General features: G+C 36.9%; 4 protein-coding genes across 7 annotated transcripts; 2 read left to right on the top strand and 2 right to left on the bottom strand.

The window, feature by feature from the left end:
• Positions 1-32,438: 32,438 nt before the first annotated feature.
• On the top strand, positions 32,439-67,203 carry LOC121414092 (protein dopey-1-like). Of its 2 annotated transcripts, none has more exons than XM_041607153.1 (27): positions 32,439-33,012; positions 39,127-39,370; positions 40,471-40,635; positions 43,069-43,256; positions 44,765-44,954; positions 45,961-46,827; positions 48,349-49,381; positions 49,737-49,883; positions 50,276-50,547; positions 51,018-51,170; positions 51,999-52,102; positions 52,836-54,980; positions 55,437-55,647; positions 56,087-56,278; positions 56,688-56,813; positions 57,402-57,536; positions 58,340-58,500; positions 59,889-60,085; positions 60,622-60,770; positions 61,879-61,988; positions 62,337-62,486; positions 63,916-63,977; positions 64,222-64,427; positions 65,073-65,156; positions 65,818-66,020; positions 66,477-66,582; positions 66,862-67,203. In XM_041607153.1, exons 1-27 carry the CDS (start codon positions 32,963-32,965, stop codon positions 67,186-67,188), a joined length of 7,977 nt encoding a protein of 2,658 aa, XP_041463087.1. In that variant the 5' UTR covers positions 32,439-32,962; the 3' UTR covers positions 67,189-67,203. The 2 variants fall into 2 exon arrangements, with proteins under 2 accessions (XP_041463087.1, XP_041463086.1); XM_041607152.1 differs by having other exon boundaries at positions 55,434-55,647.
• A 10,872-nt stretch (positions 67,204-78,075) lies between these two features.
• LOC121414091 (DDB1- and CUL4-associated factor 6-like) lies at positions 78,076-98,853 on the bottom strand. The gene is made up of 16 exons (XM_041607151.1): positions 98,656-98,853; positions 94,748-94,809; positions 93,094-93,264; positions 92,340-92,444; positions 91,563-91,676; positions 89,934-90,069; positions 88,923-89,173; positions 87,901-87,994; positions 86,054-86,976; positions 84,040-84,347; positions 83,061-83,165; positions 82,424-82,580; positions 80,647-80,803; positions 79,922-80,007; positions 79,112-79,217; positions 78,076-78,427 (listed from the first exon to the last, which is right to left on the bottom strand). Exons 1-16 carry the CDS (start codon positions 98,741-98,743, stop codon positions 78,375-78,377), a joined length of 2,916 nt encoding a protein of 971 aa, XP_041463085.1. The 5' UTR covers positions 98,744-98,853; the 3' UTR covers positions 78,076-78,374.
• A 982-nt stretch (positions 98,854-99,835) lies between these two features.
• LOC121414090 lies at positions 99,836-110,844 on the top strand. 2 transcript variants are annotated; one of them, XR_005969802.1, is made up of 3 exons: positions 99,836-100,049; positions 107,367-107,580; positions 108,737-110,844. XR_005969802.1 is itself a non-coding variant. In XM_041607150.1 (3 exons), the coding sequence occupies exons 1-3, from the start codon at positions 102,291-102,293 to the stop codon at positions 108,918-108,920; spliced, it is 405 nt and encodes a 134-aa protein (XP_041463084.1). In that variant the 5' UTR covers positions 102,162-102,290; the 3' UTR covers positions 108,921-110,844. The 2 variants fall into 2 exon arrangements, 1 of the variants encoding a protein (XP_041463084.1); XM_041607150.1 differs by lacking the exon at positions 99,836-100,049 and adding an exon at positions 102,162-102,297.
• Positions 110,845-111,238: 394 nt separating this feature from the next.
• Positions 111,239-125,875, bottom strand: LOC121414089. 2 transcript variants are annotated; one of them, XM_041607148.1, is made up of 6 exons: positions 125,671-125,875; positions 118,614-118,819; positions 115,752-115,892; positions 115,098-115,432; positions 112,132-112,247; positions 111,239-111,451 (listed from the first exon to the last, which is right to left on the bottom strand). In XM_041607148.1, exons 2-5 carry the CDS (start codon positions 118,770-118,772, stop codon positions 112,244-112,246), a joined length of 639 nt encoding a protein of 212 aa, XP_041463082.1. In that variant the 5' UTR covers positions 118,773-118,819; positions 125,671-125,875; the 3' UTR covers positions 111,239-111,451; positions 112,132-112,243. The 2 variants fall into 2 exon arrangements, with proteins under 2 accessions (XP_041463082.1, XP_041463083.1); XM_041607149.1 differs by lacking the exon at positions 125,671-125,875 and adding an exon at positions 122,369-122,553.
• Between the last annotated feature and the right edge of the window lie 870 nt (positions 125,876-126,745).

The following is a 126,745-nucleotide window of genomic DNA, read 5'->3' as shown; positions in this document are numbered from 1 at the left end:
TATTCTACCATATATTAATTATGGAATTATTGCCTGGGGATATACAATACAAACACAACTAAATAGAATATTACTTCTCCAGAAAAAAGCTCTCTAAGAATAATTTTTCAAACACACTTTAGATCACATACTGATATCTTATTTTTTGAAAATAACATTCTTAAAGTAAATGACATACATCTTTTCGAACTTAGTTAATTTATGTTTAGATTAAGCAGGGACGATCTCCCCGCCATTTTCTCTAAAATGTTCCGTAAAAATGCATTCGTACACTGCTACCCAACAAGACAACGTCAATGTTATCATCTTCCTTTAACAAGAACTTTATTTTCAAAACACTCATTTGTCTTCTCTGGGCCTGCCTACTGGAACTCTCTGCCTCAAGATTTCAAAGAATCCCCTAATGTACATGTAAATATATTTAAACGCAAGCTGAAAAAATGTTAACTGCAATATTCATTGCAAACAGGTCAAGCTGAATGACTAATTTGATTATACTCGACTTCTGTGTATATGTGCTTATATTATATGTATACATATAGTCATGTACTGTATATTATGTTGTTTAACATTTTTTTCCGTCTTAAAATTGCAATTAGCCAAAGTACCTGCTCCTGCTGCCCGCCATCTTTCTTGTACTGCACTCCTTTGTCCCTTCTGTTTTCTCCCTCTCACCTCCCCCTCTCTTATGTTGTATAACGTAAATATTTTCTCACATGATCCATCAGTTACGTTTTTGTCAAGTGCACAAAAATTGTATTTATTTTTTAAACAAAATTATTATTACGACCCAATATTCATTTGTTGTAGTTTTGTAATGTAACCAAGATAAGGGCTTGCCTCTTGTACAAGCTTTGCTTTTTTCGGCAAGTCCCTCCCTTTTACTTTTAAATACAAATGTCATTTGAGATAAATTTATTTACTGAATTGTGTTCCTTAGATCTATGATTATGTTATATTTTGTCGTATTTTCGACCTTGTTTTGTTATGTTTATCATATTACTGTGAAACGGAAATAAATCAAATCAAAATCAAATCAATCAATATGCAATTTGATTTATTTAGTAAAAATGTGATAGACGAAATAAAGCATAATCATGACAATCATATATAATGAGATTTAAAAAGTATGATGAAATAAAGCTAAACTAAAAAGAAGTACATGTAGATGCTTTTCTGATTTATTTAGTAAATTAGGGATAAACAAAATATTAAATGGAGACTGCTCTGAGGGATATACTCGGGGCCAATTTATTTAGTAAAAACATAGACGAAATAAAGCAAATTTCATAGTGTTAGAAACATAAAAAGATGAATATAATCCTGATTTATAGTATGAAAAGTACTAGTTTACGAAATAAAGCAGTACAGACTGAAAAAAAGTAGATGCAGTTCTGATTTATTTAGTAAATTATGAATCGACGAAATAAAGCAATGGAGACTGAAGAGGGATAGGGCCTATATTGATTTATTTAGTAAAAACGCAGACAAAATAAAGCAAATTTTACATTGTGAGAAACAAAAAAGATGAATATAATCCTGATTTATATATATGAAAAGTGCTAATTCACAAACTAAAGCAATAGAGATTGAAAAGAAGTAGATGCAATTCTGATTTAGTAAAGTGTAACTAGACCAAAGATTGTAGAGCACCGCGTACGCGGCGCTCTACAATCTTTGGTGGAGACTGAAAAAAAGAAGTGATAAACAATAACTACGTACGAGGTTGGTAGAAACAGGTAGGACATGTTATACGTTGTGAAAAATTGTCTGTGGATCCGAGTCACCGGGGACTTGGATCACGATAATGCAAACATTCGTCCAAGAAAAGGATGTGATATAACCTTGTCCTAAGTTAGAAGAACTTAGAACCCTGTGTGTGGTGAAATGAGGTTGGCAATGTTTGGCTGGCATTATCGTGAAAATGGGAACCGCTTCTTATTCCACTTTCAGGATCTTGAGGACTCTGGAGTCCTGATGATATTTTAAAAAATATTTTGACATATACTTCTTCATAATGGAGTCTTAAATTTGAACCGCCGGTCATATATATTTAAGAGACACATGTGTACAAAGATGGATTTCCCTAGGAATTCCATAGTTAGAGGGTGAAATCAGTTTGTAGGGGTGAATTTTACTATGAACCTTCATGCGGATATGCACCTGATGCATATAAAGGGATAATAATTATTTCATTATAAATGGTAAAAATTAGACTTTTCTTACCAGACCGATCTCCTGTAGATCCCTCGATCTGTTTGTCAACAAAGCAAAGAAAATAGGCCTGACCCTTGAGCCGCTTCGTTATGACGTACATCCGGTTAGCGATGCCGTTTTGAAGAACAAGTTATAAATGAAAATTATTATTTCACAAATACTGAAATTTAATTCGTGATTAACATGAATAATTAGGGAATTGAAAAAAAAATCACTGTCCCTAAACTGTGGCTTGCATTCTTGGTAATATTATAAAAATTCTTTATTCTGACACCTGTTTCTTATAGCTGTTTGTATTAAGTTAAAAGAGCAATTTAAGAATGACAGGCTGATCCTTTCTTGTAAAATGAAATTCATCATTAAATGTTCATTGGTGATTATTTTAATGTGCAAGAAAGTTTCACCTGTCATCCTTATTGAAGGGATAGTCCAGGCTGGAGATATTTACATCTCAATAAATAGAGTAAAATTCACAGAGCAAAATGCTGAAAATTTGATCAAAATCAGATAACAAATAACAAAGTTATTGAATTCTAAAGAATGAATGAATTTTATTTATTATCCAATGCAATGATAATAGTCAGGCAGCATATGTCATGATTTACCGGCTACTTCGACAAATTGGCTAAGTCTGATTTTTCACTTTTATGTGATTGGTGACATCACAAGGATCAACTTTCAACTTGGTGACAAATTTCTAATGGTCATCTTGACCATGTGAGGGGTCAAAATGGGGTCAATATGGGTCAATTTTTGGAATTGCCCCGATTGTGTCGAGTTATACATCGAATTGTTTGTCTGGTTATACTGAACAAAAAAGTGTACACAATCATATACTCTTGGGCAATTCCACGATAACACCGTGACATTTTGGAACACCTATTTACTCATTAAATGTGGAATACCAACAAACTATTTATCTTTTGAAAAAAATTGGATTATGTAACTATGACTCTAATCACAAGTAACCTACAAAAACAACAAAAATCTTTAACTTCATGCTAATTAATGAATTATGCATAATTAATTACAACTGTAACACCGTGACTCAAAATGGACATGCATTTTCTCGTACTTGATTCATTTAATAAACTCTGTGAAGTTACTGAACATTTTAAAAAGAGATTATGTTGTTGAGATACAGTAGAGACTTGACAGTAATAACCAAGTAGTTTATAGAAAAATAATCAATAAACATGACAATGATGATACATATTATAAACAAATGCACTGTAACACCGTGACTGTAACACCGTGACTTCTGAACTGCATGTACAAAACGTATGTAGAATTTTCACATCATTCTTCCTTAACCTGTAGTAATCTAAAAGGTATCATTGAGCAATCTTTTATCAATAAAATTTATGTAATACATCAGAGTACATGTAATTAATGAGGATGAAAAATCTAGTTAAAAATTTCACTAACAAAAACAACAAAAAATAAAACTATATACACTGTAACACTGTGACGGTTCTTGTAGGCCCCCATTTTTCATTCATAAGATACGGGAAAAGTTTTACTCAAAAAAGTTATGAACTCTCTCTAATGCAGAAAAACTTTAATGTAAATATGCAGATTAATTGAAATACAATTTTACAATTAGACAAAGAAAAAAACGCTTAATAGAAACACTCAACAAACTGATATATACTTTTAATTGCAACTTTATGGTAATTATGCATGTACATGTACGTATACAAAGATAAGTTGAGCCCATAACAATTACAGGAAGAAAAATTAACACACATCATCTACAGACTTGCATGTAGATATTCGCTCAATTTCCAAGATGTTATAGAAATTTGTAAGATTTCTTGAAGTCCTTTTTAGTTTGCTTCCTGGATTGGCATTGCAAAGTGGTACCGCTCTCTGTTATCCATAACAGGTGCTGGCAACTTTCTCACTATTTGTTTTTCTTCAACCCAACCATACTTGTCAGTGACATCCTTTGCAACAAAAAGAGTACCCCTTTCATCACTCTTATGATAGTGTATGACATGAAATTCACCGTCTTGGATATCAATCAATTGTGCCACATATTTGAGCGATTTCTGCCGAGCACCTTCATACTGCACCAAGATGCAGTCTCCGATCTTGATTGCATCCTCAGATGGTGGTGCATCAGTCATTCTTGTCGTTGATGTATCCAAACCCGGGGGGGGGGGGGGGCCACTTCCATTTACGAGTGGATACCATGCGCGACCATGGGGTCTCGAAAAGCACCCTAAACACGTAATTTCCATATTCTGAAAATGCACCCCTTAACAAGTATTGGCGTATGAAACCCTACCCTTAACAAGTATAGGAAACAAATCGATACTCTTGGCAAATATTCCTGAAATGAACCCCTAAACAAGTACAGGAATGTTTTATTGTTACGGGTCCTTCGGTCGTCGTCTTTACCTTATTTGGTTTAGTATGACCCCACCTTTTACACCTCGCGCAAAACGGACTCTAAACACGAAGTGTTGGGGCAAAAAGGACATCCTTTATAAAACATGTTAATTTTGTTTTATCATCCCCGCAAATTCGACCCTTAACACGTAATTTTCCTAGCGAAATAGATACCCTTTTTTTCATAATTTTTGTGTTTTTGACACCCTTATCACGTTACGTACGTAACGTGCCCTATCGTGAAAAGGACATCCTTTTTACGTGTTTTTTTGGTCGCGCATGGTATCCACTCGTCAATGTAAGTGCCCCCCCCCCCCCCCCCCGAATCCAAACCTGCAATAAAAGCATGGGTTTCATCTTCTTGTGGTTTTCTCCATGGTCTCTTTGTTTATACCTTTCCTGGAAACAGCCAAGCCTCCATCCCAACTGAGAGAAATCAGCTGGTCACTTCAACAAACATCATTTGGCAGGAACCTACTATGCTTTCTGTGCAATAGCAATGTAGGTCACGGTGTTATAGTCACGGTGTTACAGTTATTGTAACACCGTGACATGATTTAAGTAACTTTTAATTAATTAACAAACTGACTAATTAACTTGTAAGTACTTGTAAATGATAGTTATATGTGAGAATGATTTGGGCACTAAAAGATTTTTAAATTGTTTGTGTAGTTTTCATAAAATTTAAAAAACATCAGTTTTTACTGTAACACCGTGACATTATTTATCATGAGAGTTTAAATGTTCGCTGAAGCATAACGCAAAGAAAATTTTGAACTTTGGTGAACCTGTTATGAAATTCAGCCCTAAAACTCAGAAAAACACATTTAGATTTTTATGAATCTTTCAATGGAACACTTGCTACACATATTTAATTTTAATGCATTTTTCACACATTTAAACAAAAATTAATTATGCTAATTTAATTTGCATATTTGGCATCTTAATGACCAAATTTTTCGTTATTATGGACAGAATCGAAAAATTCAGTCTTTTAGCTTTAATATGATACCAAATTTGTTCAGGTTTGACCATTTCTAAAATTTGATGGTCATGTCCACTTTATCATGGAATTGCCCTCTTGACCTCCCGTAAAAAAGTTATGACCGGAAATAGCGAAAGGTCAACGAACTTTCGTTGCATTGTATATATGGCAAATTACATCGAAGGTGTTAAGAAAGCTATTTTCCGGGGGTTCTTTCTTTTCTTTTTCATGTTTGTATTTTCGATATTAATAAGTTCACCTTCAGAGGTCATTATCCAGAAGATATTAGGGTCAAGACAAGGTCAGGGAAAGGTCAAAGGTCAACATGTAGCTAAAATACACTAAAAGCGACTAGAATCGTAGAAGTCTCATTTTTTATGGGTTCTTTATTTTGAAAAGTCTGTATCTATAACATTAAATAAATTAAGATGCTTATTTAGGAACAAAATAGATTAACAGAGATAGACGTCGAATGCGTTTAGTGTGGTATCATGGTATTGCAAGAATACCTTGAAACAACTTGACAAACCCTTATGCCCTTAAAATCTTATCAACTTCATGATGTAATAACTAAGTGCAACCAGCACTTTCCGAGTTTCTTCTTTTAAGGAAATCAATTTAAGTTCAATTCATTTTCAATTTACTAGTCTTTGATATGTAAAGAAACATTTCCTTCATTGCTTTGTCAGAATATTTCAATCAACAGAAATTATTGTATTGTAGTAGGGTATAAGTGTAATACTATGTTAACAGAATAAACATCGATTGACCACTGCCCCAGCTCCTAAGAAAGATGCATAACATTTCATTTGGATTAACTTAGGATTGATGATATTATAAGTTGGGCTCCAATTGCTACTTAATTAATTCAAAATGTGTGACGGTTATATTATTTCTGACAAAGAGGCAACATCATGCAGGCATGCGTATTGTAGAAGTGTATGTCAATTATGCTGATGTGATATATTCTGACCATTACTCGATCTCTGGAGCCAAGAAGGACTACACAATTCTGGTGTTGTGCTGTTCTGACCTAATCAACGGGGCCGCTTTTGCGTATTGTAAAGAGAAATTTATAGATTTCGTGCATACTTTTGGTCAATTATTTTGTATCTTTCAGTAAAAAAAATATGCAAGTTTTGACAATTACTGGGGACCGCTGCAACCTCCGCCCGCTGCGGCATGGCCGTGGTTTACTTCAATGAAATTTGATGTGATTATTCTTTCTGGCAACATCCAGGTAGTTCACAAAGTAGGAGAAAAAAAGACAAAAGAACAATCAGCATCTATGCATATCACTATCGTGAGAACAGGTATTAAGTTTAGATTCACGTTGTATGCTCTGGAAAAAAAACTTGATAAACACTTGATAAAAAAGTAGGCCTACATGTAAAAGCCGTGTTAATGACAGCACAATCAGAAATATTGTGCAGTCCTTTCTGGCTCCAGAAATGGTCAGAATATATCACATCAGCATAATGGACACTAACGACTACAATGAGCATGCCTGAAAAATGCTGCCTCTTTGTTAGAAATAATATAACCGTGGCGCTCCATAGATCTTGCGGTATGGCAAGATGTCCGTGATTTAGTTCACGACAAAGCGTCCAATTTTCAGCGGTGTTCAAAAAAAGTGATTCGAGAGCTTCCGCAGGGTGAAACTTTATATTATCCTCAAGTATGTCGACTAATCGAGATTCCAGGAAACATCCTCTTTCGCCGGAGAAAACACCTCAAAGTTCGAAGATTGCCCGTAAGAAGCCCAATCAATCTACACCTTCTACCTCCCCGGAGATCAGGGTACTGTCGAAATGGATTCTCCGTTGAGTGCGAAACCAGGTAGTACACAAGAGAGTATGAAGCGCTCCCTGTTCACTAGTGATTTGGCCCCTGGGCCTGGTCAATCACCTCCACAGTGGTTCGTTGATTTCTTCAAAGGATTTGAGGCTCGTCTAGAAAACTACATTGAAAACATTACTCTGGCCAAATTCAGCGAGCTCTCTTCCACGCTAGATCAGCAAAATGAAAAACTATCTGCATGCTCTATGCAGATAGAAGACTTAGAAAAGCAGGTCAAGAAGTTGAAGCTGGATAACACCCAGCTCGTTAACAAGATAGATGACTTAGAGAATAGGGGTCGGAGGAACAATTTAATATTCCATGGGATACCAGAGCAAGCTCATGGTCCAGGCTCACGAGAAGACGTAGCTGTCACTCTACAGAAAGTGCTGCAGGATTTTGTGGGGCTGTCTGCTTCCGAGTACAAGATTGAAAGGTGCCACCGTACACCTACAGGACCTCCCATCCAGCCTCGCGATCAAGCCGGTGACCAGGATCTGAAACCTAGGATCATCCATGCGTGCTTCTCATCATTCGCAGATAAAGAGCAAGTCAGAAAAGCATGCATTCAGAAGTTCAAAGTCAAAGATGCCAAGTTTCATGGAAGGAAATTATTTGTCGCCGAAGATTTCTCCAAAAGGGTAATGATGCAGAGGAAGGAAAAGATGGATGAACTAAAAAAACTAAAGGAAAATGGGAAAAGGCCATTCTTTTTGTATCCGGACAAGTTGGCCTACAGAGATACCTCAGGAAAGCTTGTTATTGTAAAATAACTCTCTAGCTTGTTCCATTATATCTTATGATGCCATACTTTGCCAAGTTCTTGTTTTTTATTTTGTTCATGAACATATTTTGTTGAACTTTGTCAGTGAACTTTTTTTAGAGGTGTGTTTTCTCTTGTATACTTTATGTTACGTTGATCTGAATGGTGGAACTTAAATGTCAGTTCACTTTCCTTTTTTAGTATCATGCCATGCCAAAGTCTTATATCACCTTGTTTGGCACAGCTTTACTAGCATAGTTGGACTTTTTATACTTGTTTGTTTAGCATAGTTGGACTTTTTATACTTGTTTGTTTAGCATAGTTGGACTTTTTATACTTGTTTGTTTAGCATAGTTGGACTTTTTATACTTGTTTGTTTAGCATAGTTGGACTCTTTATACTTGTATGTTCATTTTTATTATTATTTCATATGGTCATAAGATTGTTTGTATTAGTGTATGCATAATCATACACATAAAAGGTGCATTTTTGTAACTTACTTGTGATTAAATATGCATGCATAATGTATATGTATACTTGCAAGTGTTATATGTCCTTTTTAAATTTTAATGCTGAAGCTTGTAAATGTATTTTACCCTCTTTTAAACATCGTTGAATTTTGGATGCTTTTTGTTGTATTGCTGATTTTTGGATTTGTGCTGAATGCAGAGCTGTTACTTAATTTGAGGCTCTGCATTTCATCTTGCACTTTTGCTCCCTTTAAGCTATTGTAATGATATTTTTGACTTTTTTCTTTTTTTGTTTTTTGTTTATTTTTGGCAATGATTGTTTTGTTCTTTTTTCTCTTTTTGGTGACCAAACTGATTTTTATGTAAATGTGAACTCGTGTATAATCTTATTAGACTTCACTTGTTCTCTGCATAGTTTTCTTAGTCTAATTTGCAAGCATCTATTCAATCAAAGTTTAGTACAAAACCTAATATGTTGATCAAACTTAGCTCCTTTAATTGTCGGGGAATGCAGGATTATACAAAACGAAAGAAAATTTTTCACTACATGAGAAACCTTAACAATGATATTATATTTTTACAAGAAATGCATTCTAACAAAACGGATGAAGTTTTTTGGAAATCCCAATGGGGTGAATCTGCATGGTTTACTAGTTTTTCCTCTAATAGTAGAGGTGTGGCCATTCTTATAAGAAAATCTATTTCAGTCAAAGTATTTTCTGTTTTTTACGACCCTGATGGTAGATTTTTGATCTTAAATTGTAAATTAAATGATGTTCCAGTCACTTTGGTGAATATATATGCCCCAAATAATGATGATCCTGATTTTGTACTAAAAGTTTTTGCAGAATTAGATAAATTTGACAACTCCTCTCTGATTATTGGTGGAGATTTTAATGCGGTGATTGGCCCCCTTGACTACCAAGGTACAAGACAAAAACATTCTAATACTAAGGCAAGTGAAATGCTATCTATTATTATTGATGAATATGATTTAGTTGATGTTTGGAGACATTATCATCCAGCATTGAGACAGTACACAAGACATCAAAAAACACCCCAGGTTCTATCAAGGCTTGATTATATTCTAGTTTCTAGTAATTTTTTGCAAAATTGTGTTAAATCCAAAATTCTTCCAGGAATTCAGTCAGACCATTCTGTTGTTTTTATCCAGTTTACTGATAATCAACCAATCAGAGGAAGAGGCTACTGGAAGCTTAACTGTTCTTACTTACACAATGATTCTGACTTTATTAATTTGATAAAGGATAGTATCCGGGATTTTAAACACATTCATAACGATTCAGAATGCAATCCAAACACACTATGGGACTCCCTCAAATGTACTTTAACAGGTAACTGTATTGAGTACTGTGCCAGGAAGAAAAAGGAGAGAAAGAAAGAAAAGATTCATTTATTAGATGAGATTGATAAATTAAGGTCACAATTAGGTAATAATACTTCATCTAACAATTCTGAATTATTAAAACTTGAAAACTTGGAAGACAAGTTGAATAAAATCTATGAATTTGAAACTAAAGGTCTTATCACAAGGTCAAGGGTTAGATGGTTAGAGGAAGGGGAAAAAAGTTCAAAATATTTTTGTAATTTAGAAAATAGATCTTGGCGAAAAAAAACTATTACTAGAGTTCAGAATGCCCAAGGCAATATTGTTTCAGACCCTGATAATATTCTTGAAGAAATTTGTGCATTCTATTCAAACCTGTATTCTAACCATGACAGAGAAACAGAAAATGATGACCTAAATGAAGCCTTTTTTGATAATTTAGATATCCCCAAGCTTTCTGATAATGCAAAACATAACTTAGAAAATCCTTTAACCAAAAATGAAATTTTTGATGTTATTAAATCTATGAAGATGAATAAAACCCCAGGATTTGATGGCCTTCCTATTGAATTTTACATAGTATTTTGGGCTGATATTAGTGATTTACTATTGGATTCATACAATTATTCCCTTCAAAATGGTGTGTTATCAATTTCTCAGAGGAATGGAATTATAACACTTCTCCCAAAGAAAGATAAAGACCCTCTGTTTGTTAGAAATTATCGACCTATAACGCTTTTGACTGCTGATTATAAGATACTAGCCAAATGTTTTGCCAATCGCATTACTTGTTTTATGCATGATCTCATTCATCCAGATCAGTCTGGTTTTTTAAAGGGCAGAAATATTAGCAACAATGTGCGTTTAATTTTTGATATCATTGAATATACACAGACAAATGACATTCCTGGAGCAGTAATATTACTTGATATTGAAAAAGCTTTTGATAGTGTTAATCATAACTTCCTTTTCCGAACTTTAAAACATTTTAATTTTGGCTCTAAGTTTATTGACTGGATAAAAACTCTGTATTCAAACAGACAGACATATGTTTTGAATAATGGTTCCTTGACTGATCGCATCTCAATGCAAAGAGGTATATTTCAGGGGTGCCCTATCTCTCCTTACCTGTTCCTACTAGTTATTGAGATATTGGCTATTTCTATTCGACAGAATAATCAGGTTAAAGGTATTAAGGTCAAGAATCAAGAGGTAAAAATATCATTATTTGCAGATGATTCGGTTTGTTTTGTAGACGGGGCTAGAGATTCATTTAACATTTTGTTGGATATTTTGAATAAGTTTGGTAAAATTTCTGGTTGTAAATTGAATTTAACTAAAACAGAAGCGATTTGGATTGGTTCCAAGAGAGGTTGTCAAGATTTTCCGTTAAGTAATCATGGAATTACATGGAAATCAACAAGTTTTAAATCTTTAGGTGTCAACTTTTCTATGAATTTGGGGTTGATATTTGATTTGAACTACAAAGAAAAATTAAAAAGAATGACCCAATCAATAAATTGCTGGCGAATGAGAAATCTTTCGCTGATTGGTAAGATATGTGTAATCAAATCTCTTATCCTCCCTCAATTGTTATATCTTTTTTCTGTTCTCAGTATAAAGATACCACAGTCATTTTTTAAGGAACTTAATAGTCTGTTCTTTAAATTTATTTGGAGTGGTGGTAATGATAGGGTTAAGAGATCATTTATGTGTAATGATTATACTCAGTGTGGACTAAAGATGATTGATCCTTATTCATTTGCTCTATCCCAAAAAATGACATGGGTCAAACACCTACTTGATGATAATTTTGAGTCTGTTTGGAAATCAATTGAAATCTCAGCTCTAGAAAAATTTCATAGTGATCCTAATATTTTGTGGAAATCATATGCCCCAGAAACCGTTTTACAATCTTTAGGTAATTCCCAAATTGCAGATTCGCTTCGTTCATGGTATTATTTCAGAGAATATGCTTCTATAGAATCATTTCATTGTAAATTTTCTGAGATGGGGCATTGCCAATTCTTATGGTTTAATAGATTAATTCGATCAAAATCCAAAAAATACTTCTATTATGAATCTTGGCATGAGAAGAATGTTGTTGTAATTTCAGACTTATTGAATCCACCTCATCCTGGACATAAACTTTTTGAAGAACTTATTTTAGATTTTGATATTCCTGTGTCTGATAGGAGAAAATACAATTTTTTAATGAAAAATATTCCAATGGAGTGGTTTAATAGAACAGTTTTGACTAATGTACACGTTCATGATATTTTGATTACTAAACTGATTACTGCGAAAAAAGTACCATGTTATGCCTATAAAATTTTGAATGTGCAATATCTTCCAGATAGACGGTACAACTACTGGAATGAATGCCTATCAATCCCTGTACCCACTTTGTGGGAAAAGGTACATAAAGCCAATTTCTTTTGTACTATCGATACTAAACTCCGTTCCTTTTACTTTAAGATTTTTCATAATACTATAGCTCTAAATGCATTTCTGTATAAAATCAAAAGGAAAGATTTACCAAACTGTACATTTTGTGATAATGAAGAGGAATCAATAATTCATCTGTTCTGTGACTGTGATAAGGTTACCCCAATTTGGAATCTTCTATTGACTACGATAAAAAAACATATTTCAGATTTCAATCTCACTAATTTTCAAAAATTGTTTGGTGTATCAACGGATAGATTTGTTACTTACCTTTTACTATTGGCCAAATATTATATTTATATTTGTAAATTCAAGAACACCTTACCAAATGTGGATTTATTTAAAAGTTTTGTGAAGAAACAAAAGGAAATTGAGCATCACCTAGCCAAGAAAAGAAACAAACTCACTGTACACTTTAAGAAGTGGCGATTTGATATATGATTTTTATTTTAGATACAGGTAGTTCCCCCTTTTCCATTCTTTTTGTTTTTGTATCTTAAATTGAGACTTGTACAATGCACAGAGTAATATGCTACAATTGATTATACATGTAAATTTATCTCGATGTGTATTCCCTTTAGAGTAACCTGTATCGTCCAATGTTTTATTTTGATTTATGTCACCCTTTTTATTTTTTTTCTCCATTTATTTTTTTATTTCATCTTTGTTTTGTGATTTTACTGCTTTTGAACTGTTTCAAATCATTCCAATTACCTGTAAATATTGTGATTATATGTGATTTTGAATACCAATAAAACACATAATTAAAAAAAAAAAAAAGAAATAATATAACCGTCACTCGTTCCAATTAATCAAGGAACAATTGGAGCCCAACTTATCATATCATCCTCAATCCTAACCTCATTATCTTATTCGTAAGTTAAGTCAAATAAGATGTTGGGCATCTTTCTTTGGAGTTGGGAGCACTGATCAATCGATGTGTTTATTAGCATAGTATTACACATATACCCCAGTACATTACAATATTTTCTGTTGATTAAAATATTCTGTACAAAGCAAATGGATGAAATGTTTCTTTACATATCAAAGACCGGTAAATTGGAAATGAAAAGAACTTGAATTGAGTTCCTAAATCAAGCAACTCGGAAAGAGCTGGTTGCACTTATAACGTCATGAAGATGATATGATTTTTATAGGTTTTGTCAAGTCGTTTCGAGGTATTCCTGCAATAAACCATGATACCACACTCAAACTATTCGACGTCTATCACTGTTTATCTATTTTGTTCCTAAATGAGCACATTTTACCCCCTTTTTATCTAATGGATAATGTCTTCTTAGAGACTTTTCAAAATGAAGAACCTACTTCTAAATTCAAACCGCTTTTATAGTGTATTTTGGCTACCAATGAAAGTTTGTTGACCTAATGACCTTTCCCTGACCTTGTCTTGACCCTTAATATCTTCTGGATAACGACTTCTGAAGATGAACTTATTAAAATAAAAAAGTACACACATGCAAAACAGAAAAAACGAAAATATTAGCTTTTTATCACCTTCAGTGTAATTTGCCATAAAAATATACAATGTAACGAAAGTTCGTTGACCTCTTGACATTTCCGGGCATAACTTTTTAATGGGAGGTCAAGAGTATATGATTGTGTACACTTTTTTTTTCAGTATAGCCAGACAAACAATTTGATATATGACTCAACACAATCGGGGCAATTCCAAAAATTGACCCCTATTGACCCAATTTTGACCCCTCACATGGTCAAGATGACCATTAGAAATTTGTCACCAAGTTGGAAGTTGTTCCTTATGATGTCACCAATCACATAAAAGTGAAAAATCAGACTTAGCCAATTTTTCGAAGTAGATGACATATGCTGCCTGACTATAATACCAATTTACAATTTTACAGACAATCAGTTTTGAATACATAAAAAAGCATGGGTAATAGGAACCAGAAAATAGTAGGAATGCTAGTCAAGTCTGGCCCCTTCTAGTCCAGAGAGATAGTAACATGTTTCTTAACTTGTTAATCCTGAGTCTACTATTATACTCAGTAACAATGACTACATACAAACAAGGAGGGTGATGTAACAAAAGATGAAAGATATCTAGATGAAAACAAAAATATCGTATAGATAAGATAAACAAAATTCATTTTTCCAAAATAAAGATTTGCATTATTCCGGTGAAACAGTTCTAGGCATGTTTTTATGAATATTCATTAGGTGGGCTGATGATGTCATATCCCCACTTGTTCTTTTGTATTTAAATGCAACAATGAAATTCTAAAAGGTGTACAGCGAAAACCTAAAGTTATAATATCCAGTGGTAGATCTAGACAGGGTTGTAAGGGACACATGTCCCCTCTTTATTTTGAGAACCTGGGGGTGTTTCATAATATGTAAATCTGACAAATTGCAATTTCTGTGCAATTCATTGCGATCCGAATTTCAAAGAAATTGTACAGTATTAACATTTGATATGGACATTCCAAACAATAAAACCAATAGCGATCAGAGTTTAGAATAGTGGTACAGTAGGACTACTGAAAATGAAATTCAGTCTACATGTAGTTTAGGCCTCCTTGTAGGAATAAAGAAAATACATATCAAAATCGTAATCAAAATCGTAATCTGCTGCGACTTGAAAAGATGCGATAAAAAATCATGCCGCATAGTATCGCACAGTGTGCACTTGGATTTATGCAAACTTGAATTCAAGCATTAAGGGCAATTAACCTACATTTATATGCAACATTCATGTAGGCAGGACAGCTCGTCTCTTTATGTACTGTACATGTACATGTAACTATTTTGTTCTACATACATACATGTACATGTATATAGAGTATTGCATGGGATTACTTGTATAAATCATCATTAATACATGCCTAGATTTCATTACTTCGCTGTTTTCTCTCCCCGTGCACGCACTTAATTTGCAGATTCACCCATTGGTTTTGAGTGCTCAGCCTATAAAAGCAGAATGTCATCACATCTAAATTTATCCCAGTAGTAGCACGTGAAAATGATGGTACTGTTTATTTAATGACAATAGCATCATTTCAACACGTGGAAGTGATGGTACCGTACACTATTTATTTAATGACAAAAGTACTCATAATAGCATTCTGCATGTATCAAAGTACTGTAATCAAGAGGTGGTATACAGGTAGCATTATTGGGATTATATTCTCTTTTTCATTAAAGACAATCAGAAGTTATAATTAGGCTACTTTATGTATAGGCTTACAATCAACCATTTTGATTAATTTTTTTCTTCTCTATTTTGCTAGTTAAATACATGTAGCTACATGCATCGGAGCTATAAAAGTAATCATACAATGTATCTCGAAAGACAAACACAAAAGGCAGAAAAAGTTTGTGTTCTGGAACACTTTTCTGTCAATCCACTGTCACTTAGAATCGCTTGCATTCAAGAAAAATCTAAATTTTGACATGTACATGTACATGTAATTACCGCCGAGTTCTGGTTTGGACATTGTAGACAAGATTGCTGATTTTTTGGTCAAATGCGCATAATTTTTACTTCATGAGGGAGAACTAGCATTGATGAATAAAATTGCTCCAACCCAGTAAATATTAGTAAAATATCCACACAGCATGCACCTGTGATGGTCTGAAACAGATTGGATTATTTTGTTGACTAACTTGTTGATCTAGGAGCTGCGATATTACAAAATGAGGGCTATATAATTACAGATCCCATGGCCTTGCAGACGTAACAGAAGATAATGATGGTATTTTAAGGAAAGATAAGGTTCTTTTTTATCAGTCTTAATGAGGTTGATAGACCCTTATTGAAGGGGAGTTTCTCATTGTAAGGCTTGAAGGTGTTAGTTACAAAGTTGTAAAGACATGTACATCGAGCACTTCACATTCATGTATACAGTTCAAACTTCAAATTATCATTATTTGGATTCTGCTAGTGTGTGTCTCATCTCTACAAGAAAGCATATTACAAAACCGACTAGTAGTATGGATCATACAGAATGTTATTCAAACATGAGGATTATTATTCATATGGATTACCACTTATAATGCGCAAGTGCATTGCATATGAAGCATTGTTTCCCTAATTTTGCATTCATGGAAATATAAAAATTCTATTAAAGTGGAAGAAGGATGCCTGCATAGCAGCTTTCTGAACTGTATGTGTAGTTGTGTTTGAGGAGGAATGAGATTTTCCATTGTGTTGGAACTAGAGAAAGAGAAATCAAAATGTTTTCACCAGGCCATCAATGGAGTGTCATGAAGAATTCTGAGTAAGTCAAGACTGGTCTGGGATCCTCTTTTCTATTCGCACAAAAAACATAAAATAGTTTTCTTCTGTCATGGTTCTTTTTTTTTCTCGTGATAATGACAGTTGATTTGGATAAATTGAGAAAATCAAACAGGCACATTGCTGACAAAGTCAGATGTTTGAGTAAAACAAATTAGTTTTGAAGAGTGTTGCTTGCAAGCCTTGAAATAAGCAGCTTAAATTGACCCGGCTCAAAGGCTTTTTACAGGAACCGGGGGCAATTTTCTGGAACCAGGGGCAATTAAAAAAAAGAAGAATATGATGGTGAATCACACTGCAATTTTTTTTTATAGTAAGCGCAGATCCTGCAATTTTTTAATAAGTACATGAATAGCATGCTAAGTAATAGACTTATTCAAACATAAGAAATCAGATTTAAATGTTTAAGTGTGTTTTGACACCCTCACTCCACATCCCCTTTACAACCACACACACATGGGTTTATTTATTTTTCATCTTTAATGAACCATGAATAATGAACCCCCCCCAAAAAAATAAAAAATAAATAAAAATAAATAAATAATAATAATAAAAAAAAATAAAAATAAATAAATAATAATAATTAAAAAAATAAATAAAAATAAATGAATAAAATAGAAATATAAAAAGAGAGATAGATGGAGAAAGAGAGAATTCAGATAAAACAATAATAAATAATAGAAAAAAAAATTTTTAATGTGTTTTTTTCATGGTTAGAATCATGGGTGTGGGTGAGTGTTTGTGTGTGCTTGTGACTGTGAGGTCAGTGTTTACTGCAACCCCGGGGGGCCACTTACATTGGCGAGTGGATACCATGCGCGACCAAAAAAACACGTAAAAAGGATGTCTTTTTCACGATAGGGCACGTTACGTACGTAACGTGATAAGGGTGTCTAAAACACGAAAATAATGAAAAAAGGGTATCTATTTCGCTAGGAAAATTACGTGTTTAGGGTCGAATTTGCGGGGATGATAAAACAAAATTAAAATGTTTTAAAAAGGATGTCCTTTTTGCCCCAAAACTTCGTGTTTAGAGTCCGATTTGCGCGAGGTCTAGAAGGTGGGGTCGTATACTAAACCAAATAAGGTTAAGCCGACGACCGAAGGACCCGTAACAATAAAACATTCCTGTACTTGTTTAGGGGTTCATTTCGGGGAATATTTGCCAACTGGAGTATTGTTTTGTTTCCAATACTTGTTAAGGGTAGGGTTTCACACGCCAATACTTGTTAAGGGGTGCATTTTCAGAATATGGAAATTACGTGTTTAGGGTGCTTTTCGAGACCCCATGGTCGCGCATGGTATCCACTCGTGAATGGAAGTGGCCCCCCCGGGACTGCAACCACTTTGATATAGAGGCAACTTGATTTCAACATATCAGAAGCAGCATACATGTTGCATTTTAATTGCATTTGGATTAGATTAGACTCTCTCTGCTGTAGGACCTATTTTATGGGACAAGACAAAGTTGTCATGGTTAATTTTGCTTCAATTCTACCGTGAAAAAGAAATGTACCTGGCAATGTCTCAATCTCAGGCAGCTGAGGTGGAAGATTTTATCATTCACTGTTGCTACATTCCACTTTCGGATGGCCCGTTTTGAGACTCGCAGAAATGCACATGGTTGATCATTTCATCTCTTGGCTTTCTGCCGAGCAGTACCAGTCGTCTTTTTCATGTTGAACAGTTGTCGGTGTGATTGAGTCCCACCTCACTAAATAAGTGAAAAAATTGTCCATGTTTGCATGCGTCGTTTGAACATACAACCATACATGTACATGTATGTACAGTACTGTAGGCTCATCCGTCTCTGAAAGATGTCAGAAATGGGAAAAAGAAAATGAAAATACACTGTACCACTTGAGGAAGGTCCTTCGATTATATCATACATGTATCCGTATATTTTCTGTGTCAAAAAACAAGTTAACCCTGATGTCAAGTTTGTTCCAAAATAGACAGTTGAATATACATGAATGACTACAGTATATTACAGACTGTTTCATGTGTTTTATAACCAAGCTAGTAATACATGTAGCTCTTGTATCTTTCCTAGGATTTACTTTATCAGCATGTTTTTATTAATTTTTCTGCATTTACCATTTTTACATCAAAACTTATCATTTGTCAAAATTGGGATTGGTCTGATTGACACATATGAACTAGTAGAACTACATTTGCATATAATTAAAGAACAATTCTAAGAGGAGAGACTAAATCCAACAAAAAGAGTTGAATTGATAAAAAGAGACAAACGAGCATAAAGCTGAAAATTCAACTAAAATCATATGTAAAATAAGAAAATTACGATTTTTCCAGGGCAAGTTACAATATTCTAATTGCACTTTTTATACAAAACAGTACAAAACACAGCTCACAAATGACAGGGAAAAAAGAGAGCCAGTGCTGTCACAGTAATAGGTTTTTAGTTTTTTCAGATTTGAGAATTATGACTCTAAAGCACATGGGGAACAAATGAACACCACTGCTCTGTGATTATAATAATTAATAGAAATGGGGTTGACAGGCTCACCTTGCAGTGGAAACAGGAATTCCGAAAAGAGTTTCCAACGTCTGTTCCGTCTGATGCAAGCCATAAAAGTCAAATCCACCGCAGCATGGCCGGTGACGTCACAAGTAATCATTTGGGGGTGGGGTAGGGAAATACGTCGCTACTACAGGCCCCCCCGTTTTGAAAAATTTTGGTCATATTTTCCAAAAGAATTAAAAATGTGGACAAAATTCGGCCACCCAATTTGGAGCGACTATTTCCCCGTCGTACCCTCCATAAATTTCCACTGGAGAGCACTAAAATTTTTTTTTTTTAGAAAAACCTTCCCCCAAGAACACAGGGTCCAAAAACTTAAAACAAATGTGGATCAAAACGATCCAATAGGCCATATTAAAACAAATTTGAAAACCAAAACAACACCAATTTAGTATCCAAAAATGGCCAAAACACATTTGGAATTTGGCGAATGAATATTATTTTCGCCTAAACATTCCTTCAAAGAAAGGAGAATTCTCTAATGGGCAATATTTAATTAACCGCCACAAACCAAAAACCTAACTTTATCTAGGCGGTTGCCCTAATGACCAGATCACAACGCCCGATAGCGTTGCTCCGAGTCTCCCGGACAATCTCCAGGTATTTTCCTCAGAGATATCCATGTCAGGGTTTCCCAAGGATTTCGTCTCGGGAAATCTGCTAATTCCAGGATCCCATAGCCTCCTCTGCCGGGTGTCAGGCAGTGCCTCTGGCTGCCCCTTCGAAGAAGGGACTCCTGCTGAAATGCAGGACGAATGCATATTGGCTATAGCAGTATGTGCTGATCCTGGATTACAGAAATCTAGCTGTATCATGGGGTCAGCTTGACCCAACAGCTCCAAAGCTATGTTCTTATGCTTAATGAGCCGCCTATCCTGGGAAACCGCATCCAGGTTTTGTGGGGCGGACCCAGGAGTTTCTGGGCTAAGCATACAGCTTTGTTCCTGCCCTACAATATTAGGCAGGCTTAGAGGAAATTCCTCCAAGTCTTCACTTCCGGAGTCTCCGGAATGGCCTCCTGATGACATAGGTATAGAGGCCAAGGAACTGGTACTAAGGCGGCAGACAATTTTGTCTTCTGGATCCGCCTCCAGTTCATTCTCTGTCGGAATCACCAAAGATTCACCGGCTTGTATACTCTGATTCAGAGTAACCGGTGGGATTGATTCGAGAACTGTCGAGAGATCTATTAGATCACCAAGATCTGTATTGAGATCTATGAGATCGTTCAGATCTGTATGGAGATCTATGAGGTCTCCAGGATCTGTCTCAAAGTCTATGGGATCTCCCAGATCTGTCTCGAGATCAATTAAGTCGCCGGCAAGCGTATGTTCTTCAGGATTGCCGGGGCTTGTGCACCATAGTGATACTTCAGCCACAGCATCAATACCCTGTTCGTCGCTTGCTGGTGTAGCCGGATTTATTCTTGACCCGGATTGGCCGATCTGTTCCTGGGTCGAGATTCGGCCATCATTCCCGACCCCACATCGTTTCCCTCAAGGTCAAGGAAAGAAACTGAGGGCGTTTTATTCCTCAGTGAATGGTCTCCGGAAAGACACGTCTTCATTGCCTTGATGGATTCGCAGAGCTTGGCCACACTACTGGAGATCACATCCAGTCGGCCTTCATACCCATCCAGTCGTTCGACCAGATTCCCCATGCCAATGGGGTTGAACTGGTTAGTTCTTGTACCAGTACATGTAGATTTTGGGAGGGTATTCCCTGTATTGCGCTGCGGATAGCTAGGAATTGGATGGACCTGATTTACCATCCGCTTACAGGGATTACCTGCACGAGTTGCGGCCACTCTTGCAGGCTTTGATCGACCAAACACAGCGTTATGAGAATGCTGGGCCCAACGGATGGCCTCAGCTGCCGACTCCACCGACTTGGGTCGGTGATTCAGGGCTTGGTACCCCGCATTATGATCATATGCACCTTGGCACATGCGAAGTACAAGCTGCTGCTGGAGAAAACTCTCCGGACTACCCGGGAATGCGCGAACTGCAAGATCTTGAAGGCGATCCACCCACTCCTCCAAAGACTCATTGGCCTCCTGGTTGGCAGCCATAAATTTTAATTGGGAGGACTCAGGTAGTTCTGAAAAGTTAAACCGAGCAGCCATCTTCCGGATGGTAACGGTGAAATCCATAGCTGGATTCTGTGCGGCCAATCTATCATAGTAAGCAAGAGCTTTGCCCTCAAGGCACCAACAGAGATAGGCCAAGCTTTCCTGGCCATCCCATTCTTGATCTGCTGCTAGAAGTGTGAACTTCCGAAAGAATGGGTCCCATTTTGTATTGCCGTCAAAAGAAAGGTCTTTCGGCAATTCTTGAAAGAATATGCCTGCCCGTGAGCGAACTCTAGCACTTGCTGGTTGGGGCATGCGCCCAAAGACTGGGGCACTCGAAGGCACCGCTCGAATATCTGGATAAGGCGGTGAATGCCCCGGGTTAGCATAGGGGGGGAGATCTTCCATCGAAGGAAGATCAGGCCTCTCATTCTGAGGTACTGACAAACTCTGCGTGGATCCGAAGTTGTCACCTGAAAAAGGATTGTCCCGCCTCAGGAAGGAGCTCAGCCTTGCGCTGGCCCGTAAAGCATCAGCAGCTATGGCACTGTTGAAACTTGATAGATTACCACCTCTAGTATGTTCAGGAGGTGAGTGTAAGTCAAAGGGAAGTGCCTGCTGATTGGAGGATCCACTAGGAGTATTAGCTACCACCGGATTAGGTTCCGGGATAGTTTGAAACCCTGCCGAACTTTCAGCCGGTTGAGGCGGAGTGGCTCCGCTTGTAGCTGTGATCGGCACAGCCGGAATGGAAAAATCAAACCTTTCCACCTGGACACTTCCCAGGCTTGGCACAGACGCAAATAGATCTGGGGTAATTACCCCATCATGCGTCCGGGTTTCCGCAATGACCGCGAGACCCGCTGTAGTCATACCGGGTACGGTCGCTATCTCCAAAAGAGAGCACGAATTAATCGGTATATGGTCCGATTCAGCCATGCTGTGGGCTACTGCAAAGCCCAAGGAATTTACCCAAAGAAAATCAATTAACAGTGATCACTGCAAACTCAACCAAATTTACCCAAAGAAAATCAATTAACAGTAACCACTATTGTTGGAGTAGAAGGTACACCAATGCTTGAATCACCTCCTGTCTATTAAGAACTCCAGCACGGTATGCTCGTAAAAGAATCCTTAATATCCGTAACCTGCCCTGTATTTCAATCAAAAACTGTTGGTTAAGATTATCATTCATTTATTAAAACAATTAAATAAGTATGCAGGTTTAATTTGCTATCTATAAAATTCCAAACTTTAGCAAGTTACTCGGGCTTGGATACCCGACAATAAATTACCGGTTGTCCGGCTGTAAACTGAGGGCTCAAACCATGACTGAGTTATCCCTCTGATATACAAAAACTCCTGATTAAATTCCCCAAAATTATTAATCAGCAAATTTAATATGTCCAATAAATAATCCAAAGTCTTGGGCCTAAACTAGCAAGTTGTAATGTAAAATAGTAATACCCAAAAGAAACTAGTTCAGCCCTGTAAATATTTTGTGGAAGTAATTGAATATCCCAGTTATCACAACAATAATTATTTTAAACCGGATTGATAATTGTCCCGATTATAAATCCCCAAGCCTAAATCAAGGCTAACACTGGCCTGATTATACCGTTTGGTTTGCCAGTTAATTGCAACAATGTTGCTATGTGTTGGTTGAACACTATTAGTAATAATTCAATCAATAAAACAATTGTTAATAAATCATCAAGCCCTTATCAAGGCTAACACTGGCCTGATTTAATGTTCAGCTAGCCAGTTGATTTAAATGTTGCTAAACGCGTAGGTAAGTTTGACGTGATTATTCTGATCAGACTATTTTTATTTAAGTAACGATTGCATGGCGCAGCTTGCAAGACTAGCCGACGCGCAACTTCTGTTAAATAGTTTTCACCCAAGCATACACACAATCACCTTTAATAAAACACACCGCAAAATAATAGAAGAGCCAATAAAAACTAACACCTTAAATTAGAAACTAATTAGACCAGGATCTAATTATTCTGAAGAACACCAGTCAAAATACTGACAAAGATTAATCGCTTCAGCAGTAGGTTGCTCCTGGTCACACCGTCCGACGGGAACACAACCCAAAACTTTAGCCACTGACAAATAATCAGTGAAACACTGATAACTATGCCGGCCTCAGTCCAGTCTAAACTACTTCTGGGTCCCAACCCATCGGAAGTAATTCAAACCACTGCCAGGCCACACAGTCACGCAAGAAACACCGATAATTCCTTCCGAAAAAGGCAATGTCAATATTCTATAAATAATTCCCCGGTTTAACCAGATCTAAATCTAAATAACCTAAATTGTATTAAATGATTAATAGTCTGAAACCGAGACTACACAAATGCACTAGTCCAATCACTCCGCAAACACACTTCGATTAATTTAAGTTACCCAATAATAGTCTGTAAAACCCCTAAAAAGTACCAGAATTTAATATTTGAATCCCAATTAATAATTGATCAAGGTCTGCGGTGAAGACTAAGCCCGAAAATCTTGGTCACCGATTCCGATATCGGTCTAACCCAAGTGAATTCGAGACACCGCAATATGACCTAAAATTCTAAAAAGCTGTATTAATTTCCAAAATTATATTTCAAAACACTAAAGTTGATGACGATAGTCACCCCCTCCCCTCTTCTAAATTAAAAAGTTATCCGCAGTCTAAAACTATCACACCCACTCACAAAACATTCACCACAAAATCCACCAAAATCACTCCAATCCTCAATCAGATTGCATTAAAAACAAAGGCTGAATAAAATCTAGATTCTAAACTATAAGATTGGAAACAAAATAATATCAATCAAAAGAAAAGAATCTGGAAATAAAATCTTCAAAACTTACTCTAAACACCACTCGAAGAGAACTCCGCTACCGGCAAGTCCGGGTGCCCTCGGTAGAACCGGCCCGCGCGAATCCCCACCGCACGAACAATCCTGCCTGTTCCCAGCCTACCTGCCGTGATGCACCGAAGCACTCAAAACCCAATGAGGGTCCCCGAAAATGATTGCAAAAATTACGAATTGTCCATGACGCCAATAAAGCAGCTGGGGTCAACAAATGAACACCACTGCTCTGTGATTATAATAATTAATAGAAATGGGGTTGACAGGCTCACCTTGCAGTGGAAACAGGAATTCCGAAAAGAGTTTCCAACGTCTGTTCCGTCTGATGCAAGCCATAAAAGTCAAATACCGCCGCAGCATGGCAGGTGACGTCACAAGTAATCATTTGGGGGTGGGGTAGGGAAATACGTCGCTACTACAACTCTGTTGATACTTGATTATTGAATCACAACAGGTGATAACAATGGGATTTCCTCTAAAAAAAAATTACCCTTTTTTCAATAGCAATATGGATACGTCCATTGCTGGTTGGCTGTAACATCTTTTAATAGTTGCCAGGTGTGGACGCTACGCTGTCAACATTTTTGTATCTTGTCGAATCGGGTTCCACCCCTGTTGAAGTTTTCCATGACAACTTTGTGTCTGTACGCTGCTGTGTGTCCAGGCCCCTTTCTTGGATATATGGTGAAATACCTCCACATCCAAAATTCGGTGGGGATCAGTCCATGGGGGTCTTTGGTAGACCTTATGAGTTGAATTGAATTGAATTTCACATGGCATGAATATTTTGTTTGAAAATATATACAATGGTAACATAAACAAAAACATTTATAACTGTATGTCATATAAATCAGTAATACATGTATATCAATACATACATTTATTTCCAATTATTATAAAGATATACATACAAAGAGAAATGACAAATTGAAATTTAACATAAAGAAGGTGTAGCATAATACCATATATATAAATTATCTAATTATTGAATACAAATCAGGAAGTAAATATATAATGTTAGAGATATATCTTTGGTAATGGTGGCTTTGGTGGATTTTAGATAGCTTGAATGGAATTTAAAAAGAAAAATGTACTTGATGTTAAAACTCACCCCTTTTATTTATAATCGCTTTGAAGAATTTACAAAAATTATCAATTATGATGTATGGCGCATGTTTCCTTCTTGCTAGGTGCTCAAGGCGCTCCTACATGTATACATAATACATACATGTATGTATTTTAGCCCCATTCAAATCAATCATGTACATGTACCTGATTTTAAATGTTAGGAATCATCAATCATGCCAACAGTACTCAATGGGGCTAATCTCATCATGCTCTACCAAAATATGCTATCAAAAACTCAGAAATGAAAAATAAAAACATTTTTTTGCATCGACTTTGGTACTCGTTTTGTTTTCACACGTTACCTTCTTGATTTCCATGATGTCCATCGCAAGGAGAACAATGAAGGCTTTGACACTGAAATGTAAAGATTCCCCAGGACCAAAATCCAATTGAAACCAGTTGGATTTCCAACTGGTTTCAGTTGGTTTCAACTGGTTTCAATTGGTTTTAACTGGAATTAAGCAATTTCCAGTTGAAACCATTTGAAACCAGTTATCCTCAGTGTGGTTTAAGAAGTCGGAAGAAATACTCCTCTTTAATGTTTGCCAGAGTACCTGGACACCTCGCTGATGCTGTTATATCTCAAGTACACATGAACATGAAGGCTTTGCCTGAGACTTTAGGGAGGTGCTCTCTGCTTGGCTGCTAGGTTGTTTAGGAAGTCGGAAGAAATACTCCTCTTTAATGTTTGCCAGAGTACCTGGACACCTCGCTGATGCTGTTATATCTCAAGTACACATGAACATGAAGGCTTTACCTGAGACTTTAGGGAGGTGCTCTCTGCTTGGCTGCTAGGTTGTTTAAGAAGTCAGAAGAAATACTCCTCTTGTAATGTTTGCCAGAGTACCTGGACACCTCGCTGATGCTGTTATATCTCAAGTACACATGAACATGAAGGCTTTACCTGAGACTTTAGGGAGGTGCTCTCTGCTTGGCTGCTAGGTTGTTTAAGAAGTCGGAAGAAATACTCCTCTTGTAATGTTTGCCAGAGTACCTGGACACCTCGCTGATGCTGTTATATCTCAAGTACACATGAACAGGAAGGCTTTACATGTACCTGAGACTTTAGGGAGGTGTTCTCTGCTTGGCTGCTAGGTTGTTTAAAAAGTCGGAAGAAATACTCCTCTTTAATGTTTGCCAGAGTACCTGGACACCTCGCTGATGCTGTTATGTCTCAAGTACACATGAACACGAAGGCTTTACCTGAGACTTTAGGGCTCTCCGCTTGGCTGCTAGGTTGTTTATGAAGTCGGAAGAAATACTCCTCTTTAATGTTTGCCAGAGTACCTGGATACCTCGCTGATGCTGTTATATCTCAAGTACACATGAACAAGAAGGCTTTACCTGAGACTTTAGGGAGGTGATCTCTGCTTGGCTGCTAGGTTGTTTAAGAAGTCGGAAGAAATACTCCTCTTTAATGTTTGCCAGAGTACCTGGACACATCGCTGATGCTGTTATATCTCAAGTACACATGATTATGAAGGCTTTACCTGAGACTTTAGGGAAGTGATCTCTGCTTGGCTGCTAGGTTGTTTAAGAAGTCAGAAGAAATACTCCTATTTAATGTTTGCCAGAGTACCTGGACACCTCGCTGATGCTGTTATATCTCAAGTACACATGAACATGAAGGCTTTACCTGAGACTTTAGGGAGGTGATCTCTGCTTCGCTGCTAGGTTGTTTAAGAAGTCGGAAGAAATACTCCTCTTTAATGTTTGCCAGAGTACCTGGACACCTCGCTGATGCTGTTATATCTCAAGTACACATGAATATGAAGGCTTTACCTGAGACTTTATAACGTGAGAGATATATCTTTGGTAATGGTGGCTTTGGTGGATTTTAGATAGCTTGAATGGAATTTAAAAAGAAAAATGTACTTGATGTTAAAACTCACCCCTTTTATTTATAATCCCTTTGAAGAACTTACAAAAATTATCAATTATGAATAATGTAGGATTTGTATGGCGCACGTTTCCTTCTTGCTAGGTGCTCAAGGCGCTCCTATATTATACATAATACATACATGTATGTATTTTAGCCCCATTCAAATCAATCATGCATCTGATTTTAAATGTTAGGAATCATCAATCATGCCAACAGGCAACAGTACTCAATGGGGCTAATCTCATCATGCTCTACCAAAATATGCTATCAAAAACTCAGAAATGAAAAAAAAACTTTTTTTTACATCGACTTTGGTACTCGTTTGTTTTCACAATTTACCTTCTTGATTTCCATGATGTCCATCGCAAGGAGAACAATGAAGGCTTTGACACTGAAATGTAAAGATTCCTCAGTGTGGTTTAAGAAGTCGGAAGAAATACTCCTCTTTAATGTTTGCCAGAGTACCTGGACACCTCGCTGATGCTGTTATATCTCAAGTACACATGAACATGAAGGCTTTACCTGAGACTTTAGGGAGGTGCTCTCTGCTTGGCTGCTAGGTTGTTTAAGAAGTCGGAAGAAATACTCCTCTTTAATGTTTGCCAGAGTACCTGGACACCTCGCTGATGCTGTTATATCTCAAGTACACATGAACATGAAGGCTTTACCTGAGACTTTAGGGAGGTGCTCTCTGCTTGGCTGCTAGGTTGTTTAAGAAGTCGGAAGAAATACTCCTCTTGTAATGTTTGCCAGAGTACCTGGACACCTCGCTGATGCTGTTATATCTCAAGTACACATGAACATGAAGGCTTTACCTGAGACTTTGGGGAGGTGCTCTCTGCTTGGCTGCTAGGTTGTTTAAGAAGTCGGAAGAAATACTCCTCTTGTAATGTTTGCCAGAGTACCTGGACACCTCGCTGATGCTGTTATATCTCAAGTACACATGAACATGAAGGCTTTACATGTACCTGAGACTTTAGGGAGGTGTTCTCTGCTTGGCTGCTAGGTTGTTTAAAAAGTCGGAAGAAATACTCCTCTTTAATGTTTGCCAGAGTACCTGGACACCTCGCTGATGCTGTTATGTCTCAAGTACACATGAACACGAAGGCTTTACCTGAGACTTTAGGGCTCTCCGCTTGGCTGCTAGGTTGTTTATGAAGTCGGAAGAAATACTCCTCTTTAATGTTTGCCAGAGTACCTGGACACCTCGCTGATGCTGTTATATCTCAAGTACACATGAATATGAAGGCTTTACCTGAGACTTTAGGGAGGTGATCTCTGCTTGGCTGCTAGGTTGTTTAAGAAGTCGGAAGAAATACTCCTCTTTAATGTTTGCCAGAGTACCTGGACACATCGCTGATGCTGTTATATCTCAAGTACACATGATTATGAAGGCTTTACCTGAGACTTTAGGGAAGTGATCTCTGCTTGGCTGCTAGGTTGTTTAAGAAGTCAGAAGAAATACTCCTATTTAATGTTTGCCAGAGTACCTGGACACCTCGCTGATGCTGTTATATCTCAAGTACACATGAACATGAAGGCTTTACCTGAGACTTTAGGGAGGTGATCTCTGCTTCGCTGCTAGGTTGTTTAAGAAGTCGGAAGAAATACTCCTCTTTAATGTTTGCCAGAGTACCTGGACACCTCGCTGATGCTGTTATATCTCAAGTACACATGAATATGAAGGCTTTACCTGAGACTTTATAACGTGAGAGATATATCTTTGGTAATGGTGGCTTTGGTGGATTTTAGATAGCTTGAATGGAATTTAAAAAGAAAAATGTACTTGATGTTAAAACTCACCCCTTTTATTTATAATCCCTTTGAAGAACTTACAAAAATTATCAATTATGAATAATGTAGGATTTGTATGGCGCATGTTTCCTTCTTGCTAGGTGCTCAAGGCGCTCCTATATTATACATAATACATACATGTATGTATTTTAGCCCCATTCAAATCAATCATGCATCTGATTTAAAATGTTAGGAATCATCAGTCATGCCAACAGGCAACAGTACTCAATGGGGCTAATCTCATCATGCTCTACCAAAATATGCTATCAAAAACTCAGAAATGAAAAAAAACTTTTTTTTACATCGACTTTGGTACTCGTTTGTTTTCACAATTTACCTTCTTGATTTCCATGATGTCCATCGCAAGGAGAACAATGAAGGCTTTGACACTGAAATGTAAAGATTCCTCAGTGTGGTTTAAGAAGTCGGAAGAAATACTCCTCTTTAATGTTTGCCAGAGTACCTGGACACCTCGCTGATGCTGTTATATCTCAAGTACACATGAACATGAAGGCTTTGCCTGAGACTTTAGGGAGGTGCTCTCTGCTTGGCTGCTAGGTTGTTTAAGAAGTCGGAAGAAATACTCCTCTTTAATGTTTGCCAGAGTACCTGGACACCTCGCTGATGCTGTTATATCTCAAGTACACATGAACATGAAGGCTTTACCTGAGACTTTAGGGAGGTGCTCTCTGCTTGGCTGCTAGGTTGTTTAAGAAGTCGGAAGAAATACTCCTCTTGTAATGTTTGCCAGAGTACCTGGACACCTCGCTGATGCTGTTATATCTCAAGTACACATGAACATGAAGGCTTTACCTGAGACTTTGGGGAGGTGCTCTCTGCTTGGCTGCTAGGTTGTTTAAGAAGTCGGAAGAAATACTCCTCTTTAATGTTTGCCAGAGTACCTGGACACCTCGCTGATGCTGTTATATCTCAAGTACACATGAACATGAAGGCTTTACCTGAGACTTTAGGGAGGTTCTCTCTGCTTGGCTGCTAGGGTGTTTAAGAAGTCGGAAGAAATACTCCTATTTAATGTTTGCCAGAGTACCTGGACACCTCGCTGATGCTGTTACATGTATATCTCAAGTACACATGAACATGAAGGCTTTACCTGAGACTTTAGGGAGGTGATCTCTGCTTGGCTGCTAGGTTGTTTAAGAAGTCGGAAGAAATACTCCTATTTAATGTTTGCCAGAGTACCTGGACACCTCGCTGATGCTGTTATATCTCAAGTACACATGAACATGAAGGCTTTACCTGAGACTTTATAATAGGGAGGTACTCTCTGCTTGGCTGCTAGGTTGTTTAAGAAGTCGGAAGAAATACTCTTATTTAATGTTTGCCAGAGTACCTGGACACCTCGCTGATGCTGTTATATCTCAAGTACACATGAACATGAAGGCTTTACCTGAGACTTTAGGGAAGTGATCTCTGCTTGGCTGCTAGGTTGTTTAAGAAGTCGGAAGAAATACTCCTCTTTAATGTTTGCCAGAGTACCTGGACACCTCGCTGATGCTGTTATATCTCAAGTACACATGAACATGAAGGCTTTACCTGAGACTTTAGGGAGGTGCTCTCTGCTTGGCTGCTAGGTTGTTTAAGAAGTTGGAAGAAATACTCCTCTTTAATGTTTGCCAGAGTACCTGGACACCTCGCTGATGCTGTTATATCTCAAGTACACATGAACACGAAGGCTTTACCTGAGACTTTAGGGAGGTGCTCTCTGCTTGGTTGCTAGGTTGTGAAGTGGCTTGGAAATTCAGAGCAGAGACATTCTTTCTATAGTCAATGATATTTCTATTGTCATTGGATGGCATGTAGATTACTATGAAGCATGTACATGACATTGGTATGTACATTACAGCTGGCACTTCTATTCATAAGTTCTTCAATAGTACATAACAGATGCCTTTTAGTATTCTTCACTGAGTCCTATAAAAAGTATGTAAGAGACAAGGAGACATACATAGAGATTAATATTTCAATATGAGTGCAATTGTGTAATGAATTTTATGATTAAAGGGGGGGGGGGGGGGTCTCCAGCATATGAATTCAAATGTGCTTTTTCAGTGTAATTCTTAATAGATTATTGTACATTGTGTACAGTACAGTGTATTATAGATTACATGTATGTCTGTATCTGTGTCTTCCATAACAATTAGAAAGACGCCATGTGCAGCCGATCATCCATCAGATTCGCTATTTTGAATAATAGGAATCTATTTCTCACAGATTAGTGCCTATACCACCCCAATATTACTGCAGTTTTTGAAGTCCTTGTATGCATTTGTTCATGTGTAAATTTCTGATATTTTGATGTGCTGAATTGTGATATATTCATTGTTTTGATAATTTTCTTCTGGCAAGTATCCATGTACTACATGTGTACATGTACTCACATTTCTTGTAGACAATGTTTGAAAATTATGAATAGATTGTCCCATGTGATTTGACACATAATGGAAACTGTTCTAGCCAAAAGTACACATCCTGATAAGGTCCTAGGTGAAGAGTGTTTAAGCTTACCTTTTTCTTAAACATTTTAGGGGCCAAATAACAACTATTCTACAGTACTGGGTCCCAATTTTGTAAAACTTGTTTATTATTACAAATTTACAATATAGTTTAGTTGAAAGTTTAATATTGAAGTCATGCAATTTAATTGGCTGATCTTGTTAAGATTGTGCATAAAGAGTTGAAACGGAGCCATGTAGATTAAATTGCCAAGCAGGAATCAATGACAGTTCAATAATTCAAACAATTCTATTCAAAGTTGAGACTGGGTCAGGAGGATCTTTATTGATTGACGTCACGCCTCCTGCACCAAGCCACTCATGCATGCCTGTTAAACAGGCCTTTTCAGTTCAAAACGTCACCCCATATTGTAACTACTATTAACTGCAAACTAGTTTAGATACAGCTTCGCAAATACTAGACAGTCGACACTTTTTTTAAGAGGAAAAGAAGATGTTTCTGAGTATTGTTTAGTTTGCTGTTTTCCGAGGAAATTGATTTCACAACCATGTAGTTCAGCTGTACATGGTATGTACTGTGCTCTGTACAATTTATGCAGCCTGTCAAAAGAATTTAATATACATGTATGAAGCGGTGGTCAGTTTAGAAATGCAACTTTAGGGACAATCTGATATGCAGAGGAATAAATAAAAAGTTTCTTTAGGATTGGATGGTGACATTGCTTTGAAGTGACATCAGAAGAGCGCTCCATTATCAGTGTTTCTTGAATGCAAGCCAATAAGTAGAGATGAATGCTTCTTTAATTCTTGACATGAACGATCATGCAGGAATTTGAAATTCATAGGCATGTCTGGCTTTACTGCAACTCTGCATATATATGAGCCTACTCACATATTTTTTCAGAAATGAGTCCATACAAATTTTACTGAACAGCTGAGGCCAAAGAAGTCTTTTCTCTGCTGGGGAATCAAATCTTATCAAACAGGCAAAAGTATTTGTGTGGGCACCTTGCTCTCTCAGGAGATGCAGCCAGAGGTTATCCATGAACCTACAACAAAGGTCCATGGATGGGTTATGCCAGTTTGTCTCTTTGCCCAGCAATAAATGTATCTCTCTGAATTGAACAGTACTTACTTGCAATGGTATTCATCAGACTTGGCCATTGGATTCTTTTATTCTGTGCTATAGAATAACTTTTTGACAAGCACTCCACAGTTCTATAGCAGTGCCACGATGCATACAGTTTTGACATTCCAGCTTTAATCTGTTTTATATTTAGAGATGGGAACTTTTATGTTTATGAATGTTGACCTCTTGCTAGTTGACTTTGCTTGTGTACAGTGTATTTCAGATGATTCTTTTATAATACCAGGCAATAATTGTGGGATATCATTTCGATTGGAGATTACTAAACATATTGGATTGATAAAGGATATTATAAGGCCTAGGCATTAAACATGATGAAGAAAAGTGAAAGAACTGCATCAGCAATGAAGGAAAAAGTCAGGTAATGTTTTATCGGTCAGTCACACATAATGACCTCCACTATACACATGAAATGACGTATGATGATAGGTGTGAATTGCATGTAAATGTGAACTTCCAAATGCCCACTGTGGCCAAATTAAAGGTGATGTTCACCCTGACGATATTTTTGTGGTAAAAATGCCAGATAAAAATATTTAATAAATAATGGTGAAAGTTTGAGAGAATTCTGTCAAAGGTTAAGTAAGTTATTAGAACAGTAGGTTCTTGATCTGTCACAAACCAGCAGTTGCCACAAAATGCATGAATATCAAATTTAAATTTTTTTATGGTATATAACATTTTTTCTTTCAGGAGCAGATGTGAAACGATTTGTGTAGGTACATTAAAAACTGAACAATTTTTGGAGAAAACTACATTTCATTGATTTTTTTAAAATTCACGATACATGGAAATAGGAAGTCATAAATATTAAAATTACACTTCTAATAGCCTTAATAATCTTTGATGGATTTTTCTCAAGCCTTCACCAGCATTTTTATTATTATTTTTACTGCTAGTTTTACAATAAACTTTTTGTCAGGGTGAACTTTTCCTTAAAAATTCAGCAAATTTTGCATATTTTTAAACCTGCAATACAAAGTATTTTCGTGACAACCACATGATTATGGGTGTGTTTATTTGACTCCCCTCCCTCAACCAACCCTTTCGAGACCCACAACCTCCCCCCACCCCCCCCCCATGGCTTGAAAGGGTGCGGCCACTCCATCCCTACCCCACTTCCGCTTTGCAAACACTTTATTAATTTGAACTTTAGAATTATCATAATTAACCTATTTACCTTTTATTTGAAGATGTTGACTATTTAAAACCGTACCTAACATTTACCCATCTACACAATGCAAACAATGCAGTTATATGAGCCAATATTTTATTGTATACATGTGATATGCTCTTTGTGAAACTAAAACCTGTCTCATATTTCAAAGATCATATTTCATTCTCATACTGTCATACAGTGAATAGTATTGGAGTGTGCACATGTGATCAAGATATGCTGGTATTTACCCCTTTATAGCTGTAGGTGTATAATGGTTGATATATTTCACAATGTGAAATACAAATTCAGTTTCTTTTTAATTTGTAAAGAACATTTGCAATATTTTACTGGTTAAAAATGTGTAATTTAGTGGCATTACGAGGGGGGGCTATGGTTTTTAATATTTATTCATTGTTTTTAAAGTGAATAAAGAAAGAGAGGTGGGGAAGAAGAAAACTTGAATTGACAAAAAATTATGTCATTTTAGATTGCCTTCCTTCTATAAAACAATACAATTGTCTACATACTGTACATGTACAAGAAATACTTGAGCACAGCAGGGATCATATTACAAAATTAAAGAGCTTAATGATTAACTATATCATACGAGATCAAATCTTCAGCACTGAGTACATTGTAGGTGAAGAACAGGGAGAAGGAGGAGGAGGTCGAGGGGGAGGGGGGGGGGGGAAAGAGGGGGAGGGGAAAATGTAAAGGAGGTGCAGGAGGCCAGTGGGTTTTATTCAAGTGTCCGTAGAGAATTTGAAGAGGGGGAGGAGCTAATGAAGGAGGTGGAGGGGGAGGGGGAGTAGAGAAGGAGTAGGAGGGGAAAGAGGCATATCAGGACAGTTTGTTGTATTCAAGCGTTGATTTGTGTGACAGATTTGGAGAGGGGAGGAGCTTTATTATAAAGTGTACAGGTGTATCTTGCATAATTTGAAAAAAAAACATAGTAAGAAAACACAAAGTGTACACTTATTGAAATATGTAAACACCTCTCATCTCTTTCTCATTCTCTCTCTCTCTCTCTCTTTGCCGACAAAGTCAAGTTGATGTGATTATTCTTGCACAGAGAGTGATTTCCATCCCAGTATCATTTTATTAGTCTCGAGCATTTTCAGATAGATCTATAAACAATGTTGGGCTCACTGTCGCTCACGCCTACGATTAGTCACCATTTATGTGCATGTCAGTAAACATTTGTAATGAAAGAAAAAAATTATGCTCCTCACATATTCATACAAGTTGGAGAGCTCTGTGTACAAGGCTACAATCAGTTGCGGATAAAGAAACTCTCAATAATATGCTGGTTTGTGTTTGTTGAAATGCAACTTTGATAAACTGCTGGTATAGTGGTGCATGTAGGACTGCATGTATACACAGTGTACATATACTGGTTTCCACTTGAGACAAGGTTACTCTGTCTTGTGACAACTGTTGATCAGCTTGGTACCCTCATACACATGTCGATCTAATATTTGAGGAGCGTTCTATCTATGATTTTCTTGGACAAATTGTCTTTAATTGCCAGTCAAATGCAAGGATTACAGGAGCTCATTATGGCAGTTTGATAGTTGTGTGAGATAAAAAAAAGGAAATCAAAACGTGAGAGTGTGTTCCAGTATGCCTTTGTGGATATACATGTCGGCGTCATAAATTAATGTCAGCAAGCGATACATGTAAGTTAATTCATTGTTTTGTTTTGTGTTGGCCGTGTACAGTCTACTACATGTATAATCTAGGAGAAGGCTGCAGCTTTTGTCTTTGCCTTGACGAGTGTGATGCAAAAGAATGTTTGTGAAACATCGGCAATACGTGTGATTCGGAAAGGCCACCTCTAAGATACATTATTACACTCCAGCCTTAATACATTATTTCTTCCTGTTTTATTTTTTTATCTACAAATTATGGTGGTGGCAATTTTTTAAATGAAATTGAAAACCCACAACGAATCCTAGTTGATTCAAAGAAGAACTAATGCAAGGTAAGACCAAAGTGTATAGGTGATGAATGTATTAAAAAATACACTTCCTTTTATTCCGTGAGCACATACATGTAGGCCTACATGTCCCGGGGGGGGGGGGGGGCACTTCCATTCACGAGTGGATACCATGCGTGACCTTGGGTCTCGAAAAGCACCCTAAACACGTAATTTCCATATTCTGAAAATGCACCCCTTAACAAGTATTGGCGTGTGAAAACCTACCCTTAACAATCAAAACGTGTACATGTACGAAACAACAAGTATTGGAAACAAAACGATAATCTTGGCAAATATTCCCTGAAATAAACCCCTAAACAAGTAAAGGAATGTTTTATTGTTACGGGTTCTTCAGTCGTCGGCTTTACCTTATTTGGTTTAGTACGACCCCACTACACCTCGCACAAATCGGACTCTAAACACGAAGTGTTGGGTCAAAAAGGGAATCCTTTAAAAACATTTTAATTTTGTTTGACCCTAAACACGTAATTTTCCTAGCGAAATAGATACCCTTTTTTCATTATTTTTGTGTTTTTGAGTGATTTTGACACCCTTATCACGTTACGTACGTAACATGCCCTATCGTGAAAAAGACATCCTTTTTGTTTTTTGGGTCGCGCATGGTATCCACTCGTCAATGTACATATAAGTGGCCCCCCTGGGCAACATGTATCCCTACACATTGTAGGCATATTCAGTACAGTATAACAGTTAGACTGGATTCGTACATGTACAGTATATTAAGGTCTGATGAATGTAGACTACAGGTGGTGCACAGGTGGAAAAAGATGATGATGTATCTTTCCGTTGATATCTTGATGTGTCATCATATTACTGTCATCATGCCTCTCTAAAAACCATTTAAGAAATATCCTTGGCATGTTAAAAACTTCCCTACCCTGCTGTGTGGGTGACTGGCTCTCTTCAAGGTCAGCATACTTGTATCTCAAGCCTATATACAATGTAGTTGTAAAAAATCATCTTCTTTTTGTGTTGAGTCTGCCTCCTATGTACAGTACAAATAGATGATCTTTGACCAAACAACAGACTATGAAAAACTCTGAATTAACAACAACACAAAATGTTTGAAATGTCACAGAGTCCGTTGAATAAAGTCGATAAAGGATTTATTGGAATAAAACATGGCATGAAATATAAAAGCATTCCATTTATTTCATTTGAAGAGAGAAAAATTGAATAAAAAATCAAGGAAAAAAAAAATGAAAATTGTGCCCCTAAGCATCTTTAAATTTTACATCATGAACTCATCCTGAAAAAGATAAACTTTGGTGGAAGTTTCAATTTCCAAATGGAGAATATTCCGAGAGGAATTACTCGTATGCTTTTATTCTTTAAGTGCATTTCTTATGTCAGGCCATATGTAACGTAAATTGATTCCTGGCTAAAAAGCACTTTTTGCTGTAAACAAATAGAAGCAATTTAATGTTTATGGCTGTTTTATGCAGTAACATACCATGATATTTAATCACCACACTGAGTATTATCACTAATTTTTCATGTTCTAATAATCTTGGACCATTAAATCAACATTGTTTGCAGTCTTCTGTTTAAAAGTAGATGACCCATTTGAATATTTTTTGCCTTTACTTTTAGACCTGTTTATTGACAATTTTCTGCACACTTTCTTATAAATCTAAACAAGATTTGTATAAAAACAGCCCATAACCTTTCCAGATCAATGCTTGTCAGACTGCCAAATGCTGAAAAGTGCCTGATGTAAAGAGCCTTGGAAATCTCCATTCATTACACTTATAATTGTAAAGCCTTTAATGTTGCAGATTTGTGCATTACATGTATGCAGGTTGAGAAAAAGTAGCCTGTGATTTTTCCTGGCTCCCAAATACATTAAAATGTATTAATTGTTTCTACTAAAGTGCATTGCTAGTAATTATACCTCAAATTTAAATGATCGGGAAAATATTTGTGTAACAATAAAGAGAGTTTTGACTATAAACTGAACATCCCTATTGAAAGAAAATGGAATATTAATGTTGTGCCTCATTTTATTTCAAACTTTACATGTAATTGTGACATATTTTAATAGATGCAGCTGTTTTTTAGAGCTGGAGATATTTCTAGCATCCAAAATTAGGGGAATCTGATAAAAAAAGAGTTTGGCTCTTGCATTGATGAATTATGAAAAGTAGAGAGATGGTAAAAGAAGAGAGAGAGAGAAAAGGAGATTATTGACAAAGCTTTTGCACTATTACATGTATGTGATTTGGGATAAGACAAGATTAGCAGGATTAGAAAGGGATCAGTATTGATCCTGTTTGCATTATGGTAATATCCTTGTCCAGTGCTTCTCTCTGTGTATTAGTGCTTTCACTAAATTCAGCTTCATAATTTCACAATTCATTCATTATCGTGACTGTGTCCTATAGTTGAGCTACATACATGTATTCCACCCAGTACTGTTTTTTTTTTTTACTGAATGTCAAACTTCAAAGTGAAATTTATCATGGTTTTGAGTTCAAGGTAAACTTGTGCATGTTTTTCTCATTTTGGCTATAATCAAATATTTGTGTAAATTCTGCTGGAACTTTACTGTAATTCATGTATTTATTTTCATTTCTATTGAAGCACATTGCTAGTAATTATTATTACCCCAAATTATTAATGATCGGGAAAATATTTGTGTACTATAAAGAAAGTTTATTACCCTGGTAATCGGATCTATCCTGGCCTGCACATACACAATGTACATGTATGTTCTCTCCCCACTCCCTGGGGAGCATTCCAACAAGAGTTCAAGACTCCATTGCTACGCATACTGTATATCGGCTAGCAGTAGAAAGTTTTAGAGCAACACTCTAACCCACATGTGAGCAGCACGCTGGCGATTTGCAGAGTACTGCCCTGCCGGTGTAAACTTCAGAAGGTTCAGAAGGCTCGTCCTTGCAGGCCTACCAAGCAATGACTTAATACAGTATATGAAAAATCCTTTGGGTAATACTGTTAGGTTGATATAATTTTGAAAACAAAGGAGAAGAGTATACTTTACATTTTAGGGATAGACTTGTGAACTTCCTTGAACAACAGTCAGTCTAATTTGGAAAGGCATTCTCAAAGATGGATGCTCATTTACAAGCTAATCACACCTTGCCTGAGATTTTCCTGATATATACAGTTGTAGCAACAAGTATGTATGTAATGCATCATGTAAAGTTCCAACCGGAAAAAAAGAAAGCTATAATTGAAACTAGGTGTTTAGAAGAGGACTCAGCAATATACTGAAGAGGATGTTTTTTTTTAAATCTACCCCATTATCGATTCAAATGTATTTTATTATTGTAAATTTATTATAAATGCAGGAAGGGAGTTACTGCCATTAACAACGGGGTGAAGAGCCTGCCGAAGGTTGGCCTGGGACCTCTCATCGCTGGTCAACCCAATGGACATCGAACTCTACCGGACTCCATGAGTATGGACGAGAACGAGCTACTGTCGGAGCCCAAGTACCGGGCCTACGTCACTGCGGTAGAGAAAGCCCTCAAGGCCTTTGAGTATTCAAGCGAATGGGCCGATCTTATCTCGGCGTTGGGCAAGTTGAACAAGGTATTGATAATTCATGTTTTGGACCATTGCGAACTGATGACAATACTGAGTGTGGGTGTTTCCCTTATCTTTTGGACTTTTTATGAAATAAAAAGTCCTTCAAATTTAACCCTTATTAAAAAGAGGATATAAATACTCCATTTATCTTATACAATGCATGGCAGAAAAATGTTTAAAAGTATTACTACTATATGTTTCAGTGAAGAGTAATCTTTTTATAAAATCCATTGTCAGAGACTGGCATCTTTTGCTACTGTACATGTATATTACACATTGTTCATGAATATTGAGAGGCCACTCTTTATGATTTCAACTATTGTAGATCATATCCATACATGTTCAGTCAGGGGGGGGTGTTCACAAAGAAAGAATAACTGAATATTGCAACAATGCAAGCTATTGTATGTTGATTGTGTAATGAAACTGTTTCCTCACATGTTAATGGAAATAAGCCAGGTGCACAGTACTAAACAATGTCATCTCACTTTTTTGGACACCTTGTACATGTTTGAACACATCAATTATAGGAAAACAAAATGGAGCTGTTTTTGTCAAGTTTCATTTTCACTTTGAATTGCTTTCCAAAGTGTGAGTATAAGCTAATTACCGTACAAGTGTCACATGACAATTTGGACTAATCGTTGAATAAGTTATCTTTAAATTGAAAGTATTCGATACCTAAGGTACACATTTTTAGTTTCATAAAGACTCCTTTTCCAAGAATATGGTAAGATATTGCAATAGGTCAATGGTGTATTGAATTGCAATGTATGTACAGTGAATAACTGTATTAGTTTAAATCATTATTCATATCTACCCACTAGTTACAACACATGGTTCCATGTTTATAAATGTAATTATAGAATGCTTATTAAAAATATTAGAGAGACTTTATTCCAGTCACAAGGGTTAGATTCAAAATGTAATCTTTTCAATTCTAGTACTTTTTATTATTTCACATGAAAGGCACCATGATAACTGCCCCTATCACATCATGTGTTGTCTTCTTAAATATCAATTGAAATTTTAAAAAAGTTTTGAATTTGAATGATTACATGTTGTTTTCAAATATTATTTTGTATCAATATCTACATGTATAGGTCTTGCAAACAAACTCTCGATACCGGATCATACCGAAGCGTCTCTTGATCGGCAAACGTTTGGCTCAGTGCACACACCCTGCCCTCCCTAGCGGTGTTCATCTCAAGGCATTAGAAACGTATGATCTTATCTTCAGATTCATTGGACCAAAGCTACTATGTCAGGTAAGTTTTGAAAGGAATTATTCTATAAAGTGATATGTCAATTGCTAAAGAGAATAGAATAATGTGAACTTTCATATTATTTCCTGGAAATTTAGAGCAAATTTAAGCTAAATAAAAGTAGTTGCAGTAAAACACTGATTTCATGAGAAAGTATATAAAACTATTAAGGTGAAGTATTACTATACATGTATATCATCTTGGATCTCGATCTGGTACAGTTTACATAAATTGAACTTTGTGAAATCATAAAATCTAAGCTGAAAAACAATCACAGTGGGGATCGCCAACACAGTATACAGTAGGCACATGTGGGACAGTGTATATTATTATTGCTGGAATGAAGACCCGACGGAAGAGCCCTAATCCGAGCTTATTTTGCTTATTTCTCAGCAATTGCACAATTTCTTCCAGAATCCTTTGGCACATATTTTTTTATATTGGATTCTGTAAAAAGTCATTTTGAGAAACGTTACTACAACTTGCATTTGAACAACTTGCACTTGAACCCCCAACCGGGAGGTCGGGGGTTCAAACCACAGCCACGTCAGACCAAAAGACATAAAAAGATGGGAGTTGCTGCTACCCTGTTTGGCATTCAATGATTAAAGGGATAGAGCCTCGTCGATCTGGCGCTGCACAGCGGCCGCCGGGCCCATGATCAATTGCGCAAAGCAAATTTTCGGAGTATTTCATTTATGTCTATTTCCAACAATAAATTATGGATTTATCATTTATCTTTGAAATAAGAAATTACAGTATACCTTTGCGGTTCTACTCATTTTGATTTGTGGTTTTGGTATCATTTATCTGACAGATAGGTATTACAGTGCTATGTTGCTTTTTATATTTACATATACATGTATGTACGCTTTGACAACAAATCTGTTGCAAGAGTGAGGGATAGTACATTGCACGTTTGGTCGTACATTTATGTACCGCTACTTACAAGAGCAAGTTTATTGCAATGCTTCATTTCAGGTGCTTATGAATTTTAAATGGTACACTTGTATGTTTCAATAGTTCTTTTAAGTCTGCATTATCGTTGCATTGTTATTGTGGGAATGTGGCAGTTTATACCATCTGGTAGAATTCAACAGATGGTTCAATATTTTTGTTTGCACATATTTGTTACAAGGTGTTTTTATTCACTTTTGTTTGAATTCAACATGTTCAGTTGTTGGTTTAATCTCCATAATGTACAAAATACATCATGAACATGAATCACCTTTAATACAAAAAAAAAAGTATGTGGTTCATTCTCTTGAATTTACTATGTCCTAATCATAGATCTAGAATTTCTGATGTAGATTTTGATATAACCAAGCCTTCATACTGAAGTGAGATTTAATTCATGACAGAAATGAATGCACATTTTTTGGTACATTTGATGCAATATACAGTGGTGCTAAAAGTTGTTATAGTGATCCCCATCAGAAAATGCCTTCCTTCATGCCGAGTGTTGAATGTAGTTTTTGTACCCAAAACTACCATTGTCTGGCAAGCCCAGAGAAACTAACCGCATTGAATGTAACATTTTATCATTTGACTTCACAATGAAATATCTAAAAGATGGCAGAGCCTGAACACTTTTAAAGGACATGTCCACCCCAACAAAAACTTGATTTGAATAAAAAGAGAAAAATTCAAGAAGCAAACACTGAAAATTTCATCAAAATCGGATGTAAAATAAGAAAGTTATAGCATTTTAAAGTTTCGCTTATTTTCAACAAAATAGTTATATGAACGAGCCAGTTACATCCAAATGAGAGAGTTGATGACATCACTCACTATTTCTTTTGTATTTTATTATATGAAATATTTTCATTTTCTCGTCATTGTCATGTGAAATGAAGTTTCATTCCTCCCTGAACACGTGGAATTCCTTTATTTTAACATTTTGTGCTTCAGGCAAGGAGGTCCTAATCGTCAAATTCGTAAAAACTTAAATATTGTATAATTCAAACAATAAAAAACAAAAGAAATAGTGAGTGGGTGACATCATCGACTCCCTCATTTGGATGTAACTGGCTCGTTCATATAACTATTTTGTTGAAAATAAGCGAAACTTTGAAATGTCATAACTTTCTTATTTTACATCCGATTTTGATGAAATTTTCAGCATTGTGCTTGTCTGATTTTTCTCTATTGATTGAAATCAACATTTTTCTGAGGTGGACTTTACCTTTAAATATGTTCATTTTCTGGTGTGGTTCACTAACTTTTTAGCGCCATTGTATTTCCTTATCAAGATTTTTTGAATTGCAGAAATATAGATGTAACATTGTTTAGATTGGAGATTACCTGTCATACAGCACAGTCCGAAAAGCTATTAAGTGATCATACAAATCTACATTAAAGATGACAAATTATTGTAACATTTTGAAATGTTCTGAAATACAGGTTTTATAAATTCATTCATTCCTCTTCTTTCAGGATATGTTTATCTACAGCGCAGGCCTGTTCCCTCTCCTGGGCAATGCCTCTATGTCGGTCAAGCCAGTTCTCCTCAATATATACGAGGAGCATTATCTGCCGTTAGGAGAGCACCTGAAGCCCGCCCTCACTGGTCTTCTTCAAGGCATCCTTCCAGGTTTAGAGGAAGGTTCTGATTTCTTTGACAGGTATCGTATTAATTCCTAGGCCCTGTTGCAGTAGTCTGCAAGCGCAGACTCATGTTTGACACTTTTAACAAATTACACCATGTCTAGGTGCCAAACTCTCTTTCAGGCAGCAGGGAATAATTTTCCCGATAGTGCATTGCACTTTGCTCCACATTTTTTGAAAGACCGCTATGCATAAAGTCTCTTGTATCGCATATTTTTACATAGGACTGTGCATTACTTTAATAGTTTGGAGCTTTTCTCTTATGACCAAAATGCTATTCAATTTCGTATTGAATTAAAGCAAAATTATTCCCTGGGCAGCCACAGTACATACATACATGTATAGTGTGTGTAGTCTTGGTACTTCAGACTCCGCATTATGCGCTATGTGAATTGCGAAAACCAAGGGACTGTGCACGCAGACTACTGTTGTAGAGTTTCTGTTTTCTGTAATGTACATATAACTTTACCATGTAATGATAACTACATGACCTGGTAACAATGCTTAACTTCCATGACTGGCCAGCATTCTGATCTATGGTTTAATTCAAACGCTGGTCTAAAGTTGTGGTTTAACCATGGATAATTCATATGACAGGTATCTCTAATAAACAGGACAAGTTTGATTTGTCAGGTTATTGACACTCAAATCATTCATAATTCACTGGGAATAAGTACCAAAAAAGTTCTCTTCATTATTAATAAATGATTAAAGAGCCAAGTAAAGAAACATATGTACATGTAATGTAGATGCAATTTTGAAATTCTTTTTTCCCATAACATTATCACAGAAATAGGCCATGGCCAAAGTTAAACCACACTTCAGAATATGGGCCTGTGGGAGTTACTACTGGATGGCAAAATTACCATTATTGTTGAGTGTTATGTTATGTCGTTGATTTTTAGAGTATCCAAATTGAGCAAACAATTCAATCTCAGTACACTAGAAAGAAATTTCATAAAACTTATTAATTGCAAATAAATCTACACTAGAAACAGGTGTCATAAAACTTATTAATTGCAAATGAACGTACACTAGAAACAGATTTCATAAGACTTATAAATTGCAAATAAATGCACACTAGAAATAGATTTCATAAAATTTATTTATTGCAAATGAATGTACACTATAAACAGATTTCATAAAACTTATTAATTGCAAATAAATATACACTAGAAACAGATTTCATTAAACTTTAAATGCAAATGAATGTACAATAGAAACGGATTTCATAAAACTAATATGAATTGCTAATGCAAGGAATTCTTTGAAAAATCTTCTGTGGTCCAATTTCATGAATTATAGCATGCAACTCAATGTCTACTTATCAATTTATGTTGGGCGCTATGCTATTGTAAACATTGACCTAACACCAGTACCAAAAGGTCAATGCTGAACTTAAATTTAACACCAGCCCAGGAAAGGTTAATACTAAACTTGAAATTTAACATCAGCACCAAGACACCTGCACCATGAGATCAATACTGAACTTGAAATCACCCATTCTTTCTTTTGCTTTATCTAGGACCAACACCTTACTGGAGCAGCTATGTGCTGGTATGGTGAAATCAAATTTCTATGGTGCTTTGTGGGAGTGTGTACTCTCCAGTCCAGTGGTCAGACTTCCAGCCATCTCCTTCATCCTGGCTCAGGTGGACAGGAAACTGCCCATCAGTGAACAGAAGTACTTCCTGGGCAACAATAAATGCATTATGGTCAGTACCAACGTCTGTCTCTGTTTTAATCTTTGAATGATTCTTCTTGAAAGAGGACTCGGTTGAAGTAAAGTAATGAGTCATTCCTCCTATTGCAACTTGTTCTAAACATTTTTAACATTTTAAGTGTGCGCCTGCCTGTGATGACAGGTCATGACCATGTGACCTTTGACATGTACAAGCATATTTGTGTACATGTAGTTGCCACTGTGTTGTGAGGAGAATAGATAAATGCGGTCCTATGAAGTGATATGTCAATTGCTGAAAAGATGCAGGCTATGTTACAATGGAAAACACTCCGTCCCTCAGATAGGACGTTAAATGGAGGCCCCATGTAGACAAGATTCACCACCTTTGCCCGTTAAGAACCCACTGCACTATTCGTATAAGAGTAGGAGGAAATCACGGTGTAGTGGTCCACCTGCATTCCCCCAATCACTTATATCGGGAGGAGAAACCTACGGGTCATAGTGATTCAGTTCGCTTTTCGCCTCCCAGGCACAGGTGACGCCAAACAAATAATAATAATTATAAAGAAAATAAATAATGTGAACTTTCATATTTCCTTGATATTTAGGGTAAGTATGGAAGTACATGTACATGTATCACAGTGCAAGTAAAGCAACCAACCAATTTGACTGTGTAAGTATTTTGAATCAGAACAGGTGACATCTCTCTACTCAATATTTTTTTAAAGGGGAGGGGAGAGGGCAGGGAAATATGTTTCTTCAAAAAAATGTTCAAACGATATGCTAGAATGAAGCAAAGTGACATCTGAATATCAGGGTGCTTTTTGAAAATTGGTGCATGCTTTGAGTATACTGCCCCGCTATGTAAGTCAACTGGTTTATATGATTCAGTCAACCAGTTCTTTCTATTGGGATCTTTATTACATTGAATGAGGGCTAGACCTACAGGTACATGTAGCTCAACAAAATAAAATAAGTGATACTATATATCTTATGTATCATTTTTAATTGAAACAAATGCATTAATTCTTTTGCAGGTAAAAGCTGTATGTGCAGCAATCAACGATGCAGTGGTGCTCGTACAACGAAGTGTGCTAGACCTCATCATGATCTGCTTCCCCATCCATAACTCTGGCTTGCAGTCTGATGAACTCGCCGAGCTACTCACCGCATCTCTCAGTGTCCTTCTCCGCCGGGATATGTCCTTGAATAGAAGACTCTTCTCCTGGTTGCTGGGTATCGAGAACGGTAAGAAGCTGCCAAGCTTGCCTCTTGCTCCTCCTGTCGGCATGGACAATTCTGCGATGATGCACCGCAGGACAAACAGTGTGCTTACAAATGATAGTATGGTTAGCAACGAGGACGAAGGGTCAGAGTACTTTGAGATGCACTCTAAGCAGTTGTTAATCCAGGGCTTGCGGAAGTGGCTCCACGACCCTCCCCAGGATCCCTACAACATGGACAGCAAGCAACGCTTCTTCAAACCTTACCGTATCTTGATCAGTCTTCTGGATAAACCAGAGATCAGCACTCCCATCATTGATGAGATTCTCCTTGAGGTATTCCTGGCAGTGTTCACCCACTGTACCAAGAGGAAGGCACCTTCAAAACCAGATAATTCTGTGCCCTTGGCCTCCGAAAAGGAAGCAGACTTTGCCAACTGGGAAATGCTTCAAGGATCGGAGAAGCCCATCGAGCTGATCAAGACTGCTAACTTACTCTTTAACTCATTTGAACCTTACTTCATCTGGGAATACATTGCCCAGAAGTTTGAGTTGTGCTGTCAGCATAGTGTGCTTCGAAGTACCGCACAGAGCTTTGTCTCAACCAGCTCTACTAGTACTAACTTTACTTGTACCAAACTTTGCGTCCTTGTCAGTTTTCTACTGGACATTGTGGCCTTAGTGAGTTCCTTTCCATGTCTTATTAATACATTTTAAATAGACTAGATCTAAGAAAATGATAAAGATATAAATATGCATGAACTGTTACAGAGGTATTTTATCTTCTTTGCAAATATTTAAATAAATCAAGGCATATTTTTACCCAGTTATATCATCCATAAAATTAATGTATTTATTTTGTAATTCTCTTTTGATTGGATTGCAGTAAAAATCACCAGAGTTAACCCAAGCAGTGTTTAGAATACACTTCTCAAAGGCTTGGCTTGCCTGACCTAATTTCAACTAATGCTTTTCCTTTGATCCTGATAAGATGTTTCATGGCCTCAATAAGGTTATTCTGTGGTTGTTACAATTTTCAATCATACTTGACATTTCTATTGACTGCTTTTATGTATACTGTAAGTAACGGTGTATTAACCGCACCCGTGTATTAACCGCACCCCCAACTTTGGACTAAAAAAAAAAAAAAAAAAAAAAAAAAAAAAATCTTACATTTACATGCATATTTGAGGTACGAAGAAACAAAATCTAAGATTTTAAGATTTCAAAGTATCCAAAGAGATTACCGGTATGCGGAAATCTGCTGTTCTTTATCAATTCATCTACAAATGTTAGAAAGAAAGAACAATCCCGACAATATTGGCAACTTACACACTCACTCACCTCACAGTCACAGTGTACACGCACACACACAGCACTGCTATTACATTGCAAACTACGATACAGTACCAGTCATGCCAGTACATCAAATTATGATGTGTCTTTCCCAGCGTAGGAGGAAGAAACATTCACATTTCTTGCATCACAACCTCACTACCATTTTCAGAAATTTAATGTCTTAGCATGAATTTTGGATATGGGAATACAGGAAGGTTCAAGAAACAAAGAAATTGACATTTTTTCCAGTTGTTTTTTACGGCTTCATGCCGTCTCCCTCGTGCGTGGTTTACATGGTATCTTATGAAAAGCAAACAGGAAGGAAAAAAAAAAGCTGGCGCGAAACAGGATTTTGAATAGCGCCAGCTTAAGTCGCACTATAACCACATTACAAAGCAATCTAAGCTCACTCAACTCTCGCTCATCGGTGACAAAATATTACCGAGTATGCTTGGCGTCTCTTTTAAATTAGCCAGGGAACTTCACTACTTTGAATCGAGAATAAAGTCAAAATTAGTGTCATGAAGGTGGGTGCGTTTGTTATGGACAACATTTAATTAAGATCGTAATACCGGTAATCGCTTCCCATTACCCGCGGCTCATACCCCTCTAAACGACATTGCCTGGGCGGCTACGCCCGGCCACTCGATGTGTTGTGAACTGGCAGACATCGTACATGTACGGGAAGGGTTACGGCGGGCCGGCTCAGACCCGTCACCGTGTATAAACCGCACCCCCGACTTTTGCTTCTATCCCGCCGAGAAAAAGGTGCGGTTAATACACCGTTACTTACGGTAGATTAATTTAGAGCTGCTTTTTCAGCCATTTTTAATTATTAATTCCACAACCTCTTTATTAATACAGGAAACATACCCCGAAACCCCAACAGAGTACCTTCCACAGCTCCTGTGCAAGATAATCATGACTCTGACCAACTACTGTGGCTACCTGGACCTGAGTGACATCCACCATGCCCTTGGACTGTGCCTCAAACTGCTGACCAAAGTCCAGCCATCCATGGTGACCAGTCCTGAGCCCAAGACTGGACTGATACCGCATGCTGACCCAGAACAGCTTCCTCAAGCACTCCTGAAGCAGTTGGAGGGGATAGAGAATGGATATGATGTCATAGAAGATGAACGTAGTGAAGGCGAACAAGGTGCTTCTGTCCATAGAAGAGAAGTTGACCAGTCTGAAAGAAAAGGGATGGGTGTAGAAGAACCAAAGCAGGGTAAGGAAGGGGAAAAGCAGGACCAAGACCAGGAGGATGAAGATGATGAGAGTAGTAAGCTTATTGATGCAAAAGATAAGGATAGTGATGATGATGACTTAGGGACAGTGCAATCGCTTGACCGCCTTTCCTCGCAACCTCAAAAGTTCAGCGAGAACAACCCTCCTCCCACCCGTCTGCGCCGTCCCACAAGCCTTAGCAGCAGGCAGGACTCCCTCTTGGAGGAGCCTTTGGACACTCCAGAACAAGCCAAGGCAAAGGACCGGAAACCGCCTAATCCAAGCATATCTTCTCTGGGGAACAGCGAGAGTGAGAAGGATGGACCTCCCATGTTTTTGATGCAGGCCTGCGTCCAGTGTTTCCAGACTTTCTTTGCAAAACTGATCACCAAGAAGATCTTGCCAAACGCGGACATCGTGAAGTCGTGCATGACCAAGCTTCAGGTTGGTGACGTTGCTCCCCCTGACAAAGACCCCTCTGAGAATGGGGAAGAAGAGAGTGGTGATGCTTTAGACAAAGACAGTGATGAGACAGAGGTTGGTAAAAAGAAGAAGAGGAAATCCTGGGAGGATTTGCCTTGGAAACCAAAGAGTGACAAGGTTGAAGATGTCAGGACAAGAACAGACTCTGCATTGACAAGTGATGAGGCTGCCAGGCAGTATTTAGGTGAGCAAATTCAGTGTACTTAAATAATTCTATGTCTATTGGCCCTTGGAATGTTGTTATAATTATCACATTCTAAAAGTTGTAAACACAGAATTTCTTTGTTTTTCCTTCTGTTTGTGATTTTGATTTAGGATGATAGCAAGGGAATATTTTATGATTAAAATACTGATACATGAATAGTGATTTTAAAATTGATTTTTTTTTAGATATTTGATAAATTGAATTAAATTGATACTTTTAGATATTTCTTGATTTATATTTGTATTACATGTTTGACAATAAATTTATTATGAAATCTGTGTGAAATTGATATTTTCTTTTAATAGTCAAAATGTTATATTTTTTTCTTATGAAGTCGATGTGACTATCAGTTGTACCTCATCCAAGGTGCTATGTCAGGCATTCAGTACAGCATGCAATCTACTGGTTGAGTTTGCTTGCTTTCCAATGTACTGCAATGAGACCATCTCAGCATCGTTACTCAAGGCACCAAGAATGAAAGGTGAGATCTTGCAACCCTTATATATACCTGCAGAGCAATTCAATTTATAATCTACTTTTTTCCTATTTTTTCTCCATTCTTAATTGACTTTATGAACTGCTCAAGCCAAGATAATTTGAGAGCATTACAACCTATCATTTGAACTAGGAATCAGAAACAAAGTTCCTCGATATAAGGATCAGACATTCTTGTACATATTGGCCTACGAACCATTGGTTTAAGTAACTTGACACCTTTAACAAAAACGAATTGCTTATTATTTCTCTGATTTTATTATTAGTCAAAAGTGACTATTAGTCAGTTTATACATTCAAGAATGTACAGTGTACATTGTAGAAAACATTTATACAGTCCCACATACATGTTTATATGTTTTCAATTTCCTACTACAGGGAGTATGCTAGGCCTACCAGACTGGCTACAGAACCTTCTGACCTGTTGCTGCTTCCTCAAGGACTTTGACACCCAGACCATGGCCATCTCAACGGTTCTGGAGCTCATTACCTTGACCAAGTCAGTCATGTCAAGTTCAGATAGTAAGCTGGTTCTACCCAATCCACCCAACTCACCTAGGTCCGAGTCAGGGACTATATCAGTAGTACTCATCCCAGCTATCTCATCTAAACATTTGGAGTGCCTCAACTACAGCTCCAGCTTTTTCCAGGTACAGAGGTCTTATTTGTTGTCCTTCGGCTCGAAGCGCTTTTCACTTAATGGATTCAAGCTTGAAACTTCAAACTGCAAAAAAGACAGAGTTTTAATGCGTTTCTGAAAATTGCTCGTGATGGAGACTGTCTAACTGCTACAGGCAAATCATTTCAGTATTTTCCATGGGCATTTAAAGGGATGGTCTGGGCTGAAAAGATCTATGATTTTTTTTTGCTCTGTGAATTTTACTATATTTATTGAGATATAAATATTTCCAGCCTGGGCCATTCCTTTTAGGGCAAATCACCCTGGAGATGATAAATATTAGCCTTTGAAATTGTTCACTAAACTTTTTGAGAATTTCAGTTTGTCTCTGCTTGTATCTGAGCCCTACATATATGACGCCATTGCACCATTCCTGTGGTGCAGATCTAGAAAGGACACTGCAAACTCTGTATTTACCATTTTCTATTTGCTATTCCATAGAGAGTTGCAGTATGTCTTTGGTCACACATGAGCCCTCAGACACCAGTCTACCATTCCCGCAGCGCAGATCTGCTTCATCAACTTCACAATGCTACACCTGATGCCTACATCTGTGAAGACATCATTGGCAACTCACTGGTCCAGAGCAAAACGGTAAGAAATGAACTGTAATTAGTAATCAAATAATATCAAGGTTGGTTTTACATGGTCCCATTTCATGATTTTATGTTGGTGAGGCGACCTTGAAATTTCAAATTTGGAGGAAAATTGCTAGACAGTTGTCTAGATACTGTATTATCTAGCTGATGTTTTGTACGATCCCAGCAATTTTTACCCCCTTCATCTTATTAGAAACATACAAATGTAACACAAGTTAAATAGAGTGTATACATATACTACAAAGAAGATACATGAATAGAAAGGATATAAAAATGCATGTTATCACAAACTTAAGTTTGAACAGTAATATACCATTGAACAATTTTTTTGTGTGCAATATCCCAATGTATGCATTTTGATAGCATTCCATAAATAATGCTTAAAGTTTATGTTGATCAGACCCTTATCCCTCAAACTTTGTGTGGCCTTTGACCTATTCCATATTCATGTAATGAATAAATCTGCATTCTTTTTTTTTCAGGCAACACTAAATATTGTGCTGACTTTAGGCAATAAATTTTTTAGCTTATGGATACTATTTTGAAAGGCGGCAGTCTTGTATAGTTCTTTTGTACTTTCATTACTAGTTTGGCCTTCTCTTGTGCATTTGTGCAGAAGCCTCATGAAAAGCATTAAAATTCATTTATTAGCCTCATTTGATATAAACATTAAAAACTTGGCATAGTAACAGAGTAATAAAAGTGCGTATCGTGTAGCAGTCATCATGCATGTTTTTTTGATAACATTGATGTCCTACAAAAAAATTAATTGTATTTGATGGTAAGTTCCAAATGACCAACTATATCACTTGATTTCTTGCAGACTGGATCGTTGGAAGCTCATACTAAATTTGCTTTACTGTGGCACTTGATACGAAGTCAGATAAGATCAAGCAGCCCTGCTTCAAAGATCAGGACATTTGATAGGTAAGACACAAACCATCATTTTCTTGCTGGTAGACTGTATGCATGTCTGGTTGATGTATAATATTGGCTGAACTGGTATGTGTTAACCGGTGCTTTGGATCGGTAGAGCATCCGTCTCACAACCGTGTGGTCGGTAGTTCAAACCCAGTGGTGTCAAACCAAAAGACATTTAAAAGATGGGCTATAGCTAGATCTCATGCTGCATGGTACATGTAGCTGTTTGGCCCACAATCAATTGGGCAAAAAGAATTTTCAGAGTTTTTCTATTTTCAGATTTCATTTCGGACAAGAGAATATGGATTTTTATCTTTCATGTTTTGTAAATATAAGTTATTCGATAATTGTTTTATTTGCAGTTATTTTGTTTGGCAAGTTACCATGAATTCCATAACATAAAACATATGTATGACTTTTCAAGATGATTTTGAATATCAAAAACAATACACCTGCATATGCCATTACAATCATGATATGAGATGAACATAATCTGTTGTAATCTATTGTAGTGGTACATAAACACTGTTCAATATAATTTGTTGTTCTTAAAATGATTTGAATTATAATTGCCTTATAGGAGAGATGTTGCAGTTCAAAGCATATCCTGAAAACGTAATTGTCACTTGTCCATAAATGCATGCATGTTAGACATATGCACAGTCCTATCATCTCGGTAGAATTCCTTGCGTGGCAATTTGATAGTTTTCATTGTAATATTGTGATTCTGTTCTCACAGATCCTTGTTAGTGGTCCTTGACAGCATGGAACACCCTAGCAGTATGATACGTTCTACCACACAGAGCTGGCTTTTGGATGCCATCAACCGTGGTGACATAGCAAGGCTCCTTGAACCGATTCTTTTAGTCCTGCTACACCCTGCAACAGCCAGGGCATCTGTTCAGTTCCTTGGAGCGGATGCCATGCGAAGGAAGCAGATGGAGGAGGAACTCCGTGAGCGAGAGCAGCACCTTGACAGCATCGAGAATCGTATCTACAGTATTGGCTCCGTCGACGGGGAGATCAAGTTCTATGTCTTGAAAGACGGAGAGCAGAAGTTTGTCATGAACGCTGGAAAGCAGGATCCCGTCTTTGCCTGCACGAGCGTCGATGAGAAGATGAACTTTGTGACGCGGAGTAACCTTGGTTTACGATTCAGCCAGCCACCAGATTTCCATCACAAGCCCCTCAGTGTGACTATCAATCCGATGAGTATGAGTGCGCATGCATCCTTCAGTGATTCTGATAGTGATGCCAGTGCACCAACCTCAAAGGCTGCAGATAGGTCATCAGACAGGAGGACTTCTGGTGGGACAAATGTTGGGGATAAATCCAAGCTAAGCATCAGTACTAAAGGGAAGGTGGCTGTAGATAAGAAGACAGACTCGGGTTCAGACACTGCGACTCCGGTTAGAGGTAGTGGAGAGGGAAGCACTGATGACCTATCAGTCAGCGACGGCTATGATGAACCTTCTTATGTGTATAATGAAGAGGTAGATGAATCAATAGAGGATGCTGTCAGAAGTATTCTGTATGCCTTAGTGGATAAGGTTGTTTCAAACATTGAAGAGAAGGAAATTGATGAATCAGATTCTGCTACCGTTAGACGAGCACCCCCTGTATCCTCACCACCAGCAAGTACCCACCATAGTTCTAAAGGCTATGTGAGAGCCAAAGGAGGTCCTGTTGCACCTTCCTCCCCTGTGAAAGGATCGGAAGAGTTCATGTTGGACGATCTAGAAGGGGTCATGTCAGGCATGGAAACTGAACCAACAAGTGACTCAGAAATCACTTGGAGATATCCTCAGGAATACTGTCAAGCATTTGATGAGAAACGCATCCGCCTTTTGCCAGAGTCGAAACTGACTTCCTTGCATCCGCTCCAGCAGCATATCCTGCTCTACGTTCAAGTGTATGATGAAGAGCAAATCTTGCATGTTCTTGCTAGGTTAAAATCAATCCTTCATGCATGCCCTCGGCAGTTTGTCTGTGCAATGTCATCTACGAATATCAGCAGTACAAACACTCCCCAGCTGATCAAGCTCCAACAGCTACTTGCCCGCCATAAGCGTTGCATCACGGGATGGGATTTCTACACTCAGCTGGAGCAAGAAGCACTTCTTAGTTTCAGGAGCACCACCTATCTTGAGGTTCTTATCCTCACCTGTGTGTACTTCATGCGAAGCTATTACCCGCAGGATGGCCGTGCCACAGAGAGAGATGCTCTTGGGAACCGGGATGTCCAGACAGCAAGCATGGAAGTCCTCCAGCATGTTTTGTTTGAACTAGTAGATGTTGTTAAGAATGGTGGTAGAGGACTAGCAACCTTTATCAGTGACCTCCTTGTCAGGTGCAAAGTCCAGAAGGCTGTTGTGTACTGTCTGCTAGCATCGGTGTATGGTGCAAGGAAGTCCAAGTCTACACTTCCAGACAAGGACAAGACAATCATACAGGATTCCTGTCCAGAACTCCTCACAGAGGGTGCCCAAACTTTCCAGATTCAACTTTTGAAACTGGTCCTAACCATCATTATTCTGGAAGATCACCTCTTTGTTCTCAGGGATTCTTCGCTAGAAACAACAGCAGGAACGGACGATGGGGAATGGGAGTACCGCCATCTCAAGTTCCAGACCCAGAACTCTGCAATGGGCTTCCTCAAGTCAGAGCGATTGTCCTGTCAGGGTCTTCTCTTGACTGCGGTTCAAACTGCCCTCAAGCAGCACCATAATGCCAACATGCACCGGCACTGGATAGCCCTCATAACAGACTCATTACCTTACTTGGAGAGAGGTCTCCCTAAGCTAGGAATCCCCCTAACAAGTCAACTATGTCGTAATCTGGAATCCCTTGCTGGTGTCTACAAAATGCAAGAGAACAGTAAAAGGTAAAACATAATATGTTATCATACATATCAGCAAGTGGTTGAAGTGACCTTGATACAATCTATGAATAGTCAAAGATATAGATAATTTTTATAACAATTTCTGTTGAGACATCATTGTCAAGCTCATTGTAATTGCCTGAATATATTAAGTGTACATGTAGTCGAGCTTCATTCTAGGCCATCAATAATTCAAATAGTATTAGTAGATGTTCAACTCAATTTTGAAATGATTAAAAGTACTTGTACTTTCATAGTTGTCATTACCTGTATGTACCTTGTTGAATTCCACTTGAAGTTAACTTTATCTATTGATTCCCCAAATGCTTGTTACGCTAAACTATACACAGCACACAAATTTGATTGAGAACATAATTCTTTATGTACATATGTTAGTATCCTGTATGCAAGTGATAAATGAAGGACAAATTATTGAATATTTCTCCATCATTTCAGCAGTGACAAGGAAGACCTTCCCCCTGATCATGTGATTACCATGCTTGAAGGTCTAACCAACATCTGCCACTTCTGCTTGCTGGAGTCGTCATCGAGCCTGTCATCGATGACATCCAGACACAGTGCGTCCAGTCCAGTCAATGAGAGCGAATCCACTCCAACAGCTCAGATCTTCAGCAGTTTGATTGGTGCTCTGACAAGAGATAAAACTAAGGTCAGTAATCATCTATCTTTACCTTTACTTTTGTATATTCCTGTTTCTGTTTATGGTAACTCCAGTAGGAACTCGGCAGGACAGCGTTTTGCTGGGTAAACGCCAAGCTGGTATGTAACCAATTACCTCGGAAACATTTTACGTCTAGGTTAATCAGTGATAGTGGCTGACGTTATAGACGACAGATACATTACTCTCAGGCCTGTTTATCAAAGTAGAGACAATGGCAGAGTAGGGATTCAATCTCACAACCTTGGGATTATGAGTCCAATGCTCTAACCATTAAACCACACGAGCCGTGTCCTGCGACATCTTTGTGTATCTGTGTCTATTTGTAACTTCCCCAATATAAGTTGGATTATAGGCTCACACCATGATGCCCAGTGTTTAGTTTGTTATGAAAGGTTTTTTGTTACACTTTGCCTTTTTACCTTTTCAGGGTGCCTCCACACCAACCAGTGGCCCGATGAGCAGCCCGAAGACCGAGGCCAGGAAAGGACTGCTCGGTATGCTACCCAGGATCATGGCCAGTATATCCCGTCTATGGAGTGCAGTGCAGAGCGCTGAACTCGGTCGAGATGATCAGGAGAAGAATCAAGAGACTCCTTCCTATAGTATGGGAACACCAAAGGCAAGTGAACTTCAACGAGACAATTTCATAAAATATCTATATACGATCATGGTTAAGGCAAAAAAATATATTGGAATAAAAATTTCGGGGGCTACTTTTCTCAACCTACTGGCTAAATTTGCAATATTGGAGGAGTTTTAATATTACAGGAATTATGCAATAATTTCTTTCATATTTTTTTAGCACATATTTTTTATTCATACAAGTCATGCAGACACTTTGGTGGTAATTTTATCGGATCCTGTACAAACTCATTTTTAAATCTCCACCACCACTGGCATTTATCTTTAATCTAAGCTGTCAAATGACCCATCTCTTCGCGAAGTCAATCAAGAAACTTCTACAATGATAAGATGCAAAACATGCAAGAACTGTTTCTGACTGGGTTTCTTTCTCCTTTTTTTTACAGGCTGTAAGACAGCAGATCATGGAGTTATTGAGTCCCATAGCCTTGCATCACTCTACCAATCTTCTAGCAGCTGTAGGAGTCGTCTGGAGCGATAGCAGACGCAGGCATAAACCACCAAAGGGAAAGGTGATAAAGGTGTTTTCACAAATGGAGTGTTGCAACAAAATTGCGAACAATAGATTATCTTTTTGGGGGTCCCACATTAATCCTATGTCTTGCTAGTATTTGCAAATTTGCAATTGATTGCTGGGGAGCATTATATCAGTATTTTTGTCTGACAAGTTGTCAGATCTGATACCTTATCGAGATTTTAATTGGCTGATAAAACAGGACTTTTCAGATAAAGCGGTCAACAAGATTTGATTTTTCAATTGTAAAATTGCAGCAAGAAATTTTCAATTGATTGCAAAACATTTACTTGCAACACCCCTACGAGGATGCTTCTATTTCTGTAAATTTGAATTTAATACAAATGAACAAAGCTCACAAAGCTATCATTACTGATAAATACAAATTTATAATCAATGTTAAAATAGTAGTACAATCTATCCTGCACCACAGATGTTTTACTGTAAAATGATAACTACAATTACTTGGATCTTTCATTGGACATAGGCAAAAGAACATTCTTAAAAACAAGGGGAAGATAATTGACAATCTCTGAAGATGTAGTTGATGAATTGTTTCTATATCATTTGCCACTTTTCTTCCCAGGTCTTGGCCCAGCCATCTAATGAACAGTTAGTCCTGGTCCAGTTAGTGAGTGCTATCAAAGCCCTACCAACTGACACCCTAGTACAGACCATCAAACTGGTCCTCAAGGCACCACCCTTTACAATCAGAGACAAGGTGAGGCGGATACTGTAGTTAAGACACCTACCAAGCATCCGTATTAAATTGGAATATTCTATTTTCATTTTAACCTGTCTATTCCTACATGTATATCTGTGCAAAGTCTGTAGAATTTTGGAAGCGTTGTGTAGCGGTTCTGACTCTCGCCTTGTGTTCAAATCCCACCGCGGCTTAGCACTTTTGCAAGGCGTCAAAGCATGCATGTTTGTAGTAGGCCTTGCAATTGAGTCTTGGAACTCTTAACTTGGAATGCTCCCCAGAAAGTAGAGAAATTGCAAGCTGTGTTTGCGGGCATACCAGGATCCATTGATAATGATTCCAATATAAAGCACTTAGAAACACAGAGTATTAAAGATAAATTCCAGTATTGGTAACGATCTCAAAATGATTTTTTACAGAATCTAATATAATGACCACCCAAGTGTCTGTATGAATAAAAAATATGTACCAAAGGATTCTGGAAGAAATTGTGTAATTGCTGAGAAATAAGCAAAATAAGCGTGGATTTGGTCACTTCCGTCGGTCTTTATTCCAGCAATAATAATACACTGTCCCTCGTGTGCCTATCTGTGTTGGTGATCTTCAGTGTGAATATTTTTCGGCGTAGATTTCAAGATTTCACAAAGTTCAGTTTATGTTACTGTACCAGATCTAGATCCTCAATGATATACTGACAGTTAAACCTGGTTTTACAGACTTTCTCATGAAATCAGTGTTTATTGCAACTACTGGCATTTCTCTTTAAGCGCTATATAAAAGCAACTATTATTAATATTATGGTGTTCTTCACTTGATTGTAGAACCAACCCGGCCTAGAAGTTAGCATGCTACAGTTCCTCTATGCCTATGTACAGAAGATGGCTGTTGCTCCTCTCAGGGACTCCTGGCCATCTATCCTAGGACTGCTCAAGGATGCTCTACAACTCAACCTTTCTGCTCCTGCACAGTTCTTACTCCTTGGGTAGGTGTCATACCAGGGGGGGGGCATTTCATAAAACCTGTTAGGGTTTCAAGTTTGCGATAACAGTTAAAAGCTACTGAAATTTTTCAATCTGATTGGATGAAACTAAATTTGTTACAGAAATTGATTTGTGCATTTGTTGTTGCAAATGTGCAATAAGAGTTACATGAACATGTAAAAGCTATTGGAATCCTTCAACCCGATTGGCTGATGGTAAATTTGTTACAAAAATTGTACATTTATTACAAACGGTGACACAACCTTTAGTTCCTTCGACAATTGCTCTTGGCTTGATATCAATGATTTGATTGCTTGATTTAAAAAAAAACAATGTCATGGTCAAATTCACGGGTTGCCATGCCCCACTGAACTGAATGGAAGTGTACTCTACATCGGCATATGCTGGTCAATCCCAAAATCATTATCTAATTGATATCAAGTGGCTCAGAATGGGATATTAGGTGTTTCAAGAAGGCCCCATCTTGCAAAGAGTAATGATTGATCCGATCAATCGTAACTATGGACGGCCAGCAACGTCATCATCTATTATGCATGTTCAAAATATTTTCTAGCTACATGTATGATGTATATTCATGCATTCATTGTTTCTTGAAAATTCACTGCACTTCTCTTTGCATACAGAGGACATTGTGCAATTTCTTTGTCAAAAATAATCATGACACTGATCGATTTCCATAGAGTTACGATTGATCGGATCAATCATAACTCTTTGGAAGACATTGCCCTGGTATTCCATGAAATAGAGCCATCCAGTATAATTGTTCTTATATATCTTCTCCCTCAAACAAATCGTGTTGCTCATTACAATCGGTTAATATGACCTCACTTTATAAGAAATGTGGCTTTCATGTAGATCTCCATGACATCATTTAGTATCACTGCACCCAATGCTTTGCATTGCAGTGTATTTGATTATTGTGCTCGTACATGTAATATATTTCGCTCATGTGCATTTGACTCTTCAATGTGGAATCAAGATCTATACAGAGTACCCAATAGGATATTCATCAGATTTTGGTGCTTTGTGCAATATTCTCTCGTACTGCACAGGCAAAGGTGATACATTTGTTTCTACTATAATTGCTCCAGGCTTTATTTCGTCTGAGAAATAGGGTTGTTGTAGGATTTTATGTTGGGTTTTATAGTGTTAGGTTTAGGGTAAGGTTTAGTGTAAAATCCAGGGTTGAAGTTAGTCATTCGATAAGGATGTGGAATTTAAAGCAGAGTAATTGTTCCATGAGCAAATGTCATGGAACCCAGGAAAAATCAAGCGGATGAAAATATGAATTTTTGATGCATCGTTAAACACCCTATATAGATAATAACATGTGATGTTGAACAGTGTAATTTCATTCCTTCATGCTTAGAATTCTAAATGAAATCGTCCACAAGCTTCTGCCATTTGAAGAGCGCAAGGATCAGAGAGACCTTCAGGAGATCAGCCAACGCCTGATGGAAGCAGCCAACACCATAGCAGGGTCATCACTGGAACAGACTACGTGGCTCCGGAGGAATGTCTCTGTCAAGATCAATGCTTCACATATCTCAGAATCCGATGCTGATGGTAGGTCAACTACCCCTTATTAGGGAATCTTCAATTTGCAGATTGGTGTTCGATAAAGCTGTTCGTAAGTTATTAGTAACTTTATGAACGACCGGTGATCCTATCTTGCGTTAATTTGTGTGCATCAAAAGTTTATTGGTGGTGATGAAGAACCTAAGAAACGATTACCAGTTGTTTGGAAGTCCATCATATCTTACAAACAGCATATTGAAACACCCAACAGGTTCACTAGTGGACTGATTCTACATCGGTTGTGGTTGAACACAAATGTGAAAGACAATTATGAAAACAAAACACCATGGAGACATAGTTGATAAAACAGTGGTCTTGCATTGCCAAAAAAAAGAAAGAAAGTTGAATGCACTGTACAGGTTGGCGTTGGCTGATCTCCTGAAGGTCTTTTGGTATGGCATTAATCTTACTCAACCAGTCGTATATTTTCCAGTTGTGCGTAACAAACTGGATTGTGAAACACCCACCTGGCTCCCTGAAACTATAAATTCATCCATCACTTTGCCCATGTTTCTCCTTTTCAGCCTCAGATTCAGCAGTTGGTCCAGAATCACCTACAGAGGGCGCTGTCAATAATGGCAACAGTCCGTTGACCACACCCCCAATCACAACCCCACCTGCACAACAGTCCTATTCACAGTACAGCGTTCAAGCTCTCACTCTGCTTGCTGAGGTAAAGATCTTGAATTTGTTTTTAATATTAAGCAGATGGTAGTAAAATTAAATCAAGCAAATTTCAGAAGCCATTTTCTTGTATTCTCCGTAAGTCCTCAAACCGTGTGCCATAACCATGATGGTTTATTACCACAATATTGTATTATTTGACAGACAATGTTCACATTATTGGACAGACATCATCATCTTGATTCAGGGGTAAATAGATGGCAAGATACATGTACAAAGGGGGTGCGTATACACTAACAAAAAGTGTTCACAGAATTACGTCACCCATATGGAATTGCTGACTATCAGATTTCAATAGTCTCTAAACAGATATATTTCACATCATGGAGGCATTTCATGAAAATTTTTGTCTGTGATTTTCACCAACAGGGCCCTGTTTCAGAGAGATTTTTTATGATGACTAATGTTCAATTTCTATAACAAGTTCACCATCAGCCAATCAAATCATAATATTAGTCAGTAGCTTAAAACTGTTGTTGCAAATTTGTTATTCAAACAAATTTTATGAAGTGGGCCCCAGATGTTATAAGCTACTGAAATCCTTACATCTGATTGGCTAAGAGCAAGTGAAAAATCAACCACAGTAGGCCATGAAATACCTGGGTCCCATAACTCAATGGTTTAATAGCGATTGATATTACGCTTGATTTTCACGATTAATTGTACGTTTTAGTCAATGCAATCAATCGTAAAAAGTCCTATGATGATTGCTAAGCTTTGTTTTACAGGCCCTAGGAGAGTAGTTTATCAGAAAAGTGTAGCAGACTATTTGTGAGGTCAATATTGCGGGGGCGTCGTGGTGTAGTGGTTAAGACTTTCGTCTTTCAATGTGAGGGACGGGGGTTCAATTCCCAGCCATGGTGTGTTCTCCTTCAGCCAGAAAATTACCTACATTGTGCGGCACTCGACCCAGGTGAGGTAAATGGGTACCGGCAGGAATTTATTCCCAAAAAAGCTGTGACCACCGGATCTGGTAGACTAGCTTAGCCGGGGTAATATAGGAGTGCATTGAGCACCTAGCAAGGTGGATACATGCACTCTATAAATCCTATATTATTTTATTAATTTTAATCGCACATATTTATTTCTTGTAACAGTTGATGGCTCCATTACTAGACATGGTGTATGGCAGCGATGAGAAAGACAAGGTCGTCCCTCTCCTAACATCAATCATGCACAATGTTACACCATACCTCAAGAACCATAGGTACGTCTATCCATCATTCACGAGCTTCATATCTAGTTTTGTTTTTTACTCCCCCCCACCATAGATATTAGCCTGTAATCTTGAAAGATGTTTCAATTGTACCATGATACTAAACCGTGGACTCTAGTATATATAGACTTTTGTACATAATTATGCTTATTTCATCGTGTTCACTAAGAAAAATCCAATTAATTGCATGCTATTGGCAAAGGTTGCTGAAAGAGAAACGTGATTATACAAGAAATGTGCATAATCCATGGTTTTGTAGTGCTGTTGACATATTTTCAGATGTCAAATAATCAAGTTTCACTCTAATGTACACTTTGCCACTCTCATTTTATTTCACAGTGCCCTAAACATGCCTAGTTTCCGTGCCTGCACTTCTCTGGTATCAAGTCTCAGCGATTACCAGTACACCAGGAAAGCTTGGAAGAAAGATGCCTTTGATCTCCTTGTAGATGCTTCATTCTTCCAGATGGATACATCTTGCATAGGAGGGTGAGACTTAAGTTTTGAGAATATGTACTTGGCAAAATTGCAGATGAATTGCATTGAAAGAACAATACAAAAGATTCTAGTCATTTACACAAACAACGTTGTAATATCCATGAGCACTGCAAGTTGCCAGGGATAAGGCAGGTAAACTTAATTACTAGTACATTAAAGGACAAGTCCACCCCAACAAAAACTTGATTTGAATAAAAAGAGAAAAATTCAACAAGCATATCACTGAAAATTTCATCAAAATCGGATGTAAAATAAGAAAGTTATGGCATTTTAAAGTTTCGCTTATTTTAAAAAAAATAGTTATATGAACGAGCCAGTTACATCCAAATGAGAGAGTTGATGACATCACTCACTCACTATTTCTTTTGTATTTTATTATATGAAATATGGAATATTTTTATTTTCTCGTCATTGTCATGTGAAATGAAGTTTCATTCCTCCCTGAACACGTGGAATTCCATTATTTTAACACTGTGCTTCAGGCAAGGAGGTCCTAATCGTCAAATTCGTAAAAATTGAAATATTGTATAATTCAAACAATAAAAAACAAAAGAAATAGTGAGTGAGTGACATCATCGACTCTCTCATTTGGATGTAACTGGCTCGTTCATATAACTATTTTGTTAAAAGTAAGCGAAACTTTGAAATGTCATAACTTTCTTATTTTACATCCGATTTTGATGAAATTTTCAGCATTGTGCTTGTCTGATTTTTCTCTATTGATTCAAATCAACATTTTTCTGAGGTGGACTTGACCTTTAAAGGATTCCTTCCTCTTGTATCAAGTCATAGTGAATACCAGTATTCCAGGAAAACTTAAAGAGAATGATGCCTTTGATCTCCTTGTAGATGCTTCATTCTTTCAGTTCGATTCATCTTGTTATAGGAAAACCAGGCATTTATTAGAATTCATTCAACAGCTTTGATTAACCTCTCGCTTCAGTCTCATCTTGAACCACACTGGCCCGAATTCACAAACGTAGTTTTTAAAACCATCGGTTGAACCCAGGGTTTGTGCAGATTTCCTGTATAAATTACGCTTATTTACCACGTATATTAAAAAGTTTTCAATGCTGATGCAGTGCACCAATTTGACGCCTGTTGCCATGGTTAAGTATGCTATTTTATTCATGAGTCCACTGTTTTAAATTAATAGTCCACTCTTCAAACAGTGGACCAATTAGTAAAATAGCATAACCATGGCAACAGGCGTCGTATTGGCGCATTGTGACGAAAGCGCGCATCACCACTTGACATTTTCAATATGCGCGGTAAATAAGCGTAATTTTTACAGGAAATCTGCATAAACCATGGGTTCGACCGATGGTTTTCAAAACCACCTTTGTGAATTCGGGCCTTTAACATTATCTTAATACAAATTAGTACAAATGGTTTTCTTGTACCTTGACTTATTTTCCAGGTGGAGATGCATAATTGACAATCTCATGACACACGACAGAACAACGTTCAAAGATCTTATGAGTGAGTATAGCAATTTGGCATGCATGTATCTCAAAATCATACAGGATTGCCTCCAGAATATGGCCGTCCTACATTTTTTTAATTTGTTTTGTAAAGGGGCATTCTAGAAAATAGGCATGTCCGACCCCCTATACGTGAGACCTTCATGAAATTTTCTGTATTTGATTTTTTGTTGGAAGTCACCTATTGATTATAAATGTAAAGCTATCAAATCTTACACACTACAATTATTGCGTCCATGCAGCTCGAGTAGCAGCCTTGCAGAACACATCCCTGAGTATCTTTGCCAGCAAGGAGCAAGAGATGGAACAGAGAGCTCAGCTTCTAAAGAGACTAAGCTTTGTTGTGTTCTGCAGTGAGAGAGACCAGTATGTAAGATCGTTACCTGATATACAAGAACGGCTGGCTGAGAGTCTTAGACTGAGCCAAAGCCCTGTTGTTCATGAACAGGTTAGTTTTCTTGGTGTCATCTTTTCAATATTTTATTTTCAATTTGCAGAAAATTTGATGGATATTGTTGATTCTTCTTGATTTTTACTGTTACCCTGTAATGTTGGCCTTTACTATTAATGTATAACATGTATGATAACACACAATACAAGAATTTATTATTGTTTTCATCATCATTATTATTATTAAAATTATTGATATTATTATTTTTATCATTACATTACTATGACATTAATATTATATCAAAGGAATGTTTTATTTGTTAGGGGATAAAGACAAGAAATGAGATTTTTATTTTTCAAACAGCATTTGAGTATCTTATTTCTTGACATTATTATTATGATTCAGCCTCATTGTTTTCAAAACAAATTAAACTTAAAAAAATACTTTAACTTTTTTGTTGTCTAATTTGATAACTTGCAGAAGTTATTTTCCTTTAATTGTTCTCTTCATTTTTATCAAATTTAATCTCATGGAGGATATCTTAATCCCATGGCAGACATTTAAAACCCATGGTTTTAATCCATTTATTTTTTCTTAAAATAATGACACTCTGATGAAATCTCACGTAAAACATTGATTTATACATCTCAATGCAAAAAGTAAGTATTTAATGCAATTATTTTGTATTGTCGTCAAACACAGGTGTTCATGTTCTTCCGAGTTCTCCTCCTTCGGGTTTCACCTCATCATCTGACGGGTCTATGGCCTACCATGATCACTGAAATGGTAAATACTCTCATTGATTGAAGAAACATTTGTGTATTAGCATTGAATTTGAGTGGTGGATGGAACGAAGCAGGGTGACTGAAAGGGTGACTATAAATCACATGAAAACTTTCGTATGTTTGTTTGTTTGATTTTTATTTTTGGGTTCACAATACATTATAAAAAAAAATTTATATTGTTTGCAATATTTAAGATAATCCATAATGTATACAATATAAACATAATACATAATTAGAAAAAAATAGTGTTGGCATATACCTCACATTTTAATAATAATAATAAAAAGGAGCATTAACAAATTAAAGCAGGAGACCCTATGTATTCTAAGCCTCGCCATCTTAGGTTAATAGATTAGTGATAAAAATTGAAGTGTTTGCCTTTCTAGATAAATGATAGAAAAAAGGTAAAGGACTAGCGTATGTGGAGGGTCACAGAAAGTCGACAAGTGAAATTAGTTAGAATAAGTGTAGAAAATGTGTAATTTCAAGGACATTCGAAGACCAATACTTTATGGCAGATTTCAGTTAATCAGCAGCTTGAGCTAAAGATGAGGTAGTGGTGTTAACAACCTGTGCCATGGGAATATACTGTATGTCAAGATAGATATTGTTCTGTAAATTCTTATACCCTCCTGACAAGATTACATGTTTTGATTCTCTAGGTGCAAGTATTCCTTCACATGGAGGAGCAGTTGGCTAAGAATGCCCAGGACGGTTCTAAACGGTCAGCTTTGGTCAGTTTCTTCCAGCTTGGTTCTAACGGTGGCAACCCATTGAAGACATTCCTTAATCTCTACCTCGCTGCTTCAAAGTTCCTTGATCTCGCACTGTGCTTGCCTTCCGAATCCCTTCCTCAGTTCCAAGTGTAAGTCTAGATGATGATAATTTCAAGTTTCATGAAATATTGAATTGATTGATTGAATTTATTCTCATATTTTACTGAGTAAATAATGCAATATCAACACAATGTAAAACAATACTTTTGATTATAATAATACAGAATACGGTGTTGCTAAATAATTCAGTATCGCAAATAATGGCATTAGATCATACATGTAACAATGTGCTGCCCAGGTGAGGTGAATGGGTACCTGGTAGGAAAAAATTCCTTGAATGCTCAAGCGCCGGATCAAGGTAGCCATGCTCAAGCCGGGGTAATAACATCGTCATGTAAAGCAGGGCCCACTGGGAGAAAAGTTTTCAGAACTGAAATGGCTGCCCTGGGTAAAATACGAAATTATTATTATTATCATTATTAATGAAATATGGTCCGTAGGTTATCTTTAATAACCCTTTTTTGTCTATATTTTCTATCCTGTAGTTACAAGTGGGCATTTGTTGGTGAGAGTAATGAAGGTGATTCCCAGACCAGATTTGTACCTCATATTGCCAGAGTTACCAAGCTACTTAGAGCCAGGAAGAAACAGGTAGGTGTAATGCATTCACTCAATGATCAAGACAGCTCCTGACCCCCTGTTTTGGGGTGGTAATTATATGACCTTTGCCCTCTTTTTTTGTCATTTTTCTTTTTGGCAATTGCTGCAATAGTGATCTTTGACCTTTTTGGTTGGTTGTTTGCTTGGCAGAAAAATTTTGTGCCCCAGCTCAGGTTTCCCATCAAGTCATTGACTTTAGTTGTAACTGATACTAACAGCCTTTTGCTACATGTAGCTTCATTAAGTCCAAATTCTTGCATTGTATTTCAGGATCCGAGCCTGAATCACACCATCATGCAGAGAGCGAGCCAAGGGCGCCCCCTGTTGACCATGCACCACATCCGGTCGGTAGAAGAGCTCCTTCCTTTCTTCAATACCCTGTGCAACATGCGGCAGCCGTCCGCCTCGAGACCTGCGACCACCTCCCAGGGACTGACCGTGACCGCTGGTAGCCATGACAACAGGCAAAACAATGTGAGGGACGACGGGGAGGAGGTGATCGTCATGGAGAAGCAGGAGAACGGTGTCCAGTCTGCGATGGCTGACGATGAGCTGATTGAGCATTTGGTGGAAAGAGATTTCCTCCTTATAGCATGATGAGGAAGCAAGTTTGGTTAATCTTCGGGCTTTATATTGTACAGTACACACGGGGCTTTGGCTTGTTCTGGCTTGATCAGGCTTTATATTGTACAGTACATATGGAGCTTTTGGCTTGTTTTGGCTTATTTACAGGCCCAGTCAGTGAATCTCATTAGGCAACTAATCAAATGTCTGTGTTTCGTCTTTTAGCTGGAATCGCACTCTAGTATGTGCTGTACCTTTTCATTGTTAACATCCAACATAGTAAGGTTTATAGGCCTTATCCACTGTAATATTGAATAGTACAGATTCATAGCTGTTTCATTCCCAGGAATCTAGAGACCATTTCATGAACGTTGACATCATTGACAAATCATCCACTCACAGACAAAGTCACCAAAGTTCTTGGTTTGGTTTGGTGGAGTATCTCGGTTACCATGATTGAAAATGTCACTTATTAGCAATCTTGTCAGAATGAAACCTTTGTTGAAAGATGGCTGGCAGACAATGCATACCAAGGTATTCTACTTTTTTTTTTACTAAAACCACTACATGTGGTATTTGGTATGCATACATGTAAGCAAATCTCACTTGTTGATATGTCTGGCAACCCTGTCACAAACTACCTGCATACATGTAGGTCACCAAGGATTCTTTTTAATATGAAGTAAACATAAAATTTGAAAACTAGCCTATTAAAAGCATATAGATGCATATAGATACCTGTAGAAATTTAATATGTATATGGCTGCATTTTGAAAACGACATGTAGGTTATGGTCAAGTTGTATGGAAGAGATCCTTTATATTATAGTTATTTATGACACAACCAGCTGATATTTATTCTTGTCAGAGGAACTTCCTTGTTTCAAAGTACAGGAAATGCTGCACAAACGTACAAAGCATTCTGGAGGTTTTGAGAATATAATCTGAACATGCTTTTGAATAGTCACATTTTAAAGATCTAATAACATCCTGAAGTACAGCGATACCTGGGGGGTGTTTCACAAAGTTTAAAGTATGACTCAAGTCGCACTAAAATGCCGATGCATACTTGATATGCAACGCGCGATCTCATTGATAGATATGCAGTAGTGCGCATCCTCATGGCACGATCTGACCAATGCAGTCAAGCCTTTCATACCCTACCCAACTTGGTACTTAAGTGGGACTTAGGTCATACTTAAATCTTTGTGAAACAACCCCTTGTTTTGTATGAGAGGATTTTCATTTGTGTATGTGAGACTTTAATTTCATGTTATTTTTCATCTGGCATTGGGCATAATGCATCAACAGTTTTCTTTTACAAAGTCCAAAAAATTTAATATCTACTGTACTTTATGTTGAAGTTGAAAACAACATGTCGGTATTTTAATTTTGGAAATTATGTATGAAAAGTTTGGAATGATTTATTTGACAAACCTTTACAGGATAGACTTTCATTCATTACACATTCATCAAACTTCATCCAGTAGTTTATTTGACTGGCATCCTGATAATTATTTGGTGGCAAGGCTGAAAGATTTTGTAGATATATACATTTCTGTAGCTTACAATTTATTATAAAATCTACTAATTCAAAAGTATTATGCCTTGCCTTAGAAATATATTGCACAAGAATAAATTTGCTTGTATCCACTTTTCTCTAATTCAAATCTTAATTTACACGTGTCTGCCATTTGTGACATCACAATAGTTTTTCCTATGAATTGTAGAACATCGTTGGTGGGCTGTTAAATCCTATGTTGCTCAAAATTTAAAGTATACATAGATTAATGCAGGAACTAGTAGACTGTTTTAGACAGTATGAGATTGCCACTACAGCCATGATTTTGAAATGCTGTTGTATCTCAAATGTCCTCATATTTCTTAGATGAAGTTTCACAGCTCACCGATGATATACTAAAGCCTTGAGAAAAAATCATCACCTTAGATCATAATTAATCAACACTGGTATTCTGAAGTGCAATATTTTTATTTCATATTCATGTTTAGGATGTGTTTGGAAAAGAAAAAAAAATGTTCCATTGAATGTGTAGAATTAGAGCAACTGTAGTACCCAAATTCTCATTAACCAACAAATCAAATGATATAAATGATGTATGGAACTTTGATTGAATAGTTCCTTGAATAATTGATCCAATTTTCTTCTACATGTTTAAGTATAATGTTACTGATAATGAGAAAATATTTAGTATTTCATTCCTAAAAATTCATCATCAATGTTATTTGCTGTTACTTGATCTAAGCAAGGCCTAATATGTGTCTGTTTGTTAGATAACTTGATTGATTGGTTGATTGATTGATTAATTGAGATATTTTTTACGTGATATATCTATACTTCACAAAAAATTGTCTGAAGTCTTATGCTGCCAAAGAACTTTGTAATGCATATTTTTCACTTTAATTTTAGTTACATGAAGTCATTGGTATTACATTTACCAATTGTTATCTGTCTGCATTGTGCACTTGTGCTAACATTCAACTTAAGTTATCATCAATCTTCTCAAATCTAGGGACTGTGTCATTATATCCATTAGCATTGATGTTCATTTCACAATGTTGCCCTTAGCCAATACTGATTTCAGGTGCTCTTAACAGAGCGGCGTGGTATAGTGGTTCTGACTCTCAGCTTGTAATCAGAGGGTCGCATGTTCAAATCCTGCCATGGCCTCGCATCCTTTGGGAAGGCGTCAATCCACACTTTGCCACTCTCCACCCAAGTGTTGAATAGGTACCCGGTAGGATGCAAAAGCCTATGTAGTACGCCTAGCAATTGAGTCGTAGAATGCTCTCTAGGGAATGGAAAAAGTGCATACATTGTATGTTGGCATGCGAGGATCCAATGACCGGGGTAATAATATATCTGTAAAGCGCTTAGAGATGTTCCAATTCATTAAGCGCTATATACAAGTGGACAATTACTGTTGTTAAATTAACCAAACATTTCCAAGAGGTTTAGTAAATTACATGTGGGCATTTGATATTGAGAGTTAAGCAACTTGATTCTCAGACTTTTTTTTGGGGGGGGGTTGCACAATGAAGTGTGACTAAAAAAAGTTGTTTAGAGCCAATATGCAAATGCTATTTAACATGTCATCTCGTAGATGAAGATGGGGTAGCATGCTCCGTCTAGCTTGATCTGACCAGAGCAGTGATTTGTTATCTACCACACGGAACCGAGAGTTTGTATGTGACTGTTATTTGTTAATCCCTTTTCGTGAACCTATTCCACCGTGCCCATGTGGAGATGTCCAGCATATTACCATAGTGACCAAGCTAATCCATGTCGTGCAGATAATTTCATTGTGTTTTAATTTGCACAATAATATATATTTTGTAACAGGAAAAATTTTAATGTCTAAATCTTTTATAACACAATGCTGTTTTCACTAATAATCTGTAATGAATGCTTTTCATTTTCATTCTAATTCATATCATTCCATCCTAATGCATGAGTCAATGTCACAAAATAACTTTGATGAATACAAAGGATATCTCTTGTAAACTAATAAAAAGAAATCAACATTATTTTTGTAGGTATAAGTATACACATAGATTAATTTGGGATTTTTTTTTCTTCCAAACTGCACTTGATTTTTTTAACCTATTTACAGAAACTAGGTTTGCTGTTATAAACTTAAGATAATGGGATTTTAAGGTACAAGAATGTGGTAATCAATTAGTTAAATAATTAGAGTTGATCTAGGGAGTCTACCACTCAAAACTTTCATTGAAAAAAAAGAAAAACAAACTGATGTAAAGAAAGACAATTTATACAAATTTTTTTTATTTTATTTGGGGGTTCCATATTTGTACAAAAAAAATTATCTGCCTTTTACAATTTATATGAAATGCTGCTTGCTTGATACAGTTTAAATGCATATGAAACAAATGGGATGTTAGATCTTGTTTATGGAAGCGTATAATTAAAATTATATTTTGGGTTTTTATGTACAAAAACATATCTGCCTTTTGGACAATGAAGCACGAGGATTACTAGGTTCGTATTTTATGAAAACAATCTCTATAAGTAGCAAGTGATTATGATGTTGGAGCAAGGAAAGACATAATAGAATGCTACAAAGAAGCCACCACATTTTTTTTTAATGTTATGGTGTATAGTTTTCATCACTGAAAGTGACTATATTATTTATATGTACATATTGGTGAATATATTTTGGTGCATATGTACCGTATAGTAACATTATTAGAATTTTACAGGTAGGTACATTATACAGTACATGTAGAGAGTACATGTAACGTTATTTTCGTCAAGTGGTACATGTATCATTTAAGCCAAGAATAGAATTTTATGAATATTTACCGCTTTCCATTCTTTCTGCAGGTAACTTTGAGTTTCGAAGAAAAATATAGTTCATTTTATTGTTGGTAAATGTATATGCATACATGATCTCAATGAAACGTCAGTACTGGTATGTGATTTACTTTTGGGACATTTATTTAAATTGATTGTACAAATGTACTTGCCTTCCTATGACATGAAATCTTATATTTCTATTTTGTGTATATAGATTATATACTTTCTCTAGCCTCATGGAAATCTCATATGCTTTATGGTCTCGTTTTCCACAAAATCAAAAGAATAATTATTTGTCTCGTTTATATTTGTGAGAACTGTCCAATGTGTTGGATCTGTGTATCTTGAAAGGCTTAATGTTTTCATGTGGCTGCCTATAGTAGGTTTGGAATGGTGAATGAAGTTCATTGGGAAATAAAGAAGGAAACATAATATTTCAGTGTTTCTTTGTGACTTGTTAGTGATAAATCTTGTTTAGAGATAAGATATATCTACGATCTATCTCGTTTGTTTGTCCATTTTTTGGTGTCCTTTTTAGTCCTTCCAGGGGCCCGTTGCAGAAAGAGTTGCAATCAATCACAACCCTAAAAATCATGCACAACTTGGTTTTCAACCAATCAACAGCGCGCATTTGGGACTTGCAATTGATTTTTTGACTTGTGTTTAAACAAAACTCTGCTACGGACCCCAGGTGTATCCACTTTTGTTTATTTTGCTATCTTGCTCGCCAACCTTCACTTGCCTCTCTCCTGCTCTAATCCTGCTTCAGCTGTTCTTACCATCTACGGTCTATGAACTTTACATTCATTTTTTTTTTTTACAAGGAAGAGGGGCACAGAGAACGGGAAAGAGCCCCCCCCCCTCCTTTATTCTTCAATTACACCTACAGACAAAGGGAGAGGAAAGAGAATACAATAGAAATATATATACAGAGAAATGGGGGGAATGGAAAGATGTCTGTTGCTCTTTCATACACTTTCAAGAGACCATTCTCTCCATCGAAAGCCATACCTTATTTTCCCCTGAACCCCCACCACCCATTAGCAACTTGTTTTCCCTCTCTTGTAACAGAAGCTATGAAGTGCCCTCTACTTGTCGAGATATATTATCTCCCCAACACAAGACTTATGAAATGCTGCATGTCAGCATGGCGACATAATCTTGTAAACACTAGACTCATGAATTTCTTTTTTTATGTAAACCTGGCGAGAAACATCTCGCCAAGTTGACATATAAAACGTGTGTCAACACGGCAAGATAGTTTAATCTCACCAAGTTGACATGTAAAATGAAGATGGGGAGGATTAATATCTTAAGCCAGCCACACTGGATGTGGTGCATGCACACTGTGGATATAGAATTAATTCTCGCCATTTACTTCATTTTCAGATTCTGTATTCACATGATAGTTTTTTCTTTTTTAAGTGTTAGATATAAAAATTTAACAAATACCAAACTGAGGAAGCAGATTTCATACATGAATTTTATTTAACTCTCCTTACTGTTTTCAACAGTCAGATATGCAACAAAAATAGTATAAAATTACTTCTTTACCATAATCACATTGCATGTGATGAAGAAGCAAAGACTGCTAAAAAATAAATATAAATATGAATAAATAAATAGATACAAATTATTCCATACATCTAACAATATTAACAATTTATCATATGGAACTCCAAAATTCAATGCCACTCCAATAATATATTGGATTATGAAAACAAAATAACAATAACGTACATGTACATGTAGTTCAACACAGCAAGTCTGCACAATTGAAAAATTCCCTTTAGCTTGACTGAATAAACCATGCAAATTCTTATCAAAAATTTTCAGAGCATAATCACTTAATGACATTGGTTTTGGCTATCCCCAAAATGGCATAATTTGTGAATTCTGTGCATGAGAATTCAAACCTTATTTCACAAGGAGTAGGAATGACATAAATTTCAGATAAATCATTTCATGGTGTTCTCTAAAACCACACATTTCATTATCATATCAAATAATGAGAATCATCTTTAACAAATTATATGCATAGAACAAAAAAAGTATACTTACATCACTACATGGTAGTTCACAAGAATTGAAATAATTTTTTGTCCAGTAACTAATATCTTTATTTCAAATGGATGATGAAACATGTATATGTTCAGTCAAAAATGAAAATCCTAATTTACAAAGACAAGTGAAAATAAACTGAAAACATTTAGGTGAAAATAATATGTATACACATACAGCTATCTGTTTAAAATGGCAAGTTCTTTTCTAAAAGCTATGGGTATAACATGTACTTAAATTGAAAACTCCTTGGCCCGTATTCGATAGCAGGTTTAACTTTAACTCGGGTTTAAAGTTGTGGTTTAAGTATGAATAGCCAATTGTTGCATAAATCACCAATGGTAGAGATATCATATTTCTGCTCATTTGGCCCTCAAATCATTCAGAATTGTCTTGGACGTATAAATAGATTATTGTCTTCACTATCGATGAGTCAGGAAAGAGCACAGTAAACATAAGAAACATTCAACTTAATAAAAAAAAAATGATACTTTTGGCTTCCCATGCTTAAAGGGGAATCCAACCCAAATAAAAACTTGTTTTTATAAGGAAAAGAAAAATCAGACAAGTTGATAGGTGAAAGTTTGAACAATATTGGACAAACAACAAGAAAGTTATGAATTTTTAAAAGTTGTAAATATTGGTAATCACTATACCCATGGAGACTTCAAATTGGCCACATATGGGATGTCATAGTGATGTAAGGCAAGGACTACTCTTCCATGTACTCCAATACATATTATGGCTAAACTGTAATTTTTCCCAAAAGTTTTATTTCAAATTATATTTTTCTTTAATGAGGACATACTACAATATACTACCTGGGCTATATTTAGATTACTGCCCCAGGGGAATGGGTACTTAGGAGAAAACCACAAATCCCTGATAATAAAGTACATGGCCTATGGGAAAGTTGTCCTTGCCCCTTGTCATAATTTACTGACACAGTTGCCAATTTGAAATCTACATAGTATTAGTGATCTCAATTTTAAAGCAGCTGTAACTTTCTCATTGCTTGTCCAATTTCTTTCAAACTTTCACCATTCTGTTTAATTTATTTTTCTCCTTCCCAACATAACATTTTATGGCCAAGGCTGGATTCCCCTTTAAACAACTTTAAACCTGCGTTTAAGTTGAACCTGACTTCAGAATACAAGCCCTTGATTCATAATATGTTCGTGTAACATTAAAGATCAATGTGACAAAGCAATCTTAAATATTGCAAATCTAGTAAAATCCCTAAATTTCCATGCAGATAAAGCTTGGCAACACATGCTAATGAACACGTTTGATGGGGCAAAATTTCACACACATACATGCACTTTTTTTAAAATTGGATTTTGCTTTGATTTTCATGATTTTATTACTGTATTGTTTCATAAATTAAAAAATCCTAAAAAAATTGATATGTAACCTCTTCCAACTGGGCATTGCGGCATGCGCCTGTAATCCGAGCCATGTGGGGAAGTTACAAATTGATGCTGAGGTTCGAGCCCTGGTCATGTTTTTCGGATGGTGACGTTAAAGGTCATTCCCAGACATAATAATCATATCTGATTGATACACGTCTGACAAAACTCAAATACACACACTCTGCCAATGTTATACTTGCAATAGAGGGAACGGTATTCAGAAGTCAAAATCGGCATTAAAATGGCAGAAAATGTTTAATATCAGCCAAAAATGCAGTCTTACTCATCGAAAAGCTGAAGTGTGCATAATTAAATAGGAGTGCAAACAGTGGGTACCATTGGGTTTTTTGTTTTCAATGACAAGACTGTTGTATTTCATTTACAATATACCTGTGTATGAAATAAAGTTTTTACTTTCAAATATATTTTTTCCCCTAAATTTGGTGAGATATTTTGCACACTTGCATGTAACCTTTCAAAATATATGAAGCATTATCAAAGAAATTCAAGATTGCAAATACAGAACCTCCCTTCATACTACATCTTGTATTTCATTTACAAAGTAATATCAGTATCGTTGTGCCCCCAAAAAAGCTAGGGCTTAAAAAAATATTCAATTATATGGAAGTACAAAATCTATCATCACATTAGAAAAAAAAAACACAATCCATTTTGAAGAAACAGAAAATAATCAGAGAATAAACCATTTTAGCCTGAATTTTGATATATGAATTCAGCTGTATTCAATACATGGAAGAAATATTTAAAAAAGTTCAAAGCAGTATTTCAAACTTTAAGATGAAAAGTACTTAAGACACAAATAATTGGCAATGAGTGGAACTAGTGCTGAGCGATTATCAAAACTATGCGATCTGAAATAATATTGAATATTCAATAATTGTTTTACGATTATGGTAATAAATCATGGCAACACAGTAAGACCAAGATATTGTTGATTATGAAAAGTTAATCACCATTTATTGACCACAAGAGCTGCTTTGTATTGCTCTAATCCAACTCAAAGAAGCCTTACATTTTCCCCTTCCCTGATCTTACAGTATTTCAGCTGATATATCCTGTTATTGGCAATATTTTGCAGGAGGTGCCGTGGCCGAGTGGTCTAAGGTGCCTGGCTATACATGAAAAAGTCTGGGGTTCGATCCCCGGCCGCGGCAGCTATGCCCGTGAGCAGGGCATTTAAAGGACAAGTCCACCCCAACAAAAACTTGATTTGAATAAAAAGAGAAAAATTCAACAAGCATAACACTGAAAATTTCATCAAAATCGGATGTAAAATAAGAAAGTTATGGCATTTTAAAGTTTCGCTTATTTTCAACAAAATAGTTATATGAATGAGCCAGTTACATCCAAATGAGAGAGTTGATGACATCACTCACTCACTATTTCTTTTGTATTTTATTATATGAAATATGAAATATTTTTATTTTCTCGTCATTGTCATGTGAAATGAAGTTTCATTCCTCCCTGAACACGTGGAATTCCATTATTTTAACACTGTGCTTCAGGCAAGGAGGTCCTAATCGTCAAATTCGTAATAATTGAAATATTGTGTAATTCAAACAATAAAAAACAAAAGAAATAGTGAGTGACATCATCGACTCTCTCATTTGGATGTAGCTGGCTCGTTCATATAACTATTTTGTTGAAAATAAGCGAAACTTTGAAATGTCATAACTTTCTTATTTTACATCCGATTTTGATGAATTTTTCAGCATTGTGCTCGTCTGATTTTTCTCTATTGATTCGAATCAACATTTTTCTGAGGTAGACTTGACCTTTAATCTACAATGCACTTTTATCTTGCTTTCAAATAAATGGAAAAGCTATAGGCATTATTGGTAACTAGGTGTGAACTTGTTTAAAAAAAAAATATTTCCTGGTGATAATCAACTACATGGAACAAATTGCTGACATCCCTATAAGTATAAGCAGTCAAATGTTAGTCTAATTGTTTTTGTCGGTAAGCCTAGTGAACCCCAGGAACACGGGCCACTCACCCCAGAAAGAGATCTTCAGGAAATACAACTGATATCATTGCACTGATTTCGATGTTAAACACCTGTACATGTATATAATTTGCTCTTAGAGAAAATTTACTCAATGCATGTCATTCCCTTCTTATTGCATGAGGAAAGTTGTATGATACAATAATGCAATATTTTGTCTTGTAATGTCATAATACACATACCCACACAAAGTACTGTGTCTTCAAACAAGTCTATACACACACAAGGCGATAGTTTGCAAAGTTTGAAAGTATGAGTAACGAGTGTGGGTCATTACATGTACATGTGTTATATTTAATGCCGGAACAACATTTTGAGTATTATCACAGTATTTGATTTATCAAATGGATCCTTGTTTGTTTGGCATGTCATCGTTATCTGAAAACCATGATCTATGATAAAGCTTTACTTATGACCAACCTTCAAAGGACATTGTAAAAATTGCATAATAGGCAAATAATATTGCCTGGTCACATGACTGCTATTGACCAATCGCTTGATGAGTATCTAGTTCACACGTTTTATAACAGCCCATATCTCTAGCAATAGCTACATGTACACGTAGGAGGTTGAATGAAATATTAAGAATACAATCATCACCGAAATTCACTCAGGATGGTTGAATATAACTATCCTGATTAAACAAACTTTCCAATGTGAATTACTTCTAGCAGTTTGCAGCATAAATAGCATATCATGCACTACATGTATATGACACCTAGAGAGATCCTTGTCATTTGATTGGTTGGTTGATAACGATCATTCAGCCCATTTTGCAATGACATCATCAACCGTGCAATTTTAGATCCATTCATCTGGCAATTTGGGATCCATACGATTTTGTCCATTGCATGCGCGCACCCAGACTGCAGGCACCACTCGTGTATGCAGTGCACATGTTGTATGTATGCGACAATCAACAGACCGAGCTCTCACTGCATGAGCATATTTTGCATCGAAATTCATGAATTTCATATGAAAAAGAATCTGTTTTAGGTGTCATATAAACCAAATAATGAAGGTTCTTTTCGTTCATGCAATGGACAGAATACTTCATTAGGTGAAAGATGAAATGATCCATTGCACTTATAAACAACCATCATTTGTATATTATTCAATCCATAGAATAAAATTGAATAAATCATAGAGAAACAGAACAGTCCAACACACATGTGTGATTTTGCAATCTGCATGGCAGTGTAGCATAGAAGAAGAGAAAGGAAGCAGGACCCCTTTCCCCGCAATCAGGTGATGGATACACCTAGCAAGACAAGCAGGACCAGGTCCTAGCATTCAAGTGTTGATTAGACCAGGCACTAGACAGAGGACCTGGTCCAGTCAGTACATTGTTGAACAGACCAAGCATGATGACACTAAATCTGGTCTAATCATCGGAGCTGTCACTGGTAGACCGAGGTTCATTAGATCTGCTGCGGTCTGAAAGATAAAAAGTCATATATCAACAAAAAATACAGCTAAGGCTCTTGTAAATAAATTCTGGTCTAATGAAAGCAATGCAAAACTGGTGGTATGATTTGTTTATCAATGTCACACGTCAAGATAAAGATTTTTAACACATTTTTGCTACCAATCTTTCCTTCCCTCATCCCCACTTTCTCCTCCTCCCCTTCCCTCCTCCTTTGGCAAATCCTCCCTTCATCTCCTCTCCTCCCACTTCTTCTTTGTCTCCTCCTATTTTTCCTCTTCCTCAATTCCCAATTCATCCTTTCTCATCTTCATCTTTCTATTTCCTCTTGGCCTTCCATCCTCCTCCTCACTCTCCTTTCTCCCTAACCATCACATATCTTCCTTTGTTTTCTTCATAAACCTGTCAATATCTTCATCTTCCATTTCTCTCCTCAAAGACCAAGTATTGCTCTTTCTCCTACACCCCCTCTTCTTCTCAACAACTACCAAGTAACCTAATCTCATTCCCTTCCATTATCACTGATGACCATGGAAGATCCAGGCAGGGGCGGAAGGGGCGTTTACCCGCAAGAATCAAACATTCTACATATCAATACATCTACATGTAACTCTAAAAAAACTGTCATCTGCGCCCCATCTATTTTGAAATCCACCACTGCTGATGACAATAATGCATCATGTTGCCATAGTTACCTCCTCTAATATGATTGAGTGATGCTAGCATCCTCAGCATGAATGATGGTGGTACGGTGATGGTATCTCTCGTCTCCTCCAACATCAGTTCATTAATTCTCATCACCTGATATAAAACGTTAAAGAAACATCAATTTCGGTCATGGGAATACATTATTTTTTCTTCAGTATTGAAAATACCTTAAGATACTAGTTTTACAACAAAATTGAGACACACCAGTTTGACCTGTCCCACCATTGACATTCCATTGCCAGCTTCAGGTATTTTCTGGCACTGGGAAACGTGACTTTATGAGGCTATGAATAAAAATACACTAGTCATAAAATTTGATTCCATTATAAGTGATTGGCATCACCTGTTCCTAGATACCAAACTGCCAACCTGAACAGGAACATTTCAGTATTTTAATAGCTGCAACTCTGTACATGTATTTTTTCAGGAAATCAGAAATTTAAAAAATACCATAGGACAATTATACACAAAACTGAATGTTCAGAAAACAGTGTTTTGCATAAAATGATCAGTACTGTTCTCATGTTCAGTTCTAAATAATAAAAAATCAATACTATTTGGAAAAAGTTAAATAGTTCCTACCTCTACAGTCTCTACACAATCTCCTGATTACCATAGAGAACTCTTCCTAGGCAACAGAAGGTTGCTTAGTACATGAAAGTTATAACTAAAGAAAAAAAGAAGCCACATCTGAGCTGTCCTCATTTATTTACTTTTTTAATTTTGAGATTTAAGGTTTTAATACACCAGCAACACTAAAATATCTTTCCAACCAATTAAAAATACAATCAATATACCTCGGCTGAATTCTCAGAGAAGTATGGCTCAGGTGCGATGGGTGCCCATAGCTTCACGTTGTAATCAATACCACTAGTAGCCAGTACTACAATGAATAAAACAGAAATGGACACTTTGGTTAGTTAAACAAAAACAATTAATCATGGAAAAAAAATGGTGTTTTTCTGAAGTTCGCTAGAGGAGGAGGAAAGCTGAAACCGTACGTGAAAGGATAATTGAAACAAAGCAGCTGACCCAGGAAATATACAACATAATTCATTTCTTTTTTTCTCATTCTACCCAAATTTCTTCTATTTCAGAATGCTATTATTGACTTCATCAAAAGCTGCACAAACTATAATGCAATCATAATAATTGTAGAGGATATTTATAAAGTGCATAATAATAGTTCTCCATGTGCTTTCATTCTTTTTATTATTATCGGAAAAAAGCACACAAAATTTTGTTCAGGGCAGAGTTGTTGTGTTTTGGGGGCGTTCAGTCAGCATAAAAAATATTTATACAGTGATAAATGTACTGTACATCTGAGACTTTTATGTCAAATCTGAAATTGATGAGCATTATACAGGCTAAATCAACATTTTTCTTTGGATAATTTAAAAAAGCAAAGAAACAAAAATAAAAGGCAACTATTTTCATCGATGCACATTCTGCCACAGACACTTCTGAGGCACGGATCAACTGTGATAAATAAATATTTCTATTTAGGGCATGAAGAACTTACAGGGATCAACAGGGTGGGGCTGAATGCAGTTCACGACGTGTTTGTCGCCCTCTAGCAGCATTACAAGTTTAGCTGTATATCGATCCCAGATGAATATATGTCCGCAGTCTGATCCACTGACGATGTAGTGATCACCCCAGAAATTGGCCTCCTTAATCTATATAAAACATTTCAATTCAATTTATTTATTAGGTAAAAATCACATGAATAGATATATACATTGTAAAATGTGAGGATCAAACATCCTAGGAAAGCCAGAGGCTTGAAAAGCAGGGGGATCCATGACAAATAGATTACAGTGATACCAATGCAGCAAATAAATTATAGTAGGAATAGAATACATAGGAAATAGCAATTGAAATAATACATGAAACAAGTTACAATATTTGCAATACATGACAAGACAAAACAAAATATATCATATGACTGTTTGTTTAATTTTGGTTTGATTTAAAGGAATCACTTGTAAGTGGCAAGAAGATGTTGTTTAATTTTAGCTTTAAATGAGGTAACGGTGGTCATTCTTTTAAGCATGTTAAGTAGTGGGTCAAGACTGTTCCAAAGTTGAGCCCCTTTGTGCTTAATAGAATTCGTCTGTCGTATTTTTAAGCATGAATATGGCACAAATATATTGTTTCTCTGTCTTCTATTAACACTATGTTTTTTATCAACCGTAAGAAAATAATTATTGAAAATAGCTGGGGGAAGTAATGATAAACAGAGGCCATTACTGGTCAGAACAGGCAAGGTGGAGGTGGCGGCGGAGGAGCTGGTGGTGGTGAAGGAGGTGGAGCTGGACGCTCTTAGGCCAAAAATTTTCCTGAATCACACCAAGGCACTTGCATTATATCCCACCACACAATGTCATTTGGATAGCGAAGTTATCGCAAAGGACTTTGTTTTTGCGTATTGTTCATACTTCATGCTTATGTGTTTTGTGAGGATGATGATTGGTGAAATAAAACATCACACCAGCAACAACAACAAAAAAAGAAATCCAGAAATCAACCACAAGTTTACTCTTGACTAGTCCCGAAAAAATTAGTCAGAATATTTTTGAAACTTTCACTGATTTTTTGCTCTCATGAGGATCACCTTGATATAAGGATGGACTAAATCTTTATTACCTTAAAACTATCAATAATATTTTGCTGAGACAGAGTCAGAGAGGCTCTGTAGCTTATTCAATCAAAAGTAAACTTTATCAAACAATTGATGTTCCGAACTGGAAATCACTACTTATTAACTCTTAACAATGTCAAATTTCAGAATGACACATACCACTGGAAAAGGAGACTACCTTATTCAGAAATAAAAACATATCAATGAGATGCATAATACCAGGGAATAATTTTCCTGGTATCTTGTCACAATTTGCTGCAAATTGTTTGAATGACTGCTGCACAGAGAGTCTTGCATATACTTTTGTGATACCTTAGATGTTGTCTCTTAAAACCTTGCGATGATGCTTGCAGAGCTGCCAAGTAGTACTGGTTTTCAGTATTTAGTACTGAAAAGCGAGAAGAATACTGATAGTTTCATGTAAAATACTGATTTGTAAAGCTTCAGTTGTATGTGTGGTCCTATGGTATTTTATGAAAATACTGATTTCCTCACCGAAATACTGATTTTCAGCTTCAAAAATAGTGAAATGCTCCTTCTCAGGTTGGCAGCTCTGTGCTTGGCACCACTTTTTGTCATAAAAGGGCAAACTGCAATCAATCAATATCGATTGGCAAAATTATTCCTGGTAATACCAATGCAACCATAATTTTACCATTGTTCTTGAATTCCTATGTCCCTTGTAAACCATCTCGATGGACGGGGAGTGGACGTTCTTGATAATCTCTGCTTCTTTCTCCCGTTCTTCTTTCTTCGTCTTGAAGAGCTCCCTCAATCTCATCTCGGCCTCTGACCTCACACGCTGTCTAGGTCTGCTTACACAGAACGAAAAGAGTGATTGCAATTATATAAATAGGGAGGATTGCTATTACCTAATCTACATTTCTAAAGTTCTTAAAACTCCTTAAAACAAATTGCATGATAGAAATGAAGACAAGAATTAAAGTGAACTTAAGCCTCTCACGCAACAAAAACTTTTGAATAACTGTGAAATATGTTTACTAACACTCTACATGCTAAATTAATTCAGGGATATAATGAAGACGAGCTGTTTATATCAAATAGGGGACCACAAATGAAAATAGCTGAAATTGAACAAATTCCTATACTTTTGTACAGAGAAAGTACATAAAAAGCTGGAAATAAGTTAACAATAAAAAAAGTAAACTCTCGCACCCCTGATTATATTTCCTCGAAATGAGAAGAAAATTTAGTCCCATTATAACAGATTGGTTTTCCAAGTTGTACGTATAAGAGCCTAGAGAATATGGTAATATCCATGGGTTACTCACTCAGTAGGAGTATCTAACTGATGTGGTGTTTTCTTCTGTCTTTCTGCTCCCATTAGTTCCAATTCTTCATCACTGTCAGATTCACTACAAGTCATGGACTGGCTGCTACTCACAAGTAGAACACAGAAGGAAAAGAATCAATTAAATAGCTTGGTGGCATTGTAACAAGATATAGATATAAAGTCAGAATTCTACTTTGCTTCAAGCCATGTGGTTGAAGTAAGTCCGAATCGGCTTCAAGTCCCAGCCGATGATGGCGACAGCAGGATTTGGAATTTCATTTGCTTTCATTCCTTCATGGAGGCTCTAAATGGGCTGGAATTTGACTCCACTATTTCATACCACTATTTTTAAGATTTTATAGGTTGGAATGTTCATATTGGAGGCGCGATAGCTCAGTCGGTAGAGCGGGGGATTCGTATTCCGGTGACCAGGGTTCGATTCCCAATCGGTGCGTTAGTGCCCTTTGGTAAGGCATTAATCCTCAGTACCAGGTCCTTCGGAGGGGACCTTAAGCCTTAGGTCCTCTGGTTGCTTGCATACAGGCATTAATGCTCTCTTAGCAATCAGGTAAAAATCACCACCAATCACCAAGACACCAAATATCAAACGCTGTTTAATAATATACAGTTTCTTTGAAAATCCGATTGCAACGGATCGTGTAGTGAGCACCGGGTTTAGTCTCGCATTTCACCTTTGCTGCGCAAGACAAAAACATACATGCAATATGCATCCTTAGTGAAAATCTTATATCAAGAAATACTTTGCTGAGGTGCTGGAAGAATAATGGGAAGTGATTTAATCAGAAACCCTTTCATCTGAAAGAAATACGACTGAAGACTAACAAAATATACTATTTATGAGGTGATGATTACATTATCTATGGTGTGCTCTATCAATCCTACTGGGTACCCATTCACCTCACCTGGGTAGATGGCAGCACAATGTGGATCAATGTCTTGATGAAGGAAATACATACCTTTGTGAAGTTCCTGATTCAGTGCTCTGCATGGAGCTGGTTGAACTTCTGCTCTTCCTCTTCTCCTCCTTCTCATCTTCTTCTCTCCTGTCAACTCTTCTTCTTCCCCCATCACCCTCCATTTGACCCCCCTGACTCCCCTCTTCTCGGTCCCCTCCTTGCTCCTTGGTCTCCTCAGCTTTAGATGATGTCGGTTGAGATTTGTCAGGGCAGGGTTTGGTGTAAGCTTGTACGTTGGGAGGGTTCTCAAGAATGCTCTTCTTCCGTGATCGTGAGTGCTCAAGACTGTCTTGTTTAGTAAGCCTAGGCTAATTGTGGAATATAAATAAATTCCCACAAAATTTTCTAATATGAATACAAAATTCAATAGTTTAACAACAACAACAAGTGGAATGCCTCTGGCCGTCTCACCTGCATCACGCGGTTCAATATAGCAGCAGTGCTGACTTTGCATACTACTCTAACTCGCACAAGATGTTCAGTGATACATGGTTACTCTTATGTCCTCTTTTTATGAACTAGACCAATAAACTTACAGAGATATGATGGTTATTCAACAAAAAACCCCAACATGGCCAAAGTTCATTGACCTTACATGACCTTTGACCTTGATCATGTGACCTGAAACTGGAACAGGATGTTCAGTGATACTTGATTACTCTTATGTACAAGTTTCATGAATCAGATCCATAAACTTTCAAAGTTATGATGGTAATTCAACAGATACACCCAATTCGGCTAAAGTTCATTGACCTTTGACCTTGGACATGTGACCTGAAACACGCACAGGATGTTCAGTGATACTTGGTTACTCTAATGTCCAAGTTTAACGAACTAGACCAATAAACTTTCAAAGTTATGATGGTAATTCAACAGATACCCCCGATTCGGCCAAAGTTCATTGACCCTAAATGACCTTTGACCTTAATCATGAGACCTGAAACTTGCACAAAATGTTCAGTGATGCTTGATTACTATTATGTCCAAGTTTCATGAATCAGGTCCATAAACTTTCAAAGTTATGATGGGAATTCAACAGATATCCCCAATTCGGCCAAAGTTCATTGACCCTAAATGACCTTTGACCTTGATCATGTGACCTGAAACTTGCACAAAATGTTCAGTGATGCTTGATTACTATTATGTCCAAGTTTCATGAATCAGATCCATAAACTTTCAAAGTTATGATGGGAATTCAACAGATATCCCCAATTCGTCCAAAGTTCATTGACCCTAAATGACCTTTGACCTTGGTCATGTGACGTGAAACTCATGCAGGATGTTCATTGATACTTGATTAACCTTATGTCCAAGTTTCATGAACTAGGTCCATATATTTTCTAAGTTATGATGACATTTCAAAAGCTTAACCTCAGGTTAAGATTTCGATGTTGATTCCTCCAACATGGTCTAAGTTCATTGACCCTAAATGACCTTTGACCTTGGTCATGTGACATGCAACTCTAATAGGATGTTCAGTAATACTTGATTAACCTTATGGCCAAGTTTTATTAACTAGGTCCATATACTTTCTAAGTTATGATGTCATTTCAAAAACTTAACCTCAGGTTAAGATTTGATGTTGACGCCGCCGCCGCCGCCGCCACCGCCGCCGCCGTCGCCGTCGGAAAAGCGGCGCCTATAGTCTCACTTTGCTTCGCAGGTGAGACAAAAAGGAAATAATATGCAATTTATCAATAAATGTATACCCCCATGACCCCCCCATATTAATATTGAAAAACCCTCTACCATGAACTAACATCTAGATGACTTTTGCTCTTTAAAGTTGTCTAAAAATACAAAATAATATTGTGTGTTTAATAGTAATCTTTCAAGGTAGTCAATGAATTATTCGAAGAGAAATTGAAAATCACCATGTTTATTTTATCATAATAAAATTATTTGACTCTCAGATATTCTCCAATATATCAGGGAGTCTTTACAGCTCTGCTTAAAGCATCTCTGTATAGGGAAATCCTTGTTGTAAAAAGTGAATGCTCTGTCAACTTCTTACCATAGGGTTCCTGTCTTCCATCCTCTCACCAAGAGCAAAGATGCCTTTCTTCTCTTCTTCCTCGTTCTTCTTTTCATCCTGTTTTCTTCTTTCTTTTTCTGACTTTTGCGTTTCCACATACGACTTTGCCTCTCTGCCTTTTCCATCTGAACCTTTCTGAGATCTATTTTCTAGACTATCTGTAGGACCCCCTCTCGATTTCAGCCCTTTCCTCCAACTTTCTGGCCCTTCCTCATCTTTTCGTCTAGTAGCTGCCTCCGGAACGCTTTGTGCTCTTTGGTTTTTCCTTTTTGAGTCATTTTGTCCTTCATCTTCTCTATGATGAACTCTTCTGTCCATCTCCTTCCCTCTCTCCTTCTTTATTGCACTATCCATTGCACCAAGTGATTCCTTCCGAGTCTTCTCTTCCTTCGCTTCATCAACCTCTGGCATCCTCCCGGACTGCCTTTGCATCTTTGAATCAGCTTCAGGAACAACGTCCTGTGTTCTTGACGAGTCTCTTGCTCCAGATGGCCCAACCTTTTCCTCAAACTTTTCATGCCTTTTATTGGGCTGAGCTTGTGAACATGATGCTTCGGTTGTCACTGGTTCAGCAGCTGAAGTTGAAGGTGATGTCGAAGCTGTTGCTGTAGTTGACACTGTTGTTGAAGCTGTCGCTGACGCTACCATTGTAGTTGATTTTGTTGTCAAACCTGTTGCCAAAGCTGCTGCTGTCGTTGACACTGTTGTTGAAGCTGTCGCTGATGCTACCCCTGTACTTGACTGTGTTGCTGATGTGGCTGTAGAAGAGGATGAGAAGGAAGAGCCTATGACACCCGGCTGACCAGATCTGACAGGCCTTCGAGGTGAAGAAGATGATTCTTCCAGCCAGCGGGACAGCATCTCAGACATCCTCTGGACCATCGTTGATCTTGGTCGCTCACCTACCATGATACAGACATAATGAAGGCAAAACAAACCCTCATAAATATTATGGCTACAGGTTTCAGTTTATCTATTTTTTAAATTTCAGTATAATTGATTGGGTATTGCAATCACTTAGTGAATACAACAATATTCTACCTACATAATAAAAAATCCTTGCAAACTCACAATTACTGTTTCCAACCTACCAACAAAAGGTGTTCTCTTTTAAATACAATTAAGAGGGAAGTCTACCAAATAGATGTTTTGTATTTTTCTCATAATGTGAAACAAACTAGTTTCATTGCTCACTGAATACTGTAACTGACAATTAAGGGGGAAAGTCTACCATATAGATGTTTTTTATTTTTTCTAATGTGAAACATATTATTTTCATTGCTCAATGAATACTATACATGCATGTGGAACCACCATTGTTTTATTTGATTTAATCAAGAGGGTAGTATTGTCAAATCTGTAAAAGTTGAAATAATCTACATTTCATATAATAACAAACAAAGGAAAAAGTGAAACTGTCACATCATTGGCTCCCTCATATTTTACATTTCTGTGTTGTGCATTTTACAGTTTTGAGAAAATAAGCAATGCTGTGTTAACTTATTCATTTTACAGTAAATCTGATTTTTATGTCATTTTCAGCAATGTGCTTGACTTCTTGCATAATTTCTTTTTTTTTTTAAATTAAGTTTCTTTTAATTCTTAAATTTCCAACTTTTCATTTTTTCAATTCATTTCTTATTTTAGTTCAATTATTCTTTTTAATCATTTCACCTTATCTTATTTTCTTTTAATTTTTTTAATTTTATTTATCATTAGTATTAATATCAATATTTTTTGTTGGGGGGGGGGCAATTCCCATTCCAATATAAAGTAAACAAAATAGCTGTTGAACATTCCAATATTATAATGAGATTTGTTTATACCTTCTGGCTGCTCACTCCTAGGCCGAGCTCTAGGCCCCGTATCCGACCAGTCTCCCCTCAATCGTAATCTCTTCACTGGATTACCAGCTGCAAGCTTGATATCAAAACATATGAACATCAAAGACATTGGGTGATTTCAAGTTTAGTGTTGGTCCAGGTGTTGAAAATACAATTTAGGCCGTCTTTTCTCGTTGGAAAGCCAAATCTGAGTTTCCCAAAATGATAGAAAACTCATTATGATTGAAAGCTCAAAACCTAGTTGAATTTGTGTCAAAATTGACTTTGCACTATTAAACACTGAGGGGTCAACACCAAACTTTAAATCACCCATTGTATCTTGACTTTAAGTGCTTGTATCAACTAGAATGAGGATAGTCAAAGGCATTTTCATATCCTTTCAAAATTTTGAACATTTCATCAAAATAAGATATAAACTAAGAAAGATTGATTTTTCTCTATTTATTTCATGTAAGTCAACATTTTTCTGGGGTGGATTTGACCTTAAGACTGATGTAATTACACATATTTACATGACTCAAAGAAAGTGTTTGCAATCTAATACTCACTAAAGAAGTCATATGGATAATAATCATCAGTGACAGTACAAGTATAAGAGTTCCCTATGAAAAACACAACATTGTTTTGACCTTTTTTGTAGCTGAGTGTGAATAATGCTAAATAAAATGTGATTTTTTTCTTCAATGAATGATATAGGTCTTCATAAAATCATTGTCTTCTTAGAGTCATGACTGGAAAAAAAAATATTTCTTATGACCAGTCATGACAAGTCATAAGGTTATTGCATGGTTGGAAAAATAAATGTCAGGGGGGGGTGTTTCTTGAACCAAATACTCAGTGGTTTTCACCAACTGCACAAATCCACGCATCTGATTGGATAAAAGCAAATAAAGTCAGTGAAAACCACAGACAAAACTTTTCATGAAACAGTCCCCTGGTCAAATGCGCATTCTCGATATATCAATCATGATCCGCTTCATCCTTGATGTCATACTGAACCTTACCTCATCATTATCATCTTCATCAGCTTCTAGCACATCGGTTGCAGCGTCTTCCGCCCCGCAGGTTGCTTCATGGTGATCCTTGTAGCGTGCATTGGTACCAAACAGGTAGATATAATCTGAAGAATAGCTAACCAGCATGTCTTGACCGTTGGCAGAGTAGGACAGAGAGGTAGGTCGGGTGTACTTGTTCTGCAGGTGCGGCGGACAAAAGCGGCACAGGATACCCTGCATACCACGCCCTACGTGGTTCCCTGTACAATAGAATCATGTTATTACTGGTATCAGCAAAAACACTATCATGCTTGTGATGTCATAATGGAAAGCGGGTGATGGCTGTGCAATCCAATGAAATTTGAGGTGGTCTTTCAAACAGTTGTTTTTTCTACTGACAATTTGTACTGCACCTTTCATTAGCTTTGGATATGTTGGTACCCTTTAAAAAAAAATCCCAGTTGTCCTGTAATATAATTATGTGCCCTGTAGAAGCAGCCTTGCCCTTAAATCTAATTGAATGTACAACATAATCTGGAATTCAACTCTGCCAATTCAAAATTCTTGGGAACACAATATTTTCACTTCAAAATTTGGCTTACCAGAAGTAAACAACCCATATTTTGCATAACGTGACCTGAAAACTTACTCAGGGACTTTTTAGTCTATGGAAAGTCGACTACATAATGAACTGTATACAGCAGAAATTGTAACCTCAAAAACACAAAAAGAATGAACATTTTGAGTTTGGTACCAAGCCGAATCCAATTTGAAAATTTAAGCAATTATCTAATCTCGGGAAGGTTGTCTTTAATAAGGTTGGCATAATTAAGTGCATACAACAGACATTGCACACACACACACAGACACACACAATGAGCTGATATTGATTCCCACGAGAGAATACATGGTGTACAGTAAAACCACTACAATCTTCTTCTTCACCATGCAAACCTCTAGGGCCTGTATTCCTGGTTTAGCTAAACCCTAGTCTAAGTGTGGTTTCAGCTGATAATGTACCTGAGAGTTTGGTGCCTAACATCCTCCGATCAAAGATTCTGATCGAGCTATCGGAGCAACCAACGGCAAGCTGGTAAGGTAGGACAGGATTCACGCAGATGCCTGTCACAGCCCGACGACAATTGATCATGACATCCTGTAAATAATAATAATTCAACATTCATATAGCGGCTATTCAAATTTCTAACCCTAAGTGATTTACATTACACAATCTAAAACTTAATGGATTATATTAACTAACTAAACTCCATTACTTATTAAACATAACTTATAAACTACCTTAAATAATATAACTACCAATTTAACTATCAACAAAATAACTGTAAAAATCAGATTGGTTACTATTTGCGGAAGAGATGTGTCCTAAGTGCTATTTCAAAGGAACTGAGAGAGGAATGAGATCTTAAGCTACGAGGAGGAGAGCCACAACGGAAAAGGCTCTGCCACCATGCACAGGAGATGTTGCCTTGGGTAGGACCAACAGATTCTTGTCAGATGACTGAAGTAACCTTAAAAGGTTGGAAAGGGTTGATCATGCTCAAGACGCATGAGGGTACTTTCCTTGAATGCTCTTAAATGTTTTAACAAATATTTTTAAGAACATGGGGGAATCAAGATTGAGATGTCATATCAGAAAATGTAGCCTATAAAGAGCAGTTAATGCTGCAGTCAGTCAAATCAAAGAAACCGACTCCAAACCAACTGATGATATCCCATTTGAAATCACATACTAAATAAATGATTGTCCGGGCCCTGTTTCATAAATACTTACTCAATTGTAACTATGCCATGATTGTTATTGGCTGCTGACCCCTGTTACCATGATAGTTGTCATAATGACAGAAGCTACAATAGTAGTAACTCTTTATGAAACAGGCCCCAGGATCCCATTTCATTACAAATTGTTACAATAACAAATGCACCATTTCAACAACAAAATATGGTATCAGCCAATCAGATTGAAAGATTTCAGTAGCTTTTGACTGTTATTGTAAATTTGTTATTACAACGGATTATATGCAACAGGCCCCTGGAATATGTTTCATAGGTGTGAGTGTGGCATAGCGGGGGAAGAAAATAAAGTAGGTCTTTAAAATCTCTTCTATAATCCGTGATAGGATACATGAATCCCACAAGATATAAACGATTTTTCATTTGTGTATTTGTAGAAGTTTTTTTTTATACATTTCATGACTCTATCACTTTCTTCTCTCTCCTGTTCAGAGTCACTGATGTATAAGTATGAATACAGAGGATGGCTGTATGAGTTTCTAAATTCTATGACCCTTTGTACTTAATTTTTCTCTTTTTACGACCAAACAAGATGCTATTAAGCCAATCATCATTCTAAAAGAATATCTGGAGATGAGAAATCAACAGCACAAAATTGCGTGTGTTATATTTTATGGCTGTGAGAGAAAGAACAATAACCATATTTCTACAACTTCTCAAATTGAAATGCTGCAACAGCAAATGCACATCCTGCATCAACTTCAAAATTGTCTACGATCATCCATGTTTTGGTAAATTTCAGCTTTCATTCCTCAGGTTTTCCCCAGGTTTTACCAAGTTCATTTTTAAAAAAGATATAACATATCAATTCTTAAACATGCATTTTAAAGCTTATACCTCTTTGCACTCTTCTTTTGAACAGCTAGTCTTGATTCGTAGATCATACCATCTAACATTCCCATCTTCACCACATGACATGAATGTATTGGGGTCAGAGGGCAAGGTCACAACCTGGGGTTAAAAAAACATTAAAAAAAGCATTGTTACTCTTATCAGATACAGTTACTAATTAGCTAAAGCAGTTAAAATAGCCAGACCCCACAGGACAGAATGATAGCAAATATGGCCAGCTGGCATTCTGCAAGGTTGGGCAAGTAAATGTTTGATTGCCCTATGACAAACATAAGTAACCAAAAAACCAACCCACAAGATCTGGAGAGCATTTCACTAATACTGTCCAGTACAACATACACTTTGTAAGTTAAAAATATCAGACAAGTCCTTTCATGAAAAGCTCCCCTGACCTCCCAAGCAGAATAGATGGAGCCAATCATATACCCACTTAGCTGCCAACATTTTTAGACCAGAAACGACAATGAATTAGGTAAAAAGTAGGAATCTTCACAGAAGCTGAATACTTTAACACTTTTGATTTTTTGTTGGGGAATCTTTAGAAAATCATGCATTTCAGGAGGTAAAAATTGCCAATTATTCTTCCAACGTAATAATAGTTGGCGCCATGTATCAAGGCTCTTCGCAGTGACATCCCTAAACACAAGCACTGTTTGCTATATGAATTATCTTTCTTTTTAATAGAAAAACTAAGATACATGTAAAGATATAGTAAAAGCTTATTTGACAAAATGGTGGGGGGTTTCATGAGTCCTAACTTACTTCGTATGCTGTTCCGTAATGGCAGTTGAAGGAGTTTTGCCCATACATGTCTGGATTATCCAGATCACTGAACATTATACAGCCATCTCCGGAACAAGAAACCACCTGAACAAAATATAAAAGGCAAACAAATTAGAGGATTTTTGAAATCTTATTTTTGAACCTGCCAACGTGAGTAAAGCTGCTCTTTTACATGAGTAAAATTGCCAGGAACAATAACTGCCATCAACATGAGAATAACTATGTTGTCAACAGCAGGGCCCTGCCTTACAAAGAGTTACAATTGATCCAATCAACCGTAACTCTTAGAAATCTGCAAGTGTCATAATATTTTCTACAGGATTTTTGCAAAATGTCCTTTGTAAACACACCAAACTGTCAAGAAATCAATTAATTTATGGTCATACATTCATACACTGTATCTAGAATTTTTTTAAAACAAACATGAATTTTTGATGTTGACTTTGATGGCTTTCCATAGTTGAGATTGATTGGATCAATCGTAACTCTTTGTAAGACGGGCCCCAGGGTGAACTTCCCCTGAACAAAATATAAAAGGTATAAAACAAATTTGAGGATTTTAAACTTTTATATTTGGAACTGCCAACATGAGTATAGATGTCAACAACGAGAATAACCAAGTTATCAGGATGACCTTTCCCTGGACTGTATCTGTAGTAAGTCCTAAAAGTAATTTTCCCCATTTCCAATCACATTTTTCACCTCTCTCTCCATCTTGTTTATTTCCACCTACCTGCCTATCGTTTGAAAAGGGTAGGAACTTTGCACTGAAGATGTTTGACCTATGACCCGACGGGATGGATGCCTGTACTTGCTTGGTGTATGGGTTTGTAAAACAGAGCTTTTTATCATCTGATCCAGACAAAAGGAGACTACCTCGGTCATTCCATGATATCGTGTTGACCTGGGGAGCAAGGAATAAAGGAGAATTGGTAAATTAGGGGAAACCATATCCGGTATGTCAGTTCTTCTTTCTGCCCCATTTTTTGAATCACTGTTTATCAATATTTTAAATGCTTAAACTTTTTTCATCACTATATTTTTCATTTTGTACTTATTTTGAATGATTCAAATCTTGTAGATATGAGATTATGTTGATTTATTTCAAGAAAACATACAAAAAGGAAAAAAAGTTTTACAAAGTAGGACAAGATAATGACATGGAGCCTTAAATCTCTACACAGTGTATTAAGAGCAATGTCACTCTTACAATGGGGACATAACAACAAAAATGGGAAAACAGTAAAAAGAGCGACAACAATCTCCCTAACCGGCGGAAGAGGCATCAAGGCCAGTCAAAAGGGCATCCATTACAAACATGCAGTTTACAGTGCAAACCCTCCACTTGAGTTAAGAGGTCTGAATCTATGACTTGAGCACTGGAGGGCCTCTGACATTTGAAACAGCAATGTGCTAGTCTTGTGTAAAGACCCACATGTTGATCAAAGTGACAATCGGGTTCTGGGCCTGCAGACTCGGCAACCATGGCCAGAGGCTTTAATGGCCTTTGATTGAGTTAAGAGCTGGCATGAATTAAAATTAAAGGGGAAGTTCACCCTGAAGAAAACTTTGTTGTAAAAATAGCAGAATATTGGTGAAGGTTTGAGGAAAATCCGCTAAGGGGTAAGAAAGTTATTAGAGTTCAAAATTTAGGATTTGTGACGTCATAAACGAGCAGCTGCCCCATGTGTTATGTAATATAAAATGTATGAATTTCAAATTTTGTATGGTTCCTGATAACTTAATTTTGTTTTCTTTTCATGATCGGGTGTGAAATAATTTGTCTATTGACATACAAAAGTTACAGTGAAAACCATTTTCAATTTTCTGAGAAAATGACATTTCATTGATTTTTTACCATTCGCTATGTAGGAATGCTGCTCGCATATGACGTCACAAATCAAATAATTGAAATTCTAATAACTTTTTAATTATTTGATGAATTTTTCTCAAACCTTCGGCAATATTTTTAATTCTTTTTTCTGCTATTTTTACAATAAACTTTTTGTCAGGGTGAACTTCCCCTTTAAAGGACAATGAATTTTGAGATAAAAGAGCAAATTGAAAGACAGGGAACAAGAAAAATGAGGATGAATAAAAAAAAATGAAGAAAAGTGGCACAAGAGAAAAATACAGATGAATAACGATAATTCTTAATAATGCAATCCAATTAATGAAGATAAATTTCATCTATTTTATCTCAATCTACTTTTTTTTCTCTCATTTTCATTGCCATCTGACTTATTGGAGGAAATCAAATTCTTATTAAAATCAAACCTATGCAATTTTATCAAGATATACATTATATTATTACCCATAAGTTACTCTCCATCCTAAAGATATTCTCTTTTGGGAAGTAATGTGATCACAATACAAAATAGACTTACACATCCCCTATGTACATCAAGTGTTGTATCAAGCTTCATTCGTTGTACAAAGTCCTTACTGCCTGTAATAGGATGAACAAAACATTTTTAGAAAATTATTCAAAACTTTGCCACATGTAAACATAAACACCAATCAAGCATTAAGAACAATTCACACACAAAATATGGAAGTGCATTACAGTAGTGCATTATTTCAGCTTAAACTCTCTCATTATTTAACTTTAAATGCTGACAGCATCTCATTTTGTAGTTGTAGGTTTTGACATGCAGATCGACAACAGTCAGTCGGCAGGTCCTCAAAAAGTGAAATAGAAACATCTGAATATAAAACCATTAAGTGCAAGTATAAACATAGAGACATACTGTTCTCTCTAGCTAATGTACATTCTATCAATGTTAATTTACTGTATATCCCATGATGTTCATACTTTACTTTAGATATCAAGGTTAATTTGCTGGATCTATCGAGGGTCCGAGCTCAGACCAAACCCGGTACCTCGCGCATATCGCATCTGCATGCGATGTTTTTGAAATCGGCGGCGAATTATTTATATGTGTGAGGAACTTCATGTTGGCTTTAAATCACCAATTTTGAGACTGATAGAAGCATGGAAAAGAGGTGGAACTTTGTGTAAAGTAAGAATATTAGTTTTAATTGTTTTTAAAGATTGTGATGTTGCATGAATTTCATATTCCCCCCCCCCATAAGATCCCACCTTTGTCACTCGGAATATCAGATCGAGTTCACGGTCTCGAAGTTTGGGTAGGTGGAGAGTAGTGTAGCGGTAGTGAAGTGGAGTGGAGCCTGCATGAACTTCGCTCGAGGTACATCCGAACATGCTGAAGACGTGACCAGGGCTCGGACCTCTGGCTTTGCATTAATTTGTAACTTCCCCACATAACTTGGATTACAGGCACACACCACAACGTTCTCTGTTGTATCTCTATGTGTGGCAAAATAAGGGTGGCAATGTTTGGCTTATTTTCTCTCTTTCTTTGGGACAAATGCTTGATTTGTTTTTACACTGGCAGTTTTCATTACACCTATTCATCATACAACTTGGCTCTGACTTAAGTAAATTTGATTCTTTAAATTATCATTTTCTTAATTTAAAATAGAGGTTGAAAATTAAAATTTTTCTTGCCATACATAATTTCCATCAATAGAGGGCGTACGCAAAAATATGCCCAAAATTCAAGTTTTTGAGCGCTCTGGTGAATACAAAAAGTACTTTTTCAGTAACAGAGTTGTAGATGTGTGGAATAGTCTTCCTGACAGTGTTGTTTCAGCCTCTTCAGTCAACTCCTTCAAAATTTGTCTAAATAGGCACTGGTCAAGGAATTATGATTTGCTCTAGTATAAGCCAGTGTAGGCAGTATTGTCTTTGTTTTTTTTTCCACGGTTTCTAGCATATACATGTATAGACCAAAAGCTTCAGTCTCTGTATTTTTGTTGTTCCACTGAACTACGTTGGCTCCACTCACCATACATAGACTGAAAAGCTGCGGGGTGAACTAGCATCTTATAGATCGCGATTTAAAACTGTTTTTTGAGCGAAATTTACAGTTTAATTATAAGGGAAATATAAATAACTAAAGTAATTGCATACCTTGGACCTGAGTTATTAAAAAAATCCACTGGATGATTGAGAAATCTGCATCTAAGACATTTTCTCCCGACCTTAACGGTTTTCCCTGCAAGTTGCAATCTTGTATGACGTCATTATCGTTAATGTCTCAATATATCGCGATTATAACTATCATCGTTTGTCTTCGTGAGTGTATCGTATCGTAGTTGTATGTGTAGGTGTGCTGGTGGAATGCAATATCGATATCACATTCGTAAATTGTTGACGCCCTCTCCGTTCATTTGTAAATATTTCATACTTTGGCTGCCATATTGACCTGTTTTCCTGTGTCGTACCCAACTAAACATCGGTAAACTATAATTTTCATGCATTTTCATCTATATCGTTCAAAGTATTTTAAAATTGAATAATTAAATATTTTTAATTTGTAGTTTACATATCCTTAGATCAGGGTGACCAGATTTCACAAAATGAAATACAGGACAATATACAAAATTGAAGCCCACACACAGTGTTAGACTTGTGAAAAATATAAAGAATTGGAAGGGAGGGTGAATAAAAGAATGAAGGAGAGAAAGAAAAGAGATGAATTGAGAAGGACAGAAAATGAAGATTTTTTTTTAATAACAGAAAGTTAAAATAAAAGAAAGATGAAAGAAAGAATAGAGATAAAAAAAAGTTTCCGTCATTCTTTGAAATGAATATAGAAAGAAAGAAAAAGAATGGAATGGAAGATGGATAAATATGTGAAAGAAAAAATAAAGAGAATCAAAGGGAAAATTTGAAAGTAAGAAAAATGAGGAGGAAAGAATGAAGGAAAGAAATATGTATCCTTCATTCTTTGAGAGAAAGAAAAACAGGGAGAGAGGGAGGGAGGGAGGAAGGAAGTAAGGAAAGAAAGAAAGAAGGAAAGAAAGAAAGAGGGAAAATAATTAAAAGGAAAAAATGAAATAAAGTAAGGAAGAAAGAGGGAGGGGAGAATGAAGGGAGGAGAGAACGAAAACTTAAAATAATGGAAGAGAAAATAATGGAAGCAGAGAAAGAACGAAAAGAAACAGGAGAGGAAGAGAAGGAAGCCAATGAAATTTGAAGGAAAGAAAGAATGAAGGAAATAAAAAAGGAATTTTGATAAAGAAGGAAAGTCAGAGAAAAGAAATAGAGAAAAAAATGTTCAGGAAAGAAAGATAGGAAATAAAGACAGATGGAACAAAAAGGACAAACAGGAAGGATAGGGTAGAAAAGAAAGAAAGAGGACAAAAGTTCAAACTTCAAGCAAACAAACAAAAATTCAATCATCTAACAAAATCACTATGTTATTTGATGTTATTTTTTAATGTATTTAAAAAAAATCAAAAAGTAAATTGTTTTAGAAAATCACTGCAGAACTTGCAAAACTTTACAGTTATCTATTTAATTGTTGTTTCTGCTCCGTCATCTGTTGGTTATTTAATGAAAATTCTTCACTTTTAAATGTATTAACTACATTTGTTCAATATTCTGAAATACGGGACAAATAGGCGTCCCGGGAAGGGTTTGTCGGGACGCCGGGACGAAGGAGCAAAATAAGGGACAATCCCGGGAAATACGGGACGTCTGGTCACCGTGCCTTAGATTGTAACCTCGATGTGCATGATGTGTAATATAGAACCTCAAACTTTGGACTCTGGTCAGACAAAGGTGCTGGTGTTATAACAAATGGGAGCCCACACGGACACTTTACCGTCGGTGAATTGGGATTACAGTAAAATGTCAGAAATTGTTGAATAAATTCCCAGAAACTACGGTTATTCCTGTCTAATAAATGTACACATGTCGTGTTAAGTCATGTAAGTACCGGTATATATACGGTACTTAATAGTAAATACCATGGATACTGTACTACCACCAGAGAAGATACTACGATCGATGAACAGGCACTCAACTCAAGCCTACCGCATCGTGGACTTAAAGTAAAGTAAGTAGTAAAAATTATTCCCAGGCCAAGTCAAGCATGTTATTGTCAAGCAAGGCTAAATCAAATGTCCATGAAAATAAATTGCAAAAAAAGTGTAGGGCCTAAGGCTAAGCTCAGGAAATAAGTAATTTTGGTCACAAAAGTAATGTTTTAATGATTTTTTGAAGTGTGTGCTCTGTACAGCATTGGCATACCATAGTCCTACCTGTAGATTCCCCAAAGACAGGATGGTTGCAATGGACAAGTGAACAATGGCATGCATTGCCAAAAAAAATGCGATGTTTTTGCGATGGAAACGCCAACACCGTATCCAATACGTGGGACACAGCGACGAAAAAGGTATCGATGGTAATGTAATTTCTTACCAAACACAGCCTCACGGATAGACCTTTCATCCCTGAAACTCAATGTCCTTCGGCCAGTTATTATTGGGAAGCTGGTATTTCGATCCATTTTGTCTCAATAATAATGGAAAGATATGCATTTCATAATCATTTTCGTTGGTATCGTTCATCACTTGCCAAGCTCGGAGTTTGAGTAGTCTGTAGACACCTAGACCCATTGTGGTTTTGCATATAAATATATTGATGAGTCTGAAACAGTAATAGGCTAGCCCGGGGGGGGGGGGCACTTCCATTCACAAGTGGATACCATGCGCGACCATGGGGTCTCGAAAAGCACCCTAAACACGTAATTTCCATATTCTGAAAATGCACCCCTTAACGAGTATTGGCGTGTGAAACCCTACCCTTAACAAGTATTGGAAACAAAACGATATACGGTACTCTTGGCAAATATTCCCTGAAAGACCAGTGTTGAATGCCCCTAAACTATGGGGCGCCAAGTGTCCGCCAGTATATTCTGTGCAATTCAAGCAATTCCGTACACAAAATGTGTTTTTATTCAGACGAAAATCTTTTCGTCATGACGCTGTTTTATTTCGTACACGAAATTTATTTTGTGTCACACAAAATTAATTTTGTCTCAACGAAAAAAATTTCGTCTAGACGAAATGTAATTGCGTCCACAAACTTTTTTTGGCGTGCCATACTCCGTCCAATTCACGCCATTCCGTACACAAAAGTTCTTTTGTTCATATGAAAATGATTTCGTCATGATGCAATTTTATTTCGTATACGAAATTATTCTTGTCACACAAAATAAATTTTCGTCGAGACAAAATGTAATTTCGTCCACAAAATTTATTTCGTACACACGAAATGAATTTTGATCTAACGAAATGGCACCCCAAGTGTTCAAAGGAAAATTCTGTAGGAAAATTTGTGTTTCACTCCAACGAAATTCATTTCGTCATGATGCAGTGTGATTTCGTATACGAAATTTATTTTGTGTCACACTTATAATCAATTTCGTCGAGACGAAATAAAATTGCGTCCTCAAAATTCATTTCGTTGCGATGCGAATATCTATTCCGTCGATGAAATGATTTTGTGTCACATCACAAAAAATTCCGTTGACGAAATGATTTTGTGTCACATCACAAAAAATTCCGTCCATGTAAAATAATTCTGTCTCCTCTTTCTGGCAGGGTATATGAGATCGTCGCTGATTGGCTGCACCTTGCTCAAGCCGATCTTCGATCGATCGATATCCGGCCGCGGGACGGTCACACTCACAGGTCGGCATGTTGGTGAACCTTTCCTGTTTAGCTTAGATTTCACGTTATCATGGTTATTCATGCCAACAAGAGCTGCAAACAACTTCTCTAATTAGTAGAATGTGGACGGACATTGCATTCGTAAGTTCAGCTATGTTTGAATTACGTTGAAAACAAAATGGGAAATCGTAGTGGTTGCCATACCTGCTACTTTCATTTGCAAGAAGCTGTGTACTGTAAAAATTATAGTCCCATGTATTCAAGTTTGTGTACTGTAGTCAGACAAAGGGGGGGATTGGTCTTTTCTGCACACCTAAAATGGTGAGGAATTATACAGGCTGAAGATATTTTGGCCTAGAACTTAGCAAATAATGTAAAATTCATACAGAGCAAAATGCTGAAAATTTCATTGAAATCAGATGACAAATATATTTTTTTTTAATTTGAAATAACAAATTTATTCAACAGTTTGGGCATGTTGGGCGGGCTTGGCCGCAACTTGGCGCAAGTTTACCCAGCCTCACTAACCTCGTACCCCGGGGCCGGGGCACTTGAACAAAAAAGTGGTGGGGGTGTGCCGCAGGAGAGACAAAAACGGGGGCCTTGGGCTTGGAGCGGGAGTATTGTAAAAAGGAGGGTCCTCGGAACGGGGTTTGGAACTAAAATTTTGTGAAATGGGGGTCCTTGGAAGTTGGAACGGATCGATCGCCAGCGTGTGAGTACGTGCGTATGCATCCCTATGGAACGGGCATCCGTGATGCAGCTAGCGCAGCCTCCGCCGGGTGCGCTCGCTCAGAGACGATGGTCGGACAGCGCTCTGTGGCCGCTTTTCACCAAAATTGCAGCAGATCAATGCGACCGGAATGGCGTAACGAAAAATATGCGAAGCTTTGGAGCGAATTTCTTCTTTTTTCTAGATAAGAACAAAATGCTTTGCCTTGGAGCAGCTTTCTTTGTTTTTTTCTCAATAAGACAAAAATGCTATGCCTTGGCTTGGAACGGAAATTTGGGTGTAAAAATGGGGGTCCCCTCCGCGGCACATACCCACTATGCATTATATACTGAGTGCCCCCCCCCCCCCGGGCCTCGTACTAGTGTGAGTGCCCTAGCCTAGGCTACTCCACTTACACGTATTGCGATGTTTCAGTCTTGATTCAGGCCCTCTTCAAATTCAGCTCCTCTGTAATTATGCTCTCGCAGACAAAGTCCGGAGGGGGCATTAAGCGTTCCATCTGTCCATTGATTTGCCTGCCTCCCCCCCCCCCCCACCCCCACTTGGTTTCAGTGCAATAAATTGAAATATATTTGATTGTTTTTTTTTTAAATTTAGGTGTGTTGGTAGATGACACTCTAGGCACCGTGCCTATTAATTCCTGTGTTAAAAAAGTGAGTGCACGCGAATTAAAAGTTGGACTTAAATTACTAGATTTTAACATGGAACTCCATTAAGAAAACTATTTTTAATTAGTCCCTAGATACTACTTCTTTTCTTGGGGTATTGAAGCCTATTCGTCCAGAACTTGCTCAACTTTTGCGACTAGCCTTGTCGCCATAGGGTTGTACACATCCTCGTTTAATACTGATTGTCACGTGACACGGCAATGTGTGTGTGTGTGTGTCGTTAGGCTGTTTGGCCTGTATTCAAGGCGTTCTATCCGTTATGATTTTATATTGAAGCAGAATACATCAGGTATAGGCCCATGTCAAGTCAAATCGATACAGGGATCGAGGAGGGGGGAGGGGTAGAGCAAAAAATTCCCAGTCACATGGTATGAAAATGATATTTTTTAATGATTGTTCATGCATTAGGGCAAACCCCTGTGTGGCAGGAGCATGATGAGTAAAAAAAATGAAATAGTAGAAAGAAAGAGGCCGAAACATATGGCACGTGGGAATAAAGTTGCTTTATATGTTCCAAGCGAATGAAGCAAGCGAGAAAAAACCTTTCGTGCAAATCTAAATTTGAGACAGATATCTTACCTTACACTTTTCCTAATTTTGGTTTCTTTAATTCCCTTCATTTTTTTATATCTTGGTTGTACGTAGAACATTCGGGGGGCATGCACTGGGCATAACCCTGGCTTGTGTACCCCAGTGCTAAATCAGCAGGTGGGTTTTGATATCTCTGGATCTTTAGCAATTTTAAAACTTTTTATAGAATGGATGAGAAAATCCCTGCAATCTGATTGGTTGAGAGCAATGCAAAAATTTTACTGGGCTGCATGAACGATATCCCGATAATCAAAACGCAACGATATCCACTGTAAACAAGCAATCGCCCGAAAAGGTCATTGTGATGTCATCGCGCATGTACTGTTACCGTCACTTGTTTACGTCAAAATTTGAATTTCGATCAAAGCAGAATGAATCAAAGGATGCAAAATGATCTGTAAGTACAAATACGGTACCGTAATTGTCATTGGGATTAAAACTGCCCACATACTCGTTAGTTGAGAAGTCCAGACATACATGTACGATCTAACGTTAGATCTATACTGCCCTGGGCTGGCTGTGCACAGCGAAATATCCACTGCAGGCCCAGGCAGGCGCTGGCCCCCGGCGCGGCCCGCATACACACACAGCTACATGTATTGGAGGTCGGAGGCTGCCTCAACTGCTCAAGATATAGTCAATGCAAAGCTGTATCTGGCATTTTGGGTATAACAATATCTTTGTGACAACATTATCCAGTTAAGCCCATATTTATGTTGTCCAGGGTTATCAAAGTGTCTGCGCTCTGCATTAGATTTTGGAATTTTCATGCATCGATCCGGTAAATAAATCATGCGTCCAGTAAATAAATCATGCGTCCGGTAAAAAAAATCATGTGTCCGGTAAATTAAATTTACCGGACGCATGAAATTATCATGCATCCAGTAAATCATTAATTTTTGTGGTTTATTAAAAAAAAAATTCCATTCTATAAAACAGATGATGCATGGGTTTCTTTCGTGGGTCAGTGGAACTGTGTGCATGTGGTTACCTTGTACACAGAGTTCCTACTGACCCACTCTAACGCATCATTTGTATATAGATGGCTACTATTTTTTATTAAATCGCGAGTGTAGACCTAAATGTAATTATAGAAAAACATTTCGTTAAGGTTTTTATTTTTTTGACCCCCCCCCATAAAAGAAGGAAAAACAATTATAAATGAAGTTATAATATACACCCCTTTAATGATTTCGCTTTTTCTTCTCTCTTTTCCCCTCCTTTTTTTTTTGGGGGGGACCTTTTCGTTTATTTCCCAGTCTTCCCTTTCTCCCCCCCTCTCTCTTTCTTTCTTTCCTTTTCTCTTATCTGGATTTTTTTTCCGGTGAAATCCACTAGGGATCAAGGGCCAGCCTGCATGCCCCTGCAGCGGTTTACGCCTCTGCCGTGGTATACGCATGATCTTAACCCTAAAAAGACTGAATCAGCCCCCCCCCCTCGACATTTTTCGTGATAAATCCGCCGCGCAAATCTTTTTGACCGCGTTGCTCGCTGACTTTTTACTTTCAAGTCTCGCACAACTTTTGAGACCAAAATTGTGACCCCCGGGTACACAGTTTCGAAATTACGCAACATTTCGTTCGTGCATGCAGACCCAAAATTACTCAAAAACGTGAATTTGTGTACAAATCCAATACAAATAGTGTTTTTAGCCAAAATTCATAAATGTATTATTATTTTTCCTTTTACTGCTTAAGATCAATTTATTTTATCTTTTTCATGGTCAAAATAAAGTCCCTGACAATTTCCATTGAAAAAACAATGAAAAACAAAGTCGAAAAACAATGAAATACATAAGAAATTTAGAAAACAATAGAATACATAAGAAAATAAACATGATGTTGAAATTTTTTAAAAATAAATTTGATCAGATGCCTATCTAGAGTAGGTGAAACAAAAATTAGCATTTCAGGGGCATTATTTTATTAATTAGAGCAAACTAATGATTTTACGCAAAAATTAGCATAATTAATGAAACATGAGATTTTTTGCATAATTTGATGTGATAATTTGGTAGATTATGCCATGGGTAATGTGTGCCAATTTTCGTCGCGATCGCGCAATCGACGTCCGAGATCATAAGGGGGCGCTGAATCAGCCCCCCTCCCCAGTCTTCTTAGGCATCGAAATAGCCCAGTCTATTTAGGGTTAATCATGATTAAAACTAGAGGTAAATCCAAGATTTTCCAAAGTAGGGGGGGGGGTGGGGTGAATTTTCTCAAGTACAATTAGACAACTCCCAAAAAAGGTTCTCACTTAAAAAAAACCGGTCATTTTGTCTCACGTAAAGTGATGGTCACTAAAAATGAAAGTCATTTCGTTCGCGTGATATTCGGCAAGCTCCCCCAAAAAAATAAATAAGAAAAGGGAAAGTCATTTTGTCCATGTTATATTTGGCAACCCCCCCAAAAAAAAATTAAAATTAAAAAAAAGGTTTTAACTGTAATAATGATCGAAGGTAATTTTGTCTTGCGTAAAATTTGACAAATGAAAAATAAGATTGTCACTAAAAAAATGAATGTAATTTTGACCCACATAAAATTTGGCAAGCCCCCCCCCAAAAAAATGAAAAGGTTTTAACAAGCAAAAAAAAGGCTAAAAAGAGAAAGAAGAGACAAGAATATGAACGAAATATATCCCCATTACAAATAATGCTGTGATCATCATGAGGGAGGGGTCGCATAACTAATATAATTCCAAAATATTTACTATAAATCTCAATAGGGGGATCGTGTAGAAATGCTCACCAACAGTGAGCATTAATATAATCCATTTTAATTTCAACTAATTTTATAAAGTATTAAATGTCTTCCCACCAAATGAAAGTCATATCGCATAACTCCAATTTGTATTAAGGCGTACATTTACCAAAGTCTTGGGTTTGAAATCAGATTCAGAACAGCATTGTCCAACCGGCAACCCATATTTTGGGTAATGTCGCCTATGAGGTCCAAACATTAACATTAATCATTGGTACTAGGAGTGTGTGTGTGTATTTTGAGTTTTTGACAGACGTATATCAATCAGGTTTGATTATTTACGTCTGGGACCGACCTTTAATGTCACAATCCGAAAGACGTGATCAGGGCTCGAACCTCTGCATCAATGTGTAACTTCCCCACAGCTTGGAGTGGGTGACACCATAGGAGTGGATGACACCATAGTAATAATAATAATATTCCACATATTTATATAGCGCTTAATGCATCGGAACGACGTCTCTAAGAGACTAAGCGCTTTCCAGACTCAGTATTACCACGGTCATCAGAACCTTGTATGCCTGCGTACAATGTATGCACCTTCTCCACTCCCTGGGGAGCACTCCAACAAGAGTTCCAAGACTCAATTGCTAGGCATACTACATTATACATAGGCTTTCACATCCTACCAGGTACCCATTTAACACCTGGTGGAGAGTGGCAAAGTGGATTAACGCCTTGCCAAAGGACGCTAGTCCATGGCGGGATTCGAACACACGACCCTCTGATAGTACAGGCCAAGTTTGAATTTGGAGTCGGCAGGTCAAAACACATTAAATATGCAATTTAGTTTCCGCATGATAATGTCTTTTTTATGAGTTATGAAATATTCTACTTATTTGAACAAATTTGGGTGTGTAGGTAGATGATACCAATACAGGCTAAGTTCGAATTCGGAATATGCTGGTCAAAGATCACAGCTCATTAAATATGCGAGTTGGATTCCTCACGATATCTTATCAAAAGTCATCAGATTTTTTAAAATTTGGGTGTGTTGGTAGATGATGATGCACAGCATTTATATAGTGCCATATATCTGTTAAAGACATTCCAAGGCGTATTGGAGGAGCCAGCCAATCTGGGTCGCCTACAAGGGTGCGCACACAGAACTGTGACCCGCAGGTATCTCCTCCCAATTACTGGTTGGGGGTATCCGGGTGGACCACTACACTAGGTCATTAAATATGCGAGTTGGTTTCTTATAAAATAACATCAATATGAAATAATCACGTAGGCCTTATATAAAAAGTGCAAAGGCAAGCAATTTTTTTTCTTACTTTTTTTGGAACTTTTATATATGTATTTAGGATGTATTTTGTCCTGAAAATTTAACATTCTAGGCACCGTTTGTGATCCTGAACAAGATGTGTGTGTTCTAGATAATTACTGAGAATGCCAAGCACGAACATAATTTTTAATAAGTGTTCTAGCATGATCCTGTTAAGGACTGTTTAACCATGAGGATGGTACATATTTCAATAATGGGAATTATTATAAGGGGAAAAAATGGTCATTTGTTCTATGCACTAGATCATAAAATGATAGGTACGTAACTAAATAATTGATGCGAGTGCAAATTGGGAATTTGAGTGTGGCAAACTGATTCTGTTTGGTTCTGCTTGCGTAGACTGGGGCCCGTTTCTCAACACCGTTAAGTCTTCTAACTTCTTAACTAAATTGGAAATAGTTGGCTACCTGTTAGCGAACTGTTTCACGAATCCCTCTTTGCCAAGATCGGGGACAACTTGACCAAATAGTTATGACATCTCCAAACCTGTCATAACTTACTTCTTTCTTAAGGATCAAGTCCACCTCAGAAAAAATGTTGATTGGAATCAATGGAGAAAGACCAGACAAGCACAATGCTGAAAATTTCATCAAAATCGGATGTAAAATAATAAATTAATGACATTTCAAAGTTTCGCTTATTTTGAACAAAATAGTTATATTAACGAGCCAGTTACATTCAAATGAGAGAGTCGATGATGTCACTCACTATTTCTTTTGTTTTTTTATTGTTTGAATTATACAATATTTCATTTTTTACAAATTTGACAATTAGGACCTCCTTGCCTGAAGCACAAAATGTTAAAATAATGTAATTCCACGTGTTCAGGGAGGAATGACACTTCATTTCACATGACAATGACGAGAAAATAAAAATAATTCATATTTCATATAATAGATTACAAAAGAAATAGTGAGTGATGTCATCAGTTTCTCATTTGCATATCGACCGAGATGTGCATAACTGTTTTGTGAAATGAAGCGAAACTTTAGAATGCCATAACTTTCTTATTTTACATGCAATTTTGATGAAATTTTCAGTGTTATGGTTGTTGAATTTTTCTCTTTTTATTCAAATAAAGTTTTTGTTGGAGTGGACTTGTCCTTTATGTAGTGATATCATGTGGATAGACTGTGACATTCAAATGAGCCTCGAAATTTGAAAATTTTATTACGTAATAATTTAAAGAAAAATGAATTATATAGCAAACAAGTGGGATAAATCATTTAATAGTAATTGTAATGCACAGAAATTATAACAAGTGTTAATTTAAGGTAGTAAAATAATTGAATTGACAAAGATTCTACCACTTCAGGTCATCCATAATTGGACTCGTTTTCAGACCCTTTCCTTTGGACACGTCAAACTTTCTTAATTATGTGTAATTGATTCTATGACATGTGTTTACATTTGCTGCAGATTCCCATTCAGCCATTGGACTGAACCGGTACCAAGACCGGAACTGTAACACAGTAAGGATGGTCAATATGAAGCGAGCTTCATTGAATTCCTCCAAGAGCTCTGTACTCTGTTCTGATCATTTTGAAGATGCTTGCTTTGACCTGGGCAGACGATACGTCTTAAACAGGATGCTGTCCCAACCATATTTGATTTCCCGCCTCGTCTTCAGAAGGTACAGTGGATCTATATCATACATGCGTTCTAAAGAAATATATATTCTGTTTTATCTACCTTTGTTTTGATAGAACATTGCTTTAATTATTCAATTTTCAGTAGCAAAATAGAGATGAAAATTATCCTAATCAGGAGGATAACCATGGACCGGGGCCTATACTGTGTATTTACAGTAAACTACTAAATAAATATATTTTTTAAAATTTGGTTTAACTCATAATCCTGGGCTACTTTGAGATTGCATAGCCCAGGGAGGGGGAGGTGGGCTTTTTTGGTCCCCCTCTTCAGATCTTGCCTCTGATCAAAACGAAAACCAATGCACACATCAACATCAATGTAATCTGCAAGCATGGAACTAAAGGTTACAGAATTCATTAAAATTTATTGTTAATAAATTATTTATTGTTAATAAATTAGTAATGCTAATTTATGCGTAATAGAGAATTCTTTGTTTTAAAGGTTAATCTCTAAAGAATTCCCGAAATTCTATGATTTCTAACAAAGTTGCTCAAAAATAAATGGTAAATGACATTTCTAATCTTATGTATTTTATTGTTTCTATAATTCCATATGTATTTCTTTGTTTTGGGGCCTTATGTATTTTATAGTTTTTTTAATGGGATCTGTTCATGGCACTATTCTGATTATAAAAAGCAAAGATTTGATTATTTTCAACCAATAAGTGCAAGAATAATGATAAATTTGTCAATTATGACTGAAAATAGAATTTCCATTGGATTAAATGTGTATACAAAATAATATTTTTGAGCAATTTTTGGTCCGACATAAACTCATAAAATGTTGGGTAACTGAATATCCGGGTATCTCAAAAGCTCTGCAGAATTGACCAAAAAGTAATCATGGTACCTCATTTCTCATTGTGGACTTATCATGAAAAATGTGGATGGGGAGGGGAGTTTATTAAGCCCCCCCCCCCCCGGGGCTAGATAGGGTTTATATATCATGTATATTTTTAAAAAAATTATCTTGTTGCAAGTCACTGCAAAAGGTTTGATTTCTAAACGAATATTGTTCTTCATGGATAATCGAATATTTGATTGAAAAATTATCTTTGAATAGTTATCTTTTCATTCTTGTATCTGTTTTTGTTCAATATTGTTTTTCTTATTTTTTTATTAATTTGTCTCCTACAGAATTCACCCAAACCAAGGTATTTCCCAAAAGACTTTTCGATTCAGCAAACAACCTCCCAGATACTGCAAAGACACCAGTGCCAAAGTCTTCAGCACCTTAATTTCTCGAAGACCACTCCTACTGAATACCAGAAAGTCCAAGAGGGGTAAAGTGGAAGTCAACAACAATAATGGACTGTATTAAAACTTGGAGAAGAGGCTGAAAACCACACAGAAGTCCTACCTTATACATTACTTGCTTTTAAGTTTGGACAAACATTGATTTGCACAACTTTACAACAAAAAATTTACGCTGTGTGGATTCTGATTATTTAAAATAGCTCAATGAAAACGTTTATCACTGGGCATGTAACAAAAATGAATTCATTGAATTTGAAGATGTCTTACAGTATATTCATTCTGATTTGAATGTCAGAAGAGAAAAAAGTTTGTGAAAAGTAGGAATGACGGCAAGCTGACAGAAGAATAGAATACATGTAGGATAGAACAAGGCCACAGTTATAAATGAGCTGTTGGATAGAGACAAAAAGATGAATTAAGAATGGGGGTGATAGAGAAATAGAGACAGGAATTGGGGAGCCTGTGATGAATGCCTGAGAAAGTAAAAATTACCATATTTTATTTTTTTAAGGATTTGAACAGTCAGGAAGAATGTGGTCTTTTTTCTGTTGTTATTTCTCAAAATACTGGTATGTTTTGTGTACAGAAAGGGGTATAATCCTTTGCAATAATCACTCTCACAGAAAATATTAACTAATCAAAAGAAAAGTCAAATATTTCACTGATTTACAATTGTTCGGTCACTCTCATATCTAAAGTTACCCCCCCCCCCCATCATTTCAAGGTATTGGAGAGAGAGGTTGGGCAGGACATGGCTGTCAGCAGAAAAAAAATGCAGGGTGGGGCAAAACAATTTTGGGATATGTGCGAGGGAGCGAATGCGACAGAGCAGAATTTTGTGGGGGGGGGGGGGATATATGCGAGAGAGCAAAATGACAGAAGGAAAATGCAGGGGCCAAGAGATTTGAGGAATATGTAAGAGGGAGCGAAGTGACCAAGCAGAAGAAATGTAGAGGACAACAAATTGTTGGGTATGTGAGGGAGCAAAGCAACCAATTAAAAAAGGAGGTTAGTCAAAACGTTCTTGAATATGAGTAAGGAAGCAACTTGTTCACTTCCGAGCAGTAGGACTCGTTTTAAAATAGCTTAGGAAATATGTGTTTCCTAAGCATGGTAAACACATATTGTAGGCCTATAGTACAATTTAGGTGCTCTAAGAGTTAAATTCTGAATGAGCTGCATTTGCTGGTAAATCATGCGCAGAGGATCTTTGTCTTTTATCCATTTCTACACTTTTCTTTAGATTTCAGTTTTAAGGCGGGAAGGATCCCACCCTCCTGTGGATGCTAATATTTTGACTGACCCTGGGTAAATAGAATAATTACAAAAACAAAAATGATGTTTTAATATGAGATTTTTTAATGCCCCTTGAAAGTCCACCATCTTTCTCACTCTCTCCATCTTTGTTTTTATTCATTTTAACTTTCCAATTCTTTCTCTCTTGATATCTATAAAGTTCAGGTTCACCCTTTTAACTTGCACTATTCCAAGCCCCCAACCAATTGGCATCCACAGGAATGGGGGAGTGGGGCTTCCCCCTAGAAAATAAAGTCAAACAAAAGAAAAATGTGGAAAATAGAAATGGATAAAGACAAATAATCCTCTACGCATGTCTTACCTACCAATAGTTCATTCACAATTTAATACCTAAATTCTACTGAGTTTACCATACTTAGAAAATGCATATTTCCTATGCCATTTTTAAACAAGTCCCTATCGCTGGGAGTGAACGTGTTGCTCACCAGCACGAATTCGAAAATATTTTGATTGACCTGGGGCCCGTTTCATAAAACATTTGCCGCAGCGGCAACTCCCATTTTCTGCGGCAAATCTCAAAACAGCGGCAAATGACAATTTCTGCGGCAATATTTGATGCAGCTATTTGAGCTGCGTCAAATATTTGCCGCAGATACTTTCAGGGGCAAATGACAATTTCTGCGACAATATTTGATCTATTTGAGTTGCGTCAAATATTGCAGCAGAAACGGCTTTTTCATCAAAATATCAACAATTTGGAGGGCCTAACAACCATATTGCTAAAGTTTTTGATGATATTGAATTGATAAATTGCTTTTTGTCATTCTAAATAGAAAATACAGGTATTTTCACTCATTGACAAATAAAAGTAGATATTTATTGAATCACTAAATTTATTGAATTGAATTTATTAAAGTCAAATTTATTTCATTAAATAGATACATAGGAACATCCATTGTGTTCCTGCAAATTTACACTTTAAAAAAGTATTTCTTTATCCTGTAAAAGAATGAATAATTGTCTCAGTTTGTCAAAGATGTTGCGTCATTGGCTTTTGAGTTTCAATTAGATTCATTTCATTATTCATAAGTGTTTTTTTGCTGCTGTTGGTTTTTTTCTGATGTGTTTGTTGAAACTCCAGCTGAAGCTGTGGTTGCTGTTAACGTTCCCGGAGTGTTTGTTGGACACCTTGATGTTGTTGAGGTTGCCAGTGTGGTTTTTGCATCTCCTGCAGAAATTGTTGATGCTGCTGTAGTTGTTGCTGTTGGTCAATGTAGTGTTACATCTCCTGTGTGTTTGCTGCTGTTTTTGCTCCTACTGTGCATGTGATTGAAGTACCTGAAATAGTAATTAATTTATAATGCATATGAGCAAGATACTAAACTTATTCCTAATTTCAATTTCATTGTTAACCCTTAATAGAGTGGGGGGGGGGGTGGAGGCACCTCTTGGTACTTTGCAAGATTTATCCAAATGGACAAGATCCTCAGGCACTCCCGGGATGACCTACCAGAATAGCCTCACAGTAAGGTGTATTAACAGGATTTTGTACTCATAACATTCAGTTGATTTTGCATGAACTCAATTCATCAAATGAATGTAAAGGGTCTACCAGTAAAAAAAATTCTGTGAGCTTTTTCGGGTAATCTTTCTGAGTCCTTTTACTCCTTTAATGAAATATTAATAATAAAATACATGATGAAGTGAGTTTGACAGTTATTTGACATGTTGCATCTTATGTGCTAGTGGTGGGGTCAATCATTATAGAAATGCAGAATATACATGTACATGTACCAATTTGGCAAGAGAAAGCAAGTCACATTATCGACCAATGATTGATATTGGTTTGTTACTTTTGCAGCTGAAAAAAAAATCATCAACACCTCAAACTAAGAGTTTAATTCTAAAATTTGGATTCCTGACAAAGAGCAAATCAAGAAGACAAAATCATTCAAATTGTTATTATGACTTACTTTCTATGCCAAAATGAATCAGAATTATAAATAAGTTTAACTTACGTTTAAATCACATTTCTAGGCTCTTTATCTGGCTCTTCAAACCCTTCAGTTGTTGATTCTGGCATGACTTTCTGATACTATTTTGTGTCCTTCTGGAACTGTGGACAAAACCTCACCTGAAGGAATAAATTAAAATTTTCAAAAAATGTTTGGCACTATAATTTTTTTTCTCACATGAATACATTACATGTATATCAAAAGAAAAGAAAAGGAAACTTCATTTGACTATTAGGTTTTTGTCAGGGGGGGGGGGTAAAGGGGTCAAGATGGGTCAATATGATGAACAAAAATGCAATAGTAAGTAATACATAAGGATGAATCTCTGGTTGAAAAACGTCACTTCATGCAATTATTCCTCATAATTCATCTTGCACACACATATACACATAGTGAGGATGGGTGAGAGAGAGCGAGCATCGTCATCGTACATGCAAAAAGTATTAAATCCATCACTGATGTATAGATGGGGGCCATGCCCCCCAGTCAGACTGCAGGTCCCAAGAGAGTGGCTTCTTTCATCCAAATGATATTCATGACTTGAGATGTTTTGTATATTTAATGAGCTTGACGCGGACCATAACACCTTTTCATTCGGTCATTGCTGCTCTAACTGTGCATCGAATTTCATGAATTTGGTACCATTGTAAAGAAGAAGAATCATTCTTTCATGTCATATGTTTGGATTTATTCAAAGATTTTGTAATATAGGTTCAAAGTTTGATCTAAAATATGCTATAAAATAAATATTTTCACCTGACAAAAGTTGCTATTTTCACACTTTATTTGTGTTTGAGCCCAAATGATTTTTATATCATGATAAAGCTGAATATGTATGCTTTGAAACGATATAGGTTTCAAAATAAGAATTGGTTTAATCGGGTCAAGATCACACTTTTCATTTGCCAAGTACATAAAGCAGTTTGAAAACAAGAATACTGCATTCTGATTGGTCAAATGGACCACCCAGTGGCAAATTCCAACGGTTCCAGTGCCATGGTTCGTAGGAAGGTCACACTTCCCATGTGGTAATCTCCTCAAATACCCTGTGCCTGTTGTTCTGTGAACCTTATCCAGCCAATCAGAACTCTGGATTTCATGCAAGTACAAAATTACAGAAATCTCGTATTGTACCTTAGTGGGAAAAGTGTGATCTTGACCCGATTAAAAGGTGCCGCATATCAAGAGTGGCATTGTGAGAAAGAAAAGAAGTTCAGCTTTATGGTGATATGGATATCATTGAGGCTCAAAATAAAAAGTTTGCACAATGTGCAAAAGAAAATGGAAGAAGAAAATTAAGTTTTGAGGCACACTTTCAGGCCAGAAATTTACTTATTTAACAAAATATTGTATACAAAATAAATGACCAATATGAAAGAGTAACTTTTACTCTATCTGATAGTGCAATAATATTTAATTTAACTTGAGGTTAAAAAGTAATGCCAGTAGTTGCAGTAAACACTGATTTCATGAGAAAGTCTGGCTTAATTGTCAGTATATCATCGAGGATCTAGATTTGGTAAAGTTACATAAACTGAACTTTGTGAAATCTTGAAATCTACGCTGAAAAATGTTCACACTGAAGATCACCAACACAGATAGGCACACGTGGGACAGTGTATTATTATTGCTGGAATATGAGCTTATTTTGCTTATTTCTCAGCAATTACACAATTTCTTCCAGAATCCTTTGGCACATATTTTTTATTCATACAGACACTTTGGTGGTCATTATATTAGATTCTGTAAAAAGTCATTTTGAGATCGTTACCAATACTGGAATTTCTCTTTAAAACAGGTAAATTCTTAGACTCGAGAAAGAAAATCTCACGAATCACAAGATTTTGCAAGGATTCAGCCACGAGATGATTTGGATGTATCTGGACTTTTTGCTCATTAGCATAGGGACCTGCGGTCTGACTGCCCCCCCCCCCCAATGTTTAACGACCAAGAAAGAAAAGGAGAAAAAGAAAGAAAGCGAACGAGAAAGGGTGAAATAGAGAGTATTTACTGGATATTATTACGTCAAAATCTTTCCAAATTTTGATTTCTGTATTAAAAAGTTCTAAAATTTTGCACACTCCCTTCGCTCTCTTTGGAGAACTTTTGTTCCATTCGCCATATTTAGCCCTCTCAAAATATTTGGCTCATTACGCCACTGAATTCAATTGTAAGAATTTTATGTTTGCTTAATGTAGACTTAATCTAACCCTAATAAGACTGCCAGGGTATTTTGGAGGCAGGAAAGATGGGCGGAAGGGGAGTGGGGGCCCTCAAGATTGACCGTTAATTGCGCAATTGTGAAGAAATGCAAAATGCCTGCCACAGATGAAAAAATTGTATATTTGATCATTCTAAAATTATTTAGAATTATATATTTTACTAAATCATGCATGAAATTAGAATTTGGCTGGAAATCTATAAACACAGCCCTTGAAGTTTTTGTTCAGACACATAAAAATTAATTGATATCAAATACCTTTCATATGTATTTTTTTCCTTTCTTAAGTATTTCTTTGTTTTTTTTACTTTTTTTATATTGTTGACAAAATTTTCTGATCATAAGCACAATGAAATTAATTGATTTTAATCAGTAAAAATAAACATTAACCGGTATGATACAATTATGAATTCTGGCTAGAAACAGATTTTGCATTGGATTTGTCCATGAAATCACATTTTAGTGCAATTCTGACATGTGTAATTACACAATGCACAATGTTGCATAATTGCAGAACCGGGTACCCAGGTGTCACAAATTTTGTCTGAAAACTCATAAACTTTTTTAAAAAAAGGCTTTATAATGACGCGGCACAATCTTTCACGTTGTGGATTTATCGTGAAAATTTTTGGGCTCCCACCGCCTTTTTAGGGTTAAATCAGATAGCACATCATGATGGGTTTTACTGATATTCATTCTGCAACCCATATTTCAAAGACTATCCATCATATCTGACATTGATTTTTACCTGTGGCAGTATGTTAGTCTCTGCATTTCTACAACTGTGGCCAAATATTCTACTACTAGTTCATTAGATGGGCCCATGGCATTTTTCTTATTGTAGGAGACTGGCAAGCCCTGGCTTTGAAGTTCCTGGTATATCCTTCTCCAGCTGCAATATCTGGTCAGTTGAGGACTTGGGGGCTTTGTGTCAGGAGTGGTCTTGGTAATGGCGGTGGCAATGGTGATGGCAGTGACAGAAGCAGACTTGGTGGTGGTGACTGCAATTGCAGCATTGTTGATGGTGGTATATGCCTCATCACGACCAACATTAGCTCCTGCTGCCATGCTGCTGGTCTCCATCTATTATGTTTTAAATAGAATAAAACATTAAAACAATTGATTATTAACACATCAACTTCAGAACACTAGCATATTGATAATAAAACTTGTAGATTAGCAGTCAAAGCATAAAATGAACTTCCACAGAAGACTACATGTACCTTCTAATAGAATTTCAGACCACCTTGAGGATGTTATGCTCAAAGCAAGGTTTTTATTTGACAACATTGGTCAGAGGGACATGGATTTAAATGTCAGAATACAACTGGTATCATTGGTTGATCAATCATACTGTACAATACCCCATTTAGATATATGTTGCTGTTATCTTCCACTTTACCCCTCTTAGATTTTTGGCATTGAGTAGTAGTCCCAGGGAAGGTGCTGAAGACTTTGGTACAGGTGTCTTTGCAGTATCTGGGAGGTTGCTTGCTGAATCTAAATGACTTTCTTTCGAGGGTTTCCCTGGTTTGTGTGCATTCTGTACGAGAAGAGTGAATAAAAAAAAAAACATTAAAAAAAGAAGAAAAATTGAATAAACCGAGATGCAAGAATGAAAAAAATGACTTTAAATTTGTCAAATTAATATTCAATAGTACATTTAGAATAATATTTGTTTAGAAATGAATCCTTTTCAATGGACTTGCAGCAAAATAAACATGTTTAAATATTCATGATGATTTATTAACCCTATCTGGCCCCAAAGGAGGAAGGGGGGGTCTTAAAGGGATGGTCCAGGCTGAAAATATTTATATCTTAATACATAGAGTAGAATCCACTGAGCAATATGCTGAAAATGTCATCAAAATCGGATAACAAATAATAAAGTTATTGAAGTTTAAAGTTTAGCAATATTTTGAGAAAATAGTCATATCATGAATATTCATTAGGTGGGATGATGTCATACATGTGTAAATGATGTGTCTCCATTATGATGAAATAAGTTTCAGCAATTAATATCTAATGTACTAAATCAGTTGTCAATCCAATTTTTCTAGTTCTTGGAGGATAAAATTTAATAAACATAATTTCATATAATAAAATTCAAAAGAACAATTTGAGATGTGACATCATCAGCCCACCTAATGAATATTCATGACGACCGTTTTCACAAACTATTGTTATAAACTATCAAATTCAATAACTTGATTATTTGTCATCTGATTTTGATGAAATTTTCGGCATTTTGCTCAGTGACTTCTACTCTATTTATTAAGCTACATGTATAAATATTTTCAGCCTGGACCATCACTTTAATAAGCCCCCTCCACATGTTTTGCAATAATTCCACAGTTAGAAACATGTCCTCATATTTTTTTGTTGGTCAAGTCTCGCAGAAGTTTAGGGACCAAGTTTGCGGCATCCGGATACGCAGTAATGCAACAATGTATGAGTTCATGTCGGACCTAGAATTGCTCAAAAACATTATTTTTCTTACAAATCTAATCCAATGGAAATTCTATTTTAAATCATAAATGACAAATGCATCATTATTCTTGTACTTATTGGTTGAAAATTATAAAATCTTTGCTTTGTCTCAAAATATTATATCTATATTTTGATATTAATAGATGCTCTAAGATCTTATCTTTGAAATGGCATTTAAAAAATAAATTCATGCTTGAGCGAACATGGGACGTTTTATACTTTTAGACTTTTGGCTAATCAGCAGACTTATAATATATTCATTATCTTTGCCATAATTTTCGAAAAATGCTGTCAAATTTCACTAATAAATTTATTCATTTACCTGAATTACATTGGTTTTAATTTGAACTTCTTTTACCTTTGAATTTTGCTTCATAAGTAAGAAGAGACTTTCTTGTCAACCCAAGTGAGAAGATTTGCATTTTTAATTGGGAGAATTTGTAATCATTCAAATCCTTTTTATTATGTGAAACAAATTATGTTATGGTACCTTTGATAATAATTATGTGAAACAATTTATGTAATGGTACCTATAAAAGACATGAATCCTATTTTCAAGGGGTCATTGAATCCTTCACCAAGTTTAATTATGTGCTTGACAGGACAAACAAGAAAATATTCATGTCTTTCAATGGCAATGGTGTATTGAGTCAATTTTGAAGGAGCAAGATATGGCAGATCAGGTAAAATGCATTGAAAAGTTGTGAAGCGAGCAAGCAAAAATTTCCAGTTTTTACTAAAATATCCAATTTTGTGATTTTGACATAATATTCAGAATAATATCATATTTCACTTTCTATGTTTTCTGTTATTTTTCTTTCCACTTTTTTCCTTGGTCATAATTTTGTATTGGGAGGGGGGGAGCACCCCGAGCCCCCACCCCTCAGTATGCCACTGTTCAAAGGCATCATAACCTTTGCAGAACACAATGAAAGGATTAAAAAAAAAAACACGCTCTACCATAATTTGGTTTTAAAAAATGTTCTTGCCTAAGGAAGGAATATTCAAAACTAAAAGAGAACATATTAAAAAGGAACAACACCACAACTATCCAAATAAATAAGTAGATTTGGAAATGAATTTTGACTGCATAATTCGAAAATTATGGCAAAGATAATGAAAAGGTTAAGAGGAATTCTGCTGATAGCAAGAAGTCCGACCATCATATTATGCCATTTTGGCGCAAGCTTCCTTTTTTACCCCAGACAAAACAAAAATTTGTGTTTGCGTAAGCACGAACAAAACCAAATTATTTTAATAGCATTTGAAGGATAAGACTCCATAGCATGTATTGACACCAAAATATTGAGATCATAATTTGAAACAAAAATTTTATAGACTTTTCAAATCTATCCCATTTTTTCATACGCACTGTAGAACTTGGGAACTTATTTAGAGATTTACTTAACTGTACAGCAGAGAATTCTCTATTTATGCATAAAATAATTTATCAAAAATGAATTTTAATAAATTATGAAAAATCAGCAATACACCCTTAGCTTTGCAATTTCAAAGAAGCTCATGCTAATTATGTAGGGCTAAACCAAATTTTTAATTTGTTTGATCATTTAGTAAGCGTTAACTTAAAATACACAGTCCCCTGGTACACAGTATAGGCCGAGGTCCATGGTGACCCTAACGAATAGGATAATTTTCATTTCTCTTTGGCTACTGAGAATGGAATATTCAAAACATTGTTCTGTCAAACCAAAGGTAGATAGATAATACAGAGATTATATTTCTTTAAAACACGTATGATATAGATCTACTGTACCTTCTGATGACGAGGCGGCAAATTAAATGTGGTTGGGACAGCATCCTGTCTTAGACGAATCGTTTGCCCAGTCCTGTCAAAGCAAGCATCTTCAAAATGATCAGAACAGAGTACAGAGCTCTTGGAGGAATTCGATGAAGCTTGCTTCATATTGACCATCCATACTGTGTTACAGTACCAGTTCAGTCCAACGGCTGAATGGGAATCTGCAGCAAATGTAAACACATGTCATGAAATCAATTATATATAATTAAGAAAACTCTAGGCCTACTCAGCAGCGGCCCGTTTATCAACACCTGGACAAGTGAGTCATATTTATCTACCAACCACAGAGTTAGTTCCTATCTTTAGGATTTTTAACAAGAAATAATCCATTAATAACGTTATATTGAGACTATCGGTAGAAAGTACAAGAGATGTAGCCTTAATCACATAATAGCATAATTTTCAAAAAGTTAAATTATGATAAAACTTGCAATTATTGTGATAAATCAGGAAATACATCCAATCAAAAAATAGCAGAGCCAAAACTAGAACTAAAGCTTAGGTCTCTGTTAAAGGGGAATCCAACCCAAATAAAAACTTGTTCTTAGGGGAATAAGAAAAATCAGTCAAGTTGATAGGTGAAAGTTTGAACACTATCTGACAAATAATAAGAAAGTTATTTTTAAAGTTGTGAATATTGGTAATCCCTAGATCCACGAGACTGCAAATTGGCCACATATGTGATGTCACAGTGATGTAAGGCAAGGACTACTCTTCCATGTACTCCAATACATAAAATGGCTAATATGTCATTTTTTCAAATGTTTTACTTCAAATTTTTATTTTTCTTTCACATGAGGACATAAAACAATATACTACCAGGGTTATATTTAGATTACTGCCCCAGGGGAAGGGCAGTTAGGAGAAAAACACAAATCCCTGATAATTAAGTACATGGCCTATGGGAAAGTTGTCCTTGCCTCTTGTCATAATTTACTTACCCAGTTGCCACTTTGAAATCTACATAATCATAGGGATTTCAATTTTAAAGCAGCCATAACTTTCTTATTGCTGGTCCGATTTCTTTCAAACTTTCACCATTCTGTTTTATCTAATTTTCTCCTTTCCAACACTATATTTTATGACCAAGGCTGGATTCCCCTTAAGTGTAAAGGCATCTGGCCGAGCGTTGTTGGAGCGGTCGTGGAGCGGAGAGAAAAAAAAATCATCACCGCTCGCTACCGTTTACCATTTTCAAGTTCGATTTGTTTTTTTGTTTTCGATTTTTCCCCCATTTTGAGAGAAAAATTCTACCCTCTTTCCCTACCGCTCCAACAACGCTCGGCCGGTGTGACCATGCCTTTATGTTGGTTGTTCAGCTGAATTTCGTTGGCTTCACTCACCAAATACAGAAAAAGATATAAAAATACTCCTCGAGACAGAGGGCTGCCAGCTGTCTACTAAAGGCAAAACATGCATCAAACATAATTAAACCATGCAGACTTGGGGATTAAAATGCCGAGAAAAATGAAATCATCACTAATTCATTTTGAACATGACTAAAAAACAAGGCAAAAGCAATTTTTGTCTCGCCCACTTATGAAAATAACCAGAAATATTGTGATTTGCGAGGGCACGCAAGAATTATATCGAAACTTCATTGTGAAATTACTGGGATGGAATAACACTTGTCATACCAGCCTTGCACGTAAACTTTAATATTGACCTGAAAATGACCTTTGACCTTACCATGTGACATCCGACTGCAGCATAAGTCTGCAAGTTTGGTTGAAAAGTGACTTACGGTTGCGGAGTTAGGTGTCATAAGAGAGTCTTGCATGTAAACTTTAACCTGTAAATGACCTTTGACCTTTCCATGTGACCTCTGACTGCAGCATAACATGCAGGTCCCCCAAGTCCATCTACCATCCAAGTTTGGTTGAAAAGTGACTTACGGTTGCGGAGTTAGGTGTCATAAGAGAGTCTTGCATGTAAACTTTAACCTGTAAATGACCTTTGACCTTTCCATGTGACCTCTGACTGCAGCATAACATGCACGTCCCCCAAGTCTATCCAACATCCAAGTTTGGTTGAAAAGTGACTTACGGTTGCGGAGTTAGTTTTCATAAGAGAGTCTTGATGTAAACTTTGACGTTGACCTGAAAATGACCTTTGAACTTATCATGTGACCTCCCACTTCAGCGTAACATGTGCAGGTCCCCCAAGTCCATCTACTGTCCATGTTAGGTTGAAAAGCGACTTACGGTTGTGGAGTTAGGTGTCATAAAAGTGTTGCATGTAAACTTTAACGTTGACCTGAAAATAACCTTCGACCTTACCATGTGACCTCTGACTGTAGCATAACATGCAGGTCCCCCAAGTCCATCGACCATCCATGTTTGATTGAAAAGTGACTTATGGTTGCGGAGTTAGGTGTCATAAGAGAGTCTTGCATGTAAACTTTAACCTGTAAATGATATTTTACCTTACCATGTGACCTCTGACTGCAGCATAACATGCACGTCCCCCATGTCTATCCAACATCCAAGTTTGGTTGAAATGTGACTTACGGTTGCGGAGTTAGGTGTCATAAGAGTCTTGCATGTGAACTGTAACGTTGACCTAAAAATGACCTTTGACCTCACCATATGACCTCAGACTGCAGCATAACATGCAGGTCCCCCAAGTCCATCTACCATCCAAGTTTGGTTGAAAAGCGACTTACGGTTGTGGAGTTAGGTGTCATAAAAGTGTTGCATGTAAACTTTAACGTTGACCTGAAAATGACCTTTGACCTTACCATGTGACCTCTGACTGCAGCTCAACATGCAGGTCACCCAGGTCCATCTACCATCCATGTTTGGTTTAAAAGCGACTTACGGTTGTGGAGTTATGTGTCATTACAGGTTTGTGACGGACGGACAGACGACATTTGGATCCCTTAGTCTCGCCTTCACCTCTGGTGGGCAGGACAAATATGTCATACGGACGTTGAGATATGCCGCGAGAGCTTTTCTCGAAAGGGTGGGTTGAGGAGGAAAGTCAAACAAAACACACCTTTTCGGGACAACCGGGGGAACTTTCCATGAAAGGCTGCATGTGTTTAATATTTTTTCTGAACCAATCGTTTCTATGAAAATTAGTCTTGAAATAACAATATAACAGTAATATAGACACTAGACAGAGGTGCATAGATGGGGGGAGGCTTGGGATGCTCTCCCCCCCCAAAAAAAAAGGGAAAGAAAAATGAAATATAACATTTTCTGAATATTTTTATGTCAAGCTACAAAATGTGATTTTTTTTAATGAAAAGCTTGCTCGCTCACAACTTCTATTGAATTTTGCCTGATATGACACATCTGACTCCCTCAAAATCTTGGGCTCATTTTGTCTCTGATTATTAGGAGAAAAAGAGAGCTTGCAGTTTTTGTGATTCTGAATAAAATTTCATATTAATGAAGTAATTCAGGACACAAAATAATTACACAAAGCCATATGGAATTATGAGAAATAGTAAACAAATATATCAGGCTTTGAGAAAGTATAGTTGAATTATTTATCCGAGGTTGGTCTGACAATCACTTCCTGAGGGGCGAAGCCCCGAGGGAAATATAGTAGTTTTGCCAGTCCAACCGAGGATTAATAATTCCCACTATGCTTTCGAATGAAACGCCTGATATATTTGTTTTTTATCCAACTTTTTTATAATTTATAACCAAAATCTATGTGATGAGCTTGCAAAGTCCGGTTACTTGAGTTGAATTACCTACTTTTCTCTGAGCCATCGTGCTCAGCAGAACGCAGATCAGTGCCTGTGCCGACACATCGCTGGACTTGCCCGGGAGAGAGAGCGCGCTGGCCGGTGTGCCTGAGAGTTTAGCTAGATCCAGTTTTGTGAAATAATGATGTCAGACCTCGATATACTAGTATCCAAAAATATATCGAGGTATGACGTCAGAGTTGATATTCGGTCACATGATGCTACTTGAACCAATAGTACTATACATGATTTACTCTATGTAGGATATAATGTATTCTATTCTATAGGCGTAAGTATTTGCATAGAAGTGTGATGAAACAAATCAGTGGCGAAGTGAGCCAAAGTTTTGAAGGGGCTAGATATGAATAATTGGGCAGATCTTTTTTTTGTGAGCGAGCAAAAAAAATAAAAATATTTAACTTTATAAATATCCAATGAAAGCATAATATTCAGAAAAAATATATTTCACCATTTTCTTTTCTACTTTCTTGGTCATAATTTATTTTTGTAGGAGAGGAGAGGGGGCAAGCGCCCGAAGACCCCCTCGCCTCATCTGTGCACTGAAGAAATTACTTTGAAACTGACTTTCCTTTGCAAGCTGCTGGATAATCTTTATATAATAGTTACCATGCAAGGACGGCTGCACTGCCGAGACTATTGAAAATAAATACATGAAAATGCGCAAAATTTGTGTTTTCCCTTCTTTCCTTCCGTTTTGTTTCACCTGCATAGGAGAGTAAAATTATATTATAGGCGCTGTTTTTCTGACGGTGGCGGCATCAACACCAAATCTTAACAAAAGGTTGTGTTTTTTAAATGAAAACTTAGAAACCTAGTTCATGAAATTTGGGCATAAGGTTAATCAAGTATTGCTAAACGTCCTGCCTGAGTTTCAGGTCACTCAGTTGTTGTGTGTCCGTACAGGTTGTGTGTCCACACGATCAATGTTAGAAAGTCATTTGAAAAAAGTTAGAAGCGAAGTTTCATCAAATTTTAGTACAAAATGTTGGGAAATATAAAGAACAAAATAGAAGATGATTACAAGTATTGAATTCATATTTTTAGTGTAATCCAAAGACAAAAAGGAAGGCTTCAAAAAGATTGTTTACATTCATAATTCCGAAGCTTCGTTATTCCGAAGGTTTGGATATTCCGGAGGTTTGTTAATCTGAAAGCGAAATAAGGTTCGTTGTTCCGAAGGTCGGACGATCCAAAAATTGAAATGACGTTCGTTGTTCCAAAGGTTCGTTAATCCGAAAAGGAATAATGAGAGTCATAATTCCGAAGGTTCGTTAGTCCGAAAAAAAATGAGGTTCGTTGTTCATTTAGTTTTTTCGGATTAACGAACCTCATTTCGTTTTCGGATTAACGAACCTCATTTCGTTTTCGGACTAACGAACCTTCGGAATTATCACTCATTATTCCTTTTCGGATTAACGAACCTTCGGAATTACGCCACAAATGTTCGGATTAACGAACCCTTTTTCGATTTAACGAACATTGTGGTTCAGGCAATAATGAATTCACATGTTTTGGAATTACGAACCTTCTGAATTACGAAGTGTAACCAAAAGATAACATGTCCGGACACTGGACCCCCTCCTATATTAGTTTTGTTTTTAAAGATCGTGATGTTCCATGAGTTTTATATTTCCCCATAAAATCCCACCTTTGTCACTCGGAATATCAGATCGACTTAACGGACACGATGTTCAGCCAGATGGAGCGTATAGTAGTGGTGGTGAAGTGGAGCCGGCACAAACATCGCTCAAAGTAACTAAACTTGTACTAGTAATGAGTGGGGCTAGGACCTAGGCCAAACATACTTAGGCTACCACAACAGGCGATAGGCTTTCTTACCCCTCCAAAGATAACTTCTTAAATTGGAGATAAAATTTTACCTTCTAGGGTGACCTTTTCTTGGACTTGCCCTATACCCTATACCATGAACCGTTTTGGCAGTGGATATCTAAGTCAGTGGGTCGCGCATGGGATCTCATTCTCTCATTCTCACTTCTGGTGTCCATACCACATGATTTTTCTGTGCGCGGTGGCGCATCTTTGGGCCCGAGCCGAGATAGGCCTCGACTCTAACATTAGAGTCTACGGACAAGCCCAACTCATAGTCAAGGGTTCATTACATGCAGAAACAGATCTAGAGGGGGGGTTGCAACCCCCCCCCAAAAAAAAAAAAAAATCTGGGGACCATTTTTTTAAAATCTTATCTTTTTTAAAAAACTTGTAATTTTATTTTATTCTATTTCTATGTCTTCATTTAATTTATTATTATTATTTATTTGGGGGGAGGGTTGGGCGAACAAATGTCACATAGTCCTTTTTGCCCCCCCATCAGCTTTTTTGAGGACACGGGCCACCGCGGAAGTGACAATCTAGGCCAGGGTTGCCGATTCTCATCCCCAAACAAAAATCCCCCCATTAAAAAAAAAAAAAATGGGGGATTGCAACTTAATTTTACAAATTTTCATGGGGGTTAATTTGGCAACGACCTCTATATCAAAAATAGTGGTGTTTTAGATGCAAGGAAACGCCATTTTCACACACAGATTTTCAAAAATTTTCCCTACGTGGGAGGGGGGACACCCCCCCAAACACCCTCGCTTGCTCCGCTCGGTTGGACTCGGTCGCTACGCTCCCTCACATACCACCCCAACCCCCCCTTTATAAAAGCTGGATCCGCCCCTGACATGCCACAGCGCACAGAAAAACCAAGCCATTACTTAGAAGTGGTGTGTTTAATGCCTTATGGACGTGGACATCACTTGCAGAAGTGGGATCGCAGCAAGCCAGCATGCGCGACCCACTAACTCATTAACTGTCAATTCGAAATCCACTGCCAAACATGGTTCAATGGTTTAATTTACCAGTATTAATACTAACCTCGCAATGCGTGTGGGTGCCCAAGCTAAAGCTGTTTTTAATAATCTAAAAATAAAATCACGTCAATCACTGACTCAGACAGTCAATAATTATATAAAATTTGTCATCCAATGAAGTTTCCAATTTCAACATGCATTTTGCTCTGAGTCAGTCTGAGTATGAATTTTACACCATTAATCAAAATCTAGGCCTAAATATCAGCCTGTATAATTCATTACCATTTTAGGTGTGCACAAAAGACCAATCCCCCTGGCCTGGCATGGGCATGGTCGACTACAGTAGGACCCTACACAAACTTGAATACACGGGACTATAAATTGCACAGCTTCTTGCAAATGCAAGTTTGGCAACGACTAACGAATTCCCATTTTGTTTTCAACGTAATTTTGAAGTCGAAAACATAGCTAAACTTACGAATGCAATGTCCGTCCACATTCTACCAATTAGAGAAGTTGTTTGCAGCTCTCGTTGACATGAATAACGTGCAAGCTAAACAAGAAAGGTTCACCAACATGCCGACCTGTGAGTGTGACCGTCCCGCGCCCGGATATCGATCGAGCGAAGATATCGGCTTGAGCAAGGTGCAGCCAATCAGCGACGATCTCATATTCCCTGCCAGAAAGAGGAGACAGAATTATTTTACATGGACGGAATTTTTTGTGATGTGACACAAAATCATTTTGTCGACGGAATTTTTTGTGATGTGACACAAAATCATTTCGTTGACGGAATAAATATTTGCATCGCAACGAAATGAATTTCGAGGACACAATTTTATTTCGTCTCGAGGAAATTGATTATAAGTGTGACACAAAATAAATTTTGTATACGAAATCAAACTGCATCATGACGAAATGAATTTCGTTGGAGTGAAACACATATTTTCCTACAGAATTTTCCTTCGGACAATTGGGGTGCTATTTCGTTAGATCAAAATTCATTTCGTGTGTACGAAATAAATTTTGTGGACGAAATTACATTTCGTCTCGACGAAAATTTATTTTGTGTGACAAGAATAATTTTGTATACGAAATAAAACTGCGTCATGACGAAATCATTTTCATACGAACAAAAAAACTTTTGTGTACGGAATGACGTGAATTGGACGGAATTTACCATCGGACATTTGGTGCGCCATTTTGTATGGCACGCCAAATGAAGTTTGTGGACGCAATTACATTTTGTCTAAACGAAATTTATTTTGTGCATTTCGTCGAGACGAAAATGATTTTGTGTGACACAAAATAAATTTTGTGTACGAAATTAGAAAAGCGTCATGACAAAAAGATTTTCGTCTGAATAAAAACACATTTTGTGTACGGAATTGCTTGAATTGCACAGAATATACTGGCGTACACTTGGCACGCCATACTAAACAAGTACAGGAATGTTTTATTGTTACGGGTCATTCGGTCGTCGGCTTTACCTGATTTGGTTTAGTACGACCCCATCTTCTACACCTCGCGCAAGTCGGACTCTAAACACGAAG

Source organism: Lytechinus variegatus, chromosome 4 (genome assembly GCF_018143015.1).
Source record: "Lytechinus variegatus isolate NC3 chromosome 4, Lvar_3.0, whole genome shotgun sequence".
Classification (NCBI taxonomy): Eukaryota; Metazoa; Echinodermata; class Echinoidea; order Temnopleuroida; family Toxopneustidae; genus Lytechinus; species Lytechinus variegatus.
This window is presented reverse-complemented; position numbering and strand designations above follow the sequence as displayed.

What these genes read in the sequence shown, in the direction of transcription:
- LOC121414092 (XM_041607152.1), top strand. Translation starts at nt 32,963, where the DNA reads ATGATGAAGAAAAGTGAAAGAACTGCATCAGCAATGAAGGAAAAAGTC. An exon ending in GCAACAATAAATGCATTATG is followed by an intron (nt 44,955 to 45,960) that starts GTCAGTACCAAC and finishes ATTCTTTTGCAG; the next exon opens with GTAAAAGCTGTATGTGCAGC. An exon ending in ATGCAAGAGAACAGTAAAAG is followed by an intron (nt 54,981 to 55,433) that starts GTAAAACATAAT and finishes CCATCATTTCAG; the next exon opens with CAGTGACAAGGAAGACCTTC.
- LOC121414091 (XM_041607151.1), bottom strand. Translation starts at nt 98,743, where the DNA reads ATGGATCGAAATACCAGCTTCCCAATAATAACTGGCCGAAGGACATTG. An exon ending in CCTTTTCAAACGATAGGCAG is followed by an intron (nt 92,445 to 93,093) that starts GTAGGTGGAAAT and finishes TATTTTGTTCAG; the next exon opens with GTGGTTTCTTGTTCCGGAGA. An exon ending in GAATCAGGAACTTCACAAAG is followed by an intron (nt 83,166 to 84,039) that starts GTATGTATTTCC and finishes ACTTGTGAGTAG; the next exon opens with CAGCCAGTCCATGACTTGTA.
- LOC121414090 (XM_041607150.1), top strand. An exon ending in TCCCGCCTCGTCTTCAGAAG is followed by an intron (nt 107,581 to 108,736) that starts GTACAGTGGATC and finishes TGTCTCCTACAG; the next exon opens with AATTCACCCAAACCAAGGTA.
- LOC121414089 (XM_041607148.1), bottom strand. Translation starts at nt 118,772, where the DNA reads ATGGTCAATATGAAGCAAGCTTCATCGAATTCCTCCAAGAGCTCTGTA. An exon ending in TGCCGCCTCGTCATCAGAAG is followed by an intron (nt 115,893 to 118,613) that starts GTACAGTAGATC and finishes CTTCTCGTACAG; the next exon opens with AATGCACACAAACCAGGGAA. An exon ending in ATGCCAAAAATCTAAGAGGG is followed by an intron (nt 115,433 to 115,751) that starts GTAAAGTGGAAG and finishes AAAACATAATAG; the next exon opens with ATGGAGACCAGCAGCATGGC.